Source organism: Ruditapes philippinarum, unplaced genomic scaffold, assembly GCF_026571515.1.
Source record: "Ruditapes philippinarum isolate M1 unplaced genomic scaffold, ASM2657151v2 ctg2324_1_1_1_1, whole genome shotgun sequence".
NCBI classification, from domain to species: domain Eukaryota; kingdom Metazoa; phylum Mollusca; class Bivalvia; order Venerida; family Veneridae; genus Ruditapes; species Ruditapes philippinarum.
This window is the reverse complement of record NW_026852778.1, coordinates 79,339-223,517: the sequence shown is the minus strand read 5'-3', so window position 1 is coordinate 223,517 and position 144,179 is coordinate 79,339. Positions and strand designations below refer to the sequence as shown.

The following is a 144,179-nucleotide window of genomic DNA, read 5'->3' as shown; positions in this document are numbered from 1 at the left end:
TGGAGAGCTTTAGAAACATGCTTGTTGTTAGATTTTAATGACTTGTTATCCAAAGGTTCTGACCATGTGTCTCTTTTTATAATGTTCGAACTGGCTTTTTTCAATACTTTTGTTTTCAAGTCTAGAATTTTGTCGGCTGTATCTGGTGGCTGATCCATATTAACACTCTGATCATTTTTGTTTAACACTTTGGTTTTTTTATTATCCTCTAGTGATTTTTGCTGTGACCTTTCAGACTGAAGAACTCTGGTGCTATTCTGTGGAGCATTGTTCTCTTGATCAACAAGGTCTTTGCTTGATTTATATGTTGTGAGTTTGCCAGCACCACCATGAGCCCATCTTGAACCTCCTAACTCTTTCCTGGAAATAAAAACATTTATTTTAATATTGAAGTTTCCATATCTTAAAAATTTCTCTAAGTAGCCCATGAACTCACAAATGGTTATTTAGCTTATAAAAAAACTAAAATATTAAAAAAGTAAGTATCTTTAGTGTTGCTTTATAATGTATGAATTTCATAAACTTTCAAAATCACATACTCTTTTCACATTTCTATTTTGGTTTATATTTTAGTCACAAAAGTTATGATAATCATAAGGTCACAAGGCTAGATCATAGATAACTCCTGTAGGCACAGAAATAGTACCACTGACCTTTGTAATCTAACAAAACCTGAGCTACTACTTTAGGTGATTCATACCCTTACCTTCCACCTTAAACTAATAATGGCAAATGGTAAAGAAAATTGATTTCAGCCTTAAAGTTTGTGGAACTTCAGTTTTCGATATTCTTAATATAAACCAAAATGAGAAGGTTCCTTTCAGCTTCATATTTGTCTGGAATGGTTTTTCCTGTATATTATTAATGTCAAATGTTCATATCACTGTACTCAGAATGATGCATGGTACTGTACTGACTGTCAAGATGTACATCCAGCATAATTTATTGTCTAGTTAAAGAGTGACAAAAAGGGGTCATAACTATGTAAAACATTTTGTGGTCTGACACTTAACTTAAACTCACCCTGTATTTTATGATTTTATATTTATACAATAAATACTTATAATTATTTCAATTAATTACCTCTTAGAGAGTAATCCTCTGGAAACTATGTTTTTTTATTAAAAATTAGAAAAGAGGGCTATAACTCTGTGAAAATTAGTGGTATGTAGCCAAATTCCAACTTAACCTGCTTTCTATGATGTGGCATCTGTGTACCAAAAATTATCAAAATGTGTTGCTTTCTTAAAGAGTAATCATCTAAAGACCATATTTTTTCATTAAAAATAGGAGAAAATGGGGCCATAACTCTGTCAAAAACTGTCTGAAACCAAATTAAAACTTGACCTGTATTTTATGATGTTACATCTGTGTACCGTAAGTTGGTTTAATTAAATGCTTTGCTTTGTTCAAGGAAATCATAGACTGATTAACACACAGACTCACTCAAATACACCCCCAACAAACGAATAATTATGCCTTGGCTTGAAACCTAGAGCAGTGAAAGGCATATGATTGCAATTCAAGCCAACACCCTTAGTTAACCACTTGGCCACATATGCCCCTGCTCATTTTTATTGTTAACCTGGACTCTTTTTTTGATATTTGTAAAACATTATTTACCATGAAATCTGTAAATATTTTTTCAGACTACAATTTTGCAAAGACCTTACATTTAATGAGAAAATTTACTGTTCAAGATGCAATAACAATAACTTTTTTTTTATTGCAAAATGATGATAATTATCATATCACACCCTTACCTGATCATTCCCTTGACATTATTTTCATCTTCCTTTACAATTTGTTGATGAAGGAGGTATGCATTTTCAAGGTTCTCAATATCTCTGTGTAGCTTACTGCTTCCCTGTACAAGTTTATCATACCTGTATAATATAATGCCTTTATAATATATCAAACTATAATATGGTGCTTAAATCAAGAACCTTGAACATTCATGGATCATTATCCAATGCTATGATTAGTACAAAAAGAAGTATCAGTTGTAATTTAACAAATTTTTTTTAAATAAATAACAACTAATATGATTATAAATTTTATGAAAGAATGAATACAAGCTTTTTCGGTACTTTGCAATCATGCAGGGCTCATCCAGAAGGGCGATTCAGGCGAAAACTTCGCCGTGTATATTTCCATTTCGCTCTCCCAATTGATCAAAGAGAAGTCAACATCACCGATAAAATCTTAATTCCCAAAGAGTAACTACTTGGCGATGTAAAGAGCAGAGATTGTATCCGCCCATATGTCGACTGCTAATTATCATTATCCAATCAGAGCGTCGCTTTATACTACCCTTCTACCTGTATGCAAAGCGATAGACCGCCTACTGTAAACAGTAAATAATGAGAGCATCGGCCCGAAACGGGTATAATTGTGTGACAGTTTTTCGAGTTTAATACAGGATTAGGCGATAATTATAGATTGTTTTTTCCCCGTGCAAATTATCCCTAATTGATATACATGCAGTGTTTAACCCGAGTAATGGCGATGTGCAATGGGTTTTTCACTGCTATCACAAAACTGTTAGTCAATTAAAAATAATCAATTTCATTAATGATTTGCGACCGGATCATAGTTTTGAATGATTTCAGTCCGTTAACATCAATTAAAAATTGTTATGTCGCTCACGTCATGGCTACAGGACGAAATGCCAAAACCTAGCAGTAAAAGAAAGTTACTGATTCTGATACACCTACGCGAAAATTTAAGAAAGCCATTTCGCAAAAATCTTACGATTGGTATGTTGTAGACAGTGAGAGTGTTTGGCATTGTTATCTTTGCAGAATGCCAAATTTGACACAGCTTACGCACGTGGGCACGACATCCCGGAAAAACTACGAATCATGATCGGCATGCTACATATCGGTCGTATATCATGTGTACATGTATATAACAACAAAATTTGTCAGGAAAGAAGTGTTCTTATTGTTTCAATATATATATTTGTTTTAATGTCATAAAAATGACACTCCGATTAAGATTTATCAATATTGTAAGTTTCAAAAAGCATTATTTATAAAGATATTACGAGTTTAACATTTCATGAAAATAAAGGGAGATAATTTGAAATTTATTTTCTATAATTTCTCAGTCAAATTTTTCAATAAGAAATGAATGTATATAATTTTAGTGATCAAATATAATGTGCACAAATGTTTGCAGTACATATTTTACATATTCTTCGATGTTTGAAAATTGTTTTATAAGCATAATTATATGCACATAAATGTGACATTACAACATAAAAAACATTAACAACATACATACTGTTACATACAAGATCATAAAAGAATTACCGGTACTGTAATCAGAACAGATTTTGTTAATCAATATCCAATGTAACTAAATCTTCTAATAAAAGTGAGGAAAGTAAAAATATAAAATTAATTTATTCATCATATTTTTTCTTACGCATTATTATCACTAAATCTACATGAAAATATATAAACAAATATGTAGAGAAAGCTTATAAATAGCTGATAAATAGATTAATTGTGTTTATATTATTGTTAAAGGATGTATAGTCATGCATGTTAATGCATACACATTGGGTTGTTTCCCTTCTCCCTATTTTCGCGAGGAAGTCACTTCTCCCTAAAATTCCCCCCAGGATGAGCCCTGTCATGTTACTGTTCATGTGAAAAGTTTCCATTTGCAGTTTAGTAAACTCCCATTAACTTGATGAAGAACAAACTAGAATAGGTGAAAAACATTCTTGCTAAAGCAGTAAAGGTACTTACTGTTGGTCTCTTTTCCTCAGCCTGCCATCTGCCATAGTGGCACAGTTTTTAAGCACAACTTTTCATCATTAACATAAAAAACTGTTTCATCAGTCATGAATAACAACCTAAAATTATATTTTTACAATATCAGTTACGATAGAAAAATGATAATCCATTATTTATAGATCAGATATAATAAGAGAAGAACATAAAAGCAAGGCATCTGTGGCCATTTTATACACAACACATAGGAGACACACTTTGAAAGAAATATTACATCATGGTCTAGCATGAAGAACAAGATTTTACAAGATTATCCAAGTGTAAACAAAATCTGCAAATCAGACTATTATAAATTCTCTCTTTGCTAGGATGGTAACTACCTACCCCTGCAGTTGCCTATTAATTCCTTACACCTGTGCAGTTCACTGCAGCTTGCATTGAACATGTCTCACACTTGTTTTCCAGCTGTTTTTAAAATTTTAAATATTCTTCTTTTATTCTCTTTTTAAACAACTTTTTTTAACTTTCTTTGCAATTTTGACTAGCAGGCATGATTACATCATAGTTGAATAATTATGACGTTGCTATGAAATATTTCTACTTCTGGGGCTTGACCGACAAACTATAACAAGCCTGTAACATCTGCATGATATATTGGACTAGTCTACTCCCCACAAGGGGTTTGCCATTAAAAATTAGCTATAAGTAAATGTGTAATTGAAAAAAAAATGTTTTTGATATTGTGACAAAATATGTTATCAATGACTGTCAACACTCTTCTATGTCCTTTGAATTTCTCTTTACACATTAGTTGACCCTTCAACTGTTGAAATTTCATTTAACAATAAAATCACTATCTCCACAGTTTAAAGAAATTCTAGTCGCTTGAACAATATTGGCAGTTATACTCATCAGAGTTATCATCTTAGCATTTAAACATTTTAGATCTACATGTTTTATAAAATTTGTATTTTTTTCATTTTCACACATGAAAGCATGTGCATTTCGTTCATGTTCAAACCTATCCTATTCTGTCAACCAAATTTACCCATACTCACACTTTTCCCTGCAGCTCCGTCGGAATTATTTGAATTCTGTCATCATACTTCTTACATCAAATAAATCAATAAAGATAATTTTTCTTGCAAGCACTGACAGGAAGTGTTGTTATCATCAACAATGTGCTCTTCAATTTAAAAACAATTTCAGTGCATTTTTTAGGCCAACGCAAGAGAACTACCGAAAAGAACGTTTTTTTAAAAAGTAAATGTACACTAATGCATTGAAATTTAAAGATATTATGAAGCGTAAAAACACATTACATTAAAAAAAATTGCTCTATTTTGTAAAATAAAAATTACAACATGAAAATAATAATTATAATATTGTATCATTAGTCTCCTAGAAAATTGTGTAAATGGAGAATAAATTTCGGTTATTATCAAGAATCAAGTCATATCTTTATTTTATCTTACGGGTGCAATATGATTGTCACTCTTTCTCTCTTTGACCATGATAAAAATTTTCCTTAGAATTGAAGCATGGGTAGAAAAAATGAAACCTAATGAAATTCTGTTCAAACACTACTGCAGTAGACCTTTACTAATGTTAGAAAAAAGTTATGACTTACTCTTGAAAAAAATGCACCATATCCTACAGGACCCGGTAATTGTTTAAAACATTGGTTTAAGTTAAAAAGTGAACAGCTTTTCCACTAGTTTAATTCTTAACCAGGGGCCAGCTATCCAGGATAAAATTTCATTGCTCGACATTTGGATAGTACCCTGGCTACATAACCAGTAGATTGCGTATTTATCTATTTGTTTTGAAAGAAATCAAAGAATATGTCATTTATGTCCAAAACAATCTCTTGGGGATGAATTTCATTACTTATTTGAATGTCACTTTTTTAACTCTCTTCGTAAAAAGTTTATTGATTCAAAATTCTCAAATCATCCTAATATTTATAAATTAGAATCTTTAATGAATAGCTTTGACCATTCAATTTTATTAAAACTTGCATTATTCTGCAAAATTATTATTTCAAAATTTAAATAACTCATTCTCCCGTAAGTCATGAATTTCTCAACTTTATGAATGTATTTACATAGAAACAATTTAGATAACTTCTGTATAAGACAAATCATGTCCAAAAAGTAAAGTCTAGTCAAAATTTATGTTATGTGTTAGTCAAATTGATTTCCTTATTATATAATTTTATGTTTATATGTTTTGTTAATTACTTTTGAATAACTGTTCATTATATTGTTGATATATCATAACCTTATGCATATTATATGCCTTGGTTTTGAATAAATCTTGTTAAGTACCACAATGCAACGTACAGGGCTGATTAGTGATACTGAAAAATCTATGAATAAGAAAATTAATAAAGGCCTTAAAGTATCGACATATCTATTTTCCCTTAGACACACATAAAAAAATCAAGAACAACTTTTCCAAATTTTAAATTGAAACCACTGTCATAAGATGGGCTACGTTCTAATTAAAGTCTAAGAAAATGAGTACTGACAATTGTATGTTTTATTGAGAAAAAAAAAACACTGATTTTCTTGAAACAAAAAACAAAAACACAAAAAAAACAAATAGAACTGAAAAGGTTATAATAGCACTTTTTAAAGAAATGTTTCAATTTAATCATAAACATCTCATAAGAAATTTTCTAGTTGAGAAAAAATAAACATATATGTGTAACAAAAATCTAGTATACAAATATTTTAATGATTTTACTGTCTTAATGATAATTATTTTAATACGGCATTATGCGTTGGTCATAGATTACTTAAAGTTAACACCCGGATAACGGATTTTAGTCGTTAGATACTTTTGAGCAACATTATTTATCCAAAGACAATTTTTAGCCAGTGGGTAATGATTTTTTTTCCGTTTGTTTATCAATAACCAATGTTTTGAACATTTGGGTAATGGTGTCTTTGACTTCGTGTACTGGGTTAAATATAACAAAATACAAATCGAAATGTACTTCAGTTCATTAGGCAAAAGAAGATGCAAGTATTAATTTAATAAGACAGTTGTGGGCAATTGGAGATAAAAAGTTTTTAAAAAGCATAACTACAGCTTGTACGAATTTATCAAATCTTTAGAGTTTTGCCGCTGGTTGTTGTTGCAGGGTCGTGCGGGAGCTGCGTTCATTGAACGCTGCCTTTCGTTGTTGATCTTGTTTATCATATTTCAGAATATACCGAACCCACACGAATGCATACTTTGATACAGTCCATATTCAAGGTTTCTAAGTTATATCCAAATGTTGCAAAAGTTTCCTTATTTTATTTTCGAAAAAGTTTCTCGTCCCTGTGACTTCTTTATATTTTCAAAATGCTTTATAATCGGTTCAACCATAAACCCCAATGAATACATTAACTGGATACAATATTAGAAATATAGATAAATATCGAGCTGTTGCACATACCTAGTCAAAGTAATCCTACATAATCCGAATAAGTCGTTATTTCATTCACATCACTGATGTATAATTATTTTTTTCTTCCTTTTTTATGGAGAAAAAAAAACACGAAAGATCGGTGCTTACGTATTTTTATAATAATTATGTTAAAGAACATGCAAGTATATGTAACCCTAAAATGAAATTGCATATATGCTTTTAACATTCCTATCACAGTTTTCCACATTTACATGTATTAAAATATTAATGACAATGCGTAAATTACCTAATCACTGATAGAATGTATAGGCTAACCATATTCATCTCAATTTAGTATCTTTCTATTATTTTTAAGTTTTAAGCTCATTATGATCACCATAAATATAAGTATACATGTATTATTGCACAGTTGTGAGTCCAGTATTAATGTAATCACTAAGGTCTATCTTCTATACAATAACTAAAGGTACTTTCCGTCAAATCTTCGGACATGTTAGTACGAGTACTAAATAATACTATTGTTAATGATGAAACTGATATAATAATGTCAGAAGAAGAATTTGATTTACTATACGTAAGTTTTGTATATATTTAAGAAGCCATTTGATCAAAATAAGGAATATTTCTATCAACAATGTCATCTAAGTAACGGAAAGTGTTATCAAATTCATAAATGATTTCATGTTGTGAATTCAGAGACATGCCTAAGATAAAATTCCTTAAATAAACCGGCGACCAGGGGTGCACAAATAAATAAGAACAAGGTCCATTTATTCATATGTCTTTATTATGATGAACAATGACCACGGTCAATCTGAAATGAACATAAAACATATTAAAGATAAATGACTAAGCTAATGTTAATTGAACAATTGTATAAGTAAATGTTTATAATCCTCTATCTCCCCCTAAGTTTTTAAACGGCCTTCTAATATGTCTTTCATGCATAGGTCGGTTTAAAACTGAAGTCAAAACATTTGATAACAAATTAACATCCGAAATTATAGGTCCATGAACACTAAACTCCTGTTAGCATTTGAAAAACGGAAACTTCAAAAAAACAATTAAATGTATGTTCATAATTTTTATAGGTAATGATAACACTAGTTCATCTCGAAATCACGGTGCCATGTTGGCGGTTGACGGTACGACTAGATTTGCGTTGCTCCAAATTTGGGCATGGAGGTGACCCGTGATGGAGAGTTTGTGCTATCACTGGGAGGTGGGATCTCAGCTGGATGATTTTTGGTGTTGCCGAGATCAGTCGGAAGGCATTCCGGGGCATTCAACATCCAAATGAGTGTTTAGGGGTGTGACCACTTGGTGAAGGTAAAGTGGTTGATGGGAGGGTACAATATGTGTTCGGATTTTGCGTTGTTGGAATAGTGTCCTGGTTGTGTTTCACAATGGTCTCAGACGCTTTAGTTGTCTGAGGGCTGACAAGAGGTACAAACTGATTCCAAGTTTCATCATCCTTAATTGTACGGACTTCTGGCAAACTTCTGACAGGCAAATATTGTCTCAAAAATTTTCGGTTTCTTAGTGTGACCCTACCAGAGCCATCAACTCTAACGACGTATTGATCGAATTGGCGAACTTCTATGATAACGCCAGTTTTATCCCATTTAAGAGGGTGATGTCCTGTTTGATTTTGGATGCGAACCCTATCGCCTTCAGAGAGTGGGAGTAGTCTTTTAGTGTGCTCCGATAAGCGCTCTCCCTGTTTAAGGTGGCGATGTCTTAAAGCTTCCTCTCTTGCATCGAGTGTTTCCTTCCATGTGTTATGGGGACGGTACCTGCCGGGCGGAACAGGAATGAAGTCTCTGATGGGATGACCAAATGTAGCAGGAGATAACTTGGTGTCTCTGTCAGGTGTGTTCCTGTACTGGAGCATCGCACGTTGAAATGCATCGGTGTTGAGATCCCCGTTTCTACCTGTGTTGTCGGCTATTAGACGCTTGACAGTTTTTGACACCTATTTCAGCTCTGCAATCACTGTGTGGGAAAGCCACAGAGGAAAGGCGGTGATGGACTCCCCAATCTTTTAAGAATTGTCTGGTTGTTGTTGCCGTAAATTCAGGTCCGCCATCAGATGTCAATTCATCCGGAATCCCAAATGTCACAAATGTTCGGCGTAGTGAAGTAATAAGGCCCTATGCACAATTCGAAGATCGTTCAACTATGGGCCAGTTCGAGTATCGATCAACTATAACTAAATATCCAACAGCTTGATGGTGAAAATAATCTGCACAAACACATTGGAATGGGTAGTCTGGAGATATAGGCGGAGTAGGCGGAAGCACTAGGATTCGAAGGTGCGATACGATTGCAGTGATTGCATCCAGCTCGAAGGGTTGTTATAGCAGGTGTGATCCCTGGCCAAAACACGGGGACTCTGCTTGCGAAACCATGGAGGTAATTCCTTGATGTGCTGAATGAAAAAACTGCAATAATTTTTCTGGGGGTTTTGGAGGATTAATACCGATCTTGTTAGTTTTACCCCATCATTTGGTAGAGATCCCGGGGAATTTAAAAATACTCCGAAGTGTCGGGAAAATTCCCTTGCGAGACTCGGGTCTTGCTTTCTTAAAGGTTGAGGGTTCATGCTTTTATCGTCCTACTTGTGCATTTGCGAACCTGTCCCAGGGAAGCTTTGGGCAATGAGTCAATTTGGCATACGGCTGAGGGGGGAAAGAACAGGTATAACCTCTTTTGTCTTTTGAGAAATAAAATATTTTGTGCAATGTGGTAGGAAAAGTCTCGAAAAGGGTACATTTTAATTGTTGCAGATTTTCATTTTGAAAGCGATTTTAGCTTTTCAGATTTTCGGTGGTGACGTGATACTCCATCCTGCAGCGAGATGCTTGGGCCCCTGGGAATATGAATTCATGCGAACATCGATAGCGGGAGGGACTTTTTCTTTTTCAAGTTTCTGAGGTGAGTTAGAAATGTCCTCCAATGATCTGTCACCAAATATTTTTAACGGGGGTTTATGGCTCAACAGCTATTACAAGATCGGTCACACCAAGAACAAAGTATCTTGCTTTATCAAGAGCATCGACAACTGCCAACGCTTCACCTTCCACTGGTGCATATCGGGACTCAGCTGCATGCGTGAACCTACTCCCGACAAGTGTTACCTCCCAACCGGTGCGACAACAAAATGGCTGGTTGTCCGGACAGTTGCAATGTTTCTGGAACAGCCAGAACCCGATTCCTGACTTCGACCAATCAGTGGCGAGACATGGTAGGTTTTGTTCTTGTCAAAGATTCGCACGCCTTCTTCAATTTCATTGATAATGGCAGTTTTAGATTCCTCGAAGAGTGCATTAATATTGACGTCCCAGAGAACGGTGTTACCTGGTTTCAATAACTCTCGGAACTGGTAGCATTTTGTCTGTTCATGCTGAAAGCATACATACTTGGTTTACTAAACCGAACCAAGATCTGACATCGGTGATATTTCTCGGAGTCGGGAAGTCCATTTATTGCACTAAGAATTCTTGTGCAAGGGCGAACTGGATGTCGGGGGGTTATTTGCAAACCCAGCGAAATTCAACCGTGTCTTCTGCGAAACAAAATTTCAGGGTTGAGTTTGATGCCATGTCTTCCACATATGTCAAGCCATTGGACAGCTTGGAAGAAACTCTCATCTATTTTGAATCAGACCAGAGAAGGACATCATCGATACATTCTAGTTTTGTTGGGTATTTCGGCAACTATTTCATCATAAAGTCGAGTATATTCCGTCGCCAGAAGCAATTGTATCTTGAGGGGCTGTTTTATAGCGATAGCGTCCCCAAGGAGTGCCATGAACGTAAGTTAAGTGACGGTCAGATTCTTGAATCGGCACACTGTGGTACCCGTTCCATGCATCCCAAAGACGGTTTTCTTTTTCCCTTGTGGGGGCACTGACCTTGCTTGGTGAAATGGAGAAGGAGTGTGATGCGTTTCTCTCTTAGCGTGTACATTGAGAGGGCTGAAATCAACTGTTCGTCGAGGTGTGGCCATTTTCTTGCACATACAACCATCCGATGGCACCAAGTCACTGGTTCCCCAATAGGGGACTGGTTCAAGGACACCAAGGCGGATGTACTTGGTACGAGTCCGCTTTAACTTTCCTCTTGCCAATGTAATGGTACTGGCACTGGTGTATGATGAGCGACAGGTTCAGCATTTGGATTGATCAATCAACTTCATTGGCGGGGTCCATCCATTAGCGGTAATGGTTGGTGGTCACAGACATTGAATGTACTCGATTTTGTAGTACTCCAAGAGGTATTCCTTTAGTTTAAGGCGGTTGGACTCACTTCCACTGTATGGTAACCTTGTAGGTGGCGGAGGTGGTAGTTGACGTTTCGGACAGTCACATTGATTCACTAGTCCGCTTATGCCTCCGACTTCACTGTTATTGGTATCCTGAGTTTGATACATTGCTTCCAGATATCATGCCAAGGGCAATACATGCTTCCCTACTGATGAAAAGCTTATCAGAATTATCAGTCACATATGTCATTTGCCTAGTCTCTAGAAGGTTCCCTTGCTCATCTGTTCATGAGATCCGAAAGATTGTGGCACCGAGGATTTTAATGCCCCTGTTATTTGCAGCGTGCATTTTCAAAGTTACAGGAATGAGATCGCTTTGCTTGATGCCAAGTTTGTGGATGACTTTGATACCCGCAAGACAGCTTTGACATCCAGTGTTCTGCCATGGCAGGAATACGAACAGCGTGTATTCCAGCATTTAGGTTAAAACCAAAGGCTTCATAGTCCTCGGGTAATGCTCTGATTGTAAGAGTAATGAATGGTTGCGATTTTGGAAGGTTTCTTTATCCAAGTATCAGATAAGATGTCATTAGGTGGTGGTCTAAAGCTAATGTCTAGTCAATGTGTTTTTTTTAGACATTGATGATACACTGCACAAGGTGTTGAACACAGCATTCTCATAGTCATTGGCATTGTAAGCCACTAGATTTCGCTTTCGGTTTGTCCCTACTTCGGCAAACACTCTCAAAGTGGTTTTCACGATTACAGTGTTCACATCTTTGCCCGTAAGCTGGACATTCTGATTTTCTTGGGACGGCAGGAGCGTTATTACCATGTCCTTTCTTGCCACAGTATGAGCAAGTTTCGTTTTTATCTTTTACAGCGGTTTGTTTTCGCCTTTTTATATGAAATACTGGCTGCTGCTTGGACCTATGAGGTCTAATACGGGAGGGGAAAAATCGTTTTCCAGACTCTTTGCTTCGACAAATTGTCTACTTCTTCTAAAAAATATCCTGATTCTTTTTAACAAGGAGAATAAATTTTACTTCGGGGGCACATTGCCGCGTGCCAATACGTCTCTGACTATTGGTCAGTTTTTAAAAACTCACATGCATGTTGGACACTTTATCAGAAAAATGTCTTTTTCACAAATTTTAGGGTTTTTGAATCCCTTGGGCCGTGGTATAAATAAAGAAAAGGTCCATTTATTCAATTCTTTAATATATGAACAATGCCCGGTCAACTTTAAAAGAAAAATAAAAAAATTAAAAATAAATCTAACTAATGTTAAAATTAACAATTTTATAAGTAAAAGTTTATAATCCTCTAACAAATAATAACCACTGGAGTGCCTATTACTTGTTTGAAAACTGTACTACATAACGTGATATAAAACTGTTTCCTAATAAAAACGAGATTGCTTTACGACTTTTTGTCCCCAGTCCCCCAAATTTTTATTGGTTGATGTACATTCGAAAGAAAACTTGTAATTAAATCAAAAAAAATTAAAAATTATTTTTTCCCTTTCAAATTTTTTGTTTAATTTGGGAAATGATTTATTTTTTGAAAAAAATATGTGGTAAAGTTGTATACAGTGAACAGTTATGTGGTTATGTAGTTTAAAAGATACAGTTATGTGGTAATGTACATGTAATATACAGTGTACAGTTATGTCGTAATGTAGTTTAAAGGGTAGTTATGTTTTAATGTAGTATACAGGTAAGTTTTTTTGTTAAGTATATCGGGGAGTTGTTTTAATGTTATACAGTTTTTGTTATGTTGTTGTAGTATACAGTGTTACAGTTATGTCGTAATGTAGTATACAGTGTACAGTTATGTCGTAATGTAGTATATAGTGTACAGTTATGTTGTAATGTAGTATACAGTGTAGTTATGTTGTAATGTAGTATACAGTGTACAGTTATGTCGTAATGTAGTATATAGTGTACAGTTATGTTGTAATGTAGTATACAGTGTAGTTATGTCGTAATGTAGTATACAGTGTACAGTTATGTCGTAATGTAGTATATAGTGTACAGTTATGTTGTAATGTAGTATACAGTGTACAGTTATGTCGTAATGTAGTATACAGTGTAGTTATGTCGTAATGTAGTTTAAAGGGTAGTTGTGTTGTAATGTAGTATACAGTGTACAGTTATGTTGTAATGTAGTATACAGGGGAGCTATGTTGTAATGTAGTATACAGTGTACAGTTATGTTGTTATGTGGTATACAGTGTACAGTTATGTTGTAATGTAGTATACGGTGTACAGTTATGTTGTAATGTAGTATATAGTGTACAGTTATGTTGTAATGTATAGTATACGGTGTACAGTTATGTTGTAATGTAGTATATAGTGTACAGTTATGTTGTAATGTATAGTATACAGTGTACAGTTATGTTGTTATGTGGTATACAGTGTACAGTTATGTTGTAATGTAGTATACGGTGTACAGTTATGTTGTAATGTAGTATATAGTGTACAGTTATGTTGTAATGTAGTATACAGTGTACAGTTATGTTGTAATGTAGTATGCAAGATACAGTTATGGGGTAATTTTTTAACAAGGTACAGTTATGAGGTAATGTTATATGCAGGGAACAGTTTATGTGGTTATTTAATATATAAGGTGCAGTTCATGTGGTTATGTACTATACAGGGTGTAATTATGTGGAATATTATCCAGGGTACAGTTTCTGGTGTTATGTAATATATAGGGTACAGTTTATATGGTAATGTTATATACAGGGCACAGTTAATGCGGTAACGAAATATGCAAAGTACGGTTAATGTAGTTTATAAGTAACAGTTGTGTGGTAATGTAGTACACAAGGTACAGTTTATGTTATAATATAGTATACACGGTACCATTTATGTGGTAATATAGTGTACAGGGTACAGCTTATGTGGTAATATAGTATATAGGGTACAGCTTATGTGGTAATATAGTATATAGGGTACAGCTTATGTGGTAATATATAGTATATAGGGTACAGCTTATGTGGTAATATAGTATATAGGGTACAGCTTATGTGGTAATATATAGTATATAGGGTACAGCTTATGTGGTAATATATAGTATACAGGGTACAGCTTATGTGGTAATATATAGTATATAGGGTACAGCTTATGTGGTAATATAGTATATAGGGTACAGCTTATGTGGTAATATAGTATATAGGGTACAGCTTATGTGGTAATATAGTATATAGGGTACAGCTTATGTGGTAATATATAGTATATAGGGTACAGCTTATGTGGTAATATATAGTATACAGGGTACAGCTTATGTGGTAATATATAGTATACAGGGTACAGCTTATGTGGTAATATATAGTATATAGGGTACAGCTTATGTGGTTATATATAGTATATAGGGTACAGCTTATGTGGTAATATAGTATATAAGGTACAGCTTATGTGGTAATATAGTATATAGGGTACAGCTTATGTGGTAATATATAGTATATAGGGTACAGCTTATGTGGTAATATAGTATATAGGGTAGAGCTTATGTGGTAATATAGTATATAGGGTACAGCTTATGTGGTAATATAGTATATAGGGAGAGCTTATGTGGTAATATAGTATATAGGGTACAGCTTATGTGGTAATATATAGTATATAGGGTACAGCTTATGTGGTAATATAGTATATAGGGTACAGCTTATGTGGTAATATAGTATATAGGGTACAGCTTATGTGGTTATGTATAGTGTACAGGGTAAAGCTTATGTGGTAATGTAGTTTTATTTATTTAAAAATTGTGACAATACTAGTATGGTTCTCGTATAGCTATAATAATTTATAATAGCTGGTCAAAAACGTAGAAGATACGCAAATCAATTAGTTTTCCTGGAATTTTTGAGTATTTTACATTAGTTACAACAGTTCAGATGAGGGAATGAATTTCAATAAAATGATTGAGTTTATGCTAGTTTGGCGTTCCATAAATAACAGCTATAGTATGTTTTATGTAATTATGTTAATGCACTTCTCGCAATTGAATCTACGTTACAATGAGAACTATTTTTTTCTCAATTAGCTACAAATGTTGCGCTCTTAAGATCGTTGATGTTACGCCTCATGAAATGGGGAACAAAAGACTCTTAGTCCGACATTAGAGCTTGTCACATTCCGGGCTTATAATCCCAATTATACAGTTGGTGGAGAATGCAAATGTTACAGCTGTGTAAAAACAACCCACTTTAGCCAGTTATATTTTCTTATTGCAATATCTTGGCATTTTCATAGATCGATTTTCAGAATAGCTGGCGGCTATTCAAATAGGCCCCTGTATTCAATATAATAAAATTGTTCGATTGTGTTTTATTTTTTATTTTTAATGGTTACTTCATGGTTTCTTTAAGTGTCTTATTTTCGCATAGTTTATTTTTGTTTCATCTATTTTACTCAAAGATTTCTGTACAATTTCCCGATTAACATCACAAAAGTAGCAGCTGCATTTCAAGTAGTTTTCACTAGAACGTTATAGATTACTTGCATAAACTGTTAAATGTTTAGCATACACACCTTAATTCTTGATTCTGCTTAATGAATACTTCACATCAACGGCAATCTTTTTTTGAACATTTTCAACACAAATATGACTTTAACTTGTATCGGGAAATTAATTGAAAAAAAAAATCCTCTTTGAAAAGATAATAAAGTAAATAGATCAAGTAATCAACACTTCCTACATTCTTTTTCTATCAATTTTTAATACGTCAAAAGACAAATTATACATATATATATTTATAGCTCCTTCAGAGTGCTTCATGTCTAAATGATATCAATATAAAATAAATGTACAATCAATATAAAAATTTCTGTAGAACCAGATATTCCGATCAGAAATATATATATTGTAAATGCTGGTTTTGTTAGTAGCTAGACTTGTTAAATGCTATATATACATGTATAAAACATTGTATAGCTATATTGTTTAAATGTGTTTTCCCCGTTATTCAATAACTGTTCTATAGTACAGTGTAACTTCTGAAAACCGAACACCCATGGGACTTGTCAAAACGTTCGGATTTCAGAGGTTTCCGGAATTCAGAGGTTTCGGATAATGTGGACAAGACTAAGCCACTAAATGTCAAGGAAAATGTTGCCATTACTGTAATATCATATAAAATAGTCTTTTAATCAAAATAAAGATGTGAAGGAAAAGAAAACATTTATATATAACACTTTATTTAATACTGCAAATCCCTTTGAATTTCTATCAGTTTGTAGAAATGTTGTTAATTGCATAAACTTACATATTGTCCGATGCAATTTAATTAATAAGTGCATCAAATGCAATAAAATCCCTAAAGACGTTTGATGCATACATTGTCCAAACTAATTGTCATTAAATCCGCTAATAAACACTTCAAATTAACTGACCGCCGTAAATTACTCTAATTAACCACATCACTTCAAACATGCCATTTTACAGTTTGTGATTTTAACGTGTGTCAAATTACACGATCACCGCTAATTGGTAAACAATCGATAGGGAGATTAAATCTTCCTGCAGGGTAAACATTCTCGATTAACAATGTAGTTCACACCTTTTGGATATTTCCGGATTTTGGAGGTAAAATTGCATTGATTTGACTCTAATTTTACGAAAATATCGTCCGGAATTCAGAATTTAGAAGTTCCGGAATTCAGAAGTATTTTATTAATAGAAAATAGAAGGAAAAAAATCGGGACCGAAAAAATTGTTCGGTTTTTAGAAGTTTCCGGATTTCAGAAGTTCCGGAATTCGGAAGTTACACTGTATTATTGTCTGCCGGAGATTTTGAAGCAAGATATTCATATATCTTAGCAAGAAAACTTAATTCATTGGGAAAAAAACACAGCCGAACATTTGTTATCCTTTGCATAAAATCAATAACAGGCGATTCCTGTCTTTTCAGCATTTTGAACTGTTTGATGAACATGCACGAAATAAAGACACGTCAATTATAATTGTTACCAAACTAAAGCGCTGGCGAGCTAATTCTTAAATGGAGAACCAGTATACGAAAATCAAAAGTTGTGAAATCGAAACAGTCATGACAGTCAACAAACACATAGCAGTTAACAGTCATGACAGTTAACAAGTAAAGGACAGTAAGCACTAATACAAGTCGACAAGTACTCGACAGTCAACAGCCATGGAAGGAGCCGTCAACAGTCTTGGTAGTCAACAAACATAAAGCAGTTTACAGTCATGACATTTAACAAGTAAAGGACAGTAAGAAGTAATACAAGTCGACAAGTACTCGACAGTCAACAGCCATGGAAGAATCCGTCAACAGTCTTGGAACTCAACAAACATAAAGCAGTCGACAGCCAGACAGTTAACAAGTAAAGGACAGTAAACCATCTTTTAGTCTTGGCCAACCGACATACAAAGTCTAAGGATTGTAGACCATTTTTAGAAGTTTTATCTTGTTATAAGTCGAAAAGCTTTCAATTGTCAAGGCCACAGCGACATTGGCCTTTGACGTAATCAGTAGGGATCATCTACTAGTCATGAACAGCCTCCACATTACATCTTAAGACTTTAGTCCAAAGCGTCCCCTAGTCATTGATCGGACAAACTTTTCGTGTTCAAAGCCATACTGACAATTGACCTTAACAAGAATATAGGTCATCTACTAGTCATGACCAACGTCCACACCACTGTTCAAGGACTGTATGCCAAAGCTTAATCTGATTACTTGTCGGAGAAGCATTTAGTGGTCAAAGCCACAGTGACCTTGAACTTTGACTTTTACCTAAAAATCAATAGGAGTCATGACCAACCTCTACACCAAACTTCAGGACTGTGTGGAAAAGAATTCTCTTACTTCACATCCAATGTCCGGTAATGGCAGTTCCGTCATGAGAACCATTAAAGTCTATTTTCTATACAAAGTCTGTAATTCAATTCAAATCTGTTTGTTTGTTTTGGGTTTTACGCCACATCGACACAGTATAGGCCATATCGCGACGTTCCAGCTTTAACTGGTGGAGGAAGACCTCAGGTGCCCTTCCGTGCATTATTTCAGGCACCTGTCGGGATTCGAACCCACAGCGGTGAGGGGCAAGTGGTTTGAAGTCAACGACCTTAACCACTCTGCCACGGACGCCCCCATTGATCATTGTATGAATGTTGAATTGAGTTATGGTTCTTGGCACTGTACTTCCTCTTATTGTGCTTGACCATTATATGAAGTTGTTTTGAATTTCAACCATTACTTTTCAAGTTATGCTCCGAAGAAGGAAAAGTATCTAATGGAAATAACCCTGTAATTAGTAAAGATTGGGTTATGGTTCTTGTGCACTGCACTTTCAATGTGCTTGGCCATTGTATGAAGTTGAATTGAAGTCCAACCCGTGGTTTTCAAGTTATGCTCCAGACAATGAAAATTCAATGGAAAAGTGACAAAGGGCAATAACTCTATAATTACTTTAGAAAGAGTTATGGTTCTTGTGCACTGTACTTCCTCTTATTGGGCTTGACCATTATATAAAGTTGTTTTGAATTTCAACCATTACTTTTCAAGTTATGCTCCAAAGAAGGAAAAGTATCAAAGGGCAATAACTCTGTAATTAGTGAAGAATTGTTATGGTTCTTGCGCACTGCACTTTCTCTCAATGTGCTTGACCATTGTATGAAGTTGAATTGAATTCCAACCAGTGGTTTTCAAGTTATGCTCCAGACAATGAAAATGCAATCGAAAAGTGACAAAGGGCAATAACTCTATAATTACTTTAGATTGAGTTATGGTTCTTGTGCACTGTACTTCCTCTTATTGTGCTTCACCATTATATGAAGTTGTTTTGAATTTCAACCATTACTTTTCAAGTTATGCTCCGAAGAAGGAAAAGTATCAAATGGAAATAACCCTGTAATTAGTAAAGATGTGGTTATGGTTCTTGTGCACTGCACTTTCTCTCAATGTGCTTGACCATTGTATGAAGTTGAATTTAAGTCCAACTAGTGGTTTTCAAGTTATGCTCCAGACAATGAAAATTCAATGAAAAAGTGACAAAGGGCAATAACTCTATAATTACTTTAGATATAGTTATGGTTCTTGTACACTGTACTTCCTCTTATTGGGCTTAACCATTGTATGAAGTTGTCATTACTTTTCAAGTAATGCTCCGAACAAGGAAAAAACATCAAAGGGAAATAACTCTGTAATTAGTAAAGATGGAGTTATGGTTCTTGTGCACTGCACTTTCTCTCAATGTGCTTGATCATTGTATGAAGTTGTATTGAATTCCAACTAGTGGTTTTCAAGTTATGCTCTGGACAAGAAAAAAAGCAATTTAAAGTAACAAAGGTCAATAACTCTATAATTACTCTGGATAGAGTTATAGTTCTTGTGCACTGCACTTCCTCTTATAGTGCTTGACCATTGTATGAAGTTGTTTTGAATTCCAATCATTACTTTTCAAGTTATGCACCGGACAAGGAAAAGTAACAAAATGCAAAAACTCTGTAATTAGTCAAGATTGAGTTATGGTTCCTGTGCACTGTACTTCCTCTCAATGTGCTTGATCGAAGTTGTAATGAATTCCAACCATTAGTCTTCAAGTTATGCTCCGGACAAGAAAATGCAACGGACTGCTGGACCGACCAACGGGTGACTCCTGACTTCGTTTCGGGGGTATTATTTATTCTATATAGGACATTTAAACACGTTTTCAAATACAAGTCTGTGTAACTAAATTATCGCCTGAGCAGGGGCCAATTTGATCGTTTATAAAACTTTTGTTGGACTACAAGGTGACGCTAACCACTTTACTTGATCTTGTAAAACAACATGGGGAATATATAAAAGTAACAAACTTAAGAATATGTTATAGAGACCTCCAGGGTGGGGTCAATTATGGCCCTAGTGACAAGATCAATATAGCAAGGAGATAATACGTGCCAAGTCGTAAAGGGAGATATCTGAATCTAAATCCGAGGCCGAGAACTGGCAATCCAAATTAGATTTTCTTCCAGTCAATATGCTCATGTTCAAGAACAGACTTTCCTATTCACCTTCTTTGGGGTTACAAGCGAACTGTTTTATATCTTACCACTGTTGTGGCTCAGGCTAAACCATGCGGAGTGTTGGCAATTGATAATGTAGCAAATGGCTACATTTGACGGGCATTTTATAATGTATTTTATACTTTTATATCTCACTTTACAGCCACTATCTTACGTAAAACTTATTTAAACAATGCTTACACGGGGAAACAAAGACAAACAAGGAAGTATACAAAACATTGTCTTTTATGCCATCAAAAGAATAAAAAGCGTACAAATGCTGAGTATACAATACGATATGACTTGTCACAGCACTCTAGCAGTGAGTAACTAGTTGATCCAGAGAGACAAGGAATGTAAGATTGATCAAACATTTGAAATAAGTTACAATAATGGGAGTATATTTAATCAGCAGCCTTAAAAATGGTTGACATAGGCACTTATTGTTCTAGTTATCTGAAGATGTCGTTTATTTATTTATAATTCATCTGTAAAACGTATTTAAATATGTAATATACATAACCATTTTATTGGAATCAAATTTGTTCAAACTTTTATGTCAAAGTGTAAGATTAATTAGCAAGTAATGTTAAGAGTAGCGAAAATTCCATTATATCTGAAATGCTGAGATTCATGACTAACGTAAATAACAACTAAGCTTTAATGAGTCACTTCCAATGAAGATCAGAACTGTACATGTTGTTTAGCACAATGTCGTCTGCTGCAGTTGTAGATATCGTCTGTTTAGAATGTAGATATCGTCTGCAGACTGAACACGTGTTTTAAGATGATATAATTCTGCTCCAAAGGCCGTGCTGGAATTCTTGTGACGATGGCAATGGCGTCATGAATAATGGATAAGTGATAATTATAAAATATTTATACATAATGTCTTAAGCAGTTGCTCTATCCACTCTTCTCCTGTTCAATTGCTGAAATATAAAAAGCAATGCAATTAGAAAATACACGTACATGTATATTCAAATAAAATCATGATTTGCACTGCTTCTACATGTATTCAAACACATGATTTATTTCGGAGCAACGAATAGTCCTCACATACGAACACCAAGTAAAGGTTTACCATACATTTTGAGGAACTTTTAAGTGTGCCAGTAGTAAAATGCAAACTTTATTTTTATTTCAGTCGAATTCGTCAACATAAATTACTTCATAATATATACTTAAAAAATGTAGTATCGATTGTTTTAATATTCTTTTAATTAAAAACGTGCGCTAGAATAATTCACAATCAGCTTAAATGCAGGGGAAACTCGTTTATTGCAGATGCACAGAAAGATTGTCTCTGCGGAGCTGCAAAATAATGGACCCCTTCCGCAAACACTATAATATACAAGCAGTAAGTTGGGGAGGGGAGCGGTGGGGGAATGGGAGGTCGGCTATTATGCCTTAACACTGCTTCGTCAATGAGGTACAGGTGCATTTCTGTTGTACATTTACCAGGTGCCATCTTTAAAAATCTGTATTTTGCTTTAACTGTTTAATGAAAATACATGTTATACAAAAGGATAAGCTGTATTTAATTTTATTTTAAAATTTTGTCATGGTCCAAAGTAATTGGTTATTTTACAAGATTTAATAAATTTGTACGAACAATATTTGTTCATCGTAATCCTACCACCACTGAAAATGTTGACGAAAGACGTTAACACGGTCCAGCAAAATCTCAATTGCTAAGATCACTTGCCTTTATACTTTAAGTTTAACAATGTTACACTATTATATCGTTTTATTTATAGTGTACATTATTTATGCACCGGCAATTTGTATCTCATGTCCCCATTCCAAAACCCAACGGGTTCCCGCCAGTTGAGCCCATGTTCCTTGCTATTTTTGCATTGGATACTATATTACTTTACTTACTTTCTTTAGTTGGCAATGGGTTCTTTTCTTGTGTTTCGGTCTTCTTCAATTTGGTTTTGTCAAACTGAGTTACTTCAGATACATCTGGTTTGTCAGCCATTTTGTTCTGAAATAAATTGAAATAACACAAATTAGCTTCAAATGCTATATAATTTGATGACAGATCTGGTGTCTGGTTGATATCCAACCTTTTCATGACCAAATTACTACCACTTAATACTTAATCAAATCCTGCGGTTTCTACAAGAGAAACACTTGACAGACACGTTAAGGAATGTTTATACACGTGTAGATAACTTTCTCAGATATCTTATCACATCAACTATCTCGTAGATAAATCCCCTTCATAACCAAGATAAAAATGTTGTCTTGGAAACCGAGGGATCAATCTGACGTGCCCGAGACCTATGACTCATCAGGTACATTAAACGTGCACACAGAAAGAGAAATATCAAGATATTTAGCCGAATTTCCCTTAAACAAATTATTGAAGAAATTAACGGATAATTTTCTGCCAATTTATGCACAATAAATTCGCCGAGTTTGTTTCAATTTTCTCATTAATCCTGCATAAAAATGTAAGACAAATAATAAATGTCAGTTAACGTTTAGAATAAATTATCTTTAATATGCTATTGCACTTCTACATGTAAAATTCATGGGGGAAAGTAAACGAAACATCTGTTACAAATATTTAACATAAATATTTCTTGTCATTTGTTCACAAGGAAAAACTCGTCTATGAGTCACTGAGTCATGTTGCCTCTGAATAAAATGGATGAAAGCCAGAATGTGTGACTGATAATATAAAATACTTCTTCACCGTTCAATGAGCCGGTAAAAGACCGCAAAGTTCAAAGAACGGTTATGTTTTTATTCAAATATGATACCATTATAAGATAACATATCAACTTCCGGTTCCAGACAGAGATTTTCTTGTCATTTCACAGATATGTGCCAATGATTTCTTCCTTATGTTGAGGTTTTTGACCTAAAAAATTCAGGAGTCAGTCATGTAAATAAACCATCTTGAGTAAATAATTTCTGTGAAATTATGTGCTGCACACTAAAACCTGGCAATATTCGACCTATTATAAGCTAATAAAAATAAAATACATTCATTTGCATATCAGCAACATTCTCTCCTGTAAGATAATGTTTATTTATTCCTTGCATACAGGCTCTCTAAGATAAGTTTTATTTTTTTTTTACAATACATGTAAATATAACATGCAGTCAAAAATACAACTATTTCAAGAATGCAGGCATCACCCTTTGTTTATGTATGTTGGATACGATTGTATTATTACATATAAACTACATTTGTTATGAAAAATCATTGTCGCGTAATGTCTGACACACAAAAAAAAATGTAGACAGGTCGCATACTTGTAGAAATTGTATACTCAAAAGTTAAAAATGGGTCAGGTTTAAAGTATTATATATAGGTGAAATATGTTGACAAAAGTTTAAATTGTACATTTTCAATCCCTTAATTCACCTGCTGATTATTTTTTGCATCCTGTGTATAGCCAGGCCAATCTGTACATCTGAAAGGACTGGTCCAAAAATCATAGTAGGTCAAATACATTACACAGACAGCCGATGAAGAACTGTTAGATTTCCTGCTTTTTTCTTTTATATAACTTCTATTTTGGGGATACGAAATTTATACATGTACAATTCACATTCCACCAGAAACAAATAAATCTATTTTACGCTTACTGTTCAAACAGATGTTTTCTGGCTAAAACTCGCTGGTAAAAAGTCGTTCCCTTTATTTAAAATGTTATTTGAGATGTATTTCGATGTTTTATATCAAAATAAATGCAAAACTTCATACAAAATTTCATGGACAGATTTATTAGCAACATTTGTTGTAATTACCTTGATAAAAACTTTTATCTAGCTCTACCCTTTCATTTACAAGCAAGAATGTTACAGCAAGAAAATTTGCCAAAAAGAAAAAAAATCATAAAATTAGCTGAACTTATGATCCGAGTTCAATATGAATTATATGATTCAATCGTAAAATTTGTAACATAAAAACCAAAGGTGAGTATTTCGAAACGATCATGTTTTTCCTTGGCGAGAATTCAACTGGTAACTTCAAAATCTTTATTTTCATGTTTATGTTGGAATTTAACAAGAATGTGTGCATTATCCAAGACAATGCTGGTATTTCTATTACTGGCAAATGTTTGCTAATTTATCGCCAAATAAAAGTCAATCAAATTTACAACATTGTAACATACATGTTCAACTCTACCAACAGCGAATTCTGCAATAAAAACAACAGATGCATTCTCTACTTTTTTCTAACATCTACATGTACGAAATGTTTCTCACACGTACGCGCATTAATATGACATTTAACATTACACTGAACAAAATTTACACAAGCGTTGCTAATGTAGCATCGAATGATAAGTTGGTACAAATTTTATTCATAGTTTAGATATTTTACGAGTTTATTGGTGTAGTAAATTCTCTCAAGCGTTTCAACTTTCATTTCATTGAGAAACTTACGATACTTCAGATAATGTTTACATTAAAATTTAAACATCTTGTCCTGATGAAAGGGGAGATTAGGGTCAAATTTAGAAACCAATAAAAGGGGAATTAGCCTTCATAAAGGTCAACCAAGTTTAATCTAAGCATAAATTAAATATATCAAATCGATACATTAAAAATGTGATCTAAATAAATATTGAAACATGCGTATAAATGAACCTTTTACCACTATCTTACTTAAAAAGTATGTAAATGAATCATTGCACTTTGTAACATGCATGACATGCATGACTCCTCATCTAATGAATTGGCAGCACAGCAAAAACCATCACGTGCCAGTCTTAATCAATACCCTGTCTGCTTTCCGTGTTTTACATAATGCTTTGTAAAACCGGGAACCATTCAAATTATTTTAATGAATAAAGTCACCCTGGAAACACTTTGTTCGCTAGAAGTATTGGTTAATTGACAGTAAAATGATCCTTATGTATAGAATGTCATAGAAATGTAATATGCAGAGCACATATTTATAAAAAAAATCTACAACTACTTTCATTCAATTTACAAGAATAATTCAGAATTCTTCATTCCCCCGAACACGAGCTTAACTTGCAGTATCAATATCAAGATGAATATACAATGAAGTAATTCATCTTAATGTTCTGTTGTTCATACAACAAAGATTCAGCAAACATGAGCCATAAATATGTCTAGCGATCCCTCATGCTTTTATGATATTGTATCGATTTAACTCTACATTATAACAATATAGCGGGCGATGTTAGAGATCTGAAACAAGTACCGATGTAACTTTAAGAAAAAAATTATGAATAAAAAAAAGACTTCGAAAATTTCTTGTTTTCTGCATAATACAGTTAGTGTTCATCACGTATAAGATACTAACATTCATAAGCTACACGCTGACTTTGCTAAATAAGGGTCGTTGTACTAATATAATAGTTACCAAATATAATTGTCACATTTATCTTTATGAAAAAAAAGAGAGAAAAGGACAAAATTGTACTGTGAACGTCAAGACCTCTAGAATAACAAGTAGAACCACGCCCTGGAAATCGATTACATTCATTCTTTATGGAGAAAGTGATATATCATAGTGTTTCAATTTTATGTCATCAAATATATACCGCTACATTGACACATGGAAAATTCCGCGAATTCTCCCACGAGAGAAGCAAACATCCATCAAATTATAACAGACATTGACTTATTAGTGTAATACCATGGTTACCTATTGATAGCTGTAGAAAATAAATGCATTATCTGATATAATACAAATCATTGATATATGCAGTATTTCATTATGGGTTTTCACGGTGTCGCTTGTCAAATATACGTATCTTAATAAATATAACATGCAAATTAAATCATTTAGTATTATAAAGATAAGGATATTGATCTTTATAGATTCAGAAAATATCAGATCATCATATCTACTTGGCGTTATCGTACAACTTTATGACAGATCTAAACTATCAGCAACATCTTTCTGAACCATTAACTTCCGGATTTAGCCGAGTCAAGGATATACATGTATTAATCATGTCCCAGCCAAGAAAGGGGGAATATAATATATATATACGGAAATAAAATGAAGTGTGTTTCGCTATCTCAAGTTGCTAACTAAACACAATGAATGAGTAAGTTCCTGCTTTAAAGTAGCCGCGGACATTAGGTCAAATTTGTGCGGTGTAAATGTACAATATTAACGTAACTTAAATATCTACAGTGATAAAACAACAGCAGTAGAACATCTGTAAAAAATATCTAAGTTCTGTTTATTTACTTCCATTCGTATTCACTTCGGTTTAGCATACTCGATATATACCCGTTTTTATGTTACAATTAAAATTTACAGTAAGCTCTAAATAGCTGACGGCATTTTTCATATTACATACTGCACACTTTCTAAAATGCATTCTCTTATTCTTAACACGTGTTGTCGTGGGAAAATACGTTATTGCGGTCCAAGGATTGGTTTTAAATGACTGTTTAATAGCTTGAACTTTCTGATGTAAAAAAATAATTAATATACAAGTGCTTTTCATAACCGAATAATACTACAGACCGTAGAAACAGAGACAGATGTTTCTGTCTAGTATTTCATTGATTTCATCGTCACATTTGTTACATAGTTGCAAGTACAGAAAAGTCCTATCATTTGGAACAGTCTAAATCAATCAATATATTTCACCATGCTTGCTCCGCAGCATTTTTCCCCTTTTACAACTTTCAAGGAAGTACGAAGAGCCTTTATGTTGTTGTTTTTTAAGGTTAATAACCTACAAGCTTTGAAACCCAACCTTGTAATTTATGCATAGAATAACATTTGTTGGTTGTTTTTTTTTCGTCTGCAAAGTGCACACTGTACATTGCATGATAAGCAGTCGTCCGGACGACAATGATTGCACGTGCAGATCAACCGATTCTGCTACATGTATTTCTTTGTCTTCATCAGAAATATGCAAACATTTAACAACCGTTAACATTGTGATGAATCATCCGACACAATGAAGAAAATTACTGTGTAATTTGCGGGATTGTCCATAATTATTTAAACAGTCTAAGCATTTTCCCGAAACTTTAAAAGCAAAGCTCGTTATTTTTTGTGCACTTTACATAACTTATCAAACTTTAAATAACATATACTTATTAATAATAGATAAGTATCGATACCGATCATGTAAATACATACATATTTTAATAAATAATTTTGAGTGAACCATGAATTTTACATGCATACGAAAAATATAAATCAACTCCATATCTAGCACATAACCGATAAGTTAGAAAAGTGTGCCAAACCGAAAAAGATAAAATCAGAAAAGAAAAACACAAACGTTAAATGATTAAAATAACTTACATTTTCGCTACTCTCACAGTTAGTACACAGCAAGTTGATTGTAGAGGCGTAACTGACAAAAGTTGTATGATTCAGTCGGGAGTATAGTAGTCGCGTAGGAATATTTTGCCACACCAAGTGCTTCCGCGTACTCGATATCGGATTAAATTATCGAGATGTTTGAAATGATGTATACATTTCCTAAAGGCTGAAGAATAAATGTATCGATGAACAGGAATGATTTGAGTAAATCGTTTATTGGAACTACTTTCTATGTTTTCTCATCCTCTGTGATTCAGCAATGAGGCCCGTGCATATGTAGCGAATTATACTCCGTATATTTAAATTACTATTTCATTATGATATAATGACGTGCGCTTGATTGATTAAATATGCATTCACTATTTCAAATTTTAAGAGTAAGATTTGAAAAAGACGCATTATTCTCTCAAGTGAAGAATTTTGCCAATTTCATGAGTCAGTAAAGATGATAATCATATTGAAATCAATCAGTGGAACAGTCAGTGAGAGCGTTGATTTTAATTGCTACACAAGTATATGTATAGCATATAGAAATATATCTTAACTGCTTATTTTTCTTTTCCATAGAGCTGATACATTTTATTTTTTCTGGTTTGGTTAAGAAAATAAATTGTTTCTGAAAAGCCGCGCCTTAATGAAATATATATATTCGATGAATCACAGCAAGTTTGACAACTTCCACGAGAATTTCGTGCAATTTAGACTATAACATAATCCGTACACATTGCGGACGTGTATATTTTGCATGCATGTTGTGAAAACAGTCTTATTTTTGTAACAATTTAAGTGTTCCCTCAGTAAAGCAAGAAAGGAGATAACTGGCTTTTAATATTAATTATTGTTGCAGTCACCTTTCTAAATATGCTGTACGTGTACTATTATAATAAGGCACAGGAACCTTGATAGTAAAATTTCTTTCATTTCCATGGCCCTGCTCACCGGTAAGATGCTTTCATTTGGTTATGGGTACAGTAAATACTAATATATCAGCTGATGTTTTATCTGGAACTTTAGATCGTTGTTAGATATGACTTGAGAAAAGGTACAAGTTATGGGAAATGTAATAAAAGAGGAAGTCAAACAGACCCATTGTGAATATAACTGAACAAAGGAAAACAAATCTCGTACAGTAGCCACAAAATGTAACATTTTAATGAAATCGATAGCTCGTGTAAACTGAATAGCTCTTTGTCAGGTTATTAGTCAGCTTTACCATAAATAAACATTTTCATTTTACTACAAAATAATGTCCTTTATTCCCTTATTTTTCCATCGGAAGTAAATGTATATGTAGGTCTAAACTGCACAATGAATATTAGTCAGAAAGTATTCTGTTTAAAATAACTTGAAGACTCCTACTTGTTTTATTTCTGTTGTTATTTTTAAAGTGTTTTGAAAAGAAAATATATTGTCAAGTGTAAAATAAAATAATTTTAGCGAGCATAATACACTTACGATCCTCATAACTTACATAAATGCTTAAAATGAGCAGACATGAGGCGTTATTTTCGTCAGTCACGGGGTTGAAGTCATATTTTGCACATATACAAATTGTAAAGTGTCACGTGAAAATATGAATACTAATTATAACCCAAACATATATAAATATTTTTACACTTTATATACTTAATGAAAATGTGAACAATGTCACATTTCAACATTTATTTTCTGTATTTTATTAAGAAAGTAATTTCTATGACAATGTATAACTCCTCAGAATAAGGTTAAATCACAACTATATTCATACCAGGAAAATACTTCATGTATTTATCTCTATGTTCATATTTATATGAATTATATAGAATAAGCCAAGTTAGTAATGATTACCAGAACGACATTTTCAGACATTACCGCGTTGTCGTTACTCTTAATATAGAAATATTAATATCATATCACCATAGGATATATGTGATATTAAAAACTTGCACATATTAATAATTATCCAGAAAATATCTCTAAAAACATCATCAAAAGTGTGTCTAGTTAATGAAATTTGTTGTCATGGAAACATGATAAGCAGCTATCACAGATCTTTCATTTCGAACTTTACATCAACCCTTGCATGTATAGAGATGAAACCTGATTATGTGGCAGTAAAAAAGTGGCTCTTAGTGAAAAAAACAATCGAAATACAAACGACAAAATATTGATATCCTTTATCCCTTTAAATCTATATCATAAACATAAAAGGCGAAGATTATTTTTAATGAAGGTCAAGTATTATTTAAATACCGCGAATGTATATTTTTTGCGATTGTACAATTTATTTTTGTGCACCTGTGACGCAAGTTCCGGGGGTTTGATATTCGGTATATAGTATCTTAGGCATATTAGCCATTATGGAAGCTTTAAGCTTGTGTTAAACCTTTTACTATTTATGACTATATAAGATGGTCATCAAACGTGTCACAATACTACAACTGTATCACAATTCTTTAAGAACTTTTTTCACCATCTACTTACTAGAAAAGTTGTAAAATAGCACATTGTCACCCTGGTACGGCCCGTTTTAGTCTACAATATAGATTTTTAAAATTTATGGAACTTATTGTATGATTAGCACATTTATCAGTGATATCTGATGGCATTTTGTTTTGTTAGGCACTCTTCAAACCTTCATTTCTAATCTAGCAGTCCTGTCTATACGTGTAAATTAAAAGATGCTGAATAAATGATGTGATCTATACTGTATTGTTATATTGTTTTTTTCTGACTGTTAAAAGTTTTAAGTACTAGAAAGTTTTAAAACAAAACAGTTTGATTCCTGATCTTGCTCAACTTAAATCATATATTGTAATAAAGTAGGGTATAATACAAGAAAGAGCACACGGTACTCAGGACCTCAGCTAGAGCACGATAGTGGCCTCCAAGTCAAACGGACAGCAGTGTCATTACCCTATAATAATGCACGAAAGTGGTTCTATATTCGATGAATTGCAAATTTGAAACATGGGTGCTCTGTAAGGCAAACGGCATGGACTACGTTGAATATTGCCCTAAATAAGCGAAATAAAGAGTCTCCCCCACTCCCCTGGTGTTATAATACCGGAAAGATCAATAAGCTTTGATATATCGACAGATATATTTTGATATATCGACAGATATATAGACAGGTGACCTCAAAAGGCAAAGTAATAGTCTAAAAACAACTGAAGTAACAATAAATTGTCACATTGTTTTGGCGACGACAGACAGACAACGAGATATAGGACAGATCGGCAAACGGACGGACAGACTGACGGTAAAGAGACGTACGGGCAGACGTTACGCTATTGTATCAAAAGTTCGTATCTCGACGTCGTCATGTGTTTGTGTATACAATGAAATTATCATTATTAAAGATTTAATTAAATTTACCCTCCTATAAAAGGTAAATTAAAGGTTTATTACAGGGAAGTATGGAATTTGCAGTTCATTACTTATTATTTTACAAATTTACTTTCCTTTGATAATTGAGGATGGCTATACGATAAAAGCAACAGTGATTCCCGTCGAATTTTGGAGCGCTTTTGGGCCAAAAAATTCGAAGATCTTCCCGAGGTGCACTTCTCATTGATAACTACGAATAGAGCATTCGAGAGTATCCTTATATATAGGATGTGATCCAGCAGCCTTTGGCTTCGGTCCGTTAAATGTTTGCGGCACTGTAATGCTATGAGGCCAAGAGTAGTGTATTTTTTAAATTGATATGTATTATGGAAGGTAATTGATATGTATTATGGAAGGTAATAGATATGTATTATGGAAGGTAATAGATATGTATTATGGAAGGTAATTGATATGTATTATGGAAGGTAATTGATATGTATTATGGAAGGTAATTGATATGTATTATGGAAGGTAATTGATATGTATTATGGAAGGTAATAGATATGTATTATGGAAGGTAATTGATGTGTATTATGCAAGGTAATTGATATGTATTATGGAAGGTAATAGATATGTATTATGGAAGGTAATAGATATGTATTATGGAAGGTAATCGATATGTATTATGGATGATATGTATTACGGAAGGTAATAGATATGTATTATGGAAGGTAATTGATATGTATTATGGAAGGTATTGTAATATATGATTGATTATTATAAAGATAACACTAAAACCAATTTCCTGACACATTGCAGCATAATTTACTGAACGCCGTAGCACATGTATTAAGTTATAAAGAACAGATTTTACACGACAAATAAAATACCAGAACATGACTTTGCTAAATTCAACCTTTAACAATATGTTACAGCTTTAAAGGAGCTTCACTGAGATTAAAAAAAACTAAAAACATAAAATTTAAAACTTTTACATAGATTATGTGATACACTTAAAATGAAAAAATCTGCGAAGGATAATAGTAACTTGAAACACTTTTCATTTTGGGTCATTTTGCATGATAAAAAATATTTACTGGACAAACGGGGTCCGAGAATGAGCTGAAAACTTGCACACAAGTCTTTGGTTCAAACCTATACCAAATGATTCACAATCCTGGGAAAATAATTCTAGTGCCATCATCATCTCAGTAGAGTCCCCATATGAAATCTAAAAGCAACCAGCAACAAGTAGTTATAGTTCATTCTCTTGTTTACTAATGCCGTGTATAACTAATGCAGGATAGACACTCAATACATGTATATATAAAATATTTTACATGTACAGGAATACATGTACTTAACAGTCATAATAATCAACTTCCTTTCGTTCGTGTTTACAGGAAGAGGCCTATTGACAATGTTGTGCTGAAACTGGCTTTTGAACGCGTTTATCATATATGCATACTTTAAAGTCAAACTTAAGTCAACATACAAGTCAAAAAAGCTCAAGTTACAAAATAGAAATGTACATCAATTTTCAAGGACATTGCATTTTTCCTACATGATATCGAGTTACAAGGAAGAAAAGTGTCTTACGTTATCAGACAACCATCTAGAGTATACATAAAGGCGGATACAGATACATCTATATGATATACCAAATTAAGCTAACAACATCTGTGTAATACATGTAACTTCCCATTTCAAATATTACAAATGTACTATGTTATCGCTCAATGACTGTAAGGATCCGAAGCTATTCTGTGTATATACTGGTGGCCTAGATACTTCATTATTGTCACTTATAATCCAGGCGATATAGTAGAAGGAACGTCTACATATCTTTGCGACGGCCCTTTCTACATGCAACTCCCCGGCATACAATATTTTAGGCAGATCTATATATTTAATGCGCGGTTTTTAATCTTGTGGTACATGATTTTAATAAAATGGTAACCGAGACATGAAAAGTCTTCTCGTTCACGTCTATAATATCCATATTGCTTTGCAGCACGATGCAAGTCTGTCGGTCCGTCCCACAATGTTTCCGATGAACTCTAAAACTTCATAAATGCATTAATCTTAGGAAGATGCCCTATATGATTTTGTGGTTGAAGGCTAAAAGGTCAAGGTGACTTTGACCTTGTATGCCAAATCTGTTTTCGACAACTACCAGGCCTTTTCAGGTGCATTCTTCTTGATCAGTAGATGATCCCTGACCTTGTATGTCAAAACGGTTTCAGACCAATACCTTGATAACCCATCGGCACTTTGCCCTCAAACTTCATAGAAGCATTGGTCTTTGGCAGTAGATGATGGCCTCTTGATTTTTGGGTCCAGGGTTCAAAGGTCAAGGTCACATTGACATATGCCAAAACGGTTTCAAACCAATAACTCGACAACCCATGGACCCTAAAACTTTATACATGTAGTAGCATTGGTCTTAAGCAGTAGATGACCCATTTGATGCAAGGGCTGTCCCAATACGTCACAGACAACAGCGTTTCAATACAAAATACTCAGCGGGCTTCTGAAAGTTTCTGAGATTTAATGCGCAATTGCTGTGTGAAATTGCAAATTGATTACAAAATAAATTTATGGAGGTCGATAAGTGTCACTTCGTGTTTTTGCCCCGCTACACCGCCACAAAAACAATTCTTTTGCACCCCCTCATAGGACATATCTACCCCGCCAAGCGAAAAGTCGAGAATACACAAGTAAAAATGGCGTGCGGCGCGAAGCCAAAACACGCTATTTGCCGGAGCACGGGGCGATAAGTCGAGATTTAATACACTAGATGGACTCTTCAGAGAAGGGGAGTTGGCAAATTTTGGGTAGAGATAGAATTGGGGTCGAGTTGAACGTAATTGGTAGTGACAGAGTGGTAATGGTGCAGAGGAAAAAAAATATGAAAAAGAATACATTCTGTATCATTAACCTTATTCAATTGTCTGTTTCAAGTGTCACTTAAACAGAAAACATTACTATTTCTCAAACTACTTTGACAAAGGACAATGTTCCATACCGCCCCTCACGAGCCTCACAATAAGTCATAACAGAAATAAATTCATTTTTTTATGAAAACTGATCTCATGACTATTTTTACAGTGCGATTTTAAATACAAATATGGCCATTCTTGAAAACATGGCAAATATGGACATCCTTAGGCCTAGTACAAGGCAGGGTCAGTGGAAACACAATAGCCGGCCCTGTTATTATATATACACAAAAACATATAGGAAGATAAAAAAATCCAACTGACTGTTACTATTCATTATTTTTTTTGGAGAGAATTTTCTTACAAATATCATAATCAAAATCTTACAGAGAGCCAATACAATGTAATAAATAGTGTACTTAAAATAAACCATCAGCAATATACATGAGCAAACAAGCATGTTATTGTTTAAGTCGAGCTGTGTTTTATCATTCAAAATTATTAATAAACTTATTCACAGAACTTACTAATGTCAGAGCTATCAGATCATTTACTTTTATATATTTCTTATTTATAAAAATCCAATTGTCTGTTCATCACAAAACTTTTAAGTACTTGATATGATCTTACAGGAAAACGTTGGGTTCGGCAAGCTGCTAATGTGAAACTATCAATGTCATGTTTATTTCAGTAATTTTCATGAGACTGGTACAAGATAAATCAGTTCTTTTATTGCAACTTTAGAACCATTCTGCTGGACAACAACTTCTTCGTCTGCTGGACTGTTCCAAGAGAAGGTAACTCCATCTCCTAAAAGTACTTTCCCTTTCTCAGGATTACCAAAGTCGGGTATTTTCCTCATCATATTTGCTGACTCGTGTCTCAGAATTTTTATTGTTGCCACATCTGAAATATATAATCACTATTTGAGCGTGTCATCCATGCTGTTCGCTATCAGTATCTCTACTTGTAATAGGGTTTGTAAGCGAACAGCATGGATCCTGATCAGACTGCGCGGATGCGCAGGCTGGTCTGGATCCATGCTGCTCGCAAACGCACTATGTTGGTTTTGTCATGACGCAGCTCATTTATAGATTGAATAACTCTAAACAAGTATTTTATGTTCATAAATGAATGACTGCAACAGTTTAGTGTTCATTATAATAGTTACACTCTTTTTTCAATTAATTAAATCAAAAGTATACACAAAATCCACAAGATAAGCTGGAATAACTACCTGAACACCTATACAATACCTAGAATATCAAGTAAGGAAATTTCACTAAATTACTTAATGCTATATACTTAATTTATGTCAAAAGTAAGAAGGCATATATAATTAGCTAACAGTTCCAAAGTTTAAGAGTTCTGCCTTTCATGTCTTAAAAAGACTGAGGAATTTAACTTCTACAGAAAAATGTACAAACAAGGTCACTCCAATACTTGAACAGTATGGTACACAATATATGAAATGTCCATAATGCTTCCCTGTTTGATGCTTGCGGCATCTTAAGCTACACATGAAAAAACTGACATACAAACAATGTATGCACAGTATTGTATAAGTTGGCCTAGTGACCTGAGGTTTCTGTCATATGACAAACACAGTGAATGGCAAGATTTGTTAAGCCACATTCTACAGATCACATAAAGTGCAAAATGGGTCACACATCTGTTCACACTCAGCCATATACGATCAATAACCTTCAAATTAATATCAAGTAATATGACTACATTACCTTTCATTTTTGACCTATCTGTTTTCAATAGCCTAGCCTTGACCTTTTCTATAGAATCTCCCTGGAATACAGGCAGCTTCACTTCAAACAATCCACTGCTTGGCTGGGGATTGACAAACCTTACTGTAACTGAAGGCTGAAATAGAAATGCTATGCTACTTAGGTTCATTATCAATTCTTTTACCTTGTTGTCATAACTGAAAAATCAAAATCTGTCAGTAAAAACTTAGGAAATTGTTAAGTCATTTATTTTTTATTGATGACTGATTGCTCAAGGAAGGTAACACTAAAATACCAGTAATAGTTCAATTGCAAAGTGGAATGTTGACTGTTAGTCCTTTTACATTTTGCAGTAGAAGTCAAACATATTTTCCCCCCAAAATCAACAAATGTAAAAAAACAATACAACACAATCTTAATGTAATACATTGTCAATGATACCAGAAAGCAGCATCAATAATTTTACTTATGCTCAATATAGGGCTATGTCAGAGACAAAGCTTTTTACTGTTGATTTTATAAACTTAGCACTTTGATATTGAAATCCCTTTACTTCACACTGGGCAGTTCCAATGTTAAAGCAAGATATGTACTGTACTATAAGACTGAAAAAACAAAACTAAGTTCAGACATGTGTTAAGGTGAACCTTCAAAAAATGAATAAGATTTCCTCAAGAGTAAAATATGATCATACCTCAGTTCTAAATGTAATGAATGGTTTCCCTGGGCAACAATCGTCCTTCACCTTGTCTCCATCAGCTTCCTCAGAGAACTGTATATCTATCCCTTCCATCTAAAACAACAACAACAGAATTTGGTAATGATAAGTCAGTGTCCCTGGTATCTTTCCTGGTTAGTTAGCCTATGATGGTTTCAAAATATCAATGTAACAGTCACATAAGACAACTGGTATATGATGTTCTTCCAGCAAATAACAAGAGCTGTCCGTAAGACAGCGCGCTCGACTTTTTTATTGCTTGCCAATAAAAAAAGTTTTTGCAGTAAAAGGCAATACAAGAATCTCTGTATTTTTAAAGTGAACAATGGCCATGAGCATTAAGATATTTAGTGAAGAATTATTTTACTGAATTGTGTGATACCCTTGAACACTGCAGCAAAGTTTGAAATGTTTAAGTCAAAAGAGGGCTGGTAAGAAAGAAAAAACTAGAAATGTGTCATCATGCCACGGATGCCCCCGCATGCAGCCAAAATTTCAGATGGTGCATTAATTTTTTTTTTTCATTTTAAGTTCAAAGCCCTTAAAACTTTTCAATGTTAACACAAACCATTTCCATACAACGTTCAAGGCACTGACATTATTCAGTCTTAACCTTTAGAAAAAGCATATTGCATATTTGTAGCCAAAATAATGGCTAAAAGAATGAGTGCTGAAACTGAAAGTTCAAAATTTTTCCAACATTCAGGAAAGATAAGTTTGTCTAAAATCATTGAACCACGACCAAATTCAAACTTAAACTGCTTATTCCTAAGATGTATCTATATTATTTTCAAAGTGAAAGGGACATAACTCTGCCAAAAATCCATCAAACCATGACCAAATTCCAACTTGACCTGCCCATTCCTTTGACATATCCATATGTCAAATTAAAATTGAATATGTAACACTGTTAGGTAGATAATGAACAGAAACTGTAAATTTCATATTATTTTCAAAGTGAAAGGGGCATAACTCTGCCAAAAATCATTGAACCATGACCAAATTTGAACTTGACCTGGGCATTCCAAAAACATATCCATATGTCAAATTTGAGTTGAATGTGTTGTACCATTGGGGAGATAATAAACGGAAACTGAAAATTTCATATTACTTTCAAAGTGAAAGGGGCATAACTCTGCCAAAAATCATTGAACCATGACCAAATTTGAACTTGACCTGTGCATTCCATTGACGCATCCATATGTCACGTTTGAGTTGAATGTGTTGTACCTTGAGGGAGATAATGAACGGAAACTGAAAATTTCATATTATTTTCAAAGTAAAAGGGGCATAACTCTGCCAAAAATCATCGAACCACAACCAAATTTGAACTTGACCTGCGCATTCCTTTGACGCATCAATATGTCACGTTTGAGTTGAATGTGTTGTACCTTGAGGGAGATAATGAACGGAAACTGAAAATTTAATATTATTTTCAAAGTGAAAGGGGCATAACTCTGCCAAAAATCATCGAACCATGACCAAATTCGAACTTGACCTGTATTTTCTCATGACATATCCATATGTCAAGTTTGAGTTGAATGTGTTGTACCGTTGGGGAGATAATGAACGGAAACTGAAAATTTCATATTATTTTCAAAGTAAAAGGGGCATAACTCTGCCAAAAATCATGGAACCATGACCAAATTCGAACTTGACCTGTATTTTCTCATGACATATCCATATGTCAAGTTTGAGTTGAATGTGTTGTACCGTTGGGGAGATAATGAACGGAAACTGAAAATTTCATATTATTTTCAAAGTAAAAGGGGCATAACTCTGCCAAAAATCATCGAACCATAACCAAATTCGAACTTGACCTGTATTTTCTCATAACATATCCATATGTCAAGTTTGAGTTGAATGTGTCCAACCGTTCTTAAGATAATGAACGGAAACTGAAATTTCATATTATTTTCAAAGTAAAAGGGGCATAACTCTCCCAAAAATCATCGAACCATGACCAAATTCGAACTTGACCTGTATTTTCTCATGACATATCCATATGTCAAATTTGAGTTGAATGTGTCCAACCGTTCTTAAGATAATGAACGGAAACTGATGATGACGGAATGACAGAATGACGGAAGGACGGAAGGACGGAAGGATGGAAGGACGGAAGGACGGAAGGACGGAATGACGGAACAGGGTAACACTATATGCCCCGGCCATTACATGGCGGGGGCATAAAAAACTGAATTGAGCCTTAAATAAATTTAATAGTATTAAACCCACTTTGAGAGAATAAGGGATTGTAAACAAGTATTCCAACTTTCAAATTAATATCTCAAACAGTTCAGTCAAAAAGTGGACTGGTACTAAAAACTTAACCAAGATTCTAAGTCGATAAAAGGCCTTAATTTTTAAAACAAATCCTTGACAGAGTTACCTTCTCTTGCGTACAGATGGGGGTAATGATGTGAAATAGCATTAAAAGTTTCAAAGCAATATCTCAAAGGGTTAAGGCAATAAGTGGATTTTACCCATATTCAATGTATTTTCTAAGTCAAAAAGGGGCATAATTCTGTCAAAAACCTTGACAGAGTTATGTCCTCTTGTCTGTTGATGAAGGTCGTGATGGTAAACAAGTATGGTCAGTTTCAAAGCAATACCTCCAATGGTTTTGAAATAAAGTGAGGTGGTACAAAAAACTTAACCAAGCTCAATACACTTTCTAAGTCAAAAAAGGGCCATAATTCTGTCAAAAACCTTGACAGAGTTATGTACTCTTGTCTGTAGATGGAGGTTATGATGGTGAACAAGTATGGTAAGTTTCAAAGCCATACTTGTAATACTTCTGAAATAAAGTGGGGTGGTACGAAAAACTTAACCAAGGTGTGACGCCAACGCCGACGCCGGGGCGAGTAGGATAGCTCCCCTTTTCATAGAAAAGTCGAGCTAAAAAAGAAGGTAGAACAAGTCCTAAGACTTGCAATGATGGGATCAGTTAATAATACATGTATATATCTGTACATTCTGTGAAAAATTGTCACTTATTGTTCATAAAAAGGTGATTATGAATACCTCTAGAGTGTTTGTCAGATAATTTAAACTTGTGTTCATGACCATTTGCTCATCAAATTCAGAGGTCAAGTTCAAGGCAGCTATACCATGCTTCTCAAAGTTCTCCTGAAATAGTAAATACGATCATTATATTAACATTATCTTACAGAATAAATATACAACACTTTCTTTTATTCACATAAAAGTACCCTTTTACAGAGGGGGAATAATGTGTCTTGAGAGGGAAAATAGGACAAGAGGGGAAAATAGGGCAAGAGACAAAGCATATATAATGTTATTATATCAACATAGCACTTTACCAACATCAACATTATACACATATATACATAATAAAATGATGGTATTATGTCTATGTACAACAAGTGGACACTTCAAGATTTAGAATATTCACCACTTGATGTCTAGAGCTAAATGTATACTATATAATATCTAGTGCTTTTCACATTAAGCATTTAACATTGAAGGAGAAACATTCTTTCCATTTCTAAGTGTCTGTACTTCATATATATGTAAGTGGATACTTCCTCCAACATGTTGACAAATATGCTGTAGGCCCTTTACATAATTCGAACATACTGTCAAACATTGAAATATTGGAAAAGAAATCTGAATCCAGCAGTTTAATTATTTACAAAGAATTTCTATTTCTCCATTTTATGGCGTAGGCATAAAAATGTCTCCCTTGGGTGAGCTCAATAGCCCAGTTTCAATATCTGAATAATAATTACAGAGAAACTTTCTAAAATATTACAAATTAAAATTAGATCATTACAACATATGACTATATTTGTAATAATTCTTACCAATAATGTAAGAAAAACTTTTTTTTTGCATGAAGATGATGCACTCAACTTTTTCTTTGAAACATACAAGCAAATAAACCACATTATCAAACATATTACTGTATGTATGAACAACCAATCAAACATGGCTTTATAACCTTTTTTTGAGGATGTTTTGGTTTATAGTACATGTAATTTATTGACCTCTGTTTATGTCAGTTCACTTAATCTGATATGATATATTTTTACACAATAACTTATATCATATCTCAGTGAGAAAAACCTAGCATCTGACATTGATTTTTCCATATTCTATTTACCTTTTATGTAAGTATACAAAACATTTTAACACTGTCACCAACAATACTAGTCATATCATTTATCATTCTGTCTAAAAATATTGTTTTTATTACCTTGGCAACCATTACAAATGGCATAGATTTCTTCATGTATTTTTTGAGCTCTGGTTTCTTTGCTAATGCAGTGGCAATTTGTTTGTTATCTGGAAATCCTTTATTCTCCTGAAATACATGAAAAACAAAGTCAAATCAACTATTTTGTCATCATTTTGTGAACTTGATTTTTATACAACTAGTGGTGAGGATTAAATATTTCTTCTGCTTGAGCTAGGGTGTTGTACTGGCCATTATCTCTAAATAAAACAAGTCTGCAATTATCTCTAAATGAACAAAGTCGACAATTTTCAACTATTTATTTATCGTTTTATCTGCTCTCAGTAAGCAGTCTGCTCTTGTAATACCTTTCTTTTCCTTTTACTTGAACATATCTTTAAATGAGTTTTACATTGCATGCATTCAATTATTTTATTAGATATTGTGCCTGGATTTTAACAGATTTAGCCATTAACACAGGGCTATATCTTAATAAATTATACAGTTTATATATGAGATTTTCTTTTTCAATCATATTATTTAATTATGGTAAGGACATAAACTCAGAATTATGCTATATGGGTTATGGGCAGTGCACTTCGCAATCAGGCAAATCAGAGATATTGAACTTCATACACAGAGTGGCATTATGATCTTTCATGAACATTAAATATGCTTTAAGTTTATATCTATAAATATTTATAATGGTTTCAGAGCTATATTTTATCTACAATAACAACTTTCTTAATAGTCAAAAATTGTAATATGACTGGAAATGACAGAGTCTCCCAAAAAACAAAAACCGACAACCCCAGAACATGTTTTATCACTTAAATAAACAGTTCTCTGAATTCAACTTATTAAGACTCCTACACACACATTTAGAATATTTTACTTCTTTACAAAACAAGGTTTAACTTGATATTAATACAACCTGCAATCATAACTACTAATTATTAATACCACATGATTCAGGGAATTGGTAGTTTTGAATATAACATCACTTATTTTGAGGTTTTCTCTTTCAAGGGATCATAAATATACTAATTATATCACTTCCTGTCATTATATAAATGTATATACACATGGAGGTGATCGTCTGCCAGAAATCAATAACTCCTTTATTTCAGGAATAAAGTAATATCATTAAAAATTAAAGGAAATACAGTAAGAGAAAAAGAGATTAAAACAATTTAACCAAAGTTAGTTTTCATCTAAAACATAATCAATAATAATTATGTACATGGTAAAAGGAAAATAATCTAAAGTTTTGAATGTATTATTGTTTCATAAACACTGTCTAAAGGTTAATTACATTGAAATTCAATCACTAAGTGTAGCACATGTGCAAACATGTTTTTGCTAGTTATTTAATGGGAACCAATCTAAACTGTGTATTTTTATCTTTAAACAATAGGGGTTATTTCCCGACTACGTGCAGGATGCATCATGGTAATATAAAGACAAAGTTTTCTCATATATATGAAACTATTTAACATGTTGAAGTCAGTGTTGAGCTTCACCTTTGACCTGTGTATTATGTATGCTGAGTATAAGTATTATTTTGACCTGTCATCCTATAAAAAGATGACACTTCAGGGAAAGTGCTATAAAATGTATCTTTCATTATTTAACAATGGACAATTTTATTGGACTTTAAATATTTAACTTGTTGGAATTAAATAACTTCTTAAATTAACTTTTCCAATTTAATATGAAAATGTTAATTCATCTTGAAAGATGATTCCTGTATTAGAATAACACTTTATATTGCTTAAATAAAGGAAGGGAGAGAACTACCATAGAATAAACGATGAATCTTTCTGAGAATATTTTTTGTTCTATACTTTATATTATTACCTTTATCAACAAGTGCTTTATATGACGTTAATCCATACTTTTATTCCATTGCCTTAAAAGCTATGAAACAATTCTTATCTTCCAAAAAGTTGTACATGTATATTTGCTTGTCTAACATTTTGTGAGATGTACTGACTTTGTAGTTTATGCTATTTTACATTATTTTATAAAACAAGAAACTAAATGCTATAGCTATGTGATTACATTTAGAATTAATTTTACAACAAACATACAACAGAGGCAACTCCATATTTTTGAAAAGTAATCCAAACATGTTTTACTACCTTAAACTAGATATATACCCCCTCACCGCTGTTGGTTCAAATCCCCGACAGGGACTTTTGATTTTTTCATGTCTTACTCAGGTGCCGGTTTGTGCCTGAAATAATGCACTAAATGGCACCCGAGGTTTTCCTCCACCGGTAAAGCTGGAACGTCGCCATATGACCTATACTGTGTTGGTGTGATGTAAAACCCAATCAAACTAGATATATACTGAGAAACAAGTGTGACCAACTGTCCTCCATACAAATTCGTTTAGGTTTTACCTGGCAACAACACTGTATAGGTCATATGGTGAATTTCCAGCTTTACTGGTGGAGGAAGATCTACAGTGTACCTCTGTGCATTATTTCAGGATGAACAAGCACCCGAGTAGAACCACCAACGTTCTGTAAGCTAGCTGGATAGCTTCCTTACATTAGAGAATCCAAAGTCCCTGTCAAGAATCAAACTCAGAGTGGTGACAGGCTAGTTGTTTGAAGTCAACGACCTTAAACACTCGGCCATGGACGTCCCAAATTCACTTAATAACAGTATTTTTTTTCATGTATTTTACAGCTGAATAAAGGCTATTTCCCCTAGCCCAAAATAGGTATATTTTCCCCTAAAATGTTTTCTCCAAATATGCAAGCCCTGTGCACATTCTTCACCAGAACCATGACTTAACAGCATCTGACTAATATCTCATATCAGCTAGAAGATAAAACTGTTCCTATAGTTAGCCTCTGCTATGTACCATGCATGTTAAATTGAAAATTTTATAAAATGTTGGGTAAATTCCATTCTCATTTGTTGGTATTTGATTTCCCCTTTTCTGATTTATTGCTCTATATTTTCCCCTTCAGAAAGCCACAGGTTGTTTTGAAAATTGCATGACAAGTCATGAGAATGAAAAAATGATAATTACAAAGAAACATTTATTGTTAATTGAGAGTATTGTATACATGCAGATAATTATTGGCCAAACTTACCTAGCAACCAGAACTCACTTGTCCATTAGTTATAAATCATTACTTAGTTTTCAACTCAATTTATCTTACATGTATTATAGTTTTTGACTATTGCTTCAAGGGTAGACGAACAAACTTAATATTACTTTAATCATGTATTCTAAATAGTTTATTTTAATAATAAGTAATACTATCTAACATACTGTTTATAGCATTGTACATGTGTATATATTCTACTGTAACTAATTATCCTAAGTTACTATATAACATATAATTATACTCACCTCATACAGAGATCTCACAGTAGTTAGAATTGTATTTTGCCAAGGGGGATAAGTCTTTGCTATATAAACAGTGGCATTTGTTGGTGGTGGTACCACTTTCTGTAAATATAAAATTTAAAAGTGTGATGGTACCAGAACATAGGCACTAAATATACCAATAAACAATGAAATTGAACGATGCATGCGAGTGCTAGATACATGATCCAATATTACATACATTGATATAGCTGAAAATAATTTTTCTAGAACAGAATTATCTTATTCATCACATTTCAATATTAATGCTAAATCAGTAGAACTTGATCAACATATTTTTTCAAGTAATATTTTAAAAGAAAACCCAAATGATACATTTTTATAGTTTTTTATCAATATTTGATATATTAATAGAAACTGTGCCCATTGTAGACCAATCCACTCTAATAAACCTTGTATTTTACAGAAGTTTAAATGAGGTTAAATAGAACACAACTTTTCCTTCAAAACTTAGTAATTACCAACTCAAATACAAACAATGTTAAATATCAAGAAAGAGCTGTATGTTTTATCACTTTGATGACCAGAAATCAACATTAACCTCTCAATATGAACCATGAACATATATCATCAATACTGTCTTCCTTTGACACTGTCTATAACTGAACAAACTATTCCAGTTTAATTCATTAACTAGTCTTGAACTATCAGAGTTTAGAAAGGTTATAAGTTTTACTGTAGAAGATACCTTCATCTGTAAGAAATTATTTTACCTTTCCCTTCCCTACAGCTGTGTAAGCCTTCAACCTCTTTCTGAAGTCATGTGCTGCGTCCATCAGGTACTGGGATGACTGTATCAGTACCTTGTCATATGGTCCTACCACAGGCCAACTTGCATGCATTATACTTGATGTCTGTAATATAGTTATAACAACATCTTCATTATATATCTTTGTCTTAATATATGACAATCTCATGTGTGTTTGAGTTAAATGATAATCTGTATCAGAAATCATAGTCCATCAACTAACTGATTCATTTACCAGAATTTACTTTTATTTCTGCTATGGAATTTACCTTTATATAATAAACAAATAAACAACAGATAACAAGCAGCAGACATTTCATCTGTAAACAGCCATGATCAAACACAACAAGCATCAAAATTCATACTAAATAACTACAGATACATCATATACATATTTATCATTCTACCAAAATTTTATTATTATTATTTTTCTCCGTTAACTTTAGTTTCAGTAATATTAAGTTACAGAGCAATAATTATCTATTACATAAAATAAAAACAAGAGGGCCATGATGGCCCTGAATGGCTCACCAGAAATAACTGTTTTTTAGTGTTAGAAATAATTTTTCACATGAGTTTGCCCTAGAGCCTTAGCTAAAAGGGGCCAATCAATTTAATATGAGCAAATGTAATAAAAGACTACTGTAGAATGCAACAGTCTAAGTTTGGTGATCATCCATCAATTAGTTCAGTAGAAGATGTTTATTTTTTTTCTATTTTTAGCTCTAGAGACTCCTAAAAAGGGCCAATCAAATAAATATGAGCAAATTTGATAAAAGACTACCTAAGAATGCTACAGACAAAGTTTGTGATCATCGTTTAATTAGTTCAGTAAAAGAAGCGATCAATTAGTTCAGTAGAAGATGTTTAAAGGTTTTTCTATTTTTAGCTCTGGAGGCTCCAAAAAGGGGATAATCAAATTGATATGAGGAAATTTGATAAAAGACTACATAAGAATGCTACAGACAAAGTTTAATGATCATCCATCTATTACTTCAGTAGAAGTTTTTCTATTTTTAGGTCTGCTGACCCCTAAAAATGGCCAATTGAAATGATATGAGCACATTTTAGTGACTGTCACAAGGATGCTACCAACCAAATTTGAAGTAAATCTGCCCAGCAGTTTCAGAGAAAAGATGAATGTTGACATATGATGCCGGAGCATGCCCCTTTGATACTAACAGCTCACCCCCCCCTTATCCAATTTAGAATAAACAATTTATTTATAACTGGAGTAAGGATCAAATAAGACAAATATACATGTTTTTAATGATGTAGAAGCAAATGCAATATATACCAAGTTGTCTTATTTACACAGATTTATAAACATTTACCTTTCCTAGTAGACCCCAAATATGTTCACATATATGAGGACATATAGGTGACAGCATCAGTGTCTGTATTTCAATATATCTGAAGACAAGATCTGCATGCATACCCTCTATCTCTACCTCACGATACTTGTCCCTTATTGCCTACAAATACATAACTATTAGTATTATATTAATATATATATATATATGAATTAGGTTTGAACTCACAAGACACATTATAGGTAATAAAGAAAAAAAAACCCAGCTTTATCATTGAAGTGATCCTCAGGTTCCTCTATGCATATTTCAGATACAACATTAGTAAAACCAACAACCTTACATACATAAGCTGGATAGCTTCCTCAAACTAAAGAATTTGAAGGTCATTACAGGATTTTATCCAGAATTTATATGTTTATGATTAGTCTAATTTAAAGTTTCGTATGAGGCCAAAAAATGCTACTTTATTTCATTAACTTTTTCACAATATTTGATTTCTTTAAATAAAAAAGGGTCAAAGACAGAAAAGGCCGGGTTGTATTTCGTCACCTTAGTGCAAAAACTCAATAAATGCATATAGATAAAGAAGCAGATATTGAGTTCTTGCACTAAGGTGACGATTTGTACACCAAATATCATGAGGCTGTGATGTTACAAAAAAAATTTACCATTGACCCATTAATGTCGAAAATTTAATTAACTGGGTAAACAGGAAATGGATGAGCTACACACCTAAAATCGAATCCCACAGTATGGGACCATGTGTCAATGCTGTATGCCAAATATCAAGAGGCTGTGATAAGTAGTTGCTGAGAAAACTGTTACGAAAATTTCCTACCATTGACCATTAATGTCCAAAAATTTAACTAATTTAAGTAAGTGGATAAACAGGAAGTGGATGAGCGACAGACCTGAAATCAAATCCCACGGTATGGGACCATGTGTCAATGCTGTATGCCAAATATCAAGAGGCTGTGATAAGTAGTTGCTGAGACAACTGTTACGAAAATTTCCTACTATTGACCATTAATGTAGAAAAATTTAACTAGTTTAACTAAGTGGATAAACAGGAAGTGGATGAACTAATTTAACTAAGTGGATAAACAAGAAGTGGATGAGCAACAGACCTGAAAACAAATCCCACAGTATGGGACCATGTGTCAATGCTGTATGCCAAATATCAAGAGGCTGTAATAAGTAGTTGCTGAGAAAACTGTTACGAAAATTTCCTACCATTGACCATTTATGTCGAAAAATTAAACTAATTTAACTAAGTGGATAAACAGGAATGGGATGAGCGACAGACCTGAAATCTAATCCCACTGTATGGGACCATGTGTCAATGCTGTATGCCAAATATCAAGAGGCTGTGATAAGTAGTTGCTGAGAAAACTGTTACGAAAATTTCCTACCATTGACCATTAATGTCCAAAAATTTAACTAATTTAAGTAAGTGGATAAACAGGAAGTGGATGAGCGACAGACCTGAAATCAAATCCCACAGTATGGGACCATGTGTCTATGCTGTATGCCAAATATCAAGAGGCTGTGATAAGTAGTTGCTGAGAAAACTGTTACGAAAATTTCCTACCATTGACCATTAATGTAGAAAAATTTAACTAATTTAACTAAGTTGGATAAACAGGAAGTGGATGAGCGACAGACCTGAAATCAAATCCCACGGTATGGGACCATGTGTCTATGCTGTATACCAAATATCAAGAGGCTGTGATAAGTAGTTGCTGAGAAAACTGTTACGAAAATATTTTCCCCGCCCGCCTGCCAGACATTCACCATACTATTACCCGGATTTGCACTAGTGCAACCTGGCCAAAAATTACAATAAATTAACAATTTTTTTTTATAAATTATTGATTGATTAAATTACAATGAAACATGTTCATTGTTATGACTACATTAAAAGCTCAAGTTCATAAAACCTCATCTTATTCATACATTATATAACAATATAAATATAATGGAATATAATTTACCTGGAATTCAAAGAAGCCTGTTCTCAGGGCCTCCTTATACTTCATCTCATCATAGTGTTTCTGTGTCACTTCTATACTCAAGTTTATCTCACTCTCAAACACCCTGTCATTGAATGTAAATGCCCCTGTTCTTAGAGAACTTCGTATGGTGATCATTTCACGCACCCACTCTAGCAACGTGTACAAGCGGAGAAGCCCGGCCTCTGCCATTACCTCTACAAAGTTAGCGTCCTCAATACCATCACCAGCGTCAGCCAACGCCAGGCGCATCCCTGAAATATATCAATAATTAATCCTACCTGTCAGTCAAATAAACACTGATAAAACATAGCATTTTAAATAACTACTAGGTCTAATGCCTTTTTTAATGTGATAAAACATGTAAAATATCATAACAAGCTATAATTCTATCAAAACAATACTAGAGTTATTGGTTTTTGACAGTCACCTACAATTATGATCCTTTTGAGATACGCAAAGATTTATGTAAATTCAATCGGTTGTTATAAAGACTGATATTGCCCCTGAAATTTACTACAAAGTTCACAAATGGGAATAATCTAGGACAAATCCATGTTACCAGTCATTATCAGTGAAGAGCAATCTTAACCCTGACGGCATCTGTGAAGTTTTATGTGGATGTGAAGATACAACTTGCATACAAAACCCTTAATCAGAAATTATTCACATTCACACAGGTGTATAATCAGTAACCAAGTGTCACGTTAATTTAAATGCTGACACCAAAACTCTATTCTTTAAATAAACTAGCCAAAATTAGTTTACATTGGCTCAGTGTTTGTCTTACTGTCATTTATTCATTTATAGTGCTTATCAGTCCAAATATTCATAGTAAAATCTTTGTTATAGATGACAATAAATAACCTCATTTATGTTTAACTTAGCATAATGTTAGAGTAAATAATTTTTTTTTTTGAACTTAGAAACATAACTGTCACATACCATCAGCAGAAAACTTATCAACAGCATCATACAGTGTTAGGAAGTTTCCTGTATTCTTTGACATTTTCTCAGAGTTCAACAATAGATGTCCATTAGCTCTGATAGACTTTGGCCATTTCTCTGGTTGATCAGGCCACATGGCAATATGGTTGTAGATATAGTATGTTAGATGATTAGGGATCAAATCTTTTCCTGACACACGTAGATCTACTGGGTACCAGTACTCAAACTCAGCTTTCATCTTATCAAGAGTTGCTTTCGGGATGTCAGTCTTGGGAAATGGGGCCTTCTTGTAGAATATATAATCCCATACTTCGTTTTTCATCTGTTCTGGTCTATAATATAGTACATAATATTGAAAGTAATATAACATTAAACCTTAAGTGTACATCTCAAGTGCTTTCTTTCAATATAGAACTTTTATAAAAATTTTGAAAAAGGGTCACTAAAGGAACATTGTTATGATGTCTTAATAATATTAACCTAGTGATAGAAGGGGAAATGAAGTTTAAACAGAACTGTGGATAGAGGGCAGAAAGACTGCAGACAGTGTATGACCACAATAGCTCACCTTCAGCATGTTGTACTTTGATGAACATTAAATACAACTAAAACACAAATGCACCAATCTAAAGACTGTTGATACAACAAAATGACCCAAATTCAGACAAGAAATGTGTCCATAGGACACGGGTGACCCCATACTCCACCAATTTGTCAATTTTATGTCTCTAGGTCAAATATTTTTTTGGGCTACATGTGCCCAAGTTGAAAACTAAAAATCTTTTATTAAGTAAAGGGTAAATACTACAAATACTGAATAAATCCACAAGAAAACCCCAAGGTGCATAAGTACAAATGCTGACCAACATTCTTGTAAACTTTCAGGCCTACAGGTCAATTACTTTTTTAGTTATGTGCAACACAAGTTGAATATTTTAAATTTTTACTAAGTCAAGGGCAATAACTCTAAAAATATCCGCACAAAAATACCCAGGTGCACAACTACACATGCTGAGCAACATTCCTGTAAGGTTTCATGACTCTAAGTCAAATACTTTTTTAGTTATGTGCGACACAAGTTGAAAATTGGAAATTTTTTACTAATTCAAGGGCAATAACTCTAAAAATACTTAATATATCCACACAAAAATACCCAGGTGCACAACTACACATGACGATCAACATTCCTGTAAGGTTTCATGACTCTAGGTCAAATATTTTTTGAGTTACGTGCAACACATCTTGAAAATTTCCAATTATTACTAAGTCAAGAGCAATTACTCTAAAAATACTAAAAATAACCACACAAAAATACCCACGTGCACAACTACAAATGCTGAGCAACATTCTTGTAACATTTCATGACTCTAAGTCAAATACTTTTTTAGTTACGTGCGACACAAGTTGAAAATTGGAAATTTTTACTAATTCAAGGGCAATTACTCTAAAAATACTAAATATATCCACACAAAAATACCCAAGTGCACAACTACACATGCTGATCAACATTCCTGTAAGGTTTCATAACTTTAGGTCAAATATTTTTTGAGTTACGTGCAACAAAAGTTGAAAATTGCAAATGTTTACTAAGTCAAGGGCAATTACTCTAAAAATACCCACACAAAAATACCCAGGTGCACAACTACACATGCTGATCAACATTCCAGTAAGGTTTCTTGTAGGTCAAATATTTTTTGAATTATTTGTGACACAAGTTGAAAATTGCAAATTTTTACTAAGTCAAGGGCAATAACTCTAAAAATACTAAATATATCCACATGAAAATACCCAATTGCACAACTTCACATTCTGATCAACATTCCTGTAAGGTTTCATGACTCTAGGTCAAACACTTTTTGAGCTACATGCCACACATAAAGAGAACAGACGGACAGATACAAGGGTAAATCTAAATGCCCCCCTCCCCCCCCCCTACAGAGGGGGCACAAAAATCTGATATTCAAGGTCAAGGTGAGTTATGGCTCAATGTTATATCCTTAGAAGTAAAAAGTCATGCAAGAAACTTGATATAAGTTTCCTTCAAAATCCTTTTACCCTGTTACTGCTGGACATGACAGTTTGACAAGTAATGAGCACCAACCTGATGTTAGCAGGTCCTACTTTATGACCATCAAATTGTCCACCTTGTAGTAGATGAGCTACAGAATAGTAGGCATTATAGATGGTTGAATCAGACAAAGACTCTACCAGATATTTCTCATCCCAAGGTATCTTAGTACCTGAAATATTAAAACATACATATTTTATTACTTATAAACAAACCAGCATATTTTATTACATGTTAAGAAATTTATGTGTTATATGGACCAGTATTAAAGGTAATCAAATATAACCAGAGCAACTAGTGAACACTTATCTAACAAACAACTGTCAGTTAACAAATGAACATAAAAAGTCTTTATAATTATTTTATAATAATAAATAATTACTTTCTCTGATTAAAATAAATATTATTCCATAAATTTGCAGAGGCTGTGTATATAAATAAAATGTCAAACAAAAATGAACAATATCAACATGCAGTAAAATCATCATTTAAATATGCATCTATTTACTATCAGCTCAATAAGTTCAAACAACATGTTTTTTCTCAATATTATGCCTCGGCATATAACCAATTTAATAAAAGAACAGTTTTGTAAAATATAACACTACTGACAATATGTTAAAATATTATGAGGTTCATTTAAACAAAACATTAGATACAACATGTATAATTACTATTTTCAGTTGCTTACCTATCCATAGAAAATTAAGTATTATTTATTTGTAAACTTCAATCAATACTCCTTACATTTTTGTTACCAAATCCATTTTGAAAATTCATCTTTAAAACATTTGAAAATAAAACCATTAAATTTTTTTTTAAATATTATTAGTCAATAATTAGTGAAAAAAACAATCAGTATAAACTTAAATTTCATATTTTATTTTCCCAAATAAATTCAAATAAACTGAAGGGAAATTGAAATATAATGATTTATAAATCTATCTGCAGAAGGCAATGATGACTCCTCTAATTTCATTACAATGTTTTACCTAGACCATAAGATCTGGAGCAAGCATGTTCATGTAACCAATCCAGAGTGGCTTCAAAATTCTTCTTCACATCATCAGAGTATGTCTCTATATTCTGTAGAGCTTTCTTAGCAGTTGCCTTCCACTCTGCTTCACCATAATTCAAGTACCTGTTAATATTAATTATAATTATAGTATAATATTTATTTTGTCAAAAAGTATTCTTGATACATGATAATAGAATAGAATATAGGTATATGTAAATTTTTTAATAGAAAGGTGGCATAATCATATAAGAGCCATAATCGAGTGAAAATCCATGACAGATCATGTACATGTTATGAAGAAGTATTTTAAGTTTCAAAACTATGCATTAATGAGCTCAGTGAAAAAGTGGGGCGGTTATTGCGTGACACTAACATGCACAAATTCATTTATACTGAACTCTCATACTTGTGAAGGTAAACCACTGATGACACAAGAACTATTTCAAATATTTCACTAATTTCATTAATCCAAGGGTTTTTAGTCTTTTGTGTGATCAAAGGATCACATCAAGGATTCCACAGTGCATTATAAATTTCATATTTTCTATACTGAATTCTGGCGAATTTTGCATGATATATGAACAATGAACATTTAATTACAATTTTCCACCATTAATATAACCATTTTACACAGCTCTCTACATATGTAAACTCATTATTTGTAAAATATGTTTTGTTTTGGGCTGGTGGCCTATGAATCAATCAATAAAGATACTGTACTGCATATGATTAGATTTATTATTTCTATTACCTCTCATTAGAGAAGATAAAATGAAAGGTAAATATTTATGAAGACATAGACTGACACTAACCATTGGTCACAAAGAGCTACAACACACTCATCCCCTGATCGTGATATCACTTGTTTTTCTGGTTCCATGTATTTTACTGCCTCATTCTGAAATATATATTATTGCATAACTGAAACTCAGACATTGCACAAATCAGGTTTTCTGTAATAAATTAGTGCAAAGCCCAGGCAAAAAAAAAAGTTCTGTGAAAGTTTGCTTGATTTCTCTTAAACAAGAGGGCCATGATGGCCCTGGGGTCGCTCACCTGTACATAGGCCCCAGGGTGGGGCCAGTTTAAACCAAAGGGCTTTATTTGAACAAACTTGGAAGACACCCATTAGAAGATGTTTCATGATGTTAAGTTTTTACTACACACAAATAATGAAAAACAATGACTTTTGCCCCCCTCCCCCCTCCCCCTGGCAGGGCCAATTTTAACCCAAGGGCTTTTATTTGAACAAACTTGGTAGACACCCATTAGAACATGTTTCATGCTAAATATCTTAGCTCTAGCTCTTAGGGTTCTTTAATAGAAGATTTTTAAGTTTTTACTCTATGTACAAGGGTTGTCCAAAAAATTCGTGCACTGCAGTTATTGTTGTGAGAGTTATTGATAAAAAAACATGCATTATATATCACTTTAAGGGGAAATCTGTCTCAAATAAGAAAACAAAAGAACAAGAGGGCCATGATGGCCCTGAGGTCGCTCACCTGTATATAGCCCCCCCCCACCCCCGGGCCAATTTTTACCCAAGGGTTTATATTTGTTTATTTAAACAGACTTGGTAGACACCCATAAGAAGATGTTCCATGCTAAACATCTAAGTTCTAGCTCATTGGGTTTTTTAAAAGAAGATTTTTAAAGTTTTTACTATACACATATAGTAAAAAACAATGACACCCCTGGGCCAGGGCCAGTTTTGACCCCAGGGCTTTTATTTGAACAAACTTTGTAGATATTTACTTAAAGATGTTTCATGCTTAATATCTAAACTCTAGCTATTTGGGTTTTTTCAAAGAAGATTTTTAAGTTTTTGCTATACACTTATAAGGAAAATCAATTCCCCCCCCCCCCCGGGCGGGGCCAGTTTTGACCCCAGGGCTTTTATTTGAACATACTTGGTAGACACCCATTAGAACATGTTTCATGCTAAATATCTTAGCTCTAGCTCTTTGAGTTCTTTAACAGAAGATTTTTAAGTTTTTACTATATGCATATAGGGAAAATCAATGACCCCTGGGGCGGGGCCAATTTTGACCCCAGGGCTTTTATTTGAACAAACTTGGTAGACACTCATTAGAAGATGTTTCATGCTATATATCTTAGCTCTAGCTCTTTTGGTTCTTTAAAAGAAGATTTTTTAAGTTTTTACTATATGCATATAGGGAAAATCAATGACCCCCTGGGGCGGGGCCAATTTTGACCCCAGGGCTTTTATTTGAACAAACTTTGTAGACACTCACTAGAAGATGTTTTATGCCAAATATCTAAGCTCTAGCTCTTACAGTTCTTTAAAAGAAGATATTTTAAGTTTTTACTATATGCATATAGGGAAAATCAATGACCCCCTGGGGCGGGGCCAATTTTGACCCCAGGGCTTTTATTTTAACAAACTTGGTAGACACTCACTAGAAGATGTTTCATGCCAAATATCTAAGCTCTAGCCCTTAGGGTTGTTTAAAAGAAGATATTTAAAGATTTTTCTTTCGGTTGCCATGGCAACCAGAGTTCTGCATGGAATTAAATTCTTTGAACAATTTTTAAAGGTGACCACCAAAGGAACATTCCTGTGAAGTTTGGATGAAATTGGCTCAGTGGTTTATGAGGAGATGTCATTTAAAGCAAAAGTTTACGGACGGACGGACGACGGACGGACGGACGGACGGACGCCGGACGAAAAGCGATCACAAAAGCTCACCCTGTCACTTTGTGACAGGTGAGCTAAAAAGACGTGTAACCGGCGTGTTAGGAAAACGAATCGTCATACCGTTAACTTAGTAACGTAATACCGGCGCACGACAAAAAATTGGGTTAGTTCATTACTTTGATGCATCACTGTATCCTTTAAACACTACATATAAATGTCAAAATTTAGGGAAAAGTGTGTGTACGTATTCCTGATATCGCTAGAAAATATGACGTCATTTGCCATAATGTAACAGTGTGATCGTCATTACAGTCATTACGTGAAAATGTCAGTCGCTAAACGTCTGGAAATACGGACGATCATTACATTTTGCACAAATATTCAATTTGGTAAAACACCGACAGATACCTACAAAGAACTTAAAAGAGCAATCCGGACCAGTTCAATGTCACGAAGGCTGGTTTTTAAAATGGCACATATGCTTTGTTGAGGGGCGAGAGTCGCAAGACGATGACAACTGATCAGGCAAATGTCCGTCCGTAATGGCGGCGCAAGTGACGAGGGCTGTCCAATATATTCGTGCACTGGTGGAATATGTTACATGAAGGTTGCACAAGAACAATAAAAACTACAAAATACTTTGCATTAGTCATTCTTCTATTGACAGAAAAAACAAATTATGACATAAACAGCAAATGGCACTTTACAAGCATCAAAAATATAATACAATCACAGTATTGAACTAACTCATTTTTTTTTGTCGTGCGCCGGTATTACGTCACTTAGGTAACTGTATGACGATTCGTTTTCACGATACACCAGTTACACCGTTTTTTCTTTTGTTTTCTTATTTGAAACAGATTTCCCCTTCTAATGATATATAATTCATATTTTTTTTATCAATAACTCTCACGACAATAACTGCAGTGCACGAATCTTTTGGACATCCCTCGTATAGAGGGAAAATCAATGACCCCTGGGGCGGGGCCAATTTTGACCCAAGGGCTTTTATTTGAACAAATTTGGTAGACACCCATTAGAAGTAGTGTCATGCTAAATATCTTAGCTCTAGCTCTTTGGGTTCTTTAAAAGAAGATTTTTAAGTTTTTACTACATGTATATAGGGAAAATCAATGACCCCTGGGGCTGGGCCAATTTTGACCCCAGGGCTTTTATTTGAACAAACTTGGTAGACACTCATTAGAAGATGTTTCATGCTAAATATCTTAGCTCTAGCTCTTTGGGTTCTTTAAAAGAAGATTTTTTTAAGTTTTTACTATATGCATATAGGGAAAATCAAAGACCCCCTGGGGCGGGGCCAATTTTGACCCCAGGGCTTTTATTTGAACAAACTTGGTAGACACCCATTAGAAGATGTTTCATGCTAAATATCTTAGCTCTAGCTCTTTGGGTTCTTTAAAAGAAGATTTTTTTAAGTTTTTACTATATGCATATAGGGAAAATCAAAGACCCCCTGGGGCGGGGCCAATTTTGACCCAAGGGCTTTTATTTGAACAAACTTGGTAGACACCCATTAGAAGATGTTTCATGCTAAATATCTTAGCTCTAGCTCTTTGGGTTCTTTAAAAGAATTTTTTTAAAGTTTTTACTATATGCATATAGGGAAAATCAATGACCCCCTGGGGCGGGGCCAATTTTGACCCAAGGGCTTTTATTTGAATAAACTTGGTAGACACTGATTACAAGATGTTTCATGCTTAATATCTTAGCTCTAGCTCTTTGGGTTCTTTAAGAGAAAATTTTTTAAGTTTTTACTATATGCATATCGGGAAAATCAATACCCCCTGGGGCGGGGCCAATTTTGTCCCAAGAGCTTTTATTTGAACAAACTTGGTAGACATCCATTAGAACATGTTTCATGCCAAATATCTAAGCTCTAGCTCTTTGGGTTTTTTAGTAGAAGATTTTTTAAAGTTTTTCCTATATGCATATAGGGAAAATCAATGACCCCCTGGGGTGGGGCCAATTTTGACCCCAGGGCTTTGATTTGAACAATCTTGGTAGACACTCATTAGAAGATGTTTCATGCCAAATATCTAAGCTCTAGCTCTTTGGGATTTTAGAAGAAGATGTTTAAAGTTTTTTCTTTTGGTTGCCATGGCAACCGGAGTTCTGCATGGAATGGAATTCTTTGAACAACTTTGTTTAGGCTTCACACAAGGAACATCCGTGTGAAGTTTCATAATGATCTGCCTTATGGTTTCAGAGGAGATGTCGTTTGAAAAGTGTGAACGGACAACGGACGATGTACGACATACGACGGACGACAGACGACGGACGAAGAGTGATCCTAATAGCTCACCCTGAGCATATGCTCAGGTGAGCTAAAAATGAAGCAATTGTAAACAAACAAATATTCACCTTTATCTTCTACTGATGGATAATCTGTCATAATTTTATTAAATTGTACTGTGTACTGAAAGAATCTTTGTCAGGCAAATGAATAGTGATAAATACCTTATCCAACATAATCTTCTGTACTTTTTTTTTCACATCCTGAACCTTTTGACCTTTGAACTCTCCAATTTTCATCACCTGGCAACAACATACAAATAACTTATTAGTTCTTATGTAATGGAGATGGGCTCATCAAAACTAAAACTAACATTGTAGTACACACTGACATATCTATTTTTAAAAATGTTTTAAAATATTACAAGTTTTGAATTAATAATATTAATTATAAGCCTGTAAATAAATTCAGCATCTTGGTTGATCGAAAAAGGAGAGCAAATATAAGGCATTTCAAGTCTTAAAATAATTTGAGTGAGTACAAATTGAATACATACCATTGTATCATTATACCAAGTCACTGCACTATTAATGCAAATAAATGGCATACTGTTCCGATATTGTCATTTATTTTCAGTGTGGTAACATTAGAAATTATTGTTGGGAAAAATTGAACTTATATAATGGGTGAGATAATGAAAAATTCACAGACATCTAGACGCTGCACCATGAACATATTGCGTTTTTGTACATGTTTATTTCTAATACTTTCATGTACTATAAATGTGTTTATATTTACATGTAATTTCTATTTTTTAAGTGTTTTCAGTTACATTTTGAATTCTGAAAGCTTTTTGATATATTGTACTGTAAATTATGATTACAGTATCATTCTTTCACAGTTGCATTTATATTATTTGGAATATCAACATTTATGTTTTTTGTTATACATATCAGATTATATTAAGAATAAGTCTTTTATCATTAAAACATCATTTTATAGTGTCATTTATGCAATGTTTTATTCCTGAACATGGACAAATCTTTTATTTGGTCTATGCTATAAGATAAGACCAGTCTTATTAAACTTACCCCTTCATAAAATCCTTTCAGATAAACCTTCTCCTTAGCTTCTTGTAGTTTATCTTTATCATTCTGACTCTGTATCTTCAGTTGATCACAGGCTGTCACAGCACATAGATCTCCATACTCTGGTACATCTATGATTGGTACCTATAATATACAGTACAATACCTATATAATACAGTATAACACCTATAAAATATAATATAAATACAGTACAATACCTTTGTTTGTTTGTTTTGGGTTTTACATCACATCAACACAGTATAGGTCATATCGCAAAGTTCCACCTTTGCTGGTGGAGGAAGACCTCAGGTGCCCTTTCGTGCATTATTTCAGGCAGGAACGGGCACCTGAGTAGAAACACTGACGTTCCGTAAGCTAGCTGGATAGCTTCCTCACATGAAAGAATTCAAAGTCCCTGTCGGGATTCAAACCCAAAGCTGTGAGGGGCAAATGGTTTGAAGTCAACGACCTTAACCACTTGGCCACAGACGCCCCAGTTCAATACCTATATAATACAATAAAATACCTATAATATATAATACAGTACAATACCTATATAATACATTATAATATCTATATAATACAGTACAATACTCATAAAGTACAGTGCAATATCTATAAAGTACAGTGCAATATCTATAAATACAGTACAATACCTATAAAATACAGGATAATACCTATAAAATTTAAAATGTTTCAAAACATAACCATTAATTACTTCTCCAAGATGATAACACAAGCAAAACCTCTATACAAAATGAATGCTAATAGTCCCTCAGCAATACTACCTTCGGAATTTTAAAATATCAATAGAAAACATTTTACAACAACAAAATTATTTATCAATATAATAATAATCAAATGAAATTACATTCTTTTAAATATAAAACAAAACAGTACACTTACTGGGTCAAAAGGAAGAACCATTTCATCTGTCAGTCCATACTTCTTCCTAAATGGCTGAATATAAATTAACATGTAATTAAACAATCACTTCATTTCTCTTAAAACAAGGGGCAATCAAAGATAGCTCTATTCAGTAAAGACTTACTTTAATTTAACAAATAAATACAACCATAAAATAACATTTAGATTCTGGATGACAACAACAGGTAACTTATGTTAACGGAGTACTTGATCAAATTAACAAAACTTATACTCAAGTACTCAGCAGTATTCAGTGGAAGGTGGGTATTAATTGCAATACAATGTATTATCAAAACATGGTAATTCAGATAATTAAAGAAATTTTAAAATTGTAACTAAAATAATTAAAGAAATTGTAAAATTATGATTCCTCATAAACTACACATTGAAAATTTAACAGAACATTGGCCCACCTCCTTTTTCTTAAGATCTCTTAGAGCAGCATAATCATCTGGGGCATCTGAAGGTACACTGGTCACTACACCAGTTCCTATAATTACAGACAAAATATGATCATCTTTTACAAACATACATTTTGTACAATGACAGAACACTTTCTAATATGTATATATTTTGCTGGTTATCAAACATTAACATGAAGAAGATATTATCATCTTTTTTTATAAAGAGGTCTACTAGGCAACGCTTAATGCCAAATATAGAGGAATAGTATTTATCCACAAAAAGATAAGTTTTCCTATACCTTAATCTACATGATGCAAGTGACTGCCCGGGCAGTCATGATTAATATAACTTTTGTAGAAATCTACAAATTTATGCTACATGCCAAATACCTAAGCTCTGAGTTTTGTAGTTTCACACAATAACACTTAAATGTGCTTTCCTATAAGTCTTTATCACTCTAGTTATCCAAACAGCGCGGCTAATTTTGATCTCAGACAGCCAAAACCTGTGTAAGCACATCATCTCATTATAACTTTGTGCCAAAAATGTTTTAATTTCTTTCTATGGGTTCAAAAGATACAGAGCCGACACAAATTTTGAAACTGAAACAAAATAACTAAGTGTGACACAACTAAGTGCGACTTATGACCCTAGTAAGGTCAAACCTGCGCTCAACACATTATTGCCAAATAGTTTCAGTTTCTTTCTATCCATTCAAAAGATACAGACCAGACAAAAAAACTGTTAACAGACAGACAAACAACCAGATGAACTTAACATTAAATTAATCTACAAGGTAAGTTAAGAAAAACTGTAAAGTTAGGATATTAATAAAAGAAATAAATACATACCTTTTCCTTCTTTGATATTCAGCATGGGCAGTGTATAGATTTTGTCATATACTGTCAAAGGTCCTGTTAAGGCAACTCCCATTATATCCTAAAAATAGTTAAAATAAATCTGTACAACCTATGCCCTTTCAAGTTTTAAGTATGACATTGTCATTCAATCATTTAAAATATATTATTTAGGATTATATAGAGGATATTTGTTTGTTTGTGTGTAAGATGAAATTTTATTTCATCGAGTGGGCTTTAAAAACAGTATTCTCCTGAGTGGCGTAGCCACGAGTGAGAATACTGTTTTTAAAGTTCACGAGATGAAATAAAATTACATCTTACACAACAAACAAACAAATTTTCTTTTTATTTTATGCTAAAAAACAAGTTTAAACAAAATTTCCATAATATTAACATAAATATTAAAATCTGTTTCCCCATTGAGAGCCCCATTTTGTGCGAATTTCTCATTATAAACAAGAAGTCTTGAGCTGAAAAATAAGTCCGACAATCAACATTAAATGACAGTGATATTATTTATTTTGTTTAAAAAATATGAATGATCGCTTGTTTTAATAATAAAAACAACAATTCGTGTAGGAGAAAATTCCAACCATCCATCCATATTTCTGTTACTTACTGCGAATTTATATTAGACCTGGCTTTGTTAAATGTAAGCGGCAGCCATTTTTTAAAGTTGTGTATTTCACGGGAGGAAAATAATTGTGTTTGATTCAGAGGGATATCATTTGGAATTGTTAGTCATACACCTTTTTAAAAGAAAGAAAACATATTTGAGGATTGAAACAGACAAATAATAAGTGTTGACAGATGTGAAAACATGAAAAAAGCAGCTATGAAAATGGAAGACTTGGAACTTGCTCGGAACGCTGGGTGGTTTACTTGTTCTACGAGCTGTAGCTGTCATTGCTTTTCAATTTTTCATAAAGCATACGGCAGTTATTACTCGTAGGATACTTTACTATGCCCAAATGTCATCAAGAGCAGTTTGCATGTGGAAGGAATGTATTTTTCACTGTAAAAATGAAACAAAAAATTTAGAGACGAAATTTGGTGATTGGAATTTGAATGAATAGAAGTAAGTTTTATCCTTTTTATTACTTTTGACGTTTAAGGTATTTATCAATTTCAGCTTTGTTTTTTCTTTAAACAGCCTGACATTGTCAGAATTGTCAGCAAAAATAAAATTGAGGTACCACATGGGGAAAATCTTAAAAAAGTAGTTTCGTCATTGAAAAAAGTGAAATTATATTTTGATAATTTTCACTGTGAAATTACCAAATATAATTTTCACGGATAAATCAGTAATCCACTGAAAAGCATAAAATAAAATTATAGTATTCCAATGTGTAGTAAAGCAAACACATTTTAAATGTTCAAATTAAACAAGGCTCCAGTCTATTTCGACAGCCAGTGTTTGATTCTTTTTCTTGCATATAACAACTAATGATATTTCGGAGAAAAAATACGAAAACTAACATTTTCATTTAACACTTTTTTCTTACAGTATGGATTTACAACTTTCCTCATAACTGCACAATGACGTCATCTCAAAATGCAATTCATTCATAAAAGGCGCATGGAAATGACATCATTTAAAACACATGACTTGTCTTACATGGTGGGGTGTAAGACATATTTTTCTAGCACCAGTGTAAACAGTAAATCATCCTGTCTGACATGCAAGAAATAGTTATATGCTATGTGACAGGGGATTAAAAAAGCAAATTAGCCAATAGAATTCAATATTACCTGTCCGATCAGTTCAGCAACAATGTCCACTTTACCATCGTTCTTTGTAAAACCCTGGTAGCTCATGTTAGTGGCAGCTCTATGTGTACTAATAAACACCTCCCCATTGGCTAGCTCACATGCCACATATCTCATCTCTGGTTGTATCCAGCAGTTTGTCTGTCCGTACATTGTCTCTGGACGTAGAGTGGCAGCTACTAGGTAAATATTCTTTTTCTCCAGCGATCTAAACATAAAAATGTCATTTTGGTTTAAAGATCTTGAATGTGTAATGGAGGAATTAAAACTATTCTGATTTACTTTCTTTAGGACCATTAGCTACTGTACATTTTCATAATACCTTATCTATATATTTCAGAATTCTACAGCTGAAATACTGTAAAAACTATAAATTAAAGAAACAGGTAATGTAATTGAAAAACCTACAAAAACAAGGCTTCATATCTAATTACCTGAGCAACATGAGCAATAAAGACATGAGCTGTCACAGGAAAGTTTGCTTGACTATACAATTTCATAAAGCTGAATAATTGATTATTCAGTAAAATTCTTTGCTAGAGTTATGTTTCCTGATAATTAACCTAAAAGTATATCCATCTACTTCTGATCTTGAGAACATGCACAGAAAACTTGAACCAAAATTTTGTTAAGTATACAAAGGCACAGAATTTTGTTGAAATCCATAAATGGAATATGAATATTAGAAATTTATCTACAATTATGACCCCCAAAACAAAGTAAAAAAAAAGTTTAAAGTGAAAACATTGAGAGGTTGATGTAAAACAAAGGACAAATATTAAACTACATGTGTTTATCAAATAGCTGTGTTTAAATTGCATGTTAACTACAAATCAATATTTCATACTTAAGTTTGGTTGGATAAGGTTTCAGGAGCTTTAGCTTTATCAAAGTATATTCCTGGGGTCCAACTCCTTCCCCTGTACTCCTATCGTGGTCCATACATGGCTGACCATCCTTCGGGGAGTAAATTGTATATCTGAAATAATTCACCAAAACAACATGATATTACCATCAAAAACAGGAAAATAAATGTATAATACAGTTAACTGAATTTTTTACTATTTCCCATAATACATCTGTCCCACCATCTGAAAGTTCTAAAGAAGATCAATGCCTTAACATTCAAGGATGAATTCATTAAGACTAAAAATGTGATACTGTAGTACTAAGTACTAAGATGTACTCCATAATTGGAACTTTTTGTTTGTTGTTTAAATATTACTCCCCTATGTCACCAATTTAACATAATATTGCACTTGAGTTTCCCAAAATGACAGGCTAAGCCCTCTTCCAGATTTCTGACCAACGTCTGCTTAATTGATACATTATGTCTGATTAATTAAAATTTGCATTCAAGTCATACAATTGACAACATGGCATAATCTGAGATAAAATTCAGTAGGCTTTACCTTTTACCAAATTGTATCTTGTTCCTTTCTTTCAGACGCCAAAACTGCCATCTGACAAATGAGTCATAGTACTGGTTTACATCTGTCGTGAAAAATGATCGGCGCCAATCAACCTGTAACATTACAACATAAAACGCCAATAAAAATGACCTTGGAATCAGCAATATTAGTGGCTCTTACAAAAAATGTACAAATATACATCAAACAAATAATGTTTTGATTTAAATTTGACGGAATATAAGATTGTTACAGTAAACTTTGATTTACACTTTTGACTCAAATGCAAGTACTCCATTCATTTTTCAAAAGCCAACTACATTATCATATTTCAGAACTGAGGCCTTGCATACAGCATTTATTCCATCATGTGTCATGTCTGATATTTTCTTCTTCTGTCAAATTGATTGTTGCAACATTTGCTATGTTAGATAAGCATGGTTGATTTTTTAATCACCCTGAATCTAAATTCACTATAAAATGCAAGGAGACAAGTTGATTTTTCAAGTCAAGAAATTTAATTTTCATTTTGGGCAGGTAAAGTCTTATACAGTTCAATAATTCTGCATTTATACCAAACAGGCATTCCTACAAGTAGAGAAAATTCCTTTGACCTTTTTGTTGACCTTTTTTGTGTTTAACAGAAAAATCTGACATCAGATTGGCTCATATAAGAGCAGGTCTTCAAAAAAAAAAAACAAAAAAAAAAGGTCTTCAAAAAAAAACAACTTAAGCTGTTAAAAACTTTGAAAGTATATTGAACGTCATGTATAAGAATGTAGTCATAAGATAATCTATGACTGAGTTGTCTGAAAAAATAGGGCTGTAAAAAAATTAGTGATGCTGACATGGACGCAGGTGCCTTGGTGAATAGGATAGGTTTCCCTATCTATACAGATGAATGATATAAATATTGTACAGAAACTAACCTTGAGACCAATTCTCATCAGATCAGCTTTACAATTTGGTGGAAAGTAGTACAACCAGTGATGAGGGTCAGCAAACTTTCTAATCTCCTCATCTGTCAGACCAAGAGATGACATTATCTGCCATTGGTATTTCTGTCCACCAGACTTCGCTTGTGCTTTACTCTAATAAGGTAGAAGCCCCAAAATAATCAAGATTAAAATAATGCTCTACAATCTAATTAAGTTTTGTTCTCCTATGTTCACATATACATGCATAAAGAAATGTAACAAAATGACTATAATTATTATATTGTATCTAACTATATATATATATATGTTACTCCTAGGTAATATAAGCCACTCTTTTTAACAAGTACAGTGAATTTTTTATTACAAATTAAATGAAAAAGAAATATATTTACTTCATAAAAGTTTCTACTTCTTTTATCTTTGTAAAACTTGCAATTCACTAAACAGGTCTACATACTGATGTTCAAAATAGACTACCAAACTGACAGATGATCCTCACTTTATACATACCTTCTTTCCTTTGGCTTTATCCTTGATAACAATTTCAGTTTCTTCAACCTTTTGAACTTCCTCCTCGACAACTGGGAACTGTGGAGGATAGCCATAATCTGCCATCTCTCGTGCTAGTTTGTCAGCACATGCCTATCAACAACAAAATGGACCAACTTTAAGAATAAACTACAGACAGATAGTCCCAAACAATTTTAGACATGACTGAGCAAGTTTGTCACTGGTAAACAGTGTTTCCACTCATTACTTAGAGTTTTCTTCTAGTTTCAGTTCAACCAAAGGAAACTTGCATGGTGAAAGTCACTTGCATGTTTATTATTTATGAGGATACTTGTGTATGAAAACATCTAAAAATGGCTTTAAGCAACAAATGTGATCAAACTTTAGAGAGGACTATCTCATGTAGCAACATAACAAAGTAAATGACTACCAATTAAGAAATTCAAACAAAACTGCTTACCTTAATTGGCATTCCAGTACAATGAAATCCAAATGGAAATAAGCATCTTTTTCCTCTCAACCTCTGGTAACCAACACAGATCTGCATAAAATTGGCAAAACATGGTGGGTACATGAACTTTTACTTCTTTATAATTTAAACAATAATTACAGAAAGCAAAAATCTTTTTTGATAAAATGTCAACTAAGAAATTTCAAGAATTACAAAAAAAAATAATCATATACATGTATCAACTTGAAATATATCAGATCAAAAGTCCTTGAACAAAATTAAACTAACCTCACACTTTGACAGGGAAAATGTATGTCCCAAATGCAGACGTCCATTCATGTATGGATATGGAAATGTAACAATATACTTCTCTTTCCTATGAAATAAAAATTGATATAATACATTATAACAACAGAGCTTTGATTTCGTACTTTTATCCGCGACAGTTAAAAGAATGTAAATGGTTAAAACTGGACTTAGAATAGCAGAATTTTAATATTTATTCTGGAACTCACACATACTATTTATGTGTGTTAAATAACAGAGACATTCTATGTTACAAACCCTTTGATAATTGACAACAAAATAATAGAAATATCATAACTTTATCAATCATTCATAAATTGCTATAAAAATATTTCATTATATATAGCGTAATACTGTTCAAAATTTAATACAAAGCTTGGTACATATTGTCCACAATCTGATTAACATCCATTACTAATTGGTACATTTCAAGTTGTTTTTAATTTTATTTTATTTTCATATTTACTTTTCTAAAATGAACAGAAGAATGATGTTCTTATCATAAATGTTAATAAGAATGACACCCAGCATATTAAATACCTTCTTATTATTTGCTGTCTACATACTTAAGAGAGTTTTGAAATGGCGATAAATCTGATGAAAATTCATGTATTATTTTTATATGAGCCCCGTCATAACAAAACCAACATAGTGAGTTTGCAACCAGCATGGATACAGACCAGCCCGCGCATCCATGCAGTCTGATCAGGATCCATGTTGTTTGCTTACCAAAATCTATAACAAGTAGAGAAACTGATAGCGAACAGCATGGATCCTGATCAGACTGCACGGATGCGCAGGCTGGTCTGGATCCATGCTGGTCTCAAACGCATTATGTTGGTTTTGTCATGACACGGCTCATATGTACATGACATTAGACAAGAAGTAGACATACTTAGCTTCCTCTGATCCTGGTTTGGGAGCATCAAGTTCAAATACTTTTTCATCTTCCCATTTCTTCTGCATCTGCTGTTCTATAGACAACAGCTCTGTTAGCTTTGCTGTACCTTTACGCTGAGCCATTCTCTCTAATATGTCCAAAAAAAATACATATAAGTATACAAAACATATAATTTGCAAATATCATTTTCCTGATTTATTCTTGCGCAATATCCCATAAAAATAGCATTTCAACATCTTTCTGGACTATTCAAATTATCAAAAAAATATTATTACTGTCATCATACTGTGAAACATCAATTAAACTTGCTGATGTTGACCAGAACACTTTATTGGATAATACGAAAGCATTAATCAGGAAAAGGTCAATTGCAAATTTAAACAAGGTTTCACCAACATGTCTTATTCTGGTTAGATGTGGAACTTAAATGCCCCATCAGACGAAAGAAAAAATGTCATAAAAGTGGCATATAACATTTTGGAAACCAGAGCTAGAACTAACCTTACTTAGACTTTATCCCTTAGGCTTTGACTTCTTGGTTAATCACAGGTGTTCTGCAGATTTGCTTTGCCAATAATAATCAAATTATCATAAAATAATCTCCCCTTGATTGATTGATCATAAAGAACATAATTACTATCCAGCACCAGTTTACTATATAAAATATATACAATATACAAGATATATAACTCGCCAAGATATGTAACTAGCATAATTTACACTGTTACACTCTCTCCAAATCCACTACGAGTAAACATATTGATACAATTAGCTGCTTGCCATTCATAGAAAAGTGTTCCAAGCAGGTTTAACACTGTTAAAATTTAGTCCTATACTTAAAATTTATCGTTATTGGCAAAGCAAATGTTCTAAGGGCCTGTGTGGTAAATGGGATGTTTTTTTTATTGAATCAAATATGTATCAAATATAAGAGATAAGTCCCACACGTGTTCTTCAAGAAGAAGTGCTCAGACACCATCGATGAGTTTGTGCCATCTAAACTGACATCTACTAGATTCAATCAACCCTGGTGTAATCGACTGATAAGGCGTCTAGCTAGAAAGAAGAAAAGAGCCTACAGGAAAGCCAGAAAATCAAAGAACCAGACAGACTGGGACATTTACAGGAGCATCCAGAAACAGAATCAACAAAAGTGCCGAGAAACCAGGAACGAGTATGTTAGGAACATGGTCAGTGAGCCTGGTACCAACAACAAAAAGCTCTACTCGTACGTCAAGAGCATGAGGAGTGACAGCTCAGGCGTTGCACCACTCAAGAAAGATGGCATCAGCCATTCCGACCCATGTGCCAAAGCAGAGATACTCAACGCCCAATTCTCCTCCGTCTTTACTGAAGAAGATGTTGAGAGTCTACCGAACATGGGCCCTAACCTTCAAGAAACAGCACCTCCTCTGCAGATCCATGAGAAGGGTGTCAAGAAGCTCCTGGAGAATCTCAACCCACACAAGGCCACTGGACCGGACCAGATCTCATCCAGATTTCTGAGGGAACTGGCTTCAGCCATATCACCAATGCTGACACTCATATTCCAAGCTTCACACGATCAGAGCCAAGTACCAGATGACTGGAAGGGCGCACTAGTCACACCACTATTCAAGAAGGGAGACAAGAGTAAGCCTTCAAACTATCGCCCAGTCTCGCTGACATCCATCTGTTGCAAGATTATGGAGCACATTGTCCATAGCCACGTGATCAGTTTCCTCGATCATAACAACATCCTCTCCGATATTCAACATGGCTTTCGGAAGAAGAGATCATGCGAGAAGCAACTGATCACCACAGTCCAGGAACTTGCAACGGGCCTGAACAACAAACAGCAGATCGACACCATCTTACTAGACTTCTCCAAGGCGTTTGACAAGGTCCCCCATCGACGTCTCTCGGCCAAGCTTCACCACTATGGGATCAGAGGCAAGACTCTGGGTTGGATCAACAGCTTCCTCTCACACCGTCAACAACAAGTAGTACTCGACGGGAAGACATCCTCTCCAGCACCAGTCACATCAGGCGTCCCGCAAGGCACAGTCCTAGGGCCTCTCTTGTTTCTAGTCTACATTAACGACTTGCCGTGCAGGGTCTCCTCCACAGCACGCCTCTTCGCAGATGACTGCCTACTATATAAGGACCATCAGCTCTGAGGAAGACAGCATTGCACTACAACAGGATCTTGACCGCCTATAAGAGTGGGAGCAAGACTGGTTGATGATGTTTAATCCCGATAAGTGTGAGATGATTCACATTACCAACAAGCGGAAAGTGATAACTGGGTCCTATGCCATCCATGGCCAAACACTCAAGCAGACGAACAAGGCAAAGTATCTGGATGTCACACTTGACAATACGCTTTCCTGGAACAGCCATATTGACGCTACTGCAAAGAAGGCGAACACCACCACTGCCTTTCTACGCAGAAACTTATCACACTGTCCACAGAACATCAAGGCGACATGTTACAAAACACTGGTTAGACCTCAGCTCGAGTATGCTTCGTCAGTATGGGACCCACACACCAAGGCCAACATCAGTAAGCTCGAGAACTGCCAAAGAAGAGCAGCCGTGTTCTGCACAGGTGATTATCGTTACACCAGCAGCGTTACTGCAATGATGGAAGCTCTAAGCTGGGACACTCTAGAAGCCCGCCGTCAGCAAACCAAAGCAGTGATGATGTACAGAGTCATTAACAGCCTGGTGGATATCGGAGCCCATCACATACTGATCCCTGCTGGAGTACACACCCGAGGCCATGCCAACGGGTACCTACAACCCTTCACCAGTGTCAACTCATACAAGTATTCGTTCTTTCCTTCTGGGATCCGACTTTGGAACAGCCTACCAGAAGTCGTGATGACAGCCCGTCCCTAGAGGTCTACAAGACGAGGATGGGTGTGCTGCACGAGTAACTCTGGAGCATGGTGTTTTTAACCTGTTTTTAGCTGCACTTGATGTTCCCTTCACTCATGTAAATAGTCACAATTGTGCGACGATGCTCCAGAGGGGCCCAGCACATTACCCGGAAGAAGAAGAAGTGTTATAATGTTAAAAGTTATTCAGAATTAACAAATGCTATGCAAGGATCCCCCCCCCCCCCCACCAAACACACACACATCCAGTTGCTGGATATGCCAGCTATCTAACGATTTCAATAATCAAATACAAATGGAATACCTAAACGGTCCGCTACGTTACTAAACGTATATAATCTCGATATGGGTTCCTGTACTTATAAAGGAGCTAAATGATGCAACCTGTCAAAATTTGTTGACAGTTTTAAAACCGGCATGTGGACTTAACGCAAATAGGCAAGTTGTCGTAAAATATATAGTAATGCTGATGCAGAAAATATAATGCATATAGGTCTCGTTTAGGGGTAAGTTAAAATATCCAGTGAAAAAGGCAATTTTTATAAAATCTGTAATGATTGACAATATTTACCTTTTACGACAATTTAATTATCAAGTCAGCTAAAATATTTACCTGCTGTGTTTTCCCGTTTTCCTCCGCAATTTGCGATAGTAGTGATATTTTGGGAAAAAAATAGCGTAATTTACTTGTTAACAATAATTTCAGGTGTGTTTTTCTTTTCGAAACTGCATGTATTCTTACTTGACTGCCAGTTTAATCTGAATGATTTAATGTTTTCGGATAAAAATATTCGGATAGCATTATAATCTCGCCTGCAGGACAGGGCGGACCGTGAGACAGGGCGGACCGTACCTGGGCGGACCGTGACTCGAGACTAGGCGGACATTATTTTGGGACAGGGCGGACCGTCACTCGAGACGAGGCGGACATTGATTTAAAAAAGTATTTATATGTGGGTTAATGTAATAAAAGTATCAAATTATTGATGTTTTTGTTCTTCGTATTAAAATTTCAATGCAAATATAAAAGTAAAAATATATAATAAGTTTTAAAAGTTCATGTGTAATTGTATATTAATTTGCTGAATGGGCGATGTCACTCGAGACGAGGCGGACCGTGATTTAAAAAAGTATTTAAAGTATTCAATTGTGGATGATTTTGGTCTTCTTTATATAATATTTCAATCTAACATATATATTAGAGTAGTTTAATACTTTTTTTCAAGAAATTATTTGTAACTGCGTCGACTTACGCAGGTGATAATTGACCAATTATCGGGATATTACAATGTCATTGTTTGTATAAGGCGCTAACGCTGCTAAAATTGATAAACTTTATTAAACAATAAGACACATAAAAAAATATATTTTGTTGTACAATACACGAAATAACAATGATAACGAATTACATCACATTAAAATTATTTGCAATACAACACAATAACAAAAAATGAAGTGACATATTTAAAGAACAAAACTATTTTATTAAAATTTACATAATAAGCACAGACACATGAAATAAAAAGAACACTGAAATAGAATTTATTAAACAATAAGACACATCAAAGAACTTTTAAAACTTACTGTATTTTATATTTTTACTTTTATATTTGCATTGAAATATTAATACGAAGAACAAAAACATCAATAATTTAATACTTTTATTACATTAGTCCACATATAAATACTTTTTTAAATCACGGTCCGCCTCGTCTCGAGTGACGGTCCGCCCTGTCCCAAAATATGGTCCGCCTAGTCTCGAGTCACGGTCCGCCCTGGTACGGTCCGCCCTGTCTCACGGTCCGCCCTGTCCGTAATTCATAATCTCGAGTAAACGTAGGCTACTAGAATTAATGTTCTTTAAAGATTAACAAAAATAAAAATAGATAGGGGCCTCTTGATTTTTATGTTCCATGGGCAAGTGTTGTGGTACTTCCAAAAATCTTAAATCCTGGCAAGAGAGACAGTGATTTTTTAAACCATTTTCAAAAGTACAATGTAAATAGACAGTTTTACCCTTGTTACAAACAGATTTATATGTCCAGAGAAACTTCAGGACATATTATGGTATGACGTTGTTTTTCCGTCTGCACTACCAAATAGGGATGGCGGGGGGGGGGGGAATCAGGCATCTAACTGTTAAAAGAACAAAAATGAACAACAGAATTCATTCCTTTGCAATTAAAGCTCCCCGTTACGCGTTTAAACGGAGTCGTTTCGATTTTCAGTCAAAAATGTTTACGGTAATGTTTACAGTTTAATCGAAATGACTATATTCTTTTACAAAATATCTAAATCATTGCATGTAATCATGAATTCTATCAATTGTAATTGGTTTATTCCAAAGTAAAATACGGAAAATAGGTATTTACAACCCTTCACACAGCATTACCGTGCACTAATCGTGACATAATACATTGGTAAAGTTGATTATCCTTTGATCTTTCAAAAGAGCGAAATGAGGATACAATGCAGAAAATGTGTGTGGACTCAATCGTGATGAGCCCTGAACATTAAATTATTTGTAAATAAAAAGTAAGTCATCATTTGAGACTTGAATACATGGTGTAGTATAGTACAAAGAAGTACCACCGTTTAAACGGTATCGTTTCGGTTCTGAGCAATCGTGTAAACGTTTACAAAAAATTGTAAACGTGGGAGCCTTATTTGCAATAGATGAAGAGGCACTTAATGGCCCTCTAATAAACAAGAGGAAGAAAGTAATTAAAAAAAAAAATGGCCCAAAGTCCCAATACAGTTGGTTTCTGCAGCATAACTTTTGAAGGAATTCATTGTGTCCCTGTGTACTTGGGTGGTTACAGGTAACTGTAGTTCTGGCTGCCATAATTTCATATGTCGCTTTTATTTTGATGTTATGCGATAGTAACAGAACAGGTCTAGCAGTACTATAAAACCTGTTTGCTGAAGTCTCTTTAGCTAGTAACTGTACTTTTCTTTGATGTCATTCATTCTGTAAGTTTTTTACATGGCTTATTTTTATGTTATGGGGCTAAAAAAAAAAGGGGAAACAATAAATAGCCACCTACTTTTAAATACCCAAATTTTTAAATGTCTTTTCCCAAACCCTTCCCGGACAAAAAAAAAAACTCGGGTGCAAATTTCACCCAAAAACCTGTACAGGTGTTAAAAAGTAAAGTCTTTTTTTGATATAAAAGCTTTTTCCTTTTCAAGGGTTTTTTGTCAGATTTATACCCCTGGGGGTGCAGTAAAGAACTGTCCCTCGGGGTGAATTCAAAGTGGTTATCCCATTATCGGGGGGTAAACAACAAAAAATCAAAATCTACTGAAAAAAATTTTAAATACAACAATTGTTTTGATTGTTTGTTTTCATAATGCTAGTATAATAAGTAATGTAATGGCTAGGAGATGCAGCTTTTTTCAGAGGTAAAAAAAATATTGTGAATTATTGATAAACATTAGTGGAACAATCATAAAAATATAGAAGAGCAATTACAATTGCCAAATTATTAGCCTTTGTTATCTTTAATTAATTTAAATATGAATTATGAATATGGGAGTCATCTCCAGTTTAAATTTAAAAATCTTTGAATAGGTGTACAGTTTAAAGATGAAAGATCTTTTTATACGCCCGTTTGAAAAACGGGACGTATTATGGGAACGCCCCTGGCGGGCAGGCGGCGTCCAATTTTGTCCGGAGCATATCTCCTACATGTATGGAGGGATTTTAATGAAACTTCATATAAATGTTCACCACTATGAGGAGCAGTGTCGCGCACATGAACCAGGTCTCTAGGTCAAAGGTCACACTTAGAGCTCATTGAAAAATGCTTGTCCGGAGCAAAACTTCCACATGTATAGAGGGATTTCAATATTACTTGGCACAAATGTTCACCATTGTGAGTCGGAGTGTCGCGTGCAAGATTCAGGTCCTTGCGGCCAAGGTCAAGGTCACACATAGAGGTCAAAGTTCAGATAAAAATATGAAGATGTGTATATGGACCATTTAGTCATCATTTATTGAGGGATTGTAACACAAATGGTCATTAACAAGGCTATGGCTGTGATACATATAATTTAGGTCAATATATGCAAGGTCAAGGTCACTAAAGATGATGAAATATTCAGATTTTGTAAATAGAATTTAATCAAAGGGAGACAACAAAGTTATTACTTTGTTCATAAATGACTTACACAATTACTCCCCTTGATCTATTTTCACTTTCAATTCTAAAAATAGAATTTAATCAAAGGGCATGAAATAATCCTCTTTCTTGGACTTGAGTATGTTCTAAAGAATGTAACATTTATTTACACATGTCTCATTCATTGGTCAAGATTCTTAACTGTGATAACTATGGTGTTCTGTAGACTTGGTATTTGTTCAATAAAGATCATACAGTAATTACCTTATCAAATGTAAATACTTTCTCATAGAAATTTAATTATATTTTAATTTTTCAAGTAAATATCAGTTCAGCTCATTCAAAGATTAAGAATTGTAATTAAATGTATTTCCCTAGAATAAAATCTTAAATCAGAATTTTTTAGTTATTAAATTACTTGTACTTTTTATATGCCCGTTTAAAAAAAAGATAAAAATATGAAGATGTGTATAGGGACGATTTAATCATCATTTAATTGAGGGATTGTAACACAAATGGTCATTATAATGACTACGGCTGTGACACATGTACTTTAGGTCAATATATGCAAGGTCAAGGTCACTAAAGATGGTGAAATATCCAGATTTTGTCTGGAGCATATCTCCTACATGTATGGAAGAATTTTTTATAATACTTTATGGAAATGTTCACCACCATGATATGTATTGCTCCATGCATGATCCAGGTCTCCAGGTCAAAGGTCAAGGTCACACTTAGAGCTCATTGAAAAACGCTTGTCCGGAGCAAAACTTCTACATTCATAGGGGGTTTTCAATATAACTTGGCACAAATGTTCACCATTGTGAGGCTGAGTGTCGCATGCAAAATTCAGATCCTGCGACCAAAGTCAAGGTTACACATAGAGGTCAAAGTTCAGATAAAAATTTGAAGATGGTTATAGGGACCATTTAGTCATCATTTATTGATGGATTGTAGCACAAATGGTAACTATCATGACTACAGGTGTTACACATTTAATTTAGGTTAATATTTGCAAGGTCAAGGTCACTGGAGATGATTAAATATCCAGATGTTTGTCCGGAAGCGCATATTTTCCTACCATGCATGGAGGGAATTTTAATGTTACCTTTTATAGAATTGTTCACCACCATGAGATTTAGTGCCCTGCAACATAAAACCCAAGTCTCTAGGTAAAAGGTGAAGGTCCAAGTTTAGAGCTCATTAGAAAAAACAACTTGTCTGGAGGCAAAACTTCTACATGGCATAGGAGGGATTTTAATATTAAAAAAGGAATTTTGGCAACAAATGTTTCATTGTGAGGCTGAGTGGGCCGTGCATAAAAATTCAGGTCCCTGCGACCAAGGTCAAAGGTTCATAAAAACCATTCTGTGCATATCTTCCCTATTGATTTGTTTTAAGGTTTTCATTTAAAAACCACTGTGCCAAGAATAAAAATTTGGCTTGCTAGATAACACTTAATCCATAATGCCCCCATCTCCATCTTAAAGCTTTTTCGTAAACGGGCGTATTTTGTGACTATGGCACCCTTGTTATATTTTCATTTTTTACCCTATTCAATAAAATATAGTTATTTAAAACTACCTATTATATATTTTGATAAATATTTATAAACTAGATTTGTAGGAAAGATTTTAAAACAAAAACTCTTTGAAATTATTTTTTTTCTTGGAAATAGATTGGTACAGATTGAAAGAAAAAGATCATTTTTGTAAATACTGACGAGAGATGTCAAACTTCGATGAGACAAGCGAAGTTGCAGCATGTACAACAGTGTGGGGTCGCTGGTATCAGACCATGGATGAGGTGTATGTAGAAGTTAACCTGGAGGAGGGAACCATTGGAAAACAGGTCAAAGTCAACATAATGCCAAAACGATTACATGTATCAGTAAAAGGAGAAACAGTTATAGAGGTAAAGAAATTCTTGCTGGTCAGTTATATCTGAATTACATTACAATTTTCATAATGCAACAATACATTTACATTCCTAAACTTGTTTGTTACTAAAATGATTTTGAAAGAGGCTGTTTTGTAGATTATAAAAATGAAAAGTGCTAGTCCAATATTTACGGTTATTTTGTGATTATTTTATCCTTTTTTTAGCTCACCTGTCACAAAGTGACAGGGTGAGCTTTTGTGATCGCTTTTCGTCCGGCGTCCGTCCGGCGTCCGTCCGTCGTCCGTCCGTAAACTTTTACTTTAAATGACATCTCCTCATAAACCACTTGGCCAATTTCATCCAAACTTCACTGGAATGTTCCTTTGGTGGTCACCTTTAAAAATTGTTCAAAGAATTATATTCTATGCAGAACTCTGGTTGCCATGGCAACCGAAAGAAAAAACTTTAAATATCTTCTTTTAAAAAACCATAAGAGCTAGAGCTTAGATATTTTGGCATGAAACATCTTTCTAGTGAGTGTCTACCAAGTTTGTTCAAATAAAAGCCCTGGGGGTCAAAAAATTGCCCCGCCCCGGGGGGTCATTGATTTTCCCTATATGCATATAGTAAAAACTTAAAAAATCTTCTTTTAAAGAACCCAAAGAGCTTAGAGCTAAGATATTTAGCATGAAACATGTTTCTAATGGATGTCTACCAAGTTTGTTCAAATAAAAGCCCTGGGGTCAAAATTGGCCCAGCCCCGGGGGGTCATTGATTTTCCCTATATGCATATAGTTAAAATTTAAAAAATCTTCTTTTAAAGAACCCAAAGAGCTAGAGCTAAGATATTTAGCATGAAACATGTTCTAATGGATGTCTACCAAGTTTGTTCAAATAAAAGCCCTGGGGTCAAAATTGGCCCCGCCCCTGGGGGTCATTGATTTTCCCTATATGCATATAGTAAAAACTTTAAAAAATCTTCTTTAAAAGAACCAAAAGAGTTAGAGCTAAGATATTTAGCATGAAACATGTTCTAATGAGTGTCTACCAAGTTTGTTCAAATAAAAGCCCTGGGGTCAAAATTGGCCTCGCCCCGGGGGGTCATTGATTTTACCTATATGCATATAGTTAAAACTTAAAAAATCTTCTTTTAAAGAACTCAAAGAGCTATGGCTAAGATATTTAGCATCAAACATGTTCTAATAGGTGTCTACCAAGTTTGTTAAAATAAAAGCCCTGGGGTCAAAATTGGCACTGCCCTGGGGGTCATTGATTTTCCTTATATGTGTATAGCAAAAACTTAAAAAATCTTCTTTGAAAAAAACGAAATAGCTAGAGTTAAGATATTAAGCATTGAAACATCTTTTAGTGAGTGTCTACAAAGTTTGTTCAAATAAAAGCCCTGGGGTCAAAATTGGCCCCTGCCCGGGGGTCATTGATTTTCTTTATATGTGTGTATAGCAAAACTTAAAATCTCTTTTTGAAAAAACCAAATAGCTAGAGTTAAGATATTAAGCATGAACCATCTTCTAGTAAGTGTCTACAAAGTTTGTTCAAATAAAAGCCCTGGGGTCAAAACTGGCCCGGCCCCAGGGGTGTCATTGTTTTTAACTATATGTGTATAGTAAAAAACTTAAAAAAATCTTCTTTTAAAAAGCCCAATGAGCTAGAGCTTAGATGTTTAGCATGAAACATTTTCTTATGGGTGTCTACCAAGTTTGTGCAAATAAAAGCCCTGGGGTTAAATTGACCCTGCAACATTGGGGGGGGGGGGGGGGGGGGGGGGGGGGGGGGGGGGGGGACTGGGATATATACAGGTGAGGGACCTCAGGGCCATCATGGCCCTCTTGTCTTCTTCAGTATTTTAATAGGAATCCTTTTTTTCAGGACACAAACTTGCAAAATCATTGAAAGAATTTTTTGTTTTATTATGTGTTTGTCATCCATTAGGATTGAAATCTAAAAAATGGACTTGTTATTTTAATAAAGGTTCATATTAGAACCTAAAATTGTTGTGAAATTTAATCATCATTTCAAGTCTGTATAAATTGTAGTTCTAAGCACAGCAAAATACTGTTTGAATTAAAACTTGTGACTTGCAAATTTTTGTATCTGTTTTAGGGAGATCTAACAGCTACTGTAAAAAGTGACGACAGCGTTTGGACTATAGGTAAATACTTCTTTCTTTAGTTTATTTTTAGCAATCTAGTATCATTAGCTTCTTTTTCGAAGGAAAATAGTGGATCTGCATTTGCTGAGTCTATTTTGAGAATTTACAAACATTAAATCACTTCAAACTTGGAATGCATACTTAGGTTTCCAAAAATGACACTATTTCAAAAATAATTACTTAAATCACTTCAAACCTAGATTTCAAAATGTGACACTATTTCTAAAAGGCAGGTTACCTTCCAAGTTTATTTGTGAAGACTTATGCTCTTTTTTATGCCCCCGGGCATATAGTAATTGAACCGTCCGTCCGTGTGTCTGTCCGTACGAGGTTAACCTAGAACGGCAAGTTGGATTTTTCTTAAATTCTACCTGTACCAATGGCTTCTTAGTTTACACACTTACTAATCAATACAAAGTACATGATCTGGTCAAGTTACATAACTATGGCTTCCATATTTACCAAGTTATTGCCCTTTTCAGCACTTAAAAAATGAATAGTGGTTAACCTAAAACGGCAAGTTGGAAATATCTTAAGTTCTATCTATAGTACTAATGGCTTCATAATTTCCACACTTACTTATCAATACAAAGTACATGATATTGCCAAGTTATATAACTGTGTCATCCATATTTCCAAGTTATTTCCCTTTTTTCACTTTGAAAATAGGGCCTTGTCTGGTTAACCTATTCCGGCAAGTTGGATTTAACGTAAATTTCTCTTAATTGCTTAATTTATTTAATGATATCATGCATATTTGGTTGGTGGATACCTTTAATGGTCCTCTAATTTTTTGTGGAGTAAGTGGTCTCTAGGGTCAAGGTCAAGGTCACTGGTTTAGAAATAAATTTAAATATTTTTGCTCATACAGCCTTTATTTTTTGGTTGATGTCTTTCATGTTTAATACAAACATCCCAAGGGAGGTCCTCCTTCTTTGGGTATAGTAAGGGGTCATTTGGGTCAAGGTCAATGTCACCAATATCAAGGTCACCAATGTTAAAAATAGATTTTTACAGGTGTATTAACCATATTCTACAGATGTCATTTATAATTGATAGGAACATAAAATTTGATTGAGTTAGTGGTCAATTGGGTCAAGGTCACCAGTGCTAAAAATAGATTTTTACACTTTTGCTCATACAGCCTTTATTTATTGACAGATATATTTTATATTTGGTAGGAAGATAACTTGCATGGTATTCATCCTTTTGATTGGGGTAGGGATCAGTGGGTCAAGGTCACTTGTGCTAAAAATAGATTTTTTACACTTTTTTGCCCATACAGGCTTATTTATTGACAGGTGTATTTCTTATTTGATAGGAAGATAACTTGCATGGTATTCTTCCTTTTGATTGAGTTAGGGATCAGTGTGTCAAGGTCACTAGTGCTAAAATAGATTTTTACACTTTTGCCCATTACAGCCTTTATTTATTGACAGATATATTTCATATTTTGGTAGGAAGATAACTTGCATGTTATTCTTACTTTGGATGGAGTTAGGGGTCAGTTGGGTCAAGGGTCACAAGTGCTAAAAATAGATTTTTACACTTTTGCCCATACAGCCTTTATTTTTGACAGATTTATTTCATGTTTGGTTGGAAGATAACTTGCATGGTATTCTTCCTTGGATTGAGTTAGGGGTCAGTTTGATCAAGGTCCATCAATGCTCAAAATAGATTTTAACATTTTTGCCCATACAGGCTTTTATTTATTGACAGGTGTATTTCATATTTGGTAGGAAGATAACATGCATGATATTCTATAGGTGTCAGTGGGTCAAGGTCAAGGGTGCCAAGTATAGATTTCTTACATTTATATAATTATATTTGATAAAGTTGAATATTTATCACTTCACAAGTCATAGCAATGACTTGGCAACTTATATATTTCACAATTACAAAATGCCATGACTCTGTCAAGCTATACAACTTGTGTTTACAATTTTTTGGCAATGTTTCTGTCCATAACTGAGTGAATGGGTAAACATTTTTTGCTATATTGCTACTGACAAGAATCAGAGCCGGGGGCATTTGTTTTTTACAAACTTGTTCTTTTTTAAAATTTAATTTCCAGTCGGGGTTTAAAAGGTTCTTTTTTAAAAAATTTTAAATCACTTCTTTTAATTTTTATGCTTTTTAATTGAAATGAAAACAACATTTAAAAAGGCCACTTTAAACCCTCAAATTTTTTTCTCCCAGTATATCCCTTTCCCTATTTACCAGGTGAGAAATATAAGCCAAAAAGGGTCTCTTGTTTTTAAAAAATTTCGGGGGTATAACAGTCCATATATGAAAAATTGGAGCACTTTTTTTAAAAAATAAATTTTAAATTAGGAGGCCTAGTGGGTTACCCCTATTTATTTTGTAGCATTTTTTTTTTCCCAAATATATATTTTGGGATAATTTTGAGTGAAAATCTTTTATAAAAAAAGAAATCCCATTTTTTTTAACAATCAGGGGTTTTATATGAACAGGGACAGGGTTTTTCCTGCTATATGTTTAGGGTAAAAGGGTATGCAACAGCTGCCCAGTGCTGGAGTCTTTGGTTAAAAAGGGCGGGTATGAGGCGTCCAATACAATATCAGATGCAAAAAAAATTCACTTCAAAGATACCGGGTAAAAAAGTAAGAAAAATTTTAAGGGTTAAACTTTTTTTTTTTAATTTCACTTCAATCTAAATTGTTTACGGGGAAAATATTTTTCTAAAAATTTTTTGATGGGGGGAAAGATTAACTGTTCCTCTTTTTTATTAATACAATTAGTTTAATGGGAAAGGGAAAATATTCTAAATTTCACAAAAAAATGGCAAGTATTAGGGGGTTTTAACCTTTACAATTTTTTTCCCCCGGGCCTTTTAATTAATGGTTAAAAAAATGTAAAAAAGATGTTTTTTGGGTTAAAATTTGGGGGTGTTTCATGAAATAAAATATGACTTACGTTCATAATAATATGTTTTAACATAAATCAAAATACATGTAACTGCAAAGACCCTAATTTTGAAATAAACTTATTTCTTTATCTCTGTACATTTTTATGAGAAAAAAATTATGGTGTTTTTTGAAATTATGGTATTGGGACTCTACTGAAGTTTTTTGATACGAGACAGAAAATATTTTTTCCCCAAAATTTGTATACCATTTGATGTAGTTCTGGACCAATAACTTGTGTGCAACTTTTCAGATCATTTTCTCACCCCGTGTTTATTTCAGAGTAATCAATTTTAGTGTGCCAAATAACCTGAAAATGCTTTTCACTCAAAAGAAATCAATTTTCAGTTAATTTAGAGTATATTCCTTTATTGTCCTTTGTAGATTTTTCCATTTTAAGTGCTTTACTTGCATTTATGTTTAATATTTAAAGGCTATTTGACCGTAATGGAGCTATTTCATCACATTTAATGAAATTTTTCTGCATTTTCAGACGGAATCTGCCTTTGAAGGAGTTGGATGAATGGTGAAAATATTAACTAATTACCTGTAAATCCAAGTATCTGTCAAGTTGCATACTATATATATACTACTGTACACAACAGATTATATATACATAGTATACATGTGAATCTGGACACGTGTTTCTTCTGCTTGCAGAATCCTGGGATGGACTTCAGTAATGCCGAGATAACTGGAAACTATCATACTGGTGGACCAGAATTACCAGGAAGTTAGCTATTACATTATCAACATGAACATCTTCATCAGTGCTCTTAAAAACAACCAATTTAACCTTGACTAAAAGTATGATTACATGTGCTAACTTTTCTTTACAAACATGTTACAAGAGGTCATGGTGCATGTCACTGAAACATGACAATATTACAGGAAATAGGATATACATGTGCAGCAGTAACTTTTATGTTCCCAATTTCCTTTAAAAAGGTTTATTTCAGAATAAAATTTACATCCAAAGAGAAAAAATTGTTGGTTTTTTTTGGATATAATGAAGATGATTTTAATTGGGTTTAACACGGCCTTTTTCCAAAGTTTAAGATAAATCATTTCATTGTCGAATCAAAATGGAAAAGATAGAATACATAATAAGGAAACCCATCGATTCTTCTAATCTACTGGTCCCCTCTCTATATGTAAATTAGTGGAAGGGGAGCAGTGGCTTAGTGGTCAAGGTGTCTGCCTCTCAACTCAAGGATGTCCTACTTGGGTCACGACCATGATTGTTCTTTATATTGACACCAGTAATGGTTGGTTCCAGAAAGCATACTGGAAAGTGATTAATATAAGTTGCAAGAAATTGTTTCGCAATCAAGCTTAAATAAATATATTTAAACCAAATTAGTAAACTGACGATTTGTTTTCTGCTCTTCTATTTTTAGAAACAAACGTCACTGCTATAGAAAGCTCTCGGGACGCTGTTTTAAAGATGACTCAACAGTGACATGATGCATTTTGCATTTATACATGTTTGTACGAGGGCTGTCCGGAAAGTTCGTAGACAAGGCTATAAAATTATTATAAGCAGTCATATCAATATGATGATTGAATATTTTGCTAAAGTATTTATCTGCTACATATTTCTGAATTAAAAAACATGATAAAAGAAATATTCGCAAAGCGCTGATTACCATGGCAACATGATCAACGAATCAGGGAGCACTTTGATTTCATGACGATAGCTACTCGAATGATAAATTGCTAAAAGTTGTAATTTTAGCGCAAACTCTCGTTATAATTTTGTGACTTCATGAGATACTATTACATGATGTTTAGTGAAAATTATGACGTCATACGCAAATAAACAGCTTGTTAACGACGATTATAGGCAATGATGGTGCATAAATTTTGTGTCGCAAAAATGACGTCGAATTCACGGGCGGAGCAACGTAATGATATTCAACTTCATAGCAACGCTAATATGGTACCAACTTAGATTTTAATCTTTACTTTATGAAATTCATAAAATAAAACCAACATAACATGTATTAAGTATACGCCTGGCAGGTACCATGGCTGTTGAAATCAAAAGAAATTGAATAGCAGGTAAACATGAAGTTGTTAATTTGATGCCGTTGACGTTGTCAAAGTGCTCCATGATGATGTATATATGTTGTATGTAATTACTGTTAAAATACAAATGTAAGTCACATTTTAGTAATTTTTAATATAGATATGTATAATTTTGCTGACAAAATTTGTACAACGTATGGTTATACAACAAGATTGCATTTGAGAAAAATGCTATGCCACCGCAATAATATAACACTAAATAGTAGTGTAGGAACAGATTTTTTTGTTTCTATACAATTGAAGATTGTCATAATGCATATCTAATTCTTATTATCAGATTAGTGGTTAAATCTATTGTTAACTCAATAAAAGATCAGAGTAGGAATATATCAATGCACTTGAGTCTAGTGAATTTGGTGGTGAAGGTCATATTTCACACAGCCTACAATTTCATGACTGCATCAAAGGACAACATGTAATACACTTTGTCAAAATCTAGGTCAGCTGATATCAAAGTTCACTTTTAATTTTGACACTAGAGGCAAAATTTGAACAACTTTGGTAGTCTAGAGTACCTATAGATGATATCATTTAACAAATATTAAAGCTCTAAGCCTTGTACCTTCAGACAATAAGATTTTTTAAATTTTTACTATATGTATATATTGAAAATCAATGACCCCGGGGTGGGGGCAATTTTGACCCCAGGGCTATTATTTGAACATTCTTGCTAGAGGTTCACTTCACAATGTTTCATGTAAAGTATCTAACCTCTAGCATTTGTCAATTGCTAGAAGAAATTTTTTTAAAGTTTTTACTATAAGTTTTTACTATGTAAATATGAGGAAAATCAATGATCCCCGGGGCCGGGCCGATTTTGACCCCAGGGCTATAATTTGAACAAACTGGGTAGAGGTCTATCAAACAATGCCTTATGCAAAATATCTAAGCTCTAGGCCTATGGGTCTTTACAAAAAGGTATTTTAAGTTTTTACTATATGTACATATAGTGAAAATCAATGACCCCCGGGGCGGGGCCGATTTTGACCCCAGGGCTATAATTTGAACAATCTTGGTAGAGGTCTACCAGACAATGCCTTATGCAAAATATCTAAGCTCTAGGCCTTTTGGGTCTTTACAAGAAGATTTTTTAAATTTATTCTTATAATTCCTTTTGGTTGCCATGGCAACCAGATTTCTGCATGGAATTAAATTCTTTGAACAACTTTGGAAGCCCTTCACCCAAGGATCAATCCTGCCAAGTTTGGTTGAAATTGGACTAGTGGTTTTTCACAAGAAGATTTTTTAAGTTCACTATATAATCTATATAACACACACACACACAAACAAACAAACACACAAACAAACACACACACACAGGTGAATCGCTATATGCCACCGCATCGCAGATGCTGCGGTGGCATAATAAAAAATGAAGAAGTATATGAACTTTCCGGACATCCCTCGTATATAATCCAGCACAGAAAAGTAGAACATGCTGCCTATACACAGACCTTGTTTAAATTCTTGTCTGCAGTTCAGTAAAAACATAATAAATAAAGGAATTGACAACAGATTAACTGAACATGGAACTAGACAAATGCATTGTCTAAGTATTGCAACAAATACCTATTCAAAATATCTCTTCCAGGTTCCATTTTTGTACAACTCCCTTTGACATTCTTCAAGTCCATATACATATTACCATACAGACACTCCTCCATTTGTCATATAAAAACAGACATTACTGATAAATATGCAAAGTGGGGATTTTAAATCACTTATAATACTAGAGAAGTTGTAATTTACTACAGTAAGTTTGGATTATTCCCAAGTCACCAGTATTAATCAGTGAATCACTCTGGGCACCAAACTGAAAATGTCATACACCAAAATTTTTCACTACTATTCTTTTTTCACTAGCAGGTACCTAGCAAATACCAATGCTATAGTTTAGTCAGAAGTGTCTTAAAAAGAAACATAAAGGCCCAAAAAAATAAAAACACAAAAATTGTGCAAGGTCAGATTTAATATATTTCTTTCTTATAAGTCCACAAAGTTCGTCTATAAATACATATATTTACATTTAATAGAAATTTCAAGTGCTTCATATACTTCAGTATAAAATATTTCAAACAACATCAATTTTAAAACTACACAATTCAAACAACAGTTACACAAGAAGTACCGGTATCCCTTCCAGGAATGATTCCAATATAACTTTCAATTATAAAACTATCTTCATATATGAAATGTTATTTTACAAATGTGTGTCTTAAACTAAATTCTGATTGAACAGAGCTTAACAATTAGTGGAAGTGACCAAAATAGAACAGGTTGTACTAAATTATGTACAGCCATCACAATATTCAATCTTTATCTAATACAATCAGGTCCATATTTAACTATAAAACTGACAAGTGTGAGGGTTCAGTACTCTAAACAATTACTCTTTGTTAATATAACAAAGTTTGATAGTCTACAGGTTAATGTGTAAAACAAAGTTTGATAGTCTACAGGTTAATGTGTAAAAAGTGTCCAAACACTGTATATTATAAAGACGAGTCTCCAAAAACCTGTTTTATATAGGTTAAAAATAATGCCATTTAAGGATTAAGAAAATGTATAAACTGCTGTTTAATATAAATAACTGTCATACATGATTGTGTAAACATGGGTACAAAACAAATGTACAAAATTGTGATAGTCAATGATCATAATTTTCATATGGCTTTAAATTCAAAGATCACATAGTCTACAAGTGTCTACTTAATCTTAGTATTCATCACACAATCTGGGTCTTAGTATTCATCACACAATCTGGGTCTTAGTATTCATCACACAATCTGGGTCTTAGTATTCATCACACAATCTGGGTCTTAGTATTCATCACACAATCTGGGTCTTAGTATTCATCACACAATCTGGGTCTTAGTATTCATCACACAATCTGGGTCTTAGTATTCATCACACAATCTGGGTCTTAGTATTCATCACACAATCTGGGTCTTAGTATTCATCACACAATCTGGGTCTTAGTATTCATCACACAATATGGGTCTTAGTATTCATCACACAATATGGTGAATGAAGAAAATTGGTGCCAGTCACAAAGTACCTAATAATGTTCACTTGAATCCAGTTTTAACAAGAGCTGTCTTTAGAAAAGTGTGCTTGACTTTTCTCAGTGCTTGATAGTAAAACAAGAGCCTGGATAATGCAGAATTTTCTAAGTTCACTTGGGTCATAGAACAAGCACGTGAAGTTTCAAATCATTCCCTTCAGTTGTTACGGAGATACCAGTTTATATGCAACAATTTAAGTAAGTATTTCTACGTTGAAAAAGGGAATAAATATGCAAATAGCAGAGTTATGGGACTTGTGCCAATCATTTAAGATAATCACCGAGAATAAACATGTTAAGTGTTGACCAATTTCCTTCAGTAGATTTGAAGATACCACAAAATATTAACCAAAGTGTGACGCAGATGCCTAGGTGATTACAATAGTCGAGCTAAAAATATATAAATGTATATATGTCACCATTTAAATTTGCACATCAAGTGTCCAATACATTCTTACTGTATGTTGTGTCATTAATTTTCTTTAAGAAAAAAGTGGTAAATAATGCCCAATATACATAATCTGACAGTATTGTCCAGTAAAACACCTTTTTAAACATAAATAAAACAAAATATTTGAGCATTTTTCTTAAACATGTTTCAAAATCTCATCTATTACTAGAAATGAAAATAACCTAATTCAAAATTTTCTTCAGTATTTAACATTTTCTTGATACAATATTTTGTGCTCAAAGGCAAGAAAATTCTTATCACTTCATTGTTTAAAAACATTTTGAATCTTGAAATAAGTTCTCTGTCCCATCATTTTTAAACTTATTCTTTTTTCAATTCTCAAACTTAACTTGAATAAACTAATTTCATGAATTTCTAAATGAAGAGCCAACCTAAAAATTCTTTTAACATACATGTAGATATTTCATTCTAAATGTGATAACTTTTCAAACTAAAATATTTATTATTTAGAGCTTTTGTTTCAATATCCAGGGAAGTATTATCCTTAACAATAGGTGCTAATAATATTTTCTTTTTTATATTGTGATATTCAAAGCAAGAACATATTTTATATATTGTTAAACATAATTATGTTATTATCACCTTCTTAAATGTCTAGACTCTGAGCAAATATTTTCTGACTCGGATTCATCTGAATCTTTGCCTATAGACACTGGAGTATTGGACCTAGTTCTTAAACGAGTATTTTCTGCCCTATGTTTAAAACTACTAAAACTTTTAACACTACTAGTTGTACTTTCAGGTGTGGATTCACGGCTACTTCTTGTTATTCTTTTTGTTTCACCGTCAAACAATTTCTCTTTCACAGAGATAACTTCACCACTATCATACCTGGATCGCACTTTCCTGCTTTCAGGGGTGACAATTTTTTTTTCTACACTTTTCTCCATATTGGACAAAGAAGGAGAATGTTTGGATTGAGTGTTACTGGATCGTCTAGCTATATGAATGTCTGTAACTTTTAACGCCCCTCCGGTCCATGCAGTCCGTTCAATACTATTGGCCTCATATCTATCCCTGGTTGGTGATAGCTCATTTAGAACTCTAGAAACATTTTTGGCAGTACTTTTTGGAGAATGGGGATCACATGGTGGTGGAGATTTCACAAAGAAGTTATCAATCTTCTTCTGTGAGTGGTCAATTACAACACTTTTGCCTATTCTATTTCTTCTCTTTCCACCTAGTAAGGCATTTTGGACTTTCTGTCTGAGTTTATTGCTAACAATTAACTTGTTATTCTTAAAATAGCCATTTAGTTCTGCTTTAACATGATCTGAAACATTCCTTGCTGAGGGAAACTTCTGTATCAGCTCATCTTTTTCAGATTCTGATAGTTTAACAGAAGAATATCTTCTATCCCGTTTTTCTGCTATAACTTTAGGTTTACTCTCTTTCAGTTCTGACTTTGTTTCTGTTTCTTCTTCATGCTCTTCAAAATTACTGGTTAAAAGAGATGTTTCTTCATGAACGATCTCCGGTAAACTTGATCTAGTTCTTACCTTCCGACATGAAGTCTTTGCACTACTTTCCTCCTTATCATCACTAGTCTGTACTTCCTCAGGTTTAATTTGTTTCACTTTTTTAGGTCTACCACGTTTGTTATGTTTCACTGCCTGAGAATCTTGGATGACTTTATCAGTGTTCGATTCTGCTTCAGATTGCACTATTGTAGAGTTTTCTACAGTTGAGCTTTCCTGAGAAATATTGACCAGAGTTTCATCTCCTGAACAGTCATTTAACTCTATTCCTGAGTTATTCTGATCGCTGCATTCTTTCTCAGAATTACTCTTTGCTGCTTTGGCATGTCTGTCTATACATTTTTCTGTTTTTATTCTTTTACTAGAATTTTCTTCTAATTTCTTATCTTTTGTGGATTTCTCTGCCAGGTCTATATCAGTCTCAACCTTTACACTAGACTCTTGCTTACTAGACAGTCTAGACTTTCTAGATTTTGGGGTTTCAGAGATTGATTTTCTACCCTCTAAAACTTTCTTCTCTGATGGTTCCTCTACTTTTAATTTCACTGTATTTTCAAAAATATCTGATTCAGATGGCTCAGTCTTGATTTCAGAAGGTCTTCTTGCTACAACCTTTGCAGCTTTATTCTCTGGCGGTGTTGTTTTCACCTTCTTTAAAGTTTTGCCATATGGTTCTGGTAAATCTCTGTAATTTTTCACAATTTTTTCTACTTCCCTGGTAGATAGATTCAGTGTCTTATCTGTAAGTACCTCCAGAGCAGCATAAAATACACTTTCTCTCGCAGAATTAAACTGTTTCTTTATCTTTTCTCTGCGACTTATCATGTATGACAAGTTTCGTACCTGTAAGAATAAATCATTTAAGTCAAAATAAGTCAAAAGCATCGCAAAGGTGGGGTATTATTTACTTAAATGAAAGAGTGATCAAAAAATAATCTTTCAATTAAGTTATGTTTAATACCCATTAATGTCCAAAACATGGTTTATATTAATTATACTTATGATACTAATCCATTAAAACTATTAGAAAAGGGTTACTAGGTAATGCTACATGCCATATACCTAGAAATCCCTTGGCTGCAATTTATATTAATCCTGTAGAGGACTACAAACTAATGCTACATCCCAAATATATCTAAGCTTTGGGTCATGCAAATACTGAGATGATCATTATTCACATTCTTTACATGTGGATAAGTATTTTATATGACTCAGTGTGCCCTTGACATTGATCTGACAAAGCCCAAACCTGCATTCTGCACATTGTCTCATTACTACTAACATTTCTCCCAAACAGTTTTAATGCCCTTGCATTGGTTCAGTAGATAAATAAGAAACGTTTTTAAAATTCATACATGAAGATTTCGACTTGATCAGAAGAAGCCAAAACCTACGCTATGCACAAAGTCTCATTATGTAACAATTCTGCCAAGTAGTTTAAATTTTGCTTCACTAGTTCTGAGCAGACACAAAATTGCTAAAAGAGGGACGACCAGGTGCATAACATTATAAGCCAAATTTCTTTCAGATGTACAATACACTGAAAACAGGGAAGTATGTAAAAATATTAAAAGAAATACCCAGGAGGAGATAATATTTGAAGTTTAAATATCAGTAACAAAATGTTACTTTCACTATCTCAAATATAAGTGTGCTGACCCAATTGTCACATGAAATTTTCCACAAAATAAAACAATATTTCTTATTATTATTAGTGATTCTTAGTTTAGTAATGTGATCGTCCTTTTGAGTCTATTGGGCTCAATAAGTTTGGAACATCATCCAAGATACCTGGGGACAGGTATAGCAGCATTAGTCTGCAAATCTTTATACAACAATAAACAACACAAAGAAGGATAAAGATCTCCAGCCTAACCTTCATAGAAATTTCAGTGCTTTCCTTAAGACTAAAACTAGTGAACCCCAAGTTTTTTCATTCTGACTATCTCCATATTGGCATCACATAGTGTCTGTTCTATTTATAACGAACAAAGATAACAGATGTAAGTAAATACCCTCTCTAGATCCTGCCTGAGATGTACAAACATCTTCATCCTTGCTAATAGACTGTCTTCCTGTTGTTTCTCTAGTAAATCTGCCTCCTCAGTCTTCGGAGTTAATAATGGACGGTTAAACATGGACTGTGTAATATAAAATAATCATATGGCATTAAATAATATATATTACAACACAGGCAATTATATAAAAGGAGAGTAAAAGTGTTTTGGTTGGCATTATCATTTTGTATGTGATTAATAGAATCATTAAACATTTTATTATTATATAATTGCAAGGAGTTATCATGGTACTTGCTCTATACTTTTACATATAGCTGTTCTAAATATTATTCAACTGATATCATCTGATAAGTAAATATCATCATACATTCAATATCTTTTCTAACTTTCAAACAATTTGAATAAATATTTATCAAACAACATGATAATATCATCATACCCTTCTTTTAAGTTTCCAGTAGACAAATATATGGTCAACAACCTCTTCTGGTAACTCTAAATGACTAGCTATCTCTGGTACCTTCACCAAGCCATAAAACTCTTCCTCCAACTTGTGCAATCTATAAATTTCAACCATATAAATGTGTCATTCATGTGACATGAATTATAACATTTTGGAATATGTCATGTATACAACTCTTGTTACTGAATTATATTGTGTAATAACAAATTATGAATTAAGAATATGTTTGGTATAAATTGTTTGTTTGTTTGTTTGTTTTGGGTTTTACGTCACATCGACACAGTATAGGTCATATCGCGACGTTCCAGCTTTACTGGTGGAGGAAGAATATGTTTGGTATAAATTGTATTTTAATCAAAGCAATTATCAAACATAACTCTTTGCATAAACAAAATCAGTTTAACTTTAAAATAAAACAACTTGTAAAGTAGAAACCTTTCAGCCCTGATAGTAGCCTTTTCTTCCTCGGACATTTGACATTCTTTTATAGGTGTACCATTGACAGATTTCCTGGGAGAGTCAGTCTCTGACTCAGAACTATTTCTGTCTCTCTTTCTACTGTGCTTGGGGCAAAATGCCTGAAACAGTAACAATATTATCAACTCTTCACTTGAATAAAAGAAATGATATCCGGTTTAGACAAAAACATATTGAATTTTAACAAATCAGTTACTGATAAATTGCAGTTCAGTACTTATTCAACAGCTTCAATAATGTACAGACCCTGACCCATTCCAAAGTGTGAGAAGAAAACAAAATACCCCACCATCCACAAAACAAAAAAACAAACAACAAAGCTCCACTGTGATTTGATCAATCACAATAAAATACTTTCACTTAATAATAGAGAGGAAATTAAAGAAGCACCAGAAACAAACAAAAAATATGGACAAACCTTTAACTTGACATCTTCAGTATTTTTATCTTCTATTAGCACTGTTTTCATCTCTAGCTTTTCACTGATGGCACAGGTAACATGAAATGCTGTTTTACAAGCCTTCACAGAACACTGTATACAAGCTCCACACCTCTCCTTACATATACAACATATAAGAGACCACCGACTTGCCTGAAACACAAATATGTTTATCTGTACATTAATCAGGACTAAACCAAACATACAACAAATATCTTCTAGAATTATAAAGAAACATGATCATTTATCATGTAAATATAAATTAATTTTCTCCATTAAATACGCTCGAATCATGAGCGGCTTATATGATTTAATGGATAGAATCCGAGGAGGGCATCAATCCATATTCTATAGGGGAAAAACATGGTACCATATATGTAAATGCCGGACTATTTTCCTTTGTTAGTTCCCATCTTAGATATACATCACATATTCTTTGTAAATGGGAACCAACTAATTGTGTGCAGTCCTCAGTGATATACAACATGAGGTGAATGCTACTTACAGGGATCATGGAAATTTTTGTGATAGGTTCCATCTTTTCTACACAGGTCCTATAGTAACCTCTGGTATCCATATAGCACAGCTTACATGGGACCACTTTGTACCACTCCTAAAACAAACACAATTTCTTACTTAATGTACAATAACTTTTCTGATAACCAAAAAATATTGCTTAATTTTTGTTGTTATAATACTAAGTGTTTTTTTTTCCAGACACAAACATACAAAGGTTTAACTGAACAAAATTAAAAATATGAAACACACCTTAAAATAACTGAACAAAGGTACAATATATGACATGAACATTAAAATAACTAACACATCATGAAGCAATGCCTATCAAAACTGATTAGTCAGATAATAAACTAGTAAATGTACTTTGAAAAATAAGCATACCTTGTACTTTTCATGGCACCACCAACTTTAGGACAGAGTATACAAGCTGGTTTTATTCCTAGAGCACATGTTCTACATAACCAGCTACCTTCAGGTACTGTTTGAATACCATAACATGCCTAAATATAAACAACCATAAATATAGCTATTCAAATACAAAAAAAAAACCCAACAAGAACTTGTTGACAGATTATTACTAAAATATCATTTAACATTCTTTTCAAGACAATCATATCCCATGTAAATGCAGGAGATACTGGGATTTCTAAACACCAGCTTACTTGAAGGTGAAAAAAACACAACAGATAACAAACCCTACTGAATTGTTAAAAACCCACTAATGCTGGGTAATATTACAATAACTCTGAAATTGCTCTTGTCTTCTTAATACTGTTTTCATATCCCAATTTTTGACACATATTTTATCATTTGATAGGGCAATTTTTATTGCGGTATCAATATTTAAGAAAATATCAATATGGTGGCTCGAATTATACTCATAAGGGATCCAAAATCTTTAAATAAAATACATTTTCCTATCTGATGTATTGTATACTACGTAAATATATTACCTGATGTACACATATATCACAGCCATCACAGAACACCATCTCATTTGTATCCTCACTATCAGGCTGAAATATACAGGTTTATATCTCACTTGAGAAACATCATTACTGTACGAGGTAATAAGATGGGAAATAAACTGAGCAATATCATTTTAAATTATACCTTAAATAATTATGTTCCTTCTTTATTCATGTAAGTGTCATAATAACATAATATCTACAATGACATCCACTGTCAGACAAAAAAGTATGGTGACTGCCTGAGCAGGCTCTATTATGTTTTTGTCACACAACTCATATTGAGCAGCATGTAACCCTTGTAATAAATGTGGACTGACAACAATTTTTGAAAATTTTAGTGAATTTAAAAATATGATTTCCAACTTTTACTATTATGTTCTAATAAAGTGCTGTATATTAGAAGAAATAGCCCACAACACTTTGGAAATCACAGCATTCACATGACCTTCGAAATATATGTTGTTATATATGTTTAACATGTGTTTAATCATCAATAAATAAATATCTACAATTCCTCTTCCATTTCTTAAAACAAAATGATTTGTTTAATTTTTACACAATATAACCAGTAATCTTAAATTCAAAAGCATGAAGCCTTAAGATATGTCACTTGTTAAGCATCATACATGAACATTTTCATGCCTTTATCTATTTATGACAAATATTCTGCTGTTCATTTTGCTTGCTTGGTTTTTATGCCGATTTTAAAACATTTTTATTTTGTCATCTCTAAGTGGTCAGTTCTCTTAATCAATTTTCATGGAAATCTAACCAGTAAACCCACTTTCTCCTCAAGTGACCCACATGATTTTTGAATCAACAGTTAGAGACAAATGACCATTAGACTCAATGTCTGAGATTAATTGTCACAGATAATCTATAGAACAGTTTTATTACTCATTTTACGTATCCCATAAATACATTTTAATAATATTGTAAATGTTTGGCAATTATCTGAAGATAAATAGCATTTAAAGATTATTAAGATCTTATCTAATCAAGAAAATTACAATACTTAAAATAGTAACAATTTATTTTTCTTATCTAATCATCCTTATATGTTAACAAGAAAATTACAATAATACTTCAAAGGCTAAGCGTTTTACTTACAGACTGACATATTTCACAAACTATGTCTTCATCATACTCTATACCAAGGCCCTCCTCGGTTTTCTTTTTAGTCTCCATGTTTTCATGACACTGAGCTTCAAGAGCCTCAATCACTCTCTCCATGGTCCACTCCACAATCTGTATCTCTCCTGTTGAGGAAAGGAACAGCCAGTTGTAAAGCAGAATATTTGTTTGTTTGTTTGTTTGTTTTATTTTACGCCTTTTTCAACAGTATTTCAGTCATATAGGCGGGTAGTTTCCTAACCATCGTTCCTGGAGAGTTACACCAGTACTAGACTACCTTCCTCCGCGCTAAACTACCAAAGCATCTCCCAGGGATCGAACCCACGCCAGAGAGGTAACTGGATTAGAAGTCATCGACTCTAACCCCTCGACCACAAAGCAGAATATACTAACCAATTTCCCCCCAATTTTATAACATACATAATGTATGTTCTATTTCTAACTTCTAATTCTATCAAGTATTCTATGCTATACTGTATACTATTTAAAGGAACCTTCACTGAAAGCTCTTTACTGTTAATTTGTGACATATGGTAATCATTCAATATATTTAAATATCTGTTTATTTATTTATTTTGGTTGGGTTTTAGGTCGCACAAACACAGTATATGTCACATGACCACTTTCCAGCTTTACTGGTGGAAGAAGACCTCAGGTGCTCTTTTGTGCATTATTTCATGCAAGAACAGGCACCAACTTTTTGTAAGCTAGCTGGATAACTTCCTCTAATGAAATAATTTAAAGTCCCCGTCTGGATTCAAACCAATAGCGGTGAGGGGCAAGAAGTTTTAAGTCAATGGCCTTAACAGCTCGACCACTGACGCTCTTTATATATCTGTAGTGGTAAGTAATAATATTTAACTACAATAACAACATACCAACTTCTTCCCTCTGTACATTAAGCTGTTTAAGCCAAGACACATCTAGATCATCTAGGTCATATCTTACAACCTGCTCGGACAACTGTGACATACCAGTTAACTCGTGCTGGCCTAGCTGGTATGTTTCATCTTTCTGAGCATGCAGGAACTTCTTAGGTCTGAAACATTGTTAACTTATAAAACACTTATAAAATGGAAGTCAAAATACTAGTTACTACTTTGTTTATATATTGCTACCATAGATCTGCCGAGAAGGCGATTTTGTGCCATTGGCACTAAAACATAAACATGGCAGAGGAAAATTGGCAGCAAAGGGCCACATGTGCTTAAGACTGTGTCGAACTTGTGTATCGGCACAAAAACAAAATCTCTTTTAATGATAACATGTGTCGAATCAGCGATACGAAAAAACAATAAATTATCAATATAACATTATATTACAATATTATATTGGCATCAATATTACACTTTATTGACAAAAGCAATATGATAATGTTGACACCTTCTCTATATAAATTTGCTATTGATAAGCCCATAAATGCTTTGAATGTCATGAAATGAAACTTGCAGCAAATGCTTTTCTAAAAATTACAGTTGTCACTTAAAACATTCATGATATTTAAATGTTCTTTGAGCATTGCATATTCCTAAATTGAAACAAAATTCAAGATAAGTGTATCAGCCAATTTAAAAATAAATAAATTCAATAAACTCACATTTTAAAATCTCCAGTTGCAACAGGTTTTTCTGTCACCTCCCTGAGAACAAATTAACATGCAATAAATTTTCTTCATTACATATATATTAAATACAGTCTGTACCGCTGTTTAGTATGAAAAACTTCAACAATCATACTCTTTTAAAATCATTTGTGAATTTATAATCGAAAATAATTGAAAACTGACTCGATATTATAAACAAGTGCAATTTAAGTATAGTTACTAGAACTTCTATAAGTCAAAGTTGAAGGGACTTGCATGAAGACTTCCTCACATATGGACTTCGACTCATGAATATCAATTTAATGACAAATTTTTGAGTTGTCAACGTTTTCAAGCAAGTTACAAAAAGCGTAACAAAAGGAAAGGGCAGTAACTCAATCAAATTATAGTAAATATGAGCTGTGTCATGACAAAATCAACATAATGCGTTTGTGAAAACAGCATGGATCCAGACCAGCCTGCGCATCCGCGCAGTCTGACAGGGCTCTAGTATGGTAAAATTTGGGGCCCATTCCCCCACCAAAAGTGTTTTTTTCCCCTAAAACCGGAAAAATCCCCGTTGAAATTAATATTTAACAGGCATAGAAAACGCCGATCGGCGAATATATATTCCGCGAATGGCAACTGGAAATTAGTACGTATTCTGCGAACGGCAATTGGAAATTAGTACATATATAAATAAAACGTTCCGGACAGTTTTTAGCATTCCAACATGTCGCACTATTTCAAGTCTTACCGAAAAAAAAAAATTCCCCCTTGAATGGAAAAATATTTGAAAATCATGCAAAATTCCCCCCCTGCATGGACCCTGGCCCCGGTCTCAAAATGCTAACGAGAGCCCTGTCTGATCAGGATCCATGCTGTTAGCTTACAAACCATATAACAAGTAGAGCTGTTAGCTTACAAACCATATAACAAGTAGAGAAACTGATAGCGAACAGCATGGATCTTTATCAGACTGCGCGGATGAGCAGGCTGGTGTGGTTTGTGCTGGTCGGCAAACACACTATGTTGGTTTTGTTGTGACGTGGCTCATATATCCTGCATGATTATCATGCGGCAACTGATCAGGAAATTTCTCAAACAAAACTTATTCATACTGTTTATTTTCAAATACAACTAAAGCAATATATGATAACAGTTTGAACATACTAATCACAAATTTGAACGCACACAAATGCGGTTAGAACACACCACTGTGTAATTTACACCTATCATACAAAAAGATCCTACATCATCCTTGAGGCCAGGAAAATGTTTTGAGATCAAAAGTGTCAAATGTACTGATGGACTTAATCATATTTATGGTAAAATGTCCTTGATTCATTCTTTACAGATCTCATACACTTTTGACACACCAATTAAAGAATAAAGGGGGGGGGGGGGGGGGGGGGGGATTTCAGTTTGACAAAATTTATAGAAGTTCTACGTATCTGAATTAAACATTGTACAAAGCAATTAAACTTTATAACCAAGACTAAATTTACAATGATTATTGGGAACCGATGCTTGTACCTGAGATCTACAGAACGAATAACAATTTCATTGACTGGTACTTGAACTCCGCGCTCCCATTCCTGTCTCCAAGTATCTGCTATCAAAAAGTAATCTTCCTGAGCAAGTGGTTCCGAGTCTGGCAACTTCATAGCACTGATTAAATCTTTACGGAACAGCTGATATAGAAACAAGAGCGATCAGTAATCACATGTGTCGCCTCATAATGGCCAATTTCATGTTAGGACAAATTTTGTGACAGACGGACAGACAGACGGACAGTGCACAACTAGACTTGGTACTGATCAATCATGTAAAGTTTGGATAAAATTGCACCAGTAGCTTATGAGTAGTAGTCCGGACAAGCTTTTGCGTTTTTGGCAACACACAGAAAAAAACACCTTTTTATCAAAGGGCCGTAACTCAGCCAAAAATCATTCAACCGGAAAACCCGTGCAATATGCGCAAGGACTTGAGCTACAGATCAATCCTGTAAAGTTTTATTGAAATTGCATAAGTGGTATAAGAGAACTAGTCCGGACAAACTTTAAAAATAAAAACTATTAAAGGGCCATAACTCTGACAAAAATCATTGAACCGGAAAATGCTGACAATATGCACAACTAGACTTGATACTGATCATTCCTGTAAAGTTTGGATGAAATTGCACCAGTAGTTTATGAGGGGTAGTCCGGACAAGTTTTGTGACGGACGGACAGACGGACGGACAGACAGACGGACGACGGAGAAGTGATCCCTATATGTCGCCACTACTCCGTAGAGGCGACACAAAAATGATGCAGTTAATGTAAGATAAGGGATACATTAGAAAAAACTTGAATATTCATCGTTTAAAAAATAAAGATATACTAGTAAAATATCATTCTTTGCAAACATTTTCTTCAGAAATCTAGATTTCTGAACAGTGTTATGTCAAAAAACATTCAAGAATATTGTTAAACAAAAAAAATAGAAAGTGAGAACAGTCTTTTTTTTTAATATTACGGATTACATCAGGAATTTTTTTTTTTTAACAACATTGCAACAATGATAAAATGTCTTACCTCTGCTGGTTTATGTGAGGACCCTCCACCACCACTATAGTGTGGTGTTTTCTTGCTTGAACATGCTGCAAAATAAAGATATAATAATATTAGAATCAGCAAACAAATAAAACTTCCACATTCTTCAATTCAGTTTGTACTTTCTTTTCATTTTAAATTATTGCAAGTGCTAAATCATCACTTAATACCTACAACTAGACAGCGAAAATAAAGTAGATAAAATTAATAATAATGCACAAAAAAACTTCCACCAAATACCTGGACAGAGATCTGCCAAGAATGCCCTGGCCCCGTGTTCACAAAGAAAAGATCAGGATCAGGATCAGATGATCCTGATTTTATTTTCATTGTTTTATACAACTAAAATTGATGGTATTATGCTAGAAGTAAATGGTACATATTCGGAATATAAATAATTGCTTACTTGCAAAGAAACCAACCTATTTTGGGGAAAAATCAACAAATAACAAAACAAATACAAAAATAATCGGATCAAAATAAGGATCAATTTCAGGATCAAGATCAAAATTTGGATCAACTGTAAAATGCCCATATCTTGTAAAAATAACAATAAATTCATTCTAAAATTTCATAAGCATGCTATCTCAAGTCCAGTTTTATTAAGTTAATACTGAATATTTAATCTATAAGGATAAACAATGAAGAATATATGAGTTTTTTTTAAATTGATCCTAATCTTGATCCTGATCCTTAAATCTTTGTGAACACGGGGCCTGGGCCCACTTGGTCTGAAAATGATGGGCCATTTTTACCAAAGTATGGGCCTTGGGAAAATAAACTGAAACTGTTCTATTTAATTAAACGCCTATTTCTATATACATATTCAATGGCGTTGTACAAAAGGATAATAAAAGTATGTACATATAGATAAAAAAAAACAACACATATGCATGGCAAATGAACCACAAAAAATATGTTAAAGATATCAGCCGTGTAAAATATAAAGTATTAAAAACTTTAAAAAAAGAAAGAATAGTTATAAAAAATAACAATAAAAAAAAATTTAAAAGAAAATAAAAATTAATGGTTATTTCAGTAAAATTTCAAACACAATTCCACATCTCTATCAGTTTACAGCCCAATCACAATCTTAAAACAATGCGTAAAAATCTCTGAAATACTAGGTTTTGACATTTTTCTTGAACATGTCCAAAGTCGAAGACTGTCTTATATACAGAGGCAATTTATTCCAGAGAGTTGGACCAACGGTACTAAAACTTCTGTCGTTAAATGTTTTCCTTTTGTTAAAGGGGACAGCAAAACAATAATCCATATTATCAACAGATCTGAGATTTGGTCTTTTTATGACAGGCTTGTGTAACAGTTCTGTTAGATAAACCGGAGCATTGCCCATAAAACAGTTATACATTGTACATAGTATTTTAAAATTGATCCTAGCTTTAATTGGTAACCAATGCAGTTCCAACAAAGAGTCTTTGGAACTATCATATTTTCCGCGTTGCAAAACAAGTTTAGCGCACATATTCTGGATACGCTGTAATTTCTGTAACTCACTTTCTGAAATGCCAAACAATATAGCGTTGCAATAATCCAAATGTGAGATTACAAGCGACAATACTAGGATTTTTGTTGCGTCCTGAGTCAGATATTTGCGAATGCTCTTTATTCTCAAATAATTTAACATAGCAGTTCTACACTTGGTCTTAACATGTGTTGAGAATCTTAGGCCCTCGTCTAAGTAGGCACCTAAGTATCTTATGACACTGACATTTTGAATTTTATCACCGGCGATATCAATTTCTTTAATTGAACATTTACCAAGTTGGGCTTTACTACAAAACATAATGAATTCTGTCTTAGTGGTGTTCATTTTGAGTTTATTGGCATTCATCCAGTCACTGATGATTACAGCACTGTCTTCAAGTTGCTTTATAGCGTTAAGTTCATTGGTCACTGAAGTTGGTCGAAAGCGTTGACTACCCTGTCAAATATTCTGATGACGAAATAGACATCTTTTTTACACTAAATCAGCCAAAGCTTGCATGAACTTGAGTGACCTTAGGGGTCATCAAGTTTTACACCTGTCAGATTATACTGTAACTTACAGCATTTCTTAAAATAGCAACACTTTTGTTTCACGTTTGTTTTATTTGATTAAATTTACGTAGTAGAAATGAGTATCTGTGTGGGAAAAGGATTATATAAGCTAGGGGAATGGATAAACTCAAGAATATGCGTAATTACAGGGGAATGGGTAACATGTTGCTGTTAGTACCAGTTTTGACTGGATGACTAAAGTACCCAAACGGACAGTTTTGTTTTTTCCTATAAGTCTGGCACAGATTTTAGATGTGCCCATGGCCCTTTGCTGCCGATTTTCCTGCGCCATTCTCATTTTTTTAGCGCCAATGGCGCAAAATCGCGTATTCAACAGATCTCTGTCTGGACATAGATACCACTGACTGCTGGAAAGTATTCAATAGATGTAAACATAATTCAGTTTTGATTTTTCATACCTTTCCCCTTACTTAGTGGAGTTTCCTTCTCTTTTTCTTCTTCTTCCTCTTCATCATTTAGACGGCGACGTTTAGATCTTCTTTCTATAATATTTAACACACTTTTTTCAGATCATCAAATTTAGAAAAGAGCATAGAGGATATTGAATGAGTGTAGGTTCTGTACTGAATTTACCAAGATGACATTATACAGTCATAATGCTTGCCTCTGGCCAACATGCTATTTTATCCAACAAGTTCAATAAATTTAGTAATGATGGTATATTAACATTTATATAATATGTCCAGGGCACGCGTTTTTGGGGCCGAATATGGGTACCATTTCCCTCTCAAAATCATATGTATTTTTCCCCTATCTCAGAAAAAAATCCCCTCCAAATTCTAAAATAAATCAACTTAAATTAATTTGTTTGATTTGTTAGTCTAAAGTAAAAAAATATACTAGTTGAGCTATTGATTTCAATGGTAGGAAAATTACAATAAACTATTGGTAGGAAATGTGATAAAAAATACACTAAATACATAGCATAAAATATCGAATTTTGCCTTAAGACGACGCAAAATTCCCCTTCCTTAGGGTATGGTTACCTGTCCCCAAAAGGTGTATAGTGCCATGTTATGTATTTGTCTTATCACATTACCAAAATTGTTTAGTTTACATATTTTTTCATTGAAATGCTTTTATTATAACATTTATTATAAAATTCTTTTCCTGTAACACTGACATTTAGCATGACTTAATGGTATGTTTGTACTGTTTGTACAACTGTGCCAATCATTTTTAGAACTGCAAAAACTGTGACCTGCACTTTTGACCCCAAAATTTCAAGGTATCATTTATACGTACCTGGACTTTCTTCGTTACTTCTTTTACTTTTGTTTGGCGGCATATTGATATCAACTTATCAAGTCTGTAAAATAATAAGATCATATTTAAATAACTATTTTCACTTTAGCAATTATGGAAACCATATTCTTGGCATTGTAAAATTCATTATGATTGAGATATTGTGAGTTAGAATTTTTGCCCAGTATAAACAGTATAATCTAGATTAGAACTTGATGGAAAATTTGGACTTTTTAAATTTATGTGGAACCTAAATTTCAGTAACATATGGGAAGTAAGAACAGAATTCCCGAAACACGTCGGTCCGACATACATGTCCGATAAATTTTGATTAGGTCAATTCCCGAAACACGTCGGTCCGACATACATGTCCGATAAATTTTGATTAGGTCAGACGATTTTTAATTCCGGATTGGTACGACTGTCCGGCTTTTATCCAAGTCCCATGTATACAACATCTACGTCAGAGGAGCGCGCAGAACAGCAGTAAAAGGATGAAAAAATAGACCCCGAGACAAAATTTTATGAAAAATGGAAAGCATGTATACAAAATCTAGGTCAGAGGAGCGTGCAGAACAGCAGTAAAAGGATGACAAAATAGACCTGAGACAAAATTTTATGAAAAATGGAAGCAGGACCATGAATCGTTGGGGTATGACAGGGAGGAGATGAAAATGCGCTGTACAGTCTAGAAATACAAACACAAGTTTTCCTTGGATTTTATTAACTTTATTTGGTCTGACAGATTTCGTTTCGGTCCAACAGATTTTCATGGTTTGTCAGACCGAATGTCTGAAACTTATTTTTAACTTTCGGGAAGTCTGTAAGAATCTTGTATAACTTCAGATCTTTCAGTTAACTGCATGATGTTACAGGAAACTTAAATTTGGAAGGCCTCTGTTACACAAGGTTGGGCCCTTAATCCAATTTGAGGAAAGTGGGTTGTTACCCTCAGCAGGGGGATTAGGTGGCACAAAGGTGACGTGTGTGTTTTTATTTATTTTGTGCAAACAAGATACTATGTCCTGGCCACGAGTTACAAAGTCTTGGCCATAAGATAGCTAAGCTGTGGCCATGAGTTACTAAGTCGTGGCCATGAGTTACTAAATCTTCAGTAAGAGATATTATTCGATAAAGTCAAAACTAAAAATATGATAACTTATAAAAAATATTGGGGGGAGAACTGTCTACATATTTCAAATTTGGGAGAGAACCGTCAGGGGATGAAACGGTTTGGGAGAGAACTGTCAGGGCAAGGAACTGGTAAGGGAGAGAATAGTCTGTCTTCTTATAACCATACTATGGCTAATTGTTGTGGCGAATCATTATTTCACTGCGGCAAATTGTCATGAAGCGAATCTTTATAGCGAGCTGGCCCGAAGGGTCTGCTCGCTAAGCGAGCTTTATGGTAACGCAAGTACCTGCTAGTGATGGTTTTGAAAACTTTTGTCCCAAGAACAGAATTGACACATCGCAACTTTTCGAATTACAAGATAACGATAAAAGCTGAGGTATTCTGATTGAAAACGGAAGCTAAACTGGTGGCGAATCATTACTAGTTTAAAATAACATAACATTTTCGACTTCTGAAGTGTTCATGGCATGGTCTTAAGGGCTTACAGACAACTCACCCCCCAGACGATTCACCCTAAGCCATTTTTTCCAGACAACTCACCCCCCAGACAGTTCACCCCACATTATTGGATTTTTGACACAGACAATTCACCCCCCATTTTCTTAACTTTAATTTTGATGAAATTTATCTTAAAATTAGAAGATGCAATAAACAAATTTGTTGTGTTTCTTTACTAAATTGATATTTATAAATTAGTCATATTTAAATTAATTATAATAATTTTTTACTTAAAAAATAATATTTGTTACTATGTGATTATATTTTTACATTTTATTTACATACAAACTATAAAAATTACAAATTCACCATAAATTTGTCTTAATTTGTTTAAGTGCTAGTGATGCTATTATAAGACGACATATCAAAGATATTAACATGTGATAATCATTTGCTCTTTAATCCCTTTCATTTTGAAAGGAATTAATTAATGATTATCAATAGGCCTTAATCCCTTTCACACTTCCTTTGATCGTAATTATCTCTAATTAGGTGTTAAGTGACTATTATCTAGATAGATGGATAGATATGGTAATTATCTTAAATCTTTGAAATATACAGACTTTTTTAATCCTTTCTACCCATAAACATGATTATCATTTATGAGGGGTGAATTGTCTTATCTATTTTGAGGGGTGAACTGTCTTGAGGGGTGAGTTGTCTTGCTTTTTTGAGGGGTGAATCGTCTGGGGGGTGAGTTGTCTTGTTACCGTCTTAAGTGTCACATTCATGGTCCGAAAAATTATGTCCAAAAATCAGGTCAGAAGTAGATTCTATCCCAAAATCGGAGTTCGAAATGTTTGATCGGAAATGTTCAATTACCACCTACAACTGTATAATTCTAGCCTTAATATCCAGATAATAGATCAGTCAATCATGTCAACGGTAGAATAATTAGAACTATGTTTACGTTTTTTCGATAAACAAACTTTATCTACAGATGTTTAAAAGCAATTTCGGCTTTTAAAACAAGAACTATTTACGCCTATGACAAGCATCATGGCCTTGATACTGAAAATTCGTACACACCTTAAATTCAACGGTTAAACATAAGTAAAAGAGCCATTAAATAAATTTATCTTTCTTGGCGCCATACAAATGGCGAAAAATGGCGACATTGACTTCTCGCGTTATTTGAGTACGAGATTTGGTCTTAGCTATATTCTGTTTTCTTTCGCCGTTCTTAACTACAATAGGTTTCAAGCTACTAAAAGTACACTTCCATGGAGACGGCCCACTTAATTTTCGCATTAGTCATAATTTAAATTCTTGACACAGCACAATCATGAATTTGATGACTATAACTTGAAACAACAATACTATATAAATAAATTTAGAGCACAAAAAATAATACACGAGCCCTTGGACCTTTTCTGCAGCTTTTAATTTGTTAAACTAAAATAATCAAAAGAACAACTGTGGTGCATTCTTGTGCATACCCATAGGGTGTGACCTCCCCAGAGTGGAACTAGACCTAACCCGTTAAAGTCAAGATAATAGTTCTTGAACATTTTAAGCCCCCCCCTCAATTAAAGTCTTTATCTGGTAATTTGATAGGCGGTTCATTTAATTTTTACATAAGTTTGATCCAATTTTCATTTTAAAATTAAAAAAAAAAAAAAAAAAAACAACAACAAAAAAAAAAAAAAAAAACCAGAGACTTCCTTTCACATCTACATCAATGATTACTCTGTACAAGTTGGTATAATGAGACAGGCAACTGGAGATTAGCGTCGCTTTGATATTATCTTTTCGTCCAATCATATAGAGGCACAAACTTGCCATTTGTCACGTTGAAAGTAACTTTTATAATGTGTGTTTTTTGGTTTGTAGTAAACGGCGTAATAAGAGGTATATAAGCCATCTGGCATAAGATTTAATCAGTCCTTAAGTATGTTCATGCTATTTATATGATATGTATAAAATTTACTAATTTTGATTTAATTATAAGTTTTCATTCAATAAACGCCATAAGCATGCATAGTTCAATTTCAGAAATCATATATAGGTAAACATTGGATCACATAACTCATGTATTAAATACACAAAAAGCATGTATATATAAATTACCAGTGTATGATAATTTATATGTAATTATCAAATGCATTCCGAAATGCTTTGTCATTCTGTGTGTACAATAATCATTCAATGATAATATTTTCCATAAAGCATATCCTAGCAAGAGATTTACATATCGCCTCCTTAGTATTATAATCTTCAAGACTGGTCATTACCAGCTTGTATAATTAATCCTTTCCCGAGATTCAGTGAGTCTCAGGCAAAGGCATTATCAATATAATATTTAACAAAATGTAAAAATATTGCTTGGATTATAACATTATACATCAATGTTAAATTTAATTTCAAATAATTTTAGGTATGTGATCCTTCCGTCAACCAAATACAGAATGACAAAAACTGTCAAGATGAAAAGAAAGAAAATATTTAACCGCCAATTATAGCAGCGACCAATGAAAAGTTTAGACGAATGAAAAGATGTTTGTAAAGGTTTACTCATTTTCAACCTGATAATTAAATTATTTTTGGATCAAAATAAACAAAACAAAAAAAAAACAGCAAAAAAAAAACAAAAAAAAAAAACAAAAACAAAAAAAAAAACAAAAAAAAACAAAAAAAAAAACAACAACAAAACATGCCATTAAACTATTATTTAAACACTTTGATTATCTATCGATTGGCTGTCAATTGAACATCAACACAAAACCGTTTGTCTAGTTGGAAGTTGCATGTCCTGTTATATTGTGTCCCAGGTATAATGTATACTTTTATTACTGTTATATTTTATTTTAAAAATAGTGATATTTCATTGCATGAAAAGAATATTAGAAAAATAATGTAAAGATAAACAGGGAAAGTTTACACATTCATGCAGTGGAGATACCGCCAACAAAATTCAGAAACACAGGACCATCGGCCAGGAGCCTAGCAGAGCACCGAACAAAATCTGGAAAGGGTACTAGGGCAAAACAAGATGGATAATTTTAAAAATCTAGGAGAAAGAGGATACTTACCTTTGACGACAAATAACAGGTAGAACAAGGCAAACAGTTTAAGCTTAAGGAATACAGTGGGGCAACACCTTGGAATGGTCTTCAGCAAAAACACTACTGGGGTCACTGGGGTGTTTAAACAGGTTAATGTTGCAACACACCTCACTGTTAGTCCCAACATGTACCTGTTTTACAAAACAGGTAAATAAAATGACTTACCGCCTGTCCAAAGTCTAAGAGTTGTTATTGTCCATTAATTAAACACTAATTATCATGAACTCCAGGTACGCATAAAAAGAAACCCTAACGACCACCACTTATTCAATGTCATAAAGGAAAACAAAGCAAAAAGAAAAAGTGTGTCCGACGGCGCAAACAGAAGACGGAAATTAAGAAATTACTGGATTTACAGAACTGCCCATCATAGAAAGCTGAAAGGAGTGTGATCCCTCGGAAGTATTAATCACAATACAATACCATGAAAATTGCCGATTCAGTTTGATAGAGTCTGTTCACGAGGAGTAATGAACAAGTACAACATCCTTCAGGCTCCTAGCTCCGGCTTGAGGGGTACTCAATTTTCAACACTGCTAAAATCAATGATCCCGAAGGACCAGAAAAATAGAACAACATTGAAATGAAGAATGGGACAACTTTTTACAGCTGCCACAAGGCACTTGACACTGTTGTTGTGAAGCCTTTGTAACGGCATAATCTTGAATTTCCTATTACCATGGAAACGAGGGGACATATCAAAATGGCCAAAAAATCACTATTTTGCCTTGATTTTTCCATCAAAAATTGATTTCAAAGCGCTGCAACTTCTCAATGGATTGAGCTAAAGTCAAAGGCTTTTCAGCGTTGGCTACATGTTACCTTAAGATCTACCCTGATGTATCTATTTTATAGCGGATGGCGCCGAAAAAGTGATATTTTTTTAACACTATTTCTCAAACGAAAACAAGTATTTGGGTTCTAAATAGGCCATATTTTCACTATTAGAGGCCTCACAAGGAGGGGGGAGGGGGAGGGGTGAAAAGGCACGAAAAGACGTCTTTATTAAGTACTGGGATTTAATTAACAGAAAATGATGAAAAATATTGGAAGTACCTAAACTCGAGTCTCGCCATGTTAAAACATGGCTCTACACATACCTTTGAAGAAAAATTATTGTTTGCGGCATTTTTTAAATTAAAAATCTGGAAATCTGTGATCCCTTGGAAACATTAATCACAACGATATTACACCAACATTGCAGACTCGGTTCGATTGTATACCTCACAAGGGGTAATAAAAAGGTGCAACATCCCTCATGCATCCTAGCTAGCTCCGACCCGAGCGGCAACTCAATTTTCAACACTTAAAAGTGCTGGAGTGAAGGATCACAAGGACAAAAAAGAAAAAGAAAAAAGAATAAATAAATAAATAGATAACATATAATACATATAACAACACTGAAGTGAAGTACTGGGCAAATTTATATAGATACAACAAGGCATTTGACACCTGCTGTTGTGAAGTATAAAACTCTGAAAAAGGGCGATTCATCGGAAACATAAATCACAATTAAATTACATGACAATTGCAGACTCGGCTTTATTGTCCATGAGGAATAATGAAAGTTAATAATGAAGTAAACCACTTTGTCCGTCAGATGTCATAAAATAGAAAAGCAGAGTCCAACTTTAAAGGGGTTGAACATTGGTGTATGCCTAAAAATAGTAAGATTATTCCCCTTTTTGCAAGACAGCAGAAAAATTACCATGACCCAAAATCTTACGATGTTTGTAGATGCCATCCCCATAGAAATCACCTTGCTAATCTAATTAATTTTCTAATAGACGAAAGTACACGCGAGTAATCGAGTTTAAATGCAAAGATCGCATTCCAAACCTTAGAAACACAGAGGACATTTCTTTTATTGAAATGATATTTGTCAATTTCCTAGGCCTGAGAGAATATGACCCAGAAGAGGTCACAGTGGGTGGTGTCTATGTAGGCTTGTGCATATAAAGTTATTGTATACCTCAAAGAGCAATGAATGTCGAAGTGGCAGACTCTGTTTGATTAAGATTAAGTCTGTTCACGAGACATTCGGAACGTCCTCTGCTATTCGATGAAAATGCGATTGTTCACGAGAGACAATGGGAGATGTTGCATCCCTCACGCCCCAAACACTGGCTTGTACAGTATTGAATGTTCAAACACTAAAAGTAAAGAAATCAATAATCACGAATTACTTATCACGGATATACGTTAAGCCATGCCTATTGAAAGTTTCAACTGAAACCAGACACAAAAGACAACATGTTTTTTGAGGTTATATTTTTTATAAGGTTATATTTTTATAAATATTTTTTTTCTAGAGGGCGACACATTCTGATATTTAGCAAGGTCACACAGCATTGCAATGAAAGTGTTCGCGGTCTGCTTTCTAGTATGCACTACATTTAGTTTTTAACGTTTTCCAAGTAAATTTTCAAGACATAAAAAACCTGTTTTATACATGTTACTGGATATTGTAACAGTAGTATTGTAATAGTTGTCAATATGCCGATAATATTCTGGAAAATGGATATTGCATTTGCTGAGATATATTCATTGCATTTAATTATTTTTCTCTCTACCTACATTTGTATATGTAGAAAGGTTTGCTCATATCTACATAAATTTGGAGTACTTGATCTATACATCATTGATGGGGCCAACTGAAAAAAAATCTAGTTACCCTTCTTCCGACAGTTCTAGCTGTAATGGTAGGTTGAATTTAAATAACGCACTGAAAACGTTGGACGTTGGACACACCGAAATAACAGTAATGGATAATATCTGGTAGTAGATTTAAATAAACAATTTCTAAAAATTTAATTTTGAAGACACTAATAAACTGAAGTAATTTCTTCTCAGTGCACACCTTGAACAAAATGGAAACTTTGTCATTTTTTTCTGGTTCACGTTTACATATTTATTGACTACTAGTATTTATTAACACGAATAGTCGCGATAATAAAGATAAAAAAACATTTTGTTTTGTTTTATTTGTCGGTCTGCTAATGAATTACCCTGGTCATGTTTATTTCAAAGGCGATGCTATTCTTACAATGCTTTGTCTTAATTCATTGGTAAGGTCATAACTTTTGTCTAGAACAGAAAATAATCCGTAGACTCACTTAATTAATATTTCACTGAATGAACTGCAACGGAAACTTGACAGTTGGAGTTTTCAAAATCATTTTAACATACATATAATTGATGAACAGCATTAATCAAATCAATATGCAAATAAACAAATAGTAGTAGAATAAAGGTTTGTTTTTTGCAAATAAACAAATAGTAGTAGAATAAAGGTTTGTTTTTTGCAAGAAGCGTACTTATTTAAAACAACGCTATCAATTCATACCTATCACTATCATGTATTCAAACTGACACATTAACCTTGAAAATTATAGCACTGGTTAAATAACAGATTAGTAAGAAACATATCTATAACATGAAAAAAGAAATTATTTGCTAACAGGAACAGGAGCTGGTAAAGATTCTCCTTTCAGCCCTGCTAAGATATTACTCGCTGTCAGGTCAGCCATCGCATTTCTGGCATTAACAGAAGCACTCCCAAGATGGGGAAGCACAGTGCAATTAGGCAGTGTCAGAAGGGGGTGATTGACAGGCAATGGTTCTGGTGTGGTCACATCTAGTCCAGCAGCGTGTATCTCTCCTGTACGTAAGGCGTCGTAGAGTGCATCTTGGTCAATAAGTATACCTCGTGATACATTGACTAGTATCGCTGACGACTTCATTTTCTTAAATGCATCAACATTGAATAGTTTATGATTGCTTGGATTCATAGAACAACATGCTATTACAAAGTCAGATTGTTTTAACAAATCATCAAATGCAACATATTCGGCGCCAACTTCAGAAGCACAATCCCTTTCGTTCCTTCCACAATAAAGGAGGCGACTTATACCGAATGGTCTCAAGCGTTTAGCAACCCCGAGTCCGATTCGCCCCAAGCCAACAATTCCAACAGTCGAACCTTTAATGTCTTTTCCGCAGAGGTAAAGAGAGTTATTCCAAGTTGATCCCCATTTGCCGTTAACTACGTCCGCCATACCTACGGAAAAAAATCATTTAGAGACCTTTATTGTTAGATTTACGAAGACGATGACGTTATTATTTATTAATGTGTTTTTTCTTTAATTAAATGCGAATAAATTTAACAACCTGATTATGTTGACCGAAAGCTTCCAGGGACTCATCTCTCATCTTCGGGAATACAAGTTTAACCCATTACCCGATATACACGCGTTTAACGCCTTTTTCACCCACTTTATTGTTGTCTCAAATGGTGAAAAAATGCCTTATTTAGGCCCCCAACACTTGTTTTTGTTTGAGAAATCTTGTTTAAAAAAGTGACCACTTTTTCGGCGCGGCCCCCAACCAAAAGATACATCAGGGGGGTGCCAGAAGGGGGATGTGCCCCCGTTCTGTTTTAGGGGTTTGAAAGGAGGCGGCAGTCCCCCTCATCGCCAAGAACATTTTGGACTTGTGAGAGGCTAAAAATGACCACAGATCGATCATAAGGTAATGTGTAACCAGCACGGAAAAGCATTTGACTATCTCAATCCATCGAGAAGTTGCAGCACTTTGAAATCAATTTTGATGGGAAAAATCAACGCAAAATAGTGATTCTTTGCAATTTTGAGATGTCCCCTCGTTGCCATGGTAACAGGAAATTTAAGCCTGGGCATTTACAGAGGCAATCGTCCAGTCAACATTTGTGCCAAGTTTGATTAGTATTGAAGCAATTTTTGTAGTTTTATAGCAATTTGAACTTGTAACGGGAGACTTTTCAATGAAAATAGCCATTTTTCACAAATTCTCATGAAGTAATGGGTTAAGGACACAATAATTATGAGTTTACTTGCATACACTATATCATTCGGAATCTTGTTTTAAAAGAAAAGAGCAAGGCTATTATATTTTCCGTTTCATTAAAATAAAATACAATACACACGGTGTTGAAAATGTGTAGTATCAATATTACATCCTATGAATTAACTTTAATCATGACCAGGTATCTAAAGTTTTCTGTATTTATAAAAAAGTAAATACCTTCTTTGTATCTGCGAGCAGTAGCAAGTGTCAGGGCCATAGCTGCCTCCGCCACGGCATCTGTGAGGACATCCGGTGTATAACCTACTTTAATATCGCGCCGTGCACACTCTACTAAATCCAGATGATCCAAACCTACTGACATTGTCCCTATAACCTTTAACTGTGGACCTTAAATATAACAAATAAAGATACATAGATTTAACAACAAAATATATGCAGAAGTTATTGTTTTGTGCAACGCAAGCTATTTTCTCTTGCAGTGGATAATTAAGTGGATTAAAGATATACAACGTATGAGAAATGTTTCATTACAATTTAATGTTTTATTACAATACATATGAATGTATATATATTTGGATTTTTTGCATAAACAAACAATCAGCACGCTGCCTGTCAATAAAAAGTGACTTTGTGAAAAAGAAATGCGAAAAACCTGCTGCATCTAGAGCTTCCTTGTCTATTTTTACTGGATACGCGAGATGTATAGCATCCACGCCTTTGATACATCTCAGAAACTCTTCACGTGGCTGAGAAACGACGCCACCCTTTTTCTCGTCGTACATACTAATCTCACATTGTTCACGATATAACTTCAGAGCCTTGCCGTCTTCCGGTATCCCTTGATTAATGAATAATTTTGGACGACCACTCATGGTAACAATTTTCTGTCGAAAGAAAGAGATGTTTAAACTTTTGAATGACAGAAACTGATAATTATCCTTCACTGTCGACGACAATATCTTACAAAATAATGTACACATTCATGGGTAGTTAACGTTTTCATAAAATCACACACACCATGGTTATCCCAGTGTGTATAAAGATTAGTAAAGATGACCTTTTAAACTACCATATTCACATCTCGGAAAGATAACATGTGACCTAGGCCATTTAGATATGCATAAAAAGCGCATACATTAACGCGGTATTTGATGCGATATCAAATGTTACTGCATGAATTTTACTTTATTATAGATAAAATATGTTCAACTAGTTAATCAATCACTTATTCTGTAATATTAAAACTTATCACAGTTATATAATACATATTGCATTTCCATTATAAGGCTAAAAGTGAGATAAGATTTTCACAAAAGCTGAATAAAGATGCTTATATTGTCATAAAACGATTTTCATTTTAAAAGTGCAACGTGTTCAAAGTTGCTATTTGTCTTGACTGTTGATAGTGGTATAAATATCTAAAATATGTAACAATGTTAGTAGAAAAAAAAAGAAAGAAAGGTTAAATATAAGTTTTGGAGGTCATATATAGGAACCCGAAAAGTATGATCATTTTGTGGTTCAAGCTACGATTGATATTTATATTAAAATCTAAGACCTACACTTAGGTGATTTTGTTAACAGTTGTCTGATCTGCATGTATTAGTTGCAGGGATTTTGAACATTTGTCAAAATGAAATTACATCTTTTCAATCTATTGTTTATTAAGTTACAACTTATTGCTTTGATACACAGGACAAGAGTTGATCTGAGGTCAAAGGAAGTGTATCGTAAATATCTTTGTAAAACCCCTGTCACACTAAGGCTGCGTTCACACGGCGTCCAAAGAAAATTCAGAACGCCGAGGTGAGCGCAATAGGATCAGCATCGCAGTGGCATATCGCATTGGCATCGCGTAGAACGCCGACCGACGGCGCGCATTTTGAGCATGCTCAAAACAAACGCCGTCACTCGGCGTTCTGATAAGAGCGCAGTAGATCGCAGTAAGGTTGTCGTAGTAACTCAGTAGCATCTCCTACAATGCAACAGGAGCGCCGTGGAAGCGCAAAAGGATCGATGAATAAACGCCATGATTGGCTACGGCGCTTGTACGGAGATTGTGCGATTTTACTGCGTGTTTAGGCGCTTTTACGGAGCATTACAATTTCAGAGCAGTGTAAGCGCCACGACAGCGCAGTGGAAGCGCAAAGAACCCAGTAGAGGCGCAGTCTGAATGCAGTCAATTTCAATTAAAACGCCGTATGAACGCATTACAAAGCCGCGGAAGCCCCATAACAACAACATGATTGACGTGAGCCCTTCGTGCAGACGCCGTGAAGTCTCCATGTCATAAAAAATCAGATTTTAAGATCTCGCGGCGCTTTGTTAAATTTAACAGCGCTGTACAAACGCAGTGAAAGAGTGAAAGCGCAGTCTAGTGTGACAGGGCCTTAAGGGTCACATGAGAGTAGGTATTATGGTATATTGTAAGTAAACATTATCATATAGCGTTAAATATGGGGCATTTCCATTCTGTTTTGCCTTACTGAAAAGACCCTTTATTGTTAGAACGTTATTTCAATGGAAGTCCATTACCCGAAGCATGACTTGGAAATGAGGTAAAGCGTTTGTAAGAACATTGATATCTTTAAGAGTCTAATAAACCTTTTTCTTATTTGTTTATGTTTTTCATTTTTAAGCGCGGAGATTGAAAATTCTTTACAAATATGCCTTTTTAATTTGGCATAGCTTAAAGTAAAGAAGACAAATTAAACATTCTACTCATTACTATTTTCTTAAATTTTGTATAATCGTTACAACGGATATAAGCTACATGAAATAAAGAAAAAGATATGGCATTGCTAACACTGATTGTGAGTTATCTGCCCATAGAAGAAGCAAACATGTCAGGTCTAATGGCAGATAACTCCAGAAGTATTGTTGGTACCCCATTTTTTCTCGTTAAAACTGTTTCAGTTATCATATAATAAGATCCTGCAAAATTTAAATAATATCTATGTAGTTTTCATTCTGCTATATATTATCGTGTAGCGGGAAGAACAAGACTTAAATGATTTTTATTTTAGCTATGTACAAATCTAGGTGTTAAGCATTCTCGTCTGATAGCTCATCTCTTCCCTGTTCACTGTAGTGTCCAACTTTTCTATCATCAGACAAACATCAGCACCTGAATTAAATAAATATCTTCATTTTGAATTTCTAATTTTTATCAGACACGAATTAGAATTATTGTCAATATTGATGTAAACAGATAATGAAAGTAATTGCAAGATCGAACTGTAATCAGGAGTGTTATGAGAACATAACGTGCTTTAATGTTTTTAAAAACAACAGAAATATTTATATTTCATCTGTATGACCATGCAAAATTGCGCAGAATTATAGGGAGCAGTTTTCAACGTCGGAATATTGCCTAAACTTAACGGGTGTCGCTTTTAAATTAGCGAGTGGGTAATAATACAACAGGCAGAAGTCAATGCATAGATCCCTAACCTTTCTTATTCTAATAATCTGATGACTCTTTGGTCATTTTTTAACGGGGTCAAAATTTAATGTTGTACGGGGCGAGTCAGGTGAAAAACACAAACGTGACTAATATTTGATGAACAATTCTCAGTTTATTCAACATTTATCTTCCATTAAAGTCTTTTTAATAACGTTAATAAAGCGGTTATAAAAATGTCCAAAATATAAAGATTGATAATCAAGATGATTTTATATTTGTATTTGCCGCGCTCCAAATATATTTAGACGCAAAAACTGATACACTGACTGAATTATAGGCTTTATAAGGTTCTTCCGCCCTTTCATGCACAAAAAAGCAGCTTTCACAGTCGAGCACTGACCCCGGACATGCCAACAGTAATCTTTTAAAGGGTCAATTTTGAATTATAATGTGGTGATATTTTTACCTCAATGCAATTTTAACAAAGATATGAATTTTAGCCAAAAATAGGTCAATGTACGACGGCCAATGAGAACCTAAATGTACAATATGTAAAGGAGGAGGCAACCCTGAAAAGGGCTGTTATGTTAGCTAAGGGCCTGTCCTGTTTGTGGCAGGGGCTCATACACCTTAGTACATTTTACTTGTTGTCCCTGCCTACTTTGTAGGGCTACTCCCCTCGGCTTTAGTCGGAACATATGAATGGATCTTAACCAGCCAACGCAAGCTTAGTAATAAGTCAGTGGAGCTCTTAATCTTCTGCCCATACCCTGTGCCTTCTCTATGACGTGCATGTACCAAGGGGAAGAGAGACATCACATTGAATACAGCCAATATATAGGCTATGAGATATGAGCACGTGATTAAATTGACAAATTATTAAATGTCTGGTGGGGAAGGTGTTTGTTTATTGGGTTTTAAGGCGCACCGAAATATTTTAGGAAATATGGTGCCAAAATAGGAAATATGAGTTTGGCTTGTTCCTAGTGACCAGTCAGATCTGTTTAGGGTGCTGTTCTCCAGTGATATTGCAGAACGATGTCAGGCAGAAATTCAATCAGACTTTATTACAGATCAAGATTAACAAACAAAACATGCATTTAATCAGTGCTAAAATATCTTGTGTGATTATTTCACTGACACAACAAATGTTTTTATATACAATACAAATAATAAGTACACGAGTATTTTCATCACAATCATGGAAAAAATATCCGAAATGTAGCGGTTTGCAGACGCCAGAATTTAATTGTTAAAAATTCTAGTTGTATCAGAATAACAACAGCATGATAATCATAATCAAATATAGAAATATTTGAAAACATGTTGGTTCTTAGATGTGTCCCTAAAATCTTTTCTTAGTAAATATCACAGAATCAATGTTTCTGTGACAGTTAACAACAATTACAACCAAAATGGCTCCCTCCAAGAAATTTACAGTATTTATTTAACAAAATAACTAAAATATAAGAGGATTAGCAGTGCTACATACTGAATGAATGGACATTCTAAGTAGATAAACATTCAATCTTACTTATTGGTTAATAAGTGTGGGTTCAATTCTACATTTATTTAACGAGTTGTCAAAACTACACGTATATTATGCGAGCCTCTGGCGAACATAATATTGTTTATTTCCAACGAGTTCAATAAATTTAGTATCGAATGTACATGTATACGAATATAATATTTTAATTATCACATACTTCCAAAATAAAGAACTGCGAAAAGGAATCGCCTTTTCATTGATGCGCATCTTGTGAGACGATAATATTTAGAGCGTTCTACGCTATGTTTGTACTCGTATAACGCAATTGAAGCCACGTCAAAATGTATATGCCGTTTTTACAGTGTCACAAAAGCGAAACGAGTGTGTGATAAATCACAAAAATTAAAAAGTTAATGAAAGAAAAACATACATATACACATACATATAGTTTTTGATTTCTTAACAATATTATAAATCTACCCTAATGACATAATTTATATCAGTTTTATTTCCACAAGGCAATGCCACAAGCCAAATATCTAAGTTCTGCATGGGCATTGCATTCTCGCAATAAGACTTAAATTTATGTCCCAATATAAGACATATAAATCAAATGACCCGGGACAATGCCAATATTGACTCAATTGGTATGATTACTACCAATTTTGTAGAGGTTCACAAGGCAATGTCACATGTCAAATATCAATGCTCTGGGCATTGTAGTTTCACATAATTAGAGTTAAATGTGTTTTCCTATATAAAGTCTTCATTTATCAAGTCACCCCCGGGGCCGCTCCAATTTTGATCCGAAAAAGTATTCTATAGAGCCGTATAACCTGTATCGGATGAGTAACTAATCCGGTAACGATTATATTACGATCACTCTACCTTCCTCGTCATAATTTAGTAATAATGAGGGCCAACTCTGTGTACGTTGTCGGATAGACGACTCTGAATGTTCCTCTTGCCAAATATAATCTGGAGTCCTAATATAGGATAACATTAAGCCGCCTCGTGACGTCAAAACATCCAATGAATGATTAGTATTTATTAGTCGGCGTAATATATACATGTTTTAAAGCCTATTATTAAATATTCATTACTAATTAATACATGAAAATAAGCACATTTTGTACGTTACGTGCAATCCCGATGGAACGTACAACGTAATATATAACTTGGTATTATCCATTCTATACTTATTTTTTACATGCCATAGCTGCTTTTGAATATTATACATTTATTTATGGACCTGGTTTATGTGATATTCACAGTGATCCGGCTCGTCCAATACGATTTCTTTAGCTATGTACTCGTCCAAATCCAAGTCTTTTTCCCTATTATACAGTTCAACATATAACAACCTATAATTGTTACATAAAATAATTTTTACCACACTATGAATGAACTAGATACTGTGAACGCGATACATAATGATATCGATACTATTACATGTTATGTAATTAAAATGCACCAAATTCAAAAGATTTTGTTTCTGTAATATAATCAATGTTAAGTTTCGTGTTTTAATGTAGCCCTCAATCTGTCCCAAAACTGCGACAAGTCGTCGTCTGCAGTCGGATACTCTATGTATGTAATCTTCTTTAAAGCATCTATCATTTCCACTGGTAATTCAGTTGTGGGAATATCCTCTTTAAGTATAAAACATAAAACATTTCTTCCAGTGTCTGCTGCTTCCATACGTGCCATATTAAATTCATACATACACCATTTACTTTTTAAAAATTGTTTCGTAAGAATAACAAGTGTTCTCCTTGTGCATGATATTGCTCGCAATATGTTATCCTGCACGAACGCACCTGCTCGGAAATCTCTGTCATGAATCAACAAAGATATTTCACCCCTTTCCTCCAACTCAAGCCGAACCTTCTCTGCGACGAATCTTCTGTCTTCATCCGCGTATGACACGAACACTTCTTTCTCGTATTCTGTATCATTAAGCCGTTGATAGTTAGCCAACAATTTTAATTTTGTCATGTAATACATGTACCGAAGATTCCAGCGAAACCTGTACATCAACGCACTTGTTATGATGACTATTATAAAAATAAAAGCAATACTTGTAACCAGAATAATTACTAGATAATTTGAACACTCTCGTTCAAAGTGATCATAATTTTTTATAAGTGTTGATAGTGACACTGATGTAGAATTTTTAAATGTACAATTCGTGTTATCTTTGTTTACAATATATGTTGTATTTTTTTTTACCCAACTATAAAACAATAAATTTTCACAAGTGCATTTCAAACTGTTATTCGCTATGTTAACATGTACATGATTCAATTTGTGATTTTTTGAAATATTATCGAGAGTGTCTCTCGTTGCTTGATTGATTGATTCTAGATTATTGTACCCAAGATCAATATAATGTAAGTTTTTAGAATGGCTTAAATCAAACGTAATATTGCTAATTTTATTGTGTGACAAATATAATTTTTCAAGTTTTGTAAGATTATTGAATATATTCGGCGATAAGCGTATAATTTTATTGTCACTTAGATCTAAAGTGCGTAGATGCTTCAGTTGTCCAATTATGCTAGGCCCATCGTAAAGTGGATAACCGAGGTAATTTCTAGACACATTTAGGACTTTCAAATTCGGAATGTGAGGAAATATTTCGAATATCCTTTCTATCAATACCGGAAGATTTTCAGATAAATCAAGATATTCAAGTTTAGGTTCAAGGTTTTTAGATGTATCCGTGTTAATATCATTTTGTTTTAGTCTATTTTCAATAAATTGAAAATAATCTCCAACTTGATATCGAGTAAACATTAACCTGCATACAGATTCGGTACCATGTTGTTGCATGTTAGATTTTAGTAACACCATTTTCATAGCATCCTCACTACTATAAATAGGACGATTAGCTGCTGCCATACGACTTGCATCAAGGTACACTGTTCTATTCAATACATCGGTTAAAATCAAAAATGGTGTGTAGTTACCATAAAGGAACATATTGTGCTGAATAGAGATATATTTGATAGATTTGGGCCAATGTTCCACTGACTTGACATCCATGCGGACAATATTGTTGTTTTCAATTGTTACCATTTCTATAGAAGAATTCGATAAATATTTAACATCATCATAATTGAGCGAAGAACAGAAATCAAATTGAGAATGGTCGTAGAGGTCATTCAAGTTCAAACGCTTAAGTCTCTGTTTCCTTGCAAGTCCGCTTGTGATGTTTGGTAAAGATTCCATGCCAAGATTTATATTATCTGACATATCAAGAGAAGTAATATTATGCAATGCCATAAAACTGTTGAAATCAACCTTTTTGATTGAGCAATTTGACAGAAATATGTTTTGAACAGTCGTTATATTTTCAAAAAAGTTTCCATTGATATGAGGAATATAACATCTTCCATATTCCCCCGACATGTATAGTTCGATCAAATTCGGTAAATGAGGCAACGCTTGTGTACCAAGTCCATCAATAACCAAAGTTTTGAGATGAATAAGATTCTTCAGTCCTTCAGGATAGTATTCACTTACCGAAATACCAGACAAATTCTGCTTAATATCTAAAAAGACAAGTGACCGTAGCGGTTTAAAAACATCCTTATGAATGCTTGTGTATCGAATTAAGTTTAAACTTAAATCAAGCATCTCTAACTTTTGAAGGCCATCAAAATTCCCTTTATGTAGTGCAGTTATTCTGTTTCTAGCGAGCGACAGTTTCTTTAAATGCTTATATCTTTGCCATGGTCTTCCGGTGATATTCGATAAACTGTTACCAAGCATATTTAAACAAGTTATGTTTGCTGGCAGAGAACTTGGGATATTTGTAAGCTTTGAATGACTGCAATCAGCAACAGTTCCGTTTACTGTACATACGCCATTAACACGCTGCGCAAGTGAGTTCTCAGGGTACCATATAACTACTGCCAAACACAGAAATAATGTAATGTACCTGAAATTAGAAATGTTTTCCATTACAGACTTACCATATAAGAGTATGCAGTGTCATCAAAATTATATTTTACAAAACGTACTCTCTTTTCAGTGGTTCGATTCTGATATAAAAGAGATATTTCAAACAAAATGGATATTACAATTTAGGTAAATTAACATCATAATTGAGTAAGAATATGACCCTATTGGTTGATTAATGTGCAACCACATAATAAAAACATAACAAAAACAACAACAACAACAACAATAACAACCCCAAAAACCAAACAAAAACAAAAAAGCCCCCCCAAAAAAACAACAAACTAAAAACAAATAAAAAAAAAAGAAAAAAAGCACGCTACAAAAACAGCCAGTTGAAATCATGTTTACAAAAACATATAGTAATTGACAAAAGTAGATGCACGGATGCGGATGTTGACGAGAATATAGACAATGTGAGCACTACCTAGACCGAAATGCTTATACTGAAAAAGTGTGGTACTCTTTCTAATTACTTGTCCCATATACGATTAAACTACGAGAGAGAGACAGTTTAAAATGAATAGGTATCTCCAATTTTTTTTTAGATATTCTCGTTCGAAGAATGTAATGTTTTAATTATGATACGCAAACACAATGAAACTTTTTATGTATCCATTCTTTACAGTGTTTTAGAAACAAGGAGTCAAATTATAAAAACCAAAATAATTTTAATTTTTCCTAAAAAGATACTAGTAAATAAATAAATAAATAAATGGAAGGTGCTATAGAAATGATTACCAAAACGTTTACTATATACGTAAACAGCAGAGCTACGGAAGCATAACAGATAGCATTTTTATAGAATGGTTTTCATTGAATATTAATTATCTGATCATAACTTCTGTTTTATGTATTGTCCAGGTCAAACAAATATACCTGGCAAGACGAACTTATTTGGTATGAGATAAAACACAACACTCAGGTTGAATGAAATAGGGCATTTATTAAATGCCATAAATGACAAATGTTACATAATAACAAACATGGCATGTACATATTTGTATCAAAATAACCAAACTGGAAGGTAAAAACCGCCTAGAATAAGTGTAATACCAACAACAAAAACATCAGCATCATCATAATCATCATCATCAGCAGCAGCAGCAGCAGCAGCAACAGTTTATATAACTCGGTAGAGACATTGACCTTTGTTAGTATATGACTTTTTTAAATTTTGAGGTCAAAGGTAAAAGTCAAAGTGTGAAATTTACAAAAATGCCTCTCAATATAAAACATTTGATTTATATTATCTCCGTTCACTATAAATGATTTTCATCTTCTTATTTATACGGCAACTCAAGATGATTTAGGAATATCTTTATAGGCATTTTTCAGGAAGATTTTGCCATTTCGATTCACATGTTTGTTCATTCTTTATTTTTATTTTTTAATCATTCAATATGACCTATCATACTTTTAAAAAAAGACAAGAAGTGATTAAGAACAGTAAATGCTTACATACAGTGAATTAGAGCATTAAAACCCATTTAAAGTCATCAAGGCAATAGAAAAAAACTTGGCGGTTTTGTAATTTTAGGGTTAATTTATCCCACCCTTCATAAGCCTTATTAGTAGCTCTTAGACTTTAAATGGTTATAAAAATCTTTTTGAAGTTTATGCCATATTCTATAAGTAGGCAGGCTGCCAGTTTAGTCTCAATCATTTTGCTTTATAATGGACTCGCATATTATAACATTAAAAAGAATTAGATTTCAAAGATAAATCTTGTTTTTTCTTCCTGAACTGTGATACGACAAATTATTGGGTTTAACCATACTTCATAGTGCCAACAAAATTCCCCCGTTTTATTGAAGTGAGAATAATCAATTTGTTATTTGATATTTGACAGCAATTTGATCTGATCATCATTATATATAATTATTGACACAGACATTACAAAACGAATTGATAAAGTTGCGTTTGTCAACGATAAGAAATATTTAGTTGTATCCAATAGTTTTCAATTAAACTATGAAATAATCTCAATAAGTGTATTGTTTGTTACTTACTAAAACCTAAATAGTTTAGGTTTTTATCCACCAAGTGTTTAGACAATTCAAATTCAAAATATTTCCGTAATTTATGATGGCGGTAGTCCTGTTTGTGAAGCTTTCTTCAGAAGGTCGTTAAAACTGTTTTCGTAGCTACATCTCCTTAACTGAGATACATATACGCCGTTAGATATTGCACAGGGTATGTCACCATCTAAATGTGGATAATTTACTATACTAAAATCAAAATCATCTCCCTTACTACAAATTTTTGTATGAATTGTATTGTTGTTGACAGTAATATGAAGGTCCAAAAATGATGTACTAAATTTCAAGAATTCGTTTTATTCAGTTGATGTTCATTGAGATAGATATTAGACACAAATTGATCAAAGTAAGAATTATCAACATTTAGAAAATTCACCAAGGTATCGAGAAGTGTTTTTTAAACGCTAATTTATATGGCGTAGTGTTGTGAATTTCTTCAGAAGGTCGTTAAAAATGTTTTCGTAGCTACATCTCCTTAACTCGAGATACATATACGCCGTTAGATATTGCACAGGGTATGTCACCATCTAAATGTGGATAATTTACAATACTAAAAATCAAAATTTTCCATCTCCCTTACTACAAATTTTTGTATGAATTGTATTGTTGTTGACAGTAATATGAAGGTCCAAAAATGATGTACTAAATTTCAAGAATTCGTTTTATTCAGTTGATGTTCATTGAGATAGATATTAGACACAAATTGATCAAAGTAAGAATTATCAACATTAGAAAATATCACCAAGGTATCGAGAAGTGTTTTTTAACGCTACTATTATATCTTGTTGTGCATCTTCAGAGAGACTCAACAGAATGTCTCTTTCATAGCAATACAAAAAAAATCGGCGAGCAGCGGTGTTCAATAAGTACCCATAGAAATTCCTATGATCTGTTTAAATAGGGTATTTCAAAATCTGAAATAAATGCTCCACAAACTTTCTCACAGGTTCACATAGTACAATTTTTTACAAAACAGTTTGTAAAGAAAGCCTTTTGAGAATTACATGCAAGAAAGGTAACAATTCACCTTAAAAGGTTTTCTGAAAAAGGAAAATAAGTTTACCATAGATCAATTTAAGTGGCAGTGTTGTATATATAAAGGGTTGGAAAATCGTTATGTACTGCCAGGTGAAGCTTGATAGTTAATTTTAGATTTATCCAAAATTTCACCAGAATTTTTTTATGGACCAAAAAGAGGTGTTCGGCTGTGTTTTCGTTGTCTTTATCACAATATCTAATTACATGTCAAACATGACGTCAATAAAATAGAAAATTTACATGTAGAGCAAGAGGTAGAATTAGCAATGTATCTGTCCTTGTAATGTAGGAATCCAGTACATAATAGGAAGTTTGTGTTCTTTTCCATCAATTCGGACTTTAAGATTGGAAATCTGAGTGTTATGATTGTTAATAGTGTTGTTTTAGAATATGCATTTGTACTATTAAGTTCATTTTGCAAAACGTTGATGTTATGGATAGGCTATACAATAATAATATTAATAGCCGCCTTGTCTGCTGGTACCAAAACAAATTTTGAGTGAAGACTAAAATATCCTTTTTTAGATGTTGTCTTAAGGTAAGTCTAAGCTTAGGTGAAAGAAGATTAAAATGAATCAGTTACTTTAAAGATGTTAAGTTTCCATATAACTAGAGCATTACTTACCGCATTTTCACGAAAATTCCTCAATCGATTCCTCAATATATCTGACTACGACAATAATTAAAGTCAATTTTAAAAAGGAATTCTGTATTTTGCTCCTATCAAGAATAAGTTACGAATTCCTTTGTCTGCAATTATATCATAATTACCAGTAAATTATTACAAAATTTAGAAATATTGCAGTCACTTAGTAATCCCAAGTAAATAAATAAGTCTGAAAATTTTGCAATCTTTCAATAGACAGCCACTGTCTGTAAAATGTTGCATAGAATTACCATTTAGAATGAGATTTGTAAAGATAAATCGATATTTTACACAGAAGAAAATATACATCGATCTTCTTTATTAGGGCGCGATTTAATATCGAAAAATGCTGTAAGGTAATATTACGATTCAAATTGTTTACGAATACATATCTGTTATATTCTGATTGAGAGTATTAAATGCGTGGATTCGAAAATAATATCTTTAAAAAGAAAAAAAAATTGCATATTGTGATTGGGAAAATAATAAAACAGCAGGGGTGTTGTGCAAGATAATAGAAATTATAAGATTATTCAAATAGCTTCAGAAATTCTGTGCCAAATTTGAAGATAATCTATTCTGTTATTCATTGACGCTCAAATAGACAAGTGCCAACATTAATTATCAATAAATCAAATAGAATGATTAAAATTAAGGTTGAATGCCATTTGGCTACATTACAGGAGGTAGATAACGATGAAATTTCTGTCGATGAAAATGATTATTAGAACGTTATGGTACCACCATCACATAAAGATACAATTGTCAAATTATTGAAAGAAAATAGAGGTGTTTTTGCGAAGAATAATGCCGAATTTACTGTAACAGACACGATTCAAATGGAAATTAATACGGTTGACACCACCCATATTATTTAATTCGTATAGAATTCCTTTACAAAACGTAAAAGACATGGATGACGCCATTAAACAAATATTACAGGCAAATATTATTAATCTGCCCCATAGTCCTTGTTGTTTTCCCATGCTTTTAATAAATAAGGAAGACAATACCAAGCGGTTCTGTGTTGATTTCAGGAAATTGAAAAAAACATTACAGTTAAGACAAGTTATTCCTTGCCAAGAGTAGACGACATAATAGATTTGATGTAGCAAGTGCATTTCATCAGGTTCCTATTAAAGTTAGTAATAAATCCAATAGAGAAAAACAGAATCCCTAAAGAAAGTCCAACACAACAAAATTGAAAAAGTTGCAGGCTCAGTTTGATTGAGCCTGTTCATGGACGGTACTGGAAAGTGCAAGTTACCGCCCACGCCCCCTAGCACCGGCTTAAGCAGAATTCAACAAAATTTAATAAACAAAATTTTCAAAACATCGAGAAAATTAAGATTGGTAGTGGGTAGGGAAATAACACACTTTTTATCATCCGGTTTCTCGTAACACATGTGAATGCGCGTCACACTATTTGTCACTTCACAAAATCAATAAACATTGATGTGATTCGTATATGTAAAAGTTACTTAAATTACGATTTTCATAATTTTGCGTAATTAAATATGTCACGGTACTAAAACGCCCAGGTTAGATGATATTGTAAACTAGCTGGAAATATTCAATTCAATATTTTATTTGGCATAAACATATACAAGTTCATGTCCAAGACACAACTGTATGGCGGATATAATATACAACTGAAAAAATTAAGTTATTACAAAGTGACAGTTGTTGATAATACATGCATTTAATAATTGATAAAAGGGGCATTAAATGACATTAGTCGTATACAATTCATTTAGATTATTTCTCGGTATCAGCACGATGCAGAAAGTAGTTATCAATAAATATAAACTCATTAAAAATGATAAAAATGCAATATGGTTATTGCATATTTCTTTTAACATTAGCTAAATTACATGTTTAGTACATGTATACATGTATATGTATGCTTGTAGTGTCATCATGGGCGAATATCCTTATGGAATAAATTGAATAAACTTTCAAACTCTCTAAATATAAAAATATTGAGGTTTTATTTAAAATGCTACTTTGAGTACAAGATAATAATGTTTTAAATAAACAGCCGGTCACATGACAATTTGTTTGGTACTTACCGCCCTGCCAATCCACTTATTCAAAGGAAGTGTACAATACAAACTGCGCATTATTATGTATACAAGAGTATACAAAATTTAATCTTTAACACCCTGCTGTTTCAGTTTAAATATCTGATGGAAAAGACGTATAATAATATCTTAAAAAGAGGACTTGTACATGCGCATTTTTTCATTGAATCATTATTCCCTTATAGATTCGTATATCTGTTATAGATACAATAAACGTTTTAAGAACTTACTGTTTTAAGTCATCCATAAATTACTGTTTTCTGGGTGACATAACTTGAAATCACGTCTATTAAAGCCTTTAAATATGATAAATTGTAGTCATCGTTATTGCGTTTTTGCCCTACGCAGAATGCGCATAAGCGAAATGAAACATTCGTTACTATGGAAAAATCGTATTGTAAAAAGATCTGTACCACATCTACGCGTACGTGAAAATATTGCGATTTTTTCACTTCTCAGCATGATATATCGTATATTCGCTCAAAACTGACTAACATCCTCTATTTTATTGTTCCCATTATTTTCTATAAGAAGAAAGATAATATATAAAAATCTACCTCATCTTATTTTTTAATCTTCCATCACTAAATCCAATGCACAAAATTGATCGTTCTTCTATTTTACTCGATTTGATTTACCTTTTATATACACCTGAAATATGACACATTAATGCAGACAAGATTTGATTTAAATCCAGCTACCAACAACGACTGTTACGATGTGTATGAGGAAGTAAAAATACGCATGAAGAGAGATCATAAAACGATACATAAATAAATACGTAATGCTTAAGAAATCTCAGCCATGCAATGCATATTGTATTGCAAAAAAAAAAGAAAAAAAAGGAAGATGAAAGTAATACATTGTAATACAAAAGCATTTGTAAAGAATTTGACATGAATACTGAAATGCGAAAAATTAGATAACACTGAACTAGGTTTAATGTTAAAGCCTATAAAGCAAACTAGAAATAATTGATTAATGGTTAATTTAAGATTCTCAAGTGACCCATTATCTTTGTATCATATTGCTTTCAAAGAATGAACTTTAACTGTCTTGAAAGTATACTAAAAAAGTTGATTATAATTCTTTTTACGATTTCTGTTAAAAACAAGTAGACGCGTGTATCATTTTCAGCTCCACTTTTCTAAGGTGTCCTTATCGTGTCATTTATAATGTCGTCCGTCGCGTCTAAGGGTCGACACACGACAATGCGAAGTGACATCGCGACATTGCGAAGCGACGCTCGACAACGCGAAGCGACGTGCGACAATGCGAGGCGACGCTCGACAAAGTCAAACGATATGTCGCATTGTCGCTTAAAATGTCATGGTAAAAAGGGCGACATTTTAGAAATATCGCTTCGTGTTGTTGAATATGGCTTCGCATGGTGGAGCGTCACTTCGCGTTGTCGCATTGTCACTTCGCATTGCTGCATTATCACTTCGCATTGTCGGGTGTCGGGTTAGCAGAAATGCGAAGCGACAATACGATTATACGATACGACACTCGACATAGCGAAGCGATATTTTTAAAATGTTGTAAAAATGTCGGGTTATTTTTCTGATTTTAAACACTGCTACATGTACACTCGACAATGTGTGCGAAGCGAAACTCGACAACTTGAACCGACGCTTGACAATGCGAAGCGACACTCGACAACGCGATACTCGACAATACGAAGTGATATTATGAATAACATTGTATTGCATTGTCTTGCTTCTACCGGTGCTTAATCAAAATTTACCTGTTCTACTAAACACTGCAAAGTCAAACAAAGTCAAGCAAATCATGATTAAAGGGGAAAGCCAATGTTAGAATAAAAACTTGATATCAGAAATAGAATACTATAAATAGTAAATCTGCAAATTTTCTGCCTTCAAACACGGATTTATTTTACAGGGATCGGACACTCCCAGTTAACCCTATATAAATGCTAAGATATCTTGTCGTGCACCAACGCGATACTCGACAATACGAAAGGTGCATAAATTTATTGTAATATAAATCCGTGCTTCAAATAATGATATTAAATGAATGAATATACTGTAAGTGGGCGTAATACGTCATAATCTCGGTCTCGTCTGTCTCGCGAGAGTGAAAGAACGCCAAAATGACGGCGCCCATTAACTTATTTCTCAAGTAAAAAATAGTGTCTTAAAACACGAATTTCTAAGTTGATTTCAATGGTACCTCTTTAAAATGATAAATATTTAAATAAGACATTATTTAGCATGATTTCAATATTCAGTGAAGAAATATGTCCTTTGGAAGTTAGGATTAGACAAAAAATGTTTAATTTTAATAAATTTATTTTGATTTTTGCTGGGGCGAGTAGAATTTAGTGTTTAATATGTCTCCTAAAATTTTTGGGAGACAAATCGTTTTTGTCTTCTCCGTCTGTCCGTCCGTCCGGTTGTCCGTCCGTCCGCATTAAGCTTGTCAGCCCTTCACAGGTCAAACTACTGGTGGGATTTCAACCAAACTTTACAGAAGTGATCAGTACCGTCCATAGTTGTGCACATCACCGACACGTTCCGCTTTGCTGCACAAAATGGCCGCCAGAGCTAAAAATAGAAAAACCTTGTCCGCCATTCACAGGTCAAACTACTAGTGGGATATCAACCAAATTTACAGGAGTGATCAGTACCATCCCTAGTTGTGCACTTTACCGGCACATTCCGCTTCGGTGCATAAAATGGCCGACAGAGCTAAAAATAGAAAAATGTTGTCCGGCCTTCACATGTCAAACTACTGGTAGGATTTAACCAAACTTTACAGGAGTGATCAGTACCCTAGAGCATTGGCTCATTCTTATTGTGACGGCAGAGAAATAGAAATATCATAAAAAATATTTAGATGCTCGTTCATTAGTTACTTTTTTCTAAGGTTTCATATTGTGACAATAGGGAACGTGATTTAATGTTTGATTATGATTCAAAAGAGAAAGAACATCAAAACACCCGGCAATCTGATCAATACATATTGCATAAGATTTCAGTCTGTTAAGAATGTAGTTTGTAATAATGATATCTTTTAATTTCATAACTTTGAAACCAATATAATATCTTATCACATGTTTTGTAGAGTTTAATCTTTTTTTCTTTTTTTTGCATAGTTATTCATATTATTATAAACCCAGTATACCATGCTTATATTTTTAGTGCGTAAAAACTTGTTTGGTGTTCTGATATAATTTCTAAAAAGGACCCCAAATGGCAAAATACCTAAACCATATTTTGCTTATGTTGCTAAGTGGCAATTCGAACAGTTATCGTTATTCAATTGAGCTAGGTGCGACTCAGATGTGTGTTTGTGCATGAAATAATGCAAGGAGGGCACTATACGTGAGGTCTTCCTTAATAAGAAGCTGAAAAGTCAACAGTTCTTCTTTGAGAGAAATAATTTAGAATACTGAATGTGCAATTTTTGTCTCTGTTAGATAAACACTTTCACTATAGGCAAGATTTGGATTATCAATATGAAAAGCCCTATGCGTTATAAAGCATCCTTTTAACAAAGACTAGGCTTAGGAGGTAAGCGAGCGAAATCGGCATTGTTTTACTGGGTTGACGTTACGTTGGTTAATTTTTGTTTGTATTTAAAAATGCTGGATGAAGCCTAAACCTAAGACAGGGGCGTCCGCTTATGAAATATTGTGAACACATTTAATGTCGGAAGAACCGTTTAGAAATAACGAAATCAAATAAATCTGAAAAGCGTCTTAACATTGATATGATGTCCATGATTTTTTATTTATGATATTAAACGTTGGAAAAAATGCTAAGTGAGTTTAATTAACATTAACTCGCTGACAATTCGTCACTAGTTTTGTTATGTTTTTCATGAAAGAAATATTATGAATACAATTTATAATATTTATTTTCATTTATTTCATTATTTTACTGCAAGTACTACATGTACGCACGTCTTTCTTTCCACATGCTTTTACATGACCGGGTCTGTTTGACAAGACCAAAGTTGTCCATCGGCAAAAGAAAGACCTGATAACTGGGTTTTCTTTTGTTTAAACAGGTTTATCCATGTTACGACCAATAAAAGTGTGTAACGCCAAATCATGACACTCACTTGTAAAGGCAAAAGTTCACGAATTTATTTTAAAATCTTTCGGAAATACAAACATGAATGGTAATCAAACTTTAAATGTTGTAAATCTTATATAATTGTTAAACAATTAAAGAACACCACGTACAGTTCTGAGTTGCAATTTTTACTTTACATTGAGAAGAGAAGAAATAAATTTCCCCAAACCAGAAGTTTAATGTTATAATTATGACTGATACTGCAATAAATATGGAGGAGAAATCACAAGAAAACATTTGAGTTGGAGGATACAAGTTTCATTTAGTTTATTCTATATTGTTGTGTTTTTTCATTACTTCTTAAAAGATAACCCTGTTAACTGTGTTACAAAGTTTAATCCAAGAATACCATTGAATACTTTGTCGATTACTGACATATTTGCTATATCCTCATTTAAACTGAGGGAATGGCTCTTGTCGGACCGTATATGTCATGGACCGAGTATGGCACACGTGTGACATATTCGGTTCGAATTTGTCACACGTGTCAAAATATGACACACTCTTTAACCGAAAATGGAACATACAATGTGCAATATTCGGTCAGATTGAGTTTTTCTATGCTCAACAAAATGTATTTGTCACTTACCAAAAAATGCGCATAAAAAGAAATATCAACGTTTACGTCACATGTGTCTTTTTTTACTTAAACAAGCCCGTTTTGAAAAAACCGTTTATTTTCAACAACATGCACGACAAGTTGAAAATTGCTGATTTTAAAGGGCAATAACTCTGGCATAAATGCGGTAAATCTACAAACGAAACCTAATCAGTGAAAACGGAGTAAAGAAATGTATTGAACGGCTAAATGAACAAAAAGCTAGTGGTCCGGACAAAATTCCCATTAAAGTGTTGAAAACATTAGCATTAGAACTGGCGCCCATTATGACTAGTATCTTTCAACAATCATTGTTTACTGGTGAAATTCCTCTGAACTGGAAACAAGCTTATGTAGTTCCTATTTTCAAGAAAGGTGATCGATCAAAACCTGAAAACTACCGTCCAGTTTCTTTGACAGTTGTTGTATCAAAAATTCTTGAACATATAGTAGTGTCACAAATTATGAATCATCTTGATTCTCAAAGTATTCTACATGAAAATCAGCACGGATTTCGCTCGAAAAGATCCTGTGAATCACAACTATTAATGACGAACGATGACATCGCAAAATTACTAAATTCCGGTACACAAGTGGACATGACAATCTTAGACTTTTCTAAAGCATTTGATAAAGTTTCTCATAGTCGTTTATCAAACAAACTAGAGTATTACGGTATTTCCGGCAATACTAGGCGTTGGATTGATTCCGTTTTATCTAATAGAACACAACAAGTAGTAGTGGACAACGCTTCATCTAATATAGCCTCGGTAACATCTGGTGTACCGCAAGGAACAGTCCTCGGACCAACACTCTTTTTAATCTATATAAATGACATCGCAGATAATATTACATCAGGTATACGTTTATTCGCTGATGATTGTGTGTTATATCGGCCAATAAGTAATCAAAGTGACAACAGTTCTCCAGGAAGATCATAGTAAACTTGAAAATTGGTCGGACATTTGGCAAATGGAATTTAATGTTAAAAAATGCGCCATTATGCAATTTTCATATTCTTCACATAAAAAGAAATATGACTACAAATTGAAAGGCGAAAGCTTGGAAATAGTCAACCGGCATCCGTACTTAGGGGTTGAGTCCAGTGATAATTTGAAATTCAACGACCTTATTAACAACATCACAAAAAGGCAGCAAGTACACTTGGTTTTCTAAAGAACAACTTAAGATACTGTCCTCCCAAAGTAAAAGAAAAAGCTTACATTAGTTTGGTCAGACCTAAACTAGAATACGCTTCCCCAATATGGAATCCTTTACAAAAGACTCAAGTTAAACAGATAGAACAGATACAAAGAAACGCAGCGAGATGGGTATTGAATCGACCGTATAACCAACACAATCCTTCTAGTGTAACTGAACTGATAAATAAATTACAATGGCCCAGTCTCCAACAACGAAGAGTATTGGCAGATGTGACTCTCGTGTATAAAGTAGTTAACTTTTTAATAGCTGTGCCAGTGTTATACGATCCCACTATTGCCACCGTTCGTTCAACCCGACGAAGTTACAGTATGAAATTCATCCCAATCCAATCTAGAATCAACGTTTATCAACACTCATTTTTTCATAAAACTGTTAATACCTGGAATATTATACCGGATTCTTGTGTTACTACTGAGAGCCTGGATATAATAATAAGCGAGGCGGCGTGAATTTAAAGAACTATATTGCTGATTTACGATGACGATGATGATGTATCATTAATGATAATGATGTTGTTGTTGTTATTGATGATAATGTTGTCTTATTGACGTTGATTAAGGTAAGTTAAAACGACGATGATAATTTAGTTTACTTTGTAAAATGTGTGACATATACAGGCAGGCATTTACTACAAAATTGCAGAAACGTATATGGCACATAAAGACAGCTTTGAATAATTCGTTCGAATATGACATATACGTTCCGTGACGACATGGCTTTACAAAAATAGAGACAATGAGAAAGTGTGCTAGGGTGCTTTCATACTATCATTATAGTCACAAATACGTTAAGGTTTTTATTGACTGCTGTGCAGTGACCTTTTTTTCGTCTCAGAAGTAATCTCTTGACTTAAACTCTGTTGAAATTACACGCACGGACATTATTTAATAGTACAACTTTATCACCCAAGTTAATCCTTCATGGCTATAAAGTTTGACATGTCCGGAGTTCGAACTCGATAGCATTTTCAATTTTGCCATTTTTGCCGTTCTTTAGGGAATCCTATTTTGCTCCATTTTACTATACATCTCCTGGGACTATTAATTCTATCTCCAAAAGTGACAACATCCATTTATTAATAAAGATCTATCTGTATTCTTAATCATATTAATATTTGATTATTTTAGCAATTTATTAATTGTGGCATTGCCAGTTCAATTAGTAATTTTATGATATAGATATTTACTCTATGGGGAGATGTGGAGGTCAAACTTTGTACAAATGAAAACCGATATAGTTCTTTACACGTTAATGGTTTACTAGAAGTAATGATGGTCATTTATTTTGCCGCAGTTTTGATGAAAATGTTTTGCTTATGGATATTATTTACTTTGACATATGCAGAAGGTAATAATTTGTTTAGTAAGCAAATAAGAACTAAAATTTTGACGGTGCGATATATAAGTGATCCGAATTTAAAAGCAAAACGTGCTTCAGAAGTGAAATTAGAATAGCCTTTTTTCTCGAAAATTTAATATTTAAGAATTTATTTTATGTTCCATACACAATGCTTTATAATAGAACGTCGGTTTATTTGTTCATGTAAAAAAATGAATATACATTGCGATACAAATTCGCCAAAAAATCAATGTGCAAGCGAAATTGCGGTTTGACACATCAAAGTGTTCAATAGCATGTACTAGGTAAAATGCCCAACTTGTTTCTTTAAGCTATGATCATTCTTTAAAAAATACTTTAAATGGAATAAAAACAATGTGTCTAATAATTACAAGGCAGGTGACTGACAGGCTGTTTTATACTTCAGCGCCTTCATGATTCGCACGTGCAAATTATTGAAGTTAAATTGATTGATTTACATTTATTGACGTAAGCTTATTACGTATCAATTGAACAGATTTATATAGTCAATCGCGCACGGGCATTATAAAAGACCCGAGCTTGTATAACACGGTATTTGTACCACCTCCGTGGTCGAAGGGTTAGAGTCGATGACTTCTAATCCAGTTACTTCTCTGGCGGGGAGATGCTTTGGTAGTTTAGCGCGGAGGAAGGTAGTCTAGTACTGGTGTAACTCTCAAGGAACGATGTTAAGGAAACTACCCGCCTATATGACTAAAATACTGTTGGGAAAAGGCGTAAAATTAAACAAACAAACAAACACGGTATTTGCAATTCTTAATTGTGGCGTATAGATCTGCTGTAAGAAACTTGTGAATAAAAAGGCAGCGTGCAGTTATCAATTTATAAAATATATCACATTTACCTTATATTAAATCTAAAAAACCAAAAATGTGTATTTCAGTTCAAAATGTTAGCTCAAAAGAATGACATCAGAATCACGTGTTTTGTACTTATTTACTGATTATAATAGTATTTTGACAAGTTAAAAGATAACTGGATGGCACTTACTGTTGATATTCCAGCACAAGTTTTTATCAAACATATCAATTATGTTATCAGATTCTAAAGGAGACGTTGACGAATTTTATCAAAGTTAGCAAAATATTCTATCTGGGTATTGACAGAAAATAGCTTAAAATGCAAATTTCAAAATCCCAAATGACTAAGTAAAATCGAATACCGTTTGTGATTTTTAGGCTTTTATTAACTATGAATTATGTTATTTGTTTAGAAATGATAATGTGGGATTTGTATTTTGTATAAATTAGCTATATAAAGAAACATAATACGTGTGTATTATAAATGATTGATAAGTATGTACAAAAATGAGTTTGAAGATTTGCCTAGTATATATTTAATTATCTTGTCTATCATTTAAAATATATTATTTAAGATAAAAGGTATTTTATTCAGTTAAAATTGATGACAATAAATATGTCCTCTAATTAGTCATGAGCTGATTTATACGACCATCTACAAATTTTCATTTGCTATTTGTATCATGCAAACTCATTGGTTTATTAAAATGGCCATAAATTTTACTAATAAAAAAGTAATTATTGTTGTTTCTAAAGTTATGTCTAATAATAAATTATTCTTCATCAAATATTTGGAGCAATGAGTATAAACGTTTCTAAGTTCTCACAACTGGATTTAAGTTTCTCTTGAATTTCGTACAGGCAAGGCTATTGTAAACATTAATTATAAACAGATTCGCATTTACCAGTAATAAAATAGAAAAATACAAAATCCCCAAAGAAAGCCCAACACGACAAAATTGAAAATGTTGCAGGCTCGGTTTGATTGAGCCTGTTCATGGACGGTAATGGAAAGTGCAATTTACCGTCCACGCCCCCTAGCACCGGCTTAAACATAATTCAACATTTAACACGAGAATGGTGAAATTTTGAATTTAGAAACATCCGCAGATGTGTTCATACGGCGGTTATCATGGAACCTTCAATGTGAAACAGTAGTGCCATTCCATGAAAAGCGGCGTATGGTCACCAAGTAAAAGAATGCTTGTGCCCTAAACGAGAAAACAATGAGCGGAACTAAATAAAATGGAATAGGCAACATATCTTAAGGGTGATTATACAGTATTCAAATCGGAATACTGGAACCACCCAAGTTGAAAAAGGCCAAATAGAAGAAACTAAAAGTACCACATGACATGTATACACAACAATAATGTCGTGCTGAACGATCATCAAGGATCGAAAATATAACATCATTGTTTAAATGTACGGGGAGACTTTTTACAGCCGCCACACGGCACAAATAACACGGATGTGACAATGAAATAGAAAAATACAGAATCCCTAAAGAAAGCCCAACACGACAAAATTGAAAATGTTGCAGGCTCGGTTTGATTGAGCCTGTTTATGGCCGGTAATGGAAAGTGCAATTTACCGTCCATGGCCCCTAACACCGGCTTAAGCAGAATTCAACATTTAACATGAGAATGGTGAAATTTTGAATTTAGAAACATCCGCAGATGTGTTCATACGGCGGTTATCATGGAACCTTCAATGTGAAACAGTAGTGCCATTCCATGAAAAGCAGCGTATGGTCCCCAAGTAAAAGAATGCTTGTGTCCTAAACGAGAAAACAATGAGCGGAACTAAATAAAATGGAATTTGGAAAGGGGATCAGAGGTTATGAAGCCTGCATATCACAGATAAGACGTCAAAAGACAAATTTAAAAGGCAGGCAACATATTTTAAGGGTGATTATACATATTGAAATTGGAATACTGGAACCATCCAAGTTGAAAAAGGCCAAATAGAAGAAACTAAAAGTACCACATAACATGTATTCACAACAATAATGTCGTGCTAAACGATCATCAAGGATCGAAAATATAACATCATTGATTAAATGTACGGGGAGACTTTTTACAGCCGCCACACGGCACAAATAACACGGATGTGACAATGAAATAGAAAAATACAGAATCCCTAAAGAAAGCCCAACACGACAAAATTGAAAATGTTGCAGGCTCGGTTTGATTAAGCCTGTTCATGGACGGTAATGGAAAGTGCAATTTACCGTAAAAATAAATAATAAATAAATAAAGTCTACCTAATAATAAGAATGGGAGAAAAAGATATATGCATATTACTTACAATTAGTAGAAATGTGGCACGTCAAATTCAGAGTTTCAAACAGAAGTGAAAATCTACCAAATTATGTTCAGCAATAAAAATACTTTATATTTGGCTTATTTTACGGTTACCTTTCAGCTGTGAGAAACATCACACTGATTAAAATGATACAATGTCACGATAATACGTTTATAAAAAAGAAAATGAACAATCAAGTGACAAACTATTAAAGTAGTATGCGTCTTTGCAGATTTGAACTCGAAACATCGTGTTGGACGCTCTAATCACTACGCTTCTCCTACTTATGTGTCAATACCCACTTCTATGTGTATTGCGCAAAAAAGCAAAATGTAATAAATAAAAAAACTTACACAATTGCGGACATTTGCTTTGTTTCAAAACACCATATGTAAAGTATCAACTAAATTTATTATTCTATAACAGAAAAAATATCTTATGAATTTCTGTGTAATGATTTCTGATTACATATCTTTTTATATTATATAAGAAATAGATCATCTACAAGAACAGGGCACATTTCACCAGGCAGCGTGCACAGAGAACATATATACACATGATATATCATGTGAGATCATCGACAACAAAAATGGTACGCATTATTTATTTCATTTTATCTTCGTTTGTTCATTTAGGCAATAAATAAGTAATAAATGATAAGTAAAAAAAGGTTAATTTTATTTAATGTTTGTTTCCTACAAATGCCGAAATTATTGTAATCATGTTTAATAGAAATAAAGTCTGCATTGAACAAGAAGCTGTGCCGTTTTTTTCAGATGTTCCAAACAAACCTAGCAAGTGGCCTCAAGGGCCATATGCTATCCCGATGCCAATCTACGGCTGTCCAGAAAGTCATTTACATGGATGGAGTGAAGGCTATTTATATTTTATTTGGAAACAACCAAGGAAAGTGTTTGTAAATCAAAGTGATCCGTTGCAAGAACATGGTTACAAACTGCATCATGTTTCAAGCTCTAGCTGGCCATTCACAGAGACGTTCCTTTATGGACTAAGCAGTGATCTATACCTAAAGCTCTCGTTTTGTTACAAAGACATTTCTAACATGTCATCAGCAAGACAAGAATGGCCAAAAGGAAATTACAATATTTACTCAGTGAATCATTCATGTCCATCTGGTACGTACACCTTTTAACGTATGTGTATCTGCAGAAGATATAAACTTTATCTATTTAAATTAGAATTAGATAATCACGAGGGAAAGATATATGCATAAAACATATATTCAACATCGATTTATTCCACATATTTCCTTCATATATCATTTATAACCTAATATTATATATTGAAGTCAAAACATTTCTCTTGGTAGGATTCGACCTTACTCATACAAACGTGACTCTACCTGAACTTGGAACATGGACCACAGATGGAAACACACCAAGCTTCGAAATACGAAATCTAAAGGATGGCGGTGGTATGTAAAAACAAGAGCTGTCGGTACTATTCTTAGTGCTGATAGTAAAAGAGCCTTGATAATGTAAAATTTTCTAAGTTCACAAAAGTACCATATTTTATTTCAAATCCAAGTTACAATTATAGGGATTGGAGTGAGTCCTATTATGCTCTCAAAGAAGATTTCAACTTGTTTCAAAGCAAACCATAACCTTAATTCTAAGTCGAAAAAGGTGCAGAATTCTGTCAAAATGCTTAATAGAGTTATCTCCTTCTGTCTATAGGGCGGAGGCATGATGGTAAACAAGAGAGTTACGAGTAGATAAGATTTAAAATAAAAATGTTGGTATCTTATTCGTCGAAATCTCCTACATCCTGTTATATCAAGTATATAGTTTTTAAGTACAAATATAGACCATTCCATTTGAATATTACATGTTTTGTAAACATAATTTTAAGAATGAACACTCATGTTGATTTATTCAACAGCTCTCCTAGAATTCTTTGTGTGCACTGTAAATAACAGCGATGAACATGACATGTTTGAAAGTGTGCAGTTGCAAAGTGATGTTCCATTTATATTACTTAAGGTACAATTTTCCGAAACTATTACGAAAAACAAATTGCAATGTGTACATCTGTGTTTTTGAATCATTCACTTGAATTGCAATACCCACAAAGACATTTTCTGAATAAACAAACGTTCTTTTTAGGTAACTGCTCTACATGCGCTTACGTTTTGATTTTCATGCATATACAGGGAGTTCCCAAATATTTTATTTAAGCGCTAAATTTGTAATACGTATGGGGGTGGGGGAAGCCCTCTTCTGCATGTTAAAAAAATTTGCAATTGGAGTTTCAGAATGCTGTTGCCTGGCTGTTTTAAGACAAATAAACAAAGCTTTTCACTGGATAAATAATTCTTTATTTTATCATTCCTTCATCAGTACATGTGTAACTGTAAGTAGCTTTTTATTTGAAATTCCTGAAGTAAAAATGGCTTGTCTTATGGCTTTCTGTTGTGTAAAATTCTTATCTGTGGTAATCTGTTCTCAGTTTTGGCCATCTGGACCGGGTTGTTCAAAACGTTGGTTAAAATTAACCAATGGATAGCTTATCCACTGGTAAAATCCTTAACCAGCGGCCAGCTATCCAGTTGATAAAATTTCATTGTTCGACAGTTGGATAGTACCCTGGCTACCTAACCAGTGGATAGCGTATTTATCCACTGGTTAAGTACCACAATGCAGCAGGGTTGGTTAGTGATTCTGGAAACAAAATGGCCGATTTTTTTTATGAATAATAAACAAATTAGAATCAAAAAGCTCCCGAAGAAATAATTTTGCATGTTTTGTGCCTTCTTGTTTTTGGAATTAAACAAAAAGTATATTAAAGTATTGATAGATTTATTTTTCCCTTAGACACACATTAGAAAAAATTCAAAAACAACTTTTTTCAAATTTTGAATTGAAATTATTTCCATTAGATGGGTAATGTTCTAACTAAGAAAATGAGTACTGACACTTGTATGTTTTATAAAAGAATAAGAAAGTTATGACTGTTTAACTGAATTTTCTGAACTACAACAACAACAAATTTAGATTGAAAAAGGGTTGCAAAAGCACTTTTTCACAAATGTTTCAATTTAATCCTAGATGCATTTCATATGAAAAGTTCTAGATAATAAAATAAACATATATTTGTAAGAAAAATCTGGTTTTAAACAAGTTTTAATGATTTTTTTTTCTGTTTTTAATGATGATGACTAACCGCTGGTTAAGGGCATTATCCGGTGGTCATAGGACTGGTTAAAGTTAACCGCTGGATAGCGCATTTTATCCGTTGGATAAGTTTTGAGCAACAGAATTTATCCAACGGACAAAATTTAACCAGCGGATAATGAATTTAACCACTGGTTTACACTAACCAATGTTTTGAACAACTGGTTCCAGACAGCTAAAGCTTTTTAGTGACTCTTCTAGACCTACCTGTAAAAAGACAGGTTGGGCACAACAAAAAAGGCAAGGTCACAGAAAATGTGTGATTGATGAGATTTCAAGAATACTTTTATGCCCTTAACCATGATCTTACACACCCAGCCTTTTTTAAAGCTAAAGAAATATATCTGTGAATGGCTTTATTATCATTCAGTCCTAATGTATTGAAAATAAGCCAGGTTAACTGCACAAGAACATTTCAACCCAATTCACTAATATTATAAAAATCATAGACTAATAGACCTAGTGACAAATGCCTTCTTCACCACTCATATTAACATTTCTGCAAGTATTTTGCATGCATATTCTTAATATTACAGTGTTATAATATCAGGAAATTAAACTGAAAATAGCTTTCTATTGATTATTTTACCATTAAAAAATTTGCGTCGCGAAAATATGTGACAATTTAAAAATAGTCTAGCTGTTTCTGTTACATTTTTTTCGAATTAGTTGTTGTTAAATTCATTGTTCAAAAGTAAATACTTTTTTAGAATTATTACATTGTTTTCCTTGAACAATTTTATTTGGAAGCAAAAACAAAAATTCTAAAAGTTGTAAATTTACGGCAAAATTTACCGTTGCCTTTTTTGATGGTATCAACTTTAAGAAACATTTGTATGTAATTGGCATTAATTACAAAACAAAAATCATTGAAATGGTAGTTTACAATATTTAAAAAGTACTTTTACATATTTATTTGAGAAATTTGTGGAATTATAAATTCATCAAGCATCACGTGAACGACCTAATTAGCGGAAACTTTACAACTTGATGATCCCATTAAAACGTGATTTTAGAATTACTGAACCAATCGGACGGTAATATTTTTGACTTCAATCATCTTTCATAATCTGTTCAATGATAATTTTTGTCAATCTGCAGCAATTTAATTTGATCAACTTTATTGAAAGCCGTACGCCTACTGTGAATCGCCGCGGGGCGTAAGTCTATTATGTACTGTCAAAGCACGCAATGATGTATTGATAGATGATTGACAGTAACTGTTTATGGTGTATGATTTCTTGTTTATTCGGCTAATTGAGATTAAGGTTTAGAGAAGTGGAAATATCAGTGTTTTTAAGCGCTATATTAATTGTAAGCGCATCGAATTTTCTTATTCTGAAATTAAAGCGCATCGACGAGGAACTCCCTGATGTATAAAATCTAATGCAGTCTGTTGAGCTTGAAACTACATTTTTCATGTTTTGTTATATCGTTTAATAAAAACGTATCGTATATACATTTGATAAGATCCTGATATACTGTTTAACATGAACTGTACATGTTTGTTGTATTTGCCGTGTTTACGCGTGTTTCGTTTTAAACGAGTATAACGTACATTAATATGCAACATCTGATGTTCATATACATGTTTAATCAATCTTGTTGTTAAATCCTTTTAATATTGTTATTTTGTCTTACAAGAGCCCGGAATATCCTTGTCCTAAAATAGGAACCAATATTCTTCAAGAAAGCTTGATTGTTGAAAGTATGAAACCTGACAATTACTCTGACAAAATTCTGACCTGGGAATTAATTCATCAATACTGTGTATACAATGGTAACTATCTGCTCACCTGAAATTGTAATAAGAAAAACAAAGTTTGATAAGAAAAACAAAGTTTGATAAGAAAAACAAAGTTTGATAAGAAAAACAAAGTTTGATAAGAAAAACAAAATTGACCGGATGTAAACATATATCAAAATAGCAGATGATTCAATGATTTATAAAATAATGTATTCAATTTCAATTCAAGAGGATTATTTTGTCCGAAAGTTTTGAAGCTTTTTGCAACACATTTTGGTAATGCAAGATTAAAAGTTAATTAAGATATTAGTATCTATTTTTATGCGAAAGTTTCAATATGCTCAATAAGTCTGATATATTTTTTCATGTTTTTTTAGGAAGAAAATCTCGAAATAATAATGTAAACACATTTCAAATGAAGTACTTTTAAATGAGTAAAAGTAGTGAACATACGAAAAAAATATATTATTCCTTATTATTTCAGATTGGTTCACTATCCGAAGCGATCTAAACAATTGTAAGGCTATTTCATTTTATTTGCAGACAACTTTTATTTATTCTTCGAAATCAAATACATTTACATAATGTCGAAACATAATGCCTAAATACAGCAAAGAGGTACAACATCGCAAATTTACAGTTATAATAATAATTATATATAATATATAAAATTATACGAACAAAGACACATGTTGGCTCTTATATTACTTACTAGGATCAATACATTATATGAATAATACGACTTGCATTAAACGGACATGTGATAATGTATTTTGTATTTTGATTATTGACCTTACTTAATGTTTTCAGCATATATAGTGCCAATAATTGAGAGTGTAACAGGGAATAGATCCATTTACCAGCAAGAATCGGGCCTGAAGATAGAAAACCGTAAGTAAGATATAAATACACGACAGCTTCCTGGCGACGATAATAATTATAATGGTGATTGACAAACAGTTTATGTTGAGAAATTTTAAGGATGAAATATAAAGTTGCCTTAAAATACAAAAAAAAATCTGCCTCACTCTTTTTTATAGATTGAACGTTAAGGTAAAATCTAATGAATATTTATAGAAATTGTCTCTTCACCACTTGATTTAGTTATCGTTCATGAAGATCATGCAAAGTAAATTATAAAGTTGAGAAGATAAAAAGCATTATGGCAAAATATAAACTTATTTTCACTTTTACTAGGTACAGGCCCATTATGCCCCTGAAACATTTTTATTTTCACTAAATTAAATATGATATAGCGCAAAGAAAATTAAAAAAAAATCGTGTTTTAAAAAACAAGGGTCTTCTATATTAGTATTTTTTCCGAGGGAACTACTTCTTACTCGTGGGAGTGAGTTAGGGATGTCGTAGGAATGATTTAATATCTCTTTCTCACGACATAATTATCTTATTTCCACAACATAGTTTACTTGTTCACATGACTCTATAAAACAGATAAACTGATTGCTGAAATCGCTACGCCAGGGGAACGTGGTAATGACGTCGTTTAAAGTAGTTCCTACAAGCTTGCAAGTCGCTTCCTCGACAAAGCTATCCAACACTTTCTTTTTGGATTACCTTGTTCCTTTTTGATACAATTCTTCCTTCACATTTGCACCTTCTTGTCTATTTTCTTAATCCGACTTCTTAGTTACTTGTTATCAAACTAAGTCGTTCTCTTGAGTTAGTTTTTCGTAAGAACAAGAGAAAAAAATAAGAAAATGTAATTTAAAACAAAGAGTTGCGCATGCTACCTTTGTGCTATCATAGATGACTAAATTAATAATATTTGATTTGTGTCTTGGAACGTCATACTACGTTGAAACAGTTCCGTCACAGGTATCGTATAATTTTGTCATACAGTTGTGATTCCTTGTCATCATATTATACTGATTTGTCTAAACAATGTCTTATTATGTCTAACAGTAATGTGTTCTAGGTAATATTTGGGGCTGATTTTTCTAAACGCTGTCTAATTTTGTCTGAGTGTCCTTTTTCAAATTTAATTTAACGCTTTTCTAGGGAAGATTAAAAGAAACATAACTATAGCGTTCCATATTGAATTTTATCAATTAATATGAAATACTGTTCTTGACAGCCTTGTCAGTAATTGCCAACCGACACACCATTGCTGAAATATATGTCTGGATAACATTAAATCTTGGTAGAATGGTTTCGGTAGATGGAATAGAAATAAATGGCAAAAATGGTAAATATGGCGCATTTTATACAATAAAAGTTGGATGAGACTTTAGTATTTAATCATTTAGTCCTTTACAGATTAGTTGTGAAACAGATCGTATGTATTGATTATTATAAAAATATACGTTTTTTACGCATTAAACATTCTTTATGGTCATTGTTAGATTTGTAACATGATTTGAAAAAAATTGTTTATATTTTCTCAATTGAAGTGATCAGCTTATGAAGATATCATCTGTCAATACATTGATTCAATGTCTGTATTTGTTATCCGATTATTTGTTTCAGATGGAACATTTACAATGGGTGATAAAAGCTTATCATTGACCCGTTGCTTTTATGACAATGACAAATGGGGCTTCCTTTATTTCGGAGCTTTAGTTTGTCCATATGAAAATTATTCCGAGAAAAATGATACATTTATAAGGCTTATTTTCACAAGGTAAATTTATTTAATAATTTATAGTTACATGTATATTGATAGATAAAGTTGCCAGAGGAAATGTAGGGGGAAAACTTAACGGAACTTAAATAAGTTTCATAGACAATAAATGGACGTTTAAACAACAACAACACGTACACTTTTTAAAAATATTATTATTTCGTCATCATCGCGTTTTGGTGATCAACACCTTCATCAGGATAATAATAATAATCAAATAATTTACTATTTCAAGGAAATTGACACATCGAAATACGACTAGGAGTATATAATATATTTCACGTTTTATCGTCGTTACATGTGATTGATATTTTTATAGAAAATAAATCAATCACATGTAAAGATAATAAAACGTGAAAGATATTATACACTCCTAGTCGTATTTCCATGTGTCAATTTCTTTCAAATAATAAATTTGCTTCCTTAATCAAATGACAAATAAACTAAACTGACAAGATGGAAACGCTGAAGGCTAGAACTACATGGACATCATGCTGTGGTGAGTTTAAACTGATAAATTTGTTTCATATAATTATATATTTGTACTCCGTTATACCCTTTAATAATTTCTGCCTTTTATTTCCTTTCATTCTTTTCATAATAAGACCACTGTTTGTTTTAACATTTAGGTCAATTAATGGAAGGTACCTTTCATTAGTATTCAACGTTACGTCTCAGTTACAGTTGAAAGACTTAAACATCGA

At 33.5% G+C, this 144,179-nt stretch overlaps 6 protein-coding genes across 7 annotated transcripts in view; 1 reads left to right on the top strand and 5 right to left on the bottom strand.

The window, feature by feature from the left end:
- LOC132724133 (uncharacterized) overlaps window positions 1–4,927 on the bottom strand; it is a 9,506-nt gene extending 4,579 nt beyond the window's left edge. Inside the window, exons 1-4 of the mRNA XM_060708953.1 lie at window positions 4,805–4,927; window positions 3,762–3,868; window positions 1,764–1,886; window positions 1–360 (exon numbers count right to left, since the gene is read on the bottom strand). The exon at window positions 1–360 is cut by the window's left edge and continues 1,592 nt beyond it. Of these exons, the coding sequence (XP_060564936.1) occupies window positions 1–360; window positions 1,764–1,886; window positions 3,762–3,796 (518 nt within the window). The 5' untranslated portion in view covers window positions 3,797–3,868; window positions 4,805–4,927. The remainder of the gene's footprint in view (window positions 361–1,763; window positions 1,887–3,761; window positions 3,869–4,804) is intronic.
- Window positions 4,928–34,319: 29,392 nt separating this feature from the next.
- LOC132724125 (leucine--tRNA ligase, cytoplasmic-like) lies at window positions 34,320–69,993 on the bottom strand. Its single transcript, XM_060708940.1, has 27 exons — window positions 69,838–69,993; window positions 66,646–66,778; window positions 65,733–65,820; window positions 65,454–65,534; window positions 64,994–65,125; window positions 64,475–64,636; window positions 63,549–63,661; window positions 62,984–63,115; window positions 62,119–62,344; window positions 60,358–60,445; window positions 59,515–59,591; window positions 59,081–59,134; window positions 58,178–58,318; window positions 57,311–57,388; window positions 52,986–53,071; window positions 52,148–52,296; window positions 51,189–51,327; window positions 49,085–49,419; window positions 48,122–48,393; window positions 46,149–46,289; window positions 44,780–44,920; window positions 44,031–44,129; window positions 40,676–40,783; window positions 39,481–39,585; window positions 36,433–36,531; window positions 35,739–35,874; window positions 34,320–34,905 (listed from the first exon to the last, which is right to left on the bottom strand). The coding sequence occupies exons 2-27, from the start codon at window positions 66,771–66,773 to the stop codon at window positions 34,697–34,699; spliced, it is 3,519 nt and encodes a 1,172-aa protein (XP_060564923.1). The 5' UTR covers window positions 66,774–66,778; window positions 69,838–69,993; the 3' UTR covers window positions 34,320–34,696.
- A 107-nt stretch (window positions 69,994–70,100) lies between these two features.
- Window positions 70,101–81,432, top strand: LOC132724150 (nudC domain-containing protein 2-like). The gene is made up of 5 exons (XM_060708975.1): window positions 70,101–70,239; window positions 75,336–75,571; window positions 77,660–77,727; window positions 79,783–79,796; window positions 81,180–81,432. Exons 2-5 carry the CDS (start codon window positions 75,386–75,388, stop codon window positions 81,371–81,373), a joined length of 462 nt encoding a protein of 153 aa, XP_060564958.1. The 5' UTR covers window positions 70,101–70,239; window positions 75,336–75,385; the 3' UTR covers window positions 81,374–81,432.
- Window positions 81,433–86,369: 4,937 nt separating this feature from the next.
- Window positions 86,370–104,068, bottom strand: LOC132724115 (protein Jade-3-like). The gene is given in 17 exon segments (XM_060708930.1): window positions 86,370–88,583; window positions 89,756–89,881; window positions 90,198–90,318; window positions 90,657–90,799; window positions 91,117–91,290; window positions 91,643–91,687; window positions 91,690–91,750; window positions 92,038–92,156; window positions 92,610–92,672; window positions 93,738–93,886; window positions 94,640–94,800; window positions 95,359–95,400; window positions 96,880–97,037; window positions 97,923–97,987; window positions 100,421–100,504; window positions 101,268–101,331; window positions 103,930–104,068. Coding segments are annotated over 16 exon segments (3,297 nt in total). The 5' UTR covers window positions 101,311–101,331; window positions 103,930–104,068; the 3' UTR covers window positions 86,370–86,840.
- A 5,200-nt stretch (window positions 104,069–109,268) lies between these two features.
- LOC132724105 (glyoxylate reductase/hydroxypyruvate reductase-like) lies at window positions 109,269–111,861 on the bottom strand. The gene is made up of 3 exons (XM_060708922.1): window positions 111,463–111,861; window positions 111,027–111,197; window positions 109,269–110,025 (listed from the first exon to the last, which is right to left on the bottom strand). The coding sequence occupies exons 1-3, from the start codon at window positions 111,788–111,790 to the stop codon at window positions 109,415–109,417; spliced, it is 1,110 nt and encodes a 369-aa protein (XP_060564905.1). The 5' UTR covers window positions 111,791–111,861; the 3' UTR covers window positions 109,269–109,414.
- A 3,407-nt stretch (window positions 111,862–115,268) lies between these two features.
- Window positions 115,269–126,175, bottom strand: LOC132724089 (toll-like receptor 4). 2 transcript variants are annotated; one of them, XM_060708910.1, is made up of 2 exons: window positions 126,039–126,175; window positions 115,269–119,651 (listed from the first exon to the last, which is right to left on the bottom strand). In XM_060708910.1, the coding sequence occupies exons 1-2, from the start codon at window positions 126,041–126,043 to the stop codon at window positions 117,218–117,220; spliced, it is 2,439 nt and encodes an 812-aa protein (XP_060564893.1). In that variant the 5' UTR covers window positions 126,044–126,175; the 3' UTR covers window positions 115,269–117,217. The 2 variants fall into 2 exon arrangements, with proteins under 2 accessions (XP_060564893.1, XP_060564886.1); XM_060708903.1 differs by lacking the exon at window positions 126,039–126,175 and adding an exon at window positions 123,377–123,646.
- Window positions 126,176–144,179: the final 18,004 nt, after the last annotated feature.

Bases quoted from the DNA above. Each gene is read 5' to 3' on its own strand.
- LOC132724125 (XM_060708940.1), bottom strand. From the start codon at position 66,773: ATGGCTCAGCGTAAAGGTACAGCAAAGCTAACAGAGCTGTTGTCTATA. The intron at 53,072-57,310 runs GTATTTATCACT...TATATATTTCAG, and splicing joins AGAAGATTATGTTGGATAAG to AATGAGGCAGTAAAATACAT. The intron at 44,130-44,779 runs GTAAAATAATTT...TTATATTTACAG, and splicing joins CAGCTGTAGGGAAGGGAAAG to AAAGTGGTACCACCACCAAC.
- LOC132724150 (XM_060708975.1), top strand. From the start codon at position 75,386: ATGTCAAACTTCGATGAGACAAGCGAAGTTGCAGCATGTACAACAGTG. The intron at 75,572-77,659 runs GTAAAGAAATTC...TATCTGTTTTAG, and splicing joins AAGGAGAAACAGTTATAGAG to GGAGATCTAACAGCTACTGT.
- LOC132724105 (XM_060708922.1), bottom strand. From the start codon at position 111,790: ATGTGTACATTATTTTGTAAGATATTGTCGTCGACAGTGAAGGATAAT. The intron at 111,198-111,462 runs GTTTTTCGCATT...GTTATATTTAAG, and splicing joins GGAAGCTCTAGATGCAGCAG to GTCCACAGTTAAAGGTTATA. The intron at 110,026-111,026 runs GTATTTACTTTT...TTTTTTCCGTAG, and splicing joins TGCTCGCAGATACAAAGAAG to GTATGGCGGACGTAGTTAAC.